We start from the raw sequence: 144,179 nt of genomic DNA on the forward strand, positions 1-144,179 counted from the left end.
GTGGGGGGTTTCCACTGTTTAGGCCCATCAGGGGCTCTGCAAGCGCAACATGATGCCCGCAGACCATTCCATCAAAGTCTGCATTCCAAAATGGCACTCCTTCCATTCCGAGCTCTCCCATGCACCCAAACAGTGGTTCCCCCCACATATGGGGTATCGGCATACTCAGGACAAATCGCATAACAACTGTGCGGGTATGATTTCTCCTGTTACCCTTGTAAAAATAAAAATTTGGGGGCGAAAAAATCATTTTTGTGGAAAAAAAAATGGATTTTTTATTTTCACGGCACTACGTTATAAACTTCTGTGAAGCACTTGAAGGTTCAAAGTGCTCACCACACATCTAGATAAGTTCCTTAATGGGTCTAGTTTCCAAAATGGCGTCACATGTGGGGGGTTTCCACTGTTTAGGCCCATCAGGGGCTCTGCAAGCGCAACATGATGCCCGCAGACCACTCCATCAAAGTCTGCATTCCAAAATGGCACTCCTTCCCTTCCGAGCTCTCCCATGCGCCCAAACAGTGGTTCCCCCCCACATATGGGGTATCGGCGTACTCAGGACAAATCGCATAACAACTGTGCGGGTATGATTTCCCCTGTTACCCTTGTAAAAAATAAAAATTTGGGGGCGAAAAGATCATTTTTGTGGAAAAAAATAGATTTCTTATTTTCACGGCTCTACGTTATAAACTTCTGTGAAGCCCTTGGGGGTTCAAAGTGCTCACCACACATCTAGATAAGTTCCTTAATGGGTCTAATTTCCAAAATGGGGTCACTTGTTGGAGGTTTCAACTGTTTAGGCACATTAAGGGCTCTCCGAACGCAACATGGCATCCGATCTCAATTCCAGCCAATTCTGCGTTGAAAAAGTCAAACGGCGCTCCATCCCTTGCGAGCTCTGCCGTGTGCTGAAAAAGTGGTTTACCCCCACATATAGGGTATCAGCGTATTCAGGAGAAATTGTACAACAAATTTTGTGGTTGATTTTCTCTTTTAACACTTGTGAAAATAAAAAAAATTGGTTCTGAAGTAAATTTTTTGCAAAAAAAAGTTAAATGTTAATTTTTTCCTTCCACATTGCTTTAGTTCCTGTGAAGCACTTAAAGGGTTAATAAACTTCTTGAATGTGGTTTTGAGCACCTTGAGGGGTCTAGTGTTTTGAATGGTGCCACTTTTGGGTATTTTCTGTCATGTACACCCCTCAAAATGACTTTAAATATGATGTGGTCCCTAAAAAAAATGGTTTTGTAAATTTTGTTGTAAAAATGAGAAATCGCTGGTCAACTTTTAACCCTTATAACTTCCTAACAAAAAAAAATTTTGCTTCCAAAATTGTGCTGATGTAAAGTATACATGTGGGAAATGTTATTTATTAAGAAATTTATGTGACACATCTCTCTGATTTGAGGGCATAAAAATTTAAAGTTTTAAAATTGCAAAATTTTCAAAATTTTTGCCATATTTCTGTATTTTTCATAAATAAACACAAGACTTATCGAAGAAATTTTACCACTAACATGAAGTACAATATGTCACGAAAAAATAATCTTAGAATCAGCGGGATCCATTAAAGCGTTCCAGAGTTATAACCTCATAAAGGGACAGTGGTCAGAATTGTAAAAATTGGCCTGGTCATTAAGCTGCAAACTGGCTCTGTCGCTAAGGGGTTAAACAAAGTGTCTGTTTGTTGTGTCCATTAATAAAATTGATACTTTTTGATTATCATATCCTTGTGGTGATCCCTATTTGTGTGCATATACTTTTTTTCTTTATGTGTTTTAGTTATATACAGTGGAGACCCACACACAAAGCGCAGAAACGAAGGTCTTAACCCCCACCTGGCAAGGTGGATCCCCTGAATGCCTCCAAGGCGAGCCGGACTCATACCATCACCTGTATGTGGAACTTCGGATTGCAACCAGTTACCAGTAAAAGGTAAAGAAACTGCACCTCTCTGTGTCCTTCTCTCATTTCTCTGCACCCCGACGTTCACAGCCATTTTGACTATTAATCTAACATCTTTGCCCTGGGACTATTGCTCTACCTGTGGAGGGCTATTTTCACCTCAGCTGCACCACATCAACAGTCTCCGGGGAACAACACTGCAGCGCTTGTCTCCTCTGAGCAGAATACCACAGGTGGCGTCACGTATTTAACCATCTACAAACTTTATCTTCATTTTTACCACATCACCAACAACTTTTCCCCTTCCCCTTTCATCATCATTTTATTTAATGGACGCCCCAGGGCCACGGACCGAGTTGCCGCCACCGTGACATCCCCCATTGAAGTTGACGGGCCCGGTACCGAGTACCTCAAGGTCCTGCGCCGCGTGCTGCGTGCCCGGGCGCTCCATATGCATGCCTTGAACAGCCATTTGATGGTGAATATACTGTATCTGCATATGATGTCAGCGAGTTACATGTTTGGAAGCCCTGGTAATGGATCTAAATATGCAGCTGGCAACACTCAGGAGCTTTGCAAGCCTGGAGGGGAGTTTAGAGCTCACTGAGCTTGCGTTGGCTGGGGCTAGTGATATGGAGAAGGGTGGAGGTGGGGAAGATCAGGATAGAGAATAACATAGATGGGTAAATGAAACAAAAAGGGGTAGGGGAAAAAGTGCTAGGGAGTTCAGTCCTGATCTGGCACAACCTAGTAAATATGTCTGTTTGGCTGATATTAGGAATGAAACCCCAGGACTGGGATCACTACAGCAGGACATTCCTTCTACAGTAGCAACCAGGAAAATGATTACTGTAGGAAGAAGGGACATAGGAGTGTAGCAAAGGCCCGACAGATGTTGTTGGTAGGGGACTCTATAATTAGGAGGATAAACAGTGTTATCGGCCGCCGATACCATGATTGCCTAAAAGTATGTTGTCTGATATGTGCTCTGGTTCGGCATATTGCTGATCAGATGGAGGAACAGACAGATTGCTGGGAGGGGCTAGGAAAACCCAGCATTGATCGTGCATATCTGTACCAATGACAAAGATAGAGGGAAGTGGAAGGTCCTTAAAATGATTACAGTATCTAGGACAGAAGTTGAAGGCCAGGACCTCCAAGGTGGTGTTTTCAGAAATACTGCCGGTGCCACAAGCTTCACTAGAAAGACAGATATACAGTTGTGGCCAAAAGTATTGACACCCCTGCAATTCTGTCAGATAATACTCAGTTTCTTCCTGAAAATGATTGCAAACACAAATTCTTTGGTATTATTATCTTCATTTAATTTGTCTTAAATGAAAAAACACAAAAAGAATTGTCCTAAAGCAAAATTGGATATAATTCCACACCAAACATAAAAAAGAGGGTGGACAAAAGTATTGGCACTGTTCGAAAAATCATGTGATGCTTCTCTAATTTGTGTAATTAACAGCACCTGTAACTTACCTGTGGCACCTAACAGGTGTTGGCAATAACTAAATCACACTTGCAGCCAGTTGACATGGATTAAATTGACTCAACCTCTGTCCTGTGTCCTTGTGTGTACCACATTGAGCATGGAGAAAAGAAAGAAGACCAAAGAACTGTCTGAGGGCTTGAGAAACCAAATTGTGAGGAAGCATAAGCAATCTCAAGGCTACAAGTCCATCTCCAAAGACCTGAATGTTCCTGTGTCTACCGTGCGCAGTGTCATCAAGAAGTTTAAAACCCATGGCACTGTGGCTATCCTCCGTAGATGTGGACGGAAAAGAAAAATTGGCAAGAGATTTCAACGCAAGATTGTGTGGATGTTGGATAAAGAACCTCGACTAACATCCAAACAAGTTCAAGCTGCCCTGCAGTCCGAGGGTACAACAGTGTCAACCCGTACTATCCGTCGGCGTCTGAATGAAAAGGGACTGTATGGTAGGAGAACCAGGAAGACCCCACTTCTTACCCCGAGACATAAAAAATCCAGGCTGGAGTTTGCCAAAACTTACCTGAAAAAGTCTAAAATGTTTTGGAAGAATGTTCTCTGGTCAGATGAGACAAAAGTAGAGCTTTTTGGGCAAAGGCATCAACATAGAGTTTACAGGAGAAAAAAGAGGCATTCAAAGAAAAGAACACGGTCCCTACAGTCAAACATTGCGGAGGTTCCCTGATGTTTTGGGGTTGCTTTGCTGCCTCTGGCACTGGACTGCTTGACCGTGTGCATGGCATTATGAAGTCTGAAGACTACCAACAAATTTTGCAGCATAATGTAGGGCCCAGTGTGAGAAAGTTGGGTCTCCCTCAGAGGTCATTGGTCTTCCAGCAGGACAATGACCCAAAACACTTCAAAAAGCACTAGAAAATGGTTTGAGAGAAAGCACTGGAGACTTCTAAGGTGGCCAGCAATGAGTCCAGACCTGAATCCAATAGAACACCTGTGGAGAGATCTAAAAATGGCAGTTTGGAGAAGGCACCCTTCAAATATCAGGGACCTGGAGCAGTTTGCCAAAGAAGAATGGTCTAAAATTCCAGCAGAGCATTGTAAGAAACTCATTGATGGTTACCGGAAGCGGTTGGTCGCAGTTATTTTGGCTAAAGGTTGTGCAACCAAGTATTAGGCTAAGGGTGCCAATACTTTTGTCTGGCCCATTTTTGGAGTTTTGTGTGAAATGATCAATGTTTTGCTTTTTGCTTCATTCTCTTTTGTGTTTTTTCATTTAAGACAATTTAAATGAAGATAATAATACCTAAGAATTTGTGTTTGCAATCATTTTCAGGAAGAAACTGAGTATTAACTGACAGAATTGCAGTGGTGTCAATACTTTTGGCCACAACTGTAGCTTAGGGAGATAAATAAGTGGCTTAGAAATTAGTTCAGGAAGGAAGGGTTGGGTTCAAGGAGAACTGGGTCGACTTCTTGGTTGGGACGGTTTGCAACCACAATGGGGAGGGTGAAGCTGTGCTTGGAGAAAAAATGGTCAGATCGATGAAAGAGCTTTAAAACTAGGACCTAGGAGAGGGAGGGTAGATGTGCCAAAAAGGGGATAGATGAAGTAGATAGAGAGTTAGACAGTTGGGTTCAATGAGGATTTAGTGGGGGCTGGGACATGCAAGAACATAGGAAGGTGAGAAGGAGTAATAAATGTGCTAATAGTATTAAATGTCTACTGGCAAATGCAAGAAATCTTGCAAACAAAATGAATTAACTGGAGACTCTTAAGCCCCCGTTACACACTGCGATATTGCTAGCAATATCGCTGTAAAGTCACCGATTTTGTGACGTTGCAGCAATATTGCTAGCGATATCGCTGCATGTGATACTTACCTCCGACTCGCTCCCCCACTGCTCATCGTTGGTCGCGCGAGAAGGTCCTGGATCATTTCTCGTCGGCCACTTCCTGCTGCGCTTCCTGTGGCGCCGACGAGCGAGGCATGGATGCGGGCGGGAGGACATCAGGATCGCCACGTCTGACAGGTAAGTAGCGACCCCCGACCCCAGCGATGTCGCTGGTGAGATCTGTCAGTGTGGCAGCTCACTAGTGACCACTTAGGCTACTTTCACACATCAGGTTTTCGGCGTCAGGCGCGATCCGGCGTCGTGCCGGAATGCCGGATCCGGCAAATGTTTTGTAAAACCTGATGTGCTGGATCCGGTTTTCTGCCGGATCCGTCTTGTTCTTGACAGACAAAACCGGATCCGTCTCATCCGGTTCATCCGTTTTTCTATCCGTTTTTCGACGGATTACGCCGGATCTGGTTTTTAAAATTGACCCTTGTGGCCTTCCGAACGGGATTGGCTACTGGAAAACTATATATAGCATGTTCCTACAGCCCTTCTTTGACAGGTTGTAGAGGAGAAAGTGCAGGTTGGAGAGAAGAGCAAGTTACTGGCGAAGATGGATGTTGTCATTGGAAATATTACCACTAGAAGTTCTGTGACGGTTTCAGTAATGAGGGACAATTTTGCAATATACTTTATGTCACCTCAAGGCAGAGTACACTGGCAGGATGACAGAGTGTGAAAGATTTGTGCCCTAACCAAACTTGTGTACCTTCTGGACCAACAGTATATACCTTTGCCAACCAAAGTTGGCTATCTTGTCATGGTCTTACTATTTTTAGCTTTAGGCCACAGGTGTGTACCTGGTTGTGTTTTATGCAAAGTATTTCACCTTTTAACAAAAGTTGTGTACATTGTTAGGAAATCACCAACAATAAACACAACTTTTCAGGTGAAATACTTTTCTTCAAACACAACCAGGAACACAACTGTGGCAAAAAGCTAAAATTTACCCACAGGTATATACCTGGTTTTGAATACCTTTTTACCTTTTAAATACCCTGTATTTAACCTTTTTTTTAAACATATTTCGCCGCAGAAAGAAATGACAGACAACCAGTGTAAACAATAATTTAACTTTTATTTAAAATATTTTTTTTTGTGTAAACTGTTTTTAAAGTTAAAAAAACTTTTTTAATAAAGGTTTGAAACCAACCAAATGGGCATTTTTATTACAAAAAAAACATTATAACTCGGTGTAGTGTGGGGTGGAAATACTGCTGGAGGGGCTGCGGGACACTTCGACAATGGGAGTGTGGAGAGAGGACTGGGATCGTGGTGGGGAAGGAACAGTTAGAGGTGATGGTGTGGAAAAAGCTACAGAATGGGTGGACATGTGGGAGGCAGAAGAGGTGGTGGGCGGTGGAGTGGAGGGTTGGGCAGGGACTGTAGGAGCAGATGATGTTGATGGAAAGTTGTATGGGGAAGGAGTTTGGTACGGGGAAGGAGTTTGGTACGGGGAAGGAGTTTGGTACGGGGCAGGTTGCTGGAAGTGGGGAGATGTCTGGAACTGGGGAGGTTGCTGGTACTGGGAAGGTTGCTGGTACTGGTGAGGTTGCTGGTATGTAATAGGAGGGGGAGGATGGAAAGTGGCTGGAGGGGGTGCAGATGTAATAGGAGGGGGAGGATGGAAAGTGGCTGGAGGGGGTGCAGATGTAATAGGAGGGGGAGGATGGAAAGTGGCTGGAGGGGGTGCAGATGTAATAGGAGGGGGAGGATGGAAAGTGGCTGGAGGGGGTGCAGGTGGAGGAACTACAGTGGTGGGAGGTGGAGGTTGGGAGGTAACCTGCTGTAGAGCACCGTGGCACGAATGCATTACATGCATCTGCTGGGTAGGAGATAGTGTTGCCATGCGCTCCACAACAGACCTGAAAAAGGTGTGGTTTGGCGAAGATTTTGCTTCTGAATGCATGGTTTGCAGAAGTGTCTTCACCTCCAGAATGCTGGAGTTGATCTGCTGAAAGCCTGCGGAGATTTGCTCTGACAAGACTTTTAGACAGTTCTGGAAAGATGCATTCAGATGCAAGAACTCTGGCGCATAACTCTTTTCCTGACCCCTCTGCCGCTGCCGCCCAGTACCCGCAGGTGTACTAGAGGTGGCAGGGGCAGAAGGGTGGGGTAAAGGGAAAGCGATCTCCTCACCAGCAGCTTCATGTAATGTAGGCGGCCACGATGCTCCTGTGCTGGTGGATGGGACAGATGGGTCGAATGTGTGGGAAGGCTGGGAAGGTGCAGATGTACCGGGGCGGTCGAATTGTCCCTCGGTGCTGGTCTCCTCAGGGATCGCCTCAGAAGGGTCCAATCGTGCAGGCTCCCGAGTGCTGCTCACCGTGCTGTGGAATAAAGAGAAAAAAAAACAATTAAAATACTGACATGGTATGGCCCTGGCTGAAAAAAAAAAGTTACATCTAACATTTTTTTTCACATGTGGTGTGTAATATTTACCTTCTAGTGACCATTGTTTCCCGGAGGAACGACAGGGCTTGTGCGTACTTCTACTTGCTCCTGCGTCCTCCAGATCCACTCGGGGCCTGCATCTCTTTATTGAACTCCTTCTTGAAACGATCCCTCACAGACCGCCACCGATTCACAATTCTGTTCCCTGAAACGAGAAAGGAGTGGTTAGTATACAACATCAGTGTTTCACAAACTCCAGTCCTCATGGTCCCCAGGGGTCATGTTTTCAGGATTTCCATAGTAAATAGAAATCCTGAACACATGATCCGTGGGGACCACGAGGACTGGAGTTCGGGAAACACTGGTTTACATCAAAAAACTTACCAATTGTGAGCCCACTCCAGGTGTCTGTCCACCCCTTCCTTCTTCTTCTGGGAGCTCCTCTTCATCTTGTGAATCCTGTTTTGAAATAAAAGGCAATGAATAGACATATATTACAGAGATGATGGATTTTGGAAATAAAAACTTACCGTCAAACGCTGACGATGCGAGGGAGGGCTCCCAGAAGATGATGTGCTGTCTTCCTGGTGGCCACACTCCATGCCTGTGGGTGGTGTTCCAGCTGCTGCCATTGCTGCTGCTGCTGCTGCATCTATTGGGCGGCTGTTGAATAAAGAGAAACAAAGGGCCAATGAATATCTTGATATTCAATAGCCCTAGTTTGGAGGAATGGGGGATTTGATAATTACCGTCTCTCATCTGCTGCTGGCCTCCCCTCCTCAGCATGTTCCATTTGCTGCTCCATTTGGGGTGGTGGTGGTGCTGATGGTGCTGCAGTGGTCTCCTGCCTTCTCCTGCTGCGCTTGGTTGCTTTCTTGGGTGGCATGTTGGGTGTGGCTGTGGGTCCCACTGTCTTGCTTTTATATATGTGTTGTGGGCAGAGCTACTGAGCATGCTCAGACCAAAAAAAACGGATCCGGCCACCGGATCCGGCTTTCGCCGGATCAGGCGCATTGCGGCGCTCATAGGCTTTCATTGTGTGAAAAAGACGGACGCGCCGGATCCGGCGTGTCCGGCTTTTTCGCCGGAGACAAAAAACGTTACAGTAGCCGTTTTTTCCAGACGCCGGATCGCGACACATTGCCGGATCCGGCGAAAACCGGATGAAACGCATGGCCATCCGGCGCGATCCGGAGCAAATGCAAGTCAATGGGGGGGAAACCGGATCCGGCATTGCATTTCGCCGGATCCGGTTTCTGTCAAAAGCGCCGGATCGCGCCTGACGGCGAAAACCTGATGTGTGAAAGAGGCCTTAGCGATGCACCAGCGATCCATATCGTTGTCGGGATCGCTGGTGCATCGCTATATGTAACGGTACCCTTATTTCAGCTACAGAATACGATGTGGTGGGCATTATGAAAACCTGGCTACACAAAACCCATGACTGGATAGAGGGTTACACTACATTTAGAAAGGCCAGGAAAGACAGAAAAGGTGGAAGGGTGTGTATTTTTACTAAATCTAACTTTAGACCAGTGCTCAGTGATGACATTGGGGAGAGTGGTGACAATGTAGAGTCAGTATGGGTAAATGTACATGGGGATAGCAATAATGGAAAGCTGCTAATTGGAGTTTGCTACAAGCTTCCTAATATGCCTGAATAGGTAGAGGAGGAAATGCTGCAGCAAACTAAAAAGACATTACAAAGCTTAAAAAGACTAAAACAAAGGGCATTCAAAATCTTGAAGGCAAAGAATACAGAAATAGCATTTCAGGAGTATAAAGATATAAGTAAGAAATATAAAAAATAAATCAAGCTGGCAAAGTTATCCACAGAAAAACAAATAGTCAGCGACATTAAATACCAAAATTTTTTATAAATACATCAATGCCAGAAAGAAAAAAGATGATATAGGCCCCTTGAGAAAGCGGCGCTGTGCCAGCGAAACACACGTCGGGGTGGACATCTGGCCTCGGGATCACCTCTTTGATGCCCCCACTTTCCTGGTAAGCCCCAAGTTTTTGGCTACAATGGAATATTCTGCCTTATAGTGGCACTGTGTACACCTTTTGGTCACTTGACTATGACTTTTTTACATGTAGTGGTGGTATTCTTATAGGGGTGTTTCCCTTCCTGTCTGTACTAACCTTAGTGCACTATTGTTACTTGGTTACTGTACGATTATAGTGCTTTTGAAAAAAGCACTATATTGTAATCCGAACGCTGCTAACTTATTCTTCTTATTATTATTCAGTTGGTTTCCGCAATTAATGCGGCCCGAACCGCTACACGCACAGACTCCATTGAGGTGTCGTTTTGAAGCCAGCGTCCACGAGTTGTGTGCTAAGTACTTTTCGTGTCAATCGGATTTGTAGTTTTTGCGCAATTTGCGTTTGAAAAAACATTTTCCTCAATGCATTTCAATGGGAAAATGTTGCCACAGGGAAAACATGCCCTGAGGCGATTCAAATGGCAGTTAAGCTCATTGATATGTGCAGGCACACCCAGTTACTATGCCAACGCCTACGAACTATACATGACCTCTCCAGGACACAGTTTCTGGCAGATAATATCAGCTCTTAAAGCAAAACCCACAGCACGAATGCAAATCTAGCTTCATCACATGATGCATGCCCCTGAGAGAGAATGTGCGCCAAAGTGGATTTAGAAGCCCAGTGCGCCAAACTGGCTATTAAAGGGCCGAAGCGCCAAAGTGATTCTTAAAGGGCAGCGCACCAGTCTTAAAGGGCCGGCGCGCCAAATCGAAAGCTGAGTGACACCAGGCTCCAAATCGGAGGCTGATTGACCCCGGCCTCCAAATCGGAGGTTAAGCCACCCAGGCCTCCAAATCAGAGGCTGATCGACGCTGGCCTACAAATCGGAGGCTGAGCCACCCTGGCCTCCAAATCGGACCCAGAGTGGCCCCGCCCACCAAATCGGACCCAGAGTGGCCCCGCCCACCAAATCGTACCCAGAGAGGCCCCGCCCACCAAATTGGCCCCTGAGGAGCCCCGCCCACCAAATTAGACCCAGAGCGGCCCAACCCACCAAATCGGACCCAGAGTGGCCCCGCCCACCAAATCAGACCCTGAGGGGCCCCGCCCACCAAATCAGACTCTGAGGGGCCCCGCCCACCAAATCAGACCCTGAGGGTCCCCACCCACCTAATCAGACCCAGAGGGGCCCCGCCCACCAAATCGGACCCTGAGGGGCCCCGCCCACCAAATCGGATCCTGAGGGGCCCCGCCCACCAAATCGGACCCTGAGGGGCCCCGGCCACAAAATCGGAACCTGAGGGGCCCAGGCCACCAAATCGGACCCTGAGGGGCCCTGGCCACAAAATCGGACCTTGACATGCCCCGCCCACCAAATCGGACCCTGAGGGGCCCTGCCCACCAAATCGGACCCTGAGGGGCCCCGGCCACAAAATCGGACCTTGAGGTGCCCCGCCCACCAAATCGGACCCTGAGGGGCCCTGCCAACCAAATCGGACCCTGAGGGGCCCGTCCACCAAATCAGACCCTGAGGGCCCCACAGGCCAAAGTGACCCCTGAGTTGAAAGTCTTGCAGGGGCAGCAGGCAAGTCTCTCTTAAAGGGGCAGCCCGGGCACCATTTCAAAGCACTATCTGTACTTCCTTCAGGAAATACACATCTAGTTTTATATTGTAAGCTGAATAAAATTTATACTATTTTTCAAGAAACTATATCACCTAATGCTCCTTTCATTCTCTGGTTCCTCATGTATTTTGGAGTTGATGTGGTCTATTCTACGGAGGTACATCACCGGGTGTCCCTTTCCCTTGCAGTGGTATTTAACTGGGTTTTGATGTATCACATAACAGCCCAATACTGAAGCTCCATAAGCAGTGACTGGGGAAAACTATATGCAGATGGGTAAGGAATTGACTAAATGACAAGAAACAAAGAGGCATCAAAATGGTACATTCTCCAAATAGGATATATTCAGCATTGTGGCTGCGTAGGGATCTGTGCTAGGACTGATTCTTTTTAATCTCTTTATTAATGACCTTTTGGTTGGGATTAAAAGTAAAGTGTCAGTTTTTATTATGACACCAAACTATGAAGGATACTAAAATATGACCTTAACAGTACAGTTTTGCAAAACAATCTGGATAAGGTGTCTGCATGGGAAAATGAGATTTAATGTAGAAAAATGTAGAGTATTTCACCTACAATGCGAAAAAAAGGATTTAGTCAGCCACCAACTGTGCAAGTTCTGCCACTTAAAAACATGAGAGAGGCCTGTAATTGACATCATAGGCAGACCACAACTATGAGAATCAAAATGAGAAAACAAATCCAGAAAATCACCTTGTCTGATTTGGCAAGATTTATTTTGCAAATTATGGTGGAAAATAAGTATTTGGTCATTAACAAAAGTTCACCTCAATATTTTGTTATATATCCTTTGTTGGCAATGACAGATGTCAAACGTTTTCTGTAAGTCCACACAAGGTTGGCACACACTGTTGGTGGTATGTTGGCCCATTCCTCCATACAGATCTGCTCTAGAGCAGTGATGTTTTGGGCCTGTTGCTGGGCAGCACGGACTTTCAAATCCATCAAAATGTTTTATATTGGGGTTGACATCTGGAGACTGACTAGGCCACTCCAAGACCTTCATATGCTTCTTACAAAGCCACTCCTTCATTGACCTGGCGGTGTGCTTGGGATCATTATCATGCTGAAAGACCCATCCACATTTCATCTTCAATGCCCTTTCTGATGGAAGGAGGTTTGCACTCAAAATTTCATGATACATGGCCTCATTCATTATTTCAAGTACACGGATCAGTCGTCCTGGTCCCTTTGCAGAGAAAGTTCCAAAGCATGATGTTGCACGCCCATGCTTCACAGGAGATATGGAGTTCTTTGGATTAAAAAACTGCCAACATAAAAATTTTAAAAAAATCACATACCATACAGACGCAGCCTTTCCAAAACCCTGTCTGATGAACAAATCCACAACTAGCAGGATGCAGCAGGCCTCCACTAATAAAAGCAAGGGGCAGCACAGGTGCAAGATACTGATAAAAACAGCCACCCCACACCTACCAGATTATTGAGGGGTTGGCTGCCTAGTAGAAAACAATGCACACTAATAGGGCTTGCATAGGATGCTGTTATGAATGAGTCACCAAGGAGGAAAAAACAAAAAGCAAGCTAAGCCCAGAAAACCGGAGAGGTTGGTAACTAGCGGACTGCAGACCCCTGATCCTATCCACAACAACTAGCAGTAGCCGTGGAGCATGCCTACGGTGGTCCTAGATGCCTCGTCAAGGCCGGAGAACTAAATAAGCCTAAAGAAAGAAAGGGAAAATCTAAACTGCCCCAGAGCAGACTCCAAAGCAATAGACAGCCCCCAACATGTATTGTCGGTGAAACAAGATGAAAACACAAACACAGATAGAAAGATAGGCTGAGCAAATGATGGGGCCCTCACTAGCTAGAAAGGACAGGAAAGAAAAGCTGCTGTCTGCAATCACGCAAAAAACTCTGCCAAAATGTCCAAAACATCTGATAGAAAAAAGCCCTGAAGTGGCTAGACTTCAATTCCCTATATCAGCACTCAGGTATATTTTGAAGACAGAGCAAAAGAGATCAACTGATCAGAGACAAAATGGGGATTCAGCCCAGTACCAGCCAGGGCTGGCTGAACACAAAAACTAAGTAAACCAGACAAAAACTCATATGAACAATAGCAGAGAAAACTTAGCTTTAAGAAGGCAGGAACCAAACTGGAAACCAGAAGCCACAGTCAGGAAAAATCACCAGCAAGAAACTAGGGAGTCGGCTGCCTTAAATCCAATCAGAAACTCCTGATGTCCAATCGCAGTCCTCTTCCTCAGGTGACAGGTCTCTGCCATTTAGATCAGCTTCATTACCTCCCTTCACCAACAGAGGGAGTCCAGATAGAGAACTCACTACTCCTCTGTCAGCACAGCCAGCTCCATAACCCTCACCAGAAGCCAGAGGCAAACCCAAAAATGAGCTCACAACAGGATGCCATTCACACAGATAAGTGCAATGCAATGTGTCTGATTCACAGTCTATTAAAGATGCCCATAGTTTTATCAGGCAGGCTGTCCAGCACTATAATATGCACCACAGAGTGACAGATGCCCTATTAAACCAAGCAAACAGAAAGAGGCCTAGCTGCATCCTGCAAAGCAATATGATAAAAGTACAAAAAATTACTGCATATGATAAATATATTAAATGAGGTATTGTCTAATATTTTGGCCAAAATAGATAAGCTTGCATCCCACCTCTCGGATCCTCATACTTGCGAGTCCTAACACTAATATAAAAAACTGCTAACATAAAAAATTCAAAAAAATCACATACCATACCTTTGCTAGAGAGCATTTCAATTATCCAGAAGAGTATTGGGAGAATGTGATATGGTCTGCTGAATCCAAGCTAGAACTGTTGGGTAGAAACAAAACTCGTTTTGTTTGGAGGAGACAGAATGCTGAGTTGAATCCAAAGAAATCACAGACCATATAGATGCTGTCTTTCCAAAACCCTGTCTGATGAATAAATGCACTACTAGCATGATGCATCTGGCCTCCACTAATAAAAGCAAGGGGCAGGATAGGTGCAAGCTACTGATAAATACAGCCACCCCACACCTATCAGATTTTGGAGGGGTTGGCTGCCTAGTAGAAAACAATGCACACTAATAGGGCTTGCAGAGAATGCCATTCACACAGATAAGTGCAATGCACCTGGGCTGCCCTTTGCATTAGTGGAGGCCTGCTGCATCCTGATAGTAGTGCATTTGTTCATCAGACAGGGTTTTGGAAAGGCCGCATCTGTATAGTATGTTTTTTCTTTGGATTCAACTCAGCATTCTGTCTCCTCCAAACGAAACGAGATTTGTTTCCATCCAACAGTTCTAGCTTGGATTCATCAGATCATATCACTCTTCTAGATAATCCAAATGCTCTCTAGCAAATATCAGATGGGCCCAGACATGTACTGGCTTAAGCAGAGGGACACGTCTGGCACTGCAGGATATCAGTCCCTGGTGGTGTAGCAAGTTACTTATGGTAGTCTTTGTTACTGTGGTCCCAGCTCTATGCAGGTCATTCACTAGGTCCCTCCGTGTAGTTGTGGGATTTTTGCTCACTGTTCTTATGATCATTCTGACTCCACGGGTTGAAATCTTGCGTGGAGCCACAGATCGAGGGAGATTATCAGCAGTCTTGTATGCATACATTTTCTTATTATTGCTCCCACAGTTGATTTCATCACACCAAGCTGTTTGCCTATTGCAGATTCAGTCTTCCCTTCACAGCCTGGTCTTCACCTTAGCGGAGCTTGGAGCGTGACTGTTTGAGGCTGTGGACAGGTGTCTTTTATACTGATAACAAGTTCAAACAGGTGCCATTACTACAGGTAATGAGTGGAGGACAGAGGAGCTTCTTAAAGAAGAAGTTACAGGACTGTGAGCACCAGAAATCTTGAATTATTTTCCACCACAATTTGCAAAATAAATCTTGCCAATTAGACAAGGTGATTTTTTGGGTTTGTTTTCTCATTTTGACTATCATAGTTGTGGTCTACCTATGTCAATTACAGGCCTCTCTCATATGTTTAAGTGGGAGAACTTGCACAATTGGTGACTTACTAAATAATTTTTTTTCCGCACTGTAGTTGGGAGTAATCCTATTGCTGCATATACATTAAATAGGACCATATTGGGACTAAAGAACAGGAGAAGGACTTGAGTATTCTGGTTACAAGTAAGCCGAGCAGTAGTACTCAATATTAAATAGTAGTCGCAAAAGCAAACAAGATTTTAGGGTGTATAAAAAAAGAGCTAAAATCCTGCATTCCCAACATATTGTTACCCCTTTATAAATCACTTGTCAGGCTACATCTAGAAGATGGGATCCAGATTTGGACTCCACACTTAAAAAAAGGACATTCAGAAATTAGAGTTAGTTCAAAGGCAGGCAATTAGATTATTACAAGGGATGGAATGCCTCTCCTATGATGAGTGGTTGCAAAAGTTTGGCTTGTTTAGCTTAGATAAAATACTCCTCAGAGGGGATCTCATTTACTTGTATAAATATATGTATTGTCAATACAGAGGACAGGAACATGAATTATTCCTTCTAAGGACCACACTAAGAACCAGGGGGCACTCTTTACCGGTGGAAGAAAGGCGATTCTGAACGGTAAATAGGAAAAGGTTCTTTACAGTTAGATCAGTCAGAACGTGGAATGCCCTACCACAAGAGGTAGTAATGACAGACACTATAACAGCTTTTAAAAAAAGGGCTGGATGATTTCCTCAATACACATAACATTGTAAGTTATAGTTAATTTAGAGACAAAATGAACAATCAGGAGAGAAAATTTGAACTTGATGAACTGAGGTCTTTTTATCAACCTATGTAACAATGTAATATTCATCTTAAAAATCTGCCATACCACATAAAGGTAGATTTTGACCGCCTATCACAGTCTTCTCGAATAGAGTTAATCAGATCTGGGAAGTTACATTGTTATAATGATTGAAAGTTAGCCGAAAGATGTATATCCAAGTAATTCAAAGTTCCTTCAGCCCATCTATAACTAAAGGAGTTTTTTCTTTCACGAGAGTATCAGGAAGGTGATATTCAAAGCTTCTGATTTTGAAAAGTCATTCTTGAAGTCAGATAATTGCGAGTATATCTGAAACTCAGGCATTAGATTAGGCAGTGAGATTCTAGGATTGGTTATAAAAAAAGAGAAGGTCATCTGTATAAGCTACAATTTTTGCTTGTTTTGGTGAATTTTGATAACTTCAATATCTTTGTTTGCTCTTGCCTGTGTAAGTAAAGGTTCAATCGATAAAATTAAGATTATCGGAATAAGGCTGTGGCCACACTATCAGTATTTGTTCAGTATTTTTTCTCAGCATTTGTAAGCCAAAACCAGGTGAGGAACAATCCAATTCTGCATGTTTGACCCACTCTGAGTTTTGGCTTACAAATACTGATGCGAAATACTGACTAAATACTGATAGTGTGGCCGTAGCCTAAAGGGCAGCTCTGGCACATGCTATTTTAAATATTAAAAGAGTCTGAAACAATTCCGTTCACCTAAATTCTAGCTGAGGGAGACAGTTATAAAGACAAGATCCATTGAAGCATTCTATTTCCTAAGCTCAAATGTCTTAAAGTTTCCTTGAGATATACCCAACTACTAGAGATAGATGGACACCTAGCTGTTCCGGTCTGGCGGGTTCGGCTGAACAGTTACAAAAAGTTTGGGTTCGGGTACCAGAACAGTAACCGGACCCAAACCCCGACCCCATTCACTTGAATGGGGGGGCCCAAACATCAAGTGTTTGCCACGCTGTCATGTGCATGACAACGCAGCAAACACAACTTCTGATTGGCGGAGAAATCATCCCCGCAGATAAGAGGCCACGGTTCCCACGCTGTCAAAAGACAGCATTTGGCGCTGTTGTGATCGACGGTATAAAGCTTACCTCCTGTCACAGGTGTCAGTTGATGGGACTACTGATCCCATCATCCGACACCTGCTACCAATAATTACAGTGAGAGCAGGAGCAGCTGATGGGAGTGTTAATCAGCCGCTGCACTGCACATAAATAATTTAAAAAAAAAACAGTGTGGGTTCCCATGTATTTTTGCTAACCAGCCAGGCAAACTCACAGCTAGGGGCTGCAACCTTTAGCTGTCAGCTTCAGCAAGGCTGGTTACTAAGTATAGAGGGGTCTCCTTGCCGTATTTTTAATTATTTAAATACATACAGATTTCATCCTCAATTTGTTCTGTCAATAGGAATCGTTCTTCAGGAGTACCTGAGGAAGAATGGTTTTCTTCTGCTATTACATTAGTGTGGCAAGATGTTCTTGATAATTTAAAGAAGATGTGGTCCAAATATAAGAAGGTGACTGATCGGAGACATATGGTGTGTCGAAACCTATGTGTCAATGACTGCTTGCGCGTGTCCTTGAAGGTTTTGTCTTGAAAATTGAGACCCAGGTTCATCGGTCCCTATAAGATTACAGCTGTCATCAATCCAGAAGTGTTTTGCCTTGGTCTGTCACCCACTTTTAAGATTCATAATGTATTTTGCCGATCTCTCCTCAAGAATACATTGCTTCCTCTGTACCATCTCCACCACCATTTTTATCAGTCATTGTTGATAATTTCTTGCTTGGTTCGTTGATCCATTCAGTATCTGGTACACTACTGGCAGGATTATGGTGATGAAGAGAGAATGTGGACACCAGCATCTGACATAAACATGATCAGGTTGATCCAGTATTTTTACATTCAGATAAACCCATCCCTCAGACTTTGGAGGTCCCTCTTAGAAGGAGGGGTACTGCCATGGTAATACTGTGACAGAGAGGGGCAAGAATATAGCAGTGTCTGGTTTCATGAATTCCTGCACTGGTTAGAAGTACTTCAACATATTATTAAAGAGTGTAGGTGTTTTCCTTGCTGGCAGTGTAAGGGTTATTGTGCTCAGTTGTAGCACCTGGAAATTGCACATCTGAATTGTCTCAGCTGTTTAGTGTTGGCCACTCCCCTCTGCTTTATATGCTCACCTCTGGCATTTAGAAATTGCCAGTGTTAGTTCTGACTGCCTGGTTTCAAGTTGGAAGTGTAGTTTGTGGTTTGAGATGGCATTTGGAGATTGTTCAGGAGATTGTTGCTTGGAGTTTTGTTTGTGTTCACATACTCATCCTCTCCTATTTGATTTCTCCTTCCATTTATTCCCCTGTGTTCAGCTGTCACTGTCTGTCTTCCCTTGTTTGGTTAATGTTATCCTGTACAGTTCAGCTTCCCACCTCCTTGTGTGGGGGAGGGGACAGGTAAGATTTTAGTTAGGAGCATAGCAAGGCACATGATCCCAGCATCACCACCTTCAGGAGTAATCCAGGATACAGAGATAAATTAGGGCACCCCTCGTTCTATAGACCTGGTTAGCGCCCAGAGTCCCAAGGCAAAGCGAGACAATTTAATAAATAATGATGCCGTTTAATAAACATATAAAGATGAGATAGGTAACATGAATACGGAAATAACCCTTCTCAAATATATAATTATTGACATAATTTAGAGACGAGAAATGGCTAGTAATAGGTAAGATCACAGATAGGTTCTCAATATTTTATAGTAGGAAAGGAATCTATTTTCAAGCAAGTCATCAGCAGTTAAAACTTATAAAAGACCTCCCTGCAGGGGGCTTCATCCCTCCACGTATCCTCTTCGGCTCCTTTGCTGTCTGAGATGGTCTGCATAATCTGGAGGTTGTTTCTCTTCCTTCTTGGGGTAATTGAGGGGATCGGTCTATAATGAGCCAATTAGAGATTCGATAAGGAGATATTCCCTTAGAAGGAATTTAAATAATCCATCCAGGTCCTTAATTTTTTCAAAAAGTAACAGGAACCATTTTTCCTTACAATACGGTGAAAGGGATGTCCCCTGCGGTATGAGGCCCCACTGTCTTTGATTTTAAGTAGAAGAGGCTAAAGTTGTCTTCTCATTTATAGAGTGCAACTAGAACTGTCAGGAAACAAGCAAAATTGAGGCCCTCACCATCAAGACCACTCCATGGGACCATGCATGTCACAGTATAGCTTAATTGTCAGTAAAGTAATGCAATCTGCACAACACATCCTGCTTTGCAGTCTTATTTGCATGATTCTCCATCTGAAAATCTGGACTATTTGGAGTGTACAGGAAGGGCCAAAGCAGACTTTATCTGCTCAGAATGCTGAGAGCCTTCGGAGTTAGGGGGGCACTCCTTGCATCCTTCTTCAACTCTGTTGTGGCATCAGTCATCTTCTTTGGTGTGGCGTGCTGGGGTAGTGGCATATCAACCAGTGATAGGAATAGGCTGGACAAACTGATTAGAAGGGCCAGCTCTGTCCTGGGATTCCCCCTTGATCCAGTTCAGGAAGTAGGCGACAGGAGGATACTGGCCAAGGTGAGCTACATGGAGCGGAATGATTCCCATCCCATGCATGAGACCGTGACAAAGATGTGCAGTACTGTCAGTGACCGGCTACTTCATCCTAAATGTCAGAGGGAGCGCTATCGAAAGTCCTTCCTTCCTGCTGCAGTTAGACTGTATAACCAGCACTGTCCAAAACGGAGAACGACCCAAGCAGTGAACTGATAGATCCAAAGTTGTGATAGTCCGGTTATATCTTTTTTTTTTTTTTTTCCCGTATATGTACCTACCTACTGTCAATGTAATGCCCTTATGCATCTGTATCTGTACTTGTTCCTGCCTTGCTGCTGTAATGCTCTGAATTTCCCCATGGTGGGACGATTAAAGGATTATCTTATCTTATCTTATGTATGGATATCTGTTTTCTGCATTACATCTGTGTGCACAGACCAATAGGCACTTCTTCTGTTCAGGACATGATTTTATGAGTGTATGGGACACCTACTGAAGCACAGAACTTTCTTTATTCGTATTCTTTAAATTGTCATAATGTACTGACAGGCAATACAACCCTTTCTGCTAGCATTGTATTGACAGAATACAAAGTGCCCGCGTCCTGTGAGGGTGTCTCCACATCTGTGTGCTGTGAAGAGAATAGATTCAATTATATTGGTACCTATCAGCCTTAGGATCTACAATGTAAGTATTCTCTCAAACTGATGCAAACTGTTAAAATGTCATGATTTCAAGAAAAAACCTTAATACAAAAATGGAACATGTACGTCTCCGTTATATAAACCTGTAAAGGGATTGTTTAATTGGTAATGTAACATTTGAACACTATTTCCCCAATATCTGTAAAATATTGCCATCTAGTGGTTTGCTGAATACTTACAACTGCACTATCTACAATATTTGATTTGCATTCTATTCTGCAAGTTTTTCTTATTTTCTGTTTTCAATATCCACTCAGACCAGTTACCACTCAGTTTTCAATATTCCTTTATACAGATCAACACAGAAAAGGTGCATTTTTAAAGTAAAATACTCAATAATACTTTGTCCATTTTGAGGCATGAAGGATGCGAAATTCAAGATAAATTGTGTGGCAGGACATCACCCCCCCCACTTGAGTTAAAAATGTCCGCTATAGCAAATATTAAATGGAGCATTCATCTAACCATTTTAGAACATTTTTTGAATTTATGTTTTTTTTTTTAATTTAAATGGCTTTTAAAACATTTTCTACTTACAAGTATGTATTTGCAGTTAAAAATCATTTTTTTCAAATTCATTTCAATACACAGTTTGCCTTCTATATAGTCCCTTTTTTGTGCTGTTTATTGCAGAATGAATTAATGGAGAGTTTGTCAGTGAGCTAGAGAGAGGTTTAAGGTACTGTCACACTTAGCGATGCACCAGCGATCCCGACAACGATATGACCCGGTCAGGATTGCTGGTGCATCGCTAAGTGGTCGCTAGTGAGCTGCCAAACAGGCAGATCTCACCAGCGACATAACAGCGGTTGGCGGTCGTCACTTACCTGTCAGACGAGGCGATGAAGACGTTCTCCCGCCCGCATCCACGCGTCGCTCGTCGCCACAGCAGGAAGCCTAACAGGAAGCTGATGACGAGAAATGGCCCAGGCCGTTCTTGCGCGATCAGCGATAACCAGTGGGGGAGCCGGTCAGAGGTAAGTATCACACATAGCGATATCGCTAGCAATATCGCTACTGCTTCACAAAACCAGTGACGTTATAGCCATATTGCTAGCGATATCGCTTAGTGTGATGGGCCCTTAACACTTTTATTTGTTTCTGAGCTCCTATCAGATGATTTATGTTAACAGACCAAGATAAACTTGAATATTATGGGCAAAAGAAGAGCACGTAAAAGTCAAATAAAGTAAATGTCAGAAACAATTTTTAGCCCTAAATACATGCATTGAAAAATTGTGCCCAAATTTGGGTAATACCTTTAACAGAAGCATGGTAGCTCACTATTGACTTGCAGCACTGGAGTATTGTATTGAAAATCTAATCAACTTTACATGTTTGTGCATAAATATGAGCAAAAACTATATCAGACTTTTTTCAGGTTCTAAAAGTAAAGGAAACCTAATAAACAAACGTTTAAAAATATTAGACTTTGTAAACATTTTTTATCAAGGATCCAAGATCACATGTTTGTGAATGGCAAAGTTATACGAACCTTTACGATTAGCCAATGATTTGAATGAGAAATTAGACTTTGTTGTTTTTAATAAGTAGGATGACTAATAGAGATGAGCGAACGTGTTCAGAAAATGTTTGCCAATTTCAAATTTGGCACGAATGTAGCTCATTCTGATTCGTGCTTCCTTTCAGGAGCATTTTTACTCAAAATCAGCTGTCTGACTTACTGCTGTCTTTTAAAAAATCAGTCTTAAGATTGTCTACAAGCGAGTTTCGATACTCCAGCATGTGCGCATCCCAATCGAGGGGTAGAAGCATTTGGCAAAATTTACTCTTGCATCGCGGATCAGAGTGGCAACCCAGTAATCAGCACTTTCTAATCTAACAATACAGCCAACAATCATGTTGCAGATAGTGCAGAAAGAAGGTGCGCATGTGTCGACCGCTTAAATGAGGTCTAAATACATGGTGTGTTGGCGGTGGGGAAAGACTTAACCTTGCTTCCTCTTCCGCAAGCTTGATTTTTTACATGTTCGTAATGTGATGGGCCAAGATATGCAAAATGTCATACTTTAACGGGGGTCATCACAGCTGCCACAGTTGCTGTAACATATGCAGAGTGTAGCTCCACGGTGTCGGCACAGCTCATGTCAATCGTTTAACTGGTAGCCTGAAAGACCTTTGTAGCAAAGTAAGTCGATGACACAAATAGTGTAGACACCAGAAAGGAGCACACAGTGGTTGTGCTTTCTGCACCTGCACATCCAGGCCAGGACAGTGGCGCAGAAATTGCTGTGCCACCAGATTGAGGACGTGAGCCATGCAATGCACGTGTGTAAGGTTGCCAGGCATAGATCCGCCACCAGGTTTGCACTATTATCACACAAGACCTTCGCTGAGTCCAGGATCAGTGGAGATAGCCTTTGCTCAAATTTGGCCTGGATAACTGTCCAATGCTTGAGCTGTGTGACTGCATTCTCCAAGGCTTATCAATTTCGACACTGCCTGATTGCGGTTTTCCCTGGCTGAGTAATGAGGAAGTGGTTTAGTGATCCAATTTTAGGTGTTTAGTTGTTTATTTCTCCAAACCCTGTTGTCTAGTAGTTTAGTTCTTCATCTTCTGGTTTGTAGTGGTTTAGTTAGACTGTACAACTTTAGGTATTTAGCAGTTTATTTCTAAAAACTTGCTGTCTAGTAGTTTAGTTCTTATGGTGTGTAGTGGTTTAGTTCTCCATCCTCAAGCGCCCTGCAAGCCTTGGGGATTCAAAGACATGTGGAGCAGACCCTTCCCCACCTGCCCACACAGTCACCAGAGTCACCCAGTGTCCAGTCAGCGTGATGTAATGCCTCTGTCAATGCTTGATTGTCCAGGTGTCAATGTTGAAATGCACCCTGTCAAACATTGATTTTTTTCAAGGAATGGGTGATATTGTTTGCAACATGCTGGTGTAGCGCAAACATATTTTTCTTAGAGATGTAATGGCAACTGGGCAACTGGTACTGGGGTACTGCGTGGGCCATCACATTTCAGAGACCATCTGTATCCACAATGTGGAAAGGCTGCATTTCCATGTCCAACAGATTGAATTGGCCATCCATTTATCACACAAATCACAGGCCGGAAGTAATGCAGAACCACCTGCTGTGATCATTGGAGTGAAGAGCTCTCAGCTGGCCCTTATCGTCCAAACAATTACACAACTGGGCGATGGTCAACAGAAGAAGCTTCAGGATTTTCCCAATAATTAGTTATCAGAAAACTAACAGTGAGCATATGGCATATCCACCTCCAAATTATAATGCATGGAATATGTGTATTTACCATTGTATGATCACTGCTAACTCCTCTACAACCCCACATTACTCGCTGCCAACACAAATCCTGTTTTTTTTTAAAAAAAAATAAATAAATACAGGCCGAATGGATGCCATTTTTCTTTTGAGGTTCATCCACTCTCCCTCAAAGTAGCGGTCATATACCACCCTCAGGCTCACTCATCCACTTCCTTGACCACTTTTCTGCCTTCCTGGCACACTTCATATCCTCAGAATTGCCAACCCTTATCCTGGGAGACTTCAACAGCCCCACATCCCCATCTGAATCCAAGCTTCTATCTCTACCCACTTCTCATGGCCTCTCACAACTTTCAAACCTCTGAGACACACAAAGATCATGAAACCTCTGATCTGGTCTTTGTTCGATTCTGTTTAATTTCCTACCTAGATGACTCACTTCTCTGCCTTTCTACCCCGTGAAATTAAGACTAACCACAGCTTACACATTTTTAGTCTTTCCCTAAAAATACATCTGTTTATTGAGGCATATTACGTTCCCTAATCAAATTACTTTTTATATATAGCCTATTTTCTACTTCTCTGAACATAATTCACCATCAAACTCAATCGCACCCAAAAGCACTAAACTTATTGGCTGGTGATTACCTCATGCAGCCCTTATCTACCCCCATTTCTTCAAGATAACTAGACCGTCATTGTAAATAAGCTCCTGTACTTTGTGTCACCCCCACCTATTTGTAGATTGTAAGCTCTTACGAGAAGGGTAGTCATTATTTTTGCTTTAATTGTTGGATTATCATTAACTTTATAACTTATAACTGTTTTAATGTCAACTGCTGACTTGTAAAGCTCTGTAGAATATGTTTGCGCTATATATAAAAAGGTTATTTTTCTTAGTAGATTGAAGATGGTGAAGTTCAAGCTCTTAGCTTTGCCATGTGTAGGAGGAAACAATCTTTTATGTGACCACAAACGAGGGCTGACTGTTGTGCTGACAGATGGCGGAGTAGGGTGAACACAACAAACTGCTGGACAGTGAATGAGGTATAGGCGCAGATGTTATGGTGGATTAAGAAAGATGTGATGTGCTCTGTGTCTGAGATCGGTCAAAAACGGCAGGCATGTCCACTTACGCAACAGCTGACAAGCTCTCACTTACCACGACTTTAGCGGGTAAACAAGTGGAGGTTCTGTGGATAGAGACCTAATTGAGAACACTTGCCATACTGACGGAGGAGAAAGAATAATAATAATCTTTATTTTTATATAGCACTAACATATTCCGCAGCGCTTTACAGTTTGCACACATTATCATCACTGTCCCCGATGGGGCTCATAATCTAAATTCCCTATCAGTATGTCTTTGGAATGTGGGAGGAAACCGGTGTACCCGGAGGAAACCCACGCAAACACGGGGAGAACATGCAAACTCCTTGCAGATGTTGTCCTTGGTGGTGCAGCAGATGTGGTTAATGAGATGACCGGTGGTTGGTGAGGCCTGCTAGTTTGCATTTTAGGGCAATGATATTCCCAGACCGACTCATGTTGATCGTGTATGTTTGGTTAATGCATGTAATAGGGAAATTATTGGATTTTTTGCCTCTACTCAGCCATTTTTTTTAACAAAGTTGGCAGATAATGTGAGTTGAGTCATCCATTGTGGTCTCCAAAAAGGGTAAGGCTAGCCAACCCTTGCCACCCCTGTGAACTTTAAACCGGCAACCACTGCTTGCCACAACCAGAGTTGTGACTAAGGATGCAGTACTTGTCGTGGGGGCATCATCACTGTCTGTGTGTGAAGCAATGCAACCTACTTGTTTTCCTCCTCTGATTAGCTACTCAGCTGCATGCCTCTGTGTTCACACAGTTTTCACACCAAGTGGGTTCAATAACCTAATCATCATGCTCTCTGTTCTCCCATTCCTCACCCTGAGAATCACCATACTCACCTTCCTGTATTAATAGCAAAGTACAATCCACGTGTGCCACAGGTACATGAGTCTCATCAGGATCACCTCCATCCCCGGGGGATTAATGTCTGATGATGAGGGTCTGGATTCTGCTCAGACCTAACTTTGTCCAGCCCCAGATCTAACTGCTAAAAATTTTGCCCATCGGTGCAGATGCTTTCCTCCTCTTGAGTGTGTGAATCTTTGGAGCAGAACTGCTATGCCAATGGAATAGAATGTGCAAACAGCTCTGAAGACTTGCCCATCTGTGGTTCCCTCAGTCAGTTGGGCAGTTGGAAAGTTGTGACGCAGGGGAAACAAGGGTAATTGAGGTGCCACTTATGAGGACTGCACTGTGTGATGCTAAGGTGGAAGAAGAGGAGGAGAGGTCACTTGATGAGCTTGCCATCCAATGGAGCACATTCTGGCCCTCATCTGTAAGGCATACCTCTGTGCGGCTGCCAAAGAAATTGAGTGGAGTAGCCAGTAACAGAAGTTGTCAAAATGCAGCAGAATTTCTCAATGCAGCAAAACAAACCTACTTCTCATCTCTCATATCATCCCTGTCTCACAACACTAAACAGCTATTCAGTAATTTCAGTTGTCTCCACATCCCTCAGCTTTCCCTCACTATCCACTCATCTCAGCTGAAGACTTTGCCTCATTCTTTAAGCAAAAGATTGACAATATAAGGCAAAGCTTTTGCCTTAAGTCCCCACAGCCCCTCCTCATTACTACTCAACTCTCGTCCTCTAAAAACTACTTCATCATCATGGAAGATCAACTTTCCTCTTTACTCTCCAAATCACATTTCATCACCTGGGAACTTGACCCAATCCCATCTCACCTAATTCCAAACCTTACAACAGTCTTCATCCCCAAACTAACCCACCTCTTCAAACTGTCATTAACAACTGTTGTCTTCCCCTAATGATTCTGAAATAAATCAAATACACATATCCTCAAAAAGTTCTTCACCCATCCTTTGTGTATTGACATGACTCCATATCACTTCACCCCTATGCCTCAAAACTAGTGGAACAACACATCCACTTTGAACTGTCCTCAAATCTATCCTACTGCTTCCTCTTTATTACAGTCTGGCTTCTGACCGCACCATTCCAGTGAAACTGCCTTGACTAAAATCAACAATGACCTACAATGACCTACTAACCGTAAAATTCAAGCAACACTACTTTGCTCACCTCCTCGACCTGTTATCTACCTTCAACACATTGGACCATTCCCTCTTACTTCTGACTCACTCTCTTCTCTTGTCATCACAGACTTGGCCCTATCTTGGATCTCCTGATACCTAGCAGACTGGACATTCAGTGTATCCCACTCACACATCACTTCCTCATCTCACCCCCTATCTGTCAGTGTCCACCAAGGTTCAATTTTTAGGACCCCTGGTCTACTCTACACCATCGGCCTAGGTCAGCTCATGGAATCTCACCACTTTCAGTATCACCTCTATGCTCATGACACACAGTTCTACCTCTCTGGACCTGATATCACCTCCTTATTTACCAAAATCCCATGTCAGTCCTCTATTACAGCTTTCTTCTCTGCTAGATTTCTAAAACTTAACATGAATAAAACCAAACTCTTCATCTTTCTACCATCTCATTCAACCCCCCAACTGACCTATCCATCAAAATCAATGACTTTATTCTGATTTCTCCTTCAAATCTGAGATCCAAGCCCTTTCCTCTTCCTGCCAACTCCATCTAAAAATATTTCCCGACTCCACAGATTCCTGAACCATGAATCTGCAAAAACACTAGCGCATGCCCTCATCATCTCCCACCTCAACTACTGCAACCTCCTGCTCTGTAGCCTCCCTTCTAACATTTTTGCACCCATCCAATCTATCCTAAACTCTGCTGCTCAACTAATCCACCTATCACCCCTCTATTTCCTGGCTCCTTCCCTCTCTCAATCCCTGCACAGGCTCCCCATTGCCCAGAGACTCCTGTTCAAAACCCTAAGTTTGGCATACAAAGCAAACCAACACCTGTCTCCTCAATACATCTGTGGTACTTACCTGCATGCAACTTCTGATAGTCACAAGATCTCCTTCTCTACTCCCTTTTATCTCCTCTTTCCACAATCGCATACTAAATTTCTCCTGTAGATCCCCTATATTCTGCAACTGTGTCCCTCAACATATCATACTCTTGCCTACCATGCAAACCTTCAAAAGGAACCTGAAGAAATACCTCTTCCGACAAGCATACAACCTGCTCTAACTATCGCTCCACCATACCGCTGTGCAAGCAGTTCAATATTCACTTATTGTATTGTAAAATAAATAAATAAACAAATAAATAAATTGTATCTTCACCCATTCTTTGTAGAATACGATCCCTCACGGGAAGGGCCCTCTCTTCTCCACTAGCATTTTTATTATGTATACCCTTTTCAGATAAATGTCACTATAACAATAAATAATAATAATCATAATAACAATAATAATAATAATACCTCAGGCAGCTGACAAAGAAAGTGAGTCGAGTAGACCGCACAGTAACTGAAGTTTTCAAAAAACTGTGGAATTATAATATTTCTACTCTGTAAAAGTGATCACACTTTAGTGGTGTGAGTCAATTATTTTGGGAAAATATTTGTACTCCAAGTTGGGTCTCCTTCATGTGTGTTGCCTGTTGTACTAGGGTCCCCAGACTGGCAAGTCTGCAATTACTTTCAGTCAACTACCTGTGCTACTATTCTTAAATTTTTCTAAGATATTTGTGCCACCTGAGTGTGGCTGATCAAAAATAACGTTTAAGAAGTTGCATGATGTATCAGTGCTCTCAGCACAGCAGGTCTACATCAGTCCCTCACCTACCTCATCTTAATTTAAACTTCAGTTTCAAGCTGTAAATGCTGGGTCAGACCCTGATACCTCATGCATGGCCCATGGCTGACTGCTGCCATGCCATTTGTAAATTTCTAATGTGGTTCAATTGATGCCAATTTTAATGGCATCTACCCCTAATTTTAGCTGTTTGAGAAGCATTTGTCACCCCTTAAGATGTTGTGTATACGTTTGGTTTGGCCTCCAATTGAATCTAATGGCGTTGGGGTATGCTCGTCGAATATGTTCAGTGAACGTCTAAGCATTCGCTAAATTAATCAGAATCGAACAATGAAAGGTTCGCTCATCTCTAATGACTAACAGATTTAAATTGGAAAACTCTTTAATCCCTTAATGATCAGAGCTTTTTTCAGTTTTGAGTTTTCGTTTTTCACTCCCCTTCTTCCTAACTCTTTGTGTCAATATGGCCGTGTGAGGGCTTATTTTTTGCAGGACAAGTTGCACTTTTGAACGACACCATTGGTTTTACCATGTAGTGTACTCAAAAATGGGAAAAAAAATTCCAAGTACTAGGTTCACTAAATGCGAAAACTGCCCTACCATTATGATTCTACAGGTCATTATGAGTTCATAGACACTAAACATATCTAGGTTCTCTTTTATCTAAGTGGTGTAAAACAAATTCCAAAGCTTGCTAAAAAAATAAATATTGCGCCATTTTCCAAGACCCGTAGCGTCTCCATTTTTCGTGATCTCGGGTCAGGTTAGGGCTTATTTTTTGCATGTCGAGCTGATGTTTTTAATGATACCAAATTTGTGCAGGTATGTTCTTTTGATCGCCCGTTATTGCATTTTAATGCGATGTCATGGCGACCAAAAAAAAAAGTAATTCTGGCGTTTTGATTTTTTTTCTCGCTATGCCGTTTAGCGATCGGGTTAATCCTTTTTTTATTGATGGATTGGGTAATTCTGAATGCAGGGATACCAAATATGTGTAGGTTTGATTTTTTTATTGTTTTATTTTGATTGGGGCGAAAGGGCGGTGGTTTAAACTTATGTTTTTTTCATTTTTTTTACTTTTAAATCACTTTTTTTTACATTTGGCATGCTTCAATAACCTCCATTGGGGGCTAGAAGCTCTCATACTTGATCGGGTCTGCTACATATAGGCAATGCTCAGATCGCCTACATGTAGCAGAAATACAGCATTGCTATGAGCACCGACCAATCTGCCATCAACAACCATAGAGGTCTCTATGAGACCCCTGGTTGTCATGGCAATGTGTCACTGACCCCCAATCACATGATGGGGTCAGCAATGCGCTCATTTCCGTCCGCACGCTGGAAGTATTAGCTAAATGCTCGCTGTCAGCGTTTGACAGCGGGATTTAACTAGGGATCGCGATTCTGCCCGCCACTATTTCGGGCACATGTCAACTGTTTATAACAGCTGACATGTCACAGCTTTGAGGTGTGCTCACCGCCAGAGCCCACCTCAAAGCAGGGGATACTGACCACTGATGTACTAACCCGTCAGTGTTCAGTAAGGGGATAAATTTATGAACAGGGATCTATGAACATCTGATCTTCACAACATATGTATGCTGAAGTATATCAAGACACAAATAAAGGTGAATTCTGAGGACCTCAAAATAAGAGTTGTTGATGTTCATCAGTTTGGAAAGGGTTGCAAAACCATATATAAAGAGTTTGATCTCCACCAATCCACATCCAGAGAGAGAAAAAATGGAGGAAATTCAAAAGCACTCTTACCTTCTCCAGGAGTGGTTGACCAAAAAAATCACTCCAAGAGCAAGGCTTATAATAGTCCACAAGATCACAAAGAAACCCAAGGTAACCTTTAAACAACAAAAGGCCTTTCTCACATTGGCTAATCTTAGTGTACCTGAGTGCAATGACAAGAAGACACTGAACAACAATGGCGTGCATGATAAGATTATAAGGAGAACTCACAAAAATACATTGCTTCAGTTTTCTAAAGATAAAATGAAGAAGCCAGAAAGCTATTGTAACAATGTTTTGTAGCTGGATTAGATCAAAATAGTGTTTTTGTTTAAATTAAAAGTGTTATATTTAGAGAAAGAAAACACTGCACTACAGCATAAAACCCTCAAATCATTGTAAGATAAAATCCTCATCTTTGAAAGATGGCGGTGGTAGTATTAGGGATTAAACCTGCTTTATTGCACCTGGGTCGGGAAAGTTTGTTACTTTTGATGTAACAATGAACTCTAAATTTTATCAACAAACTCTAAATGATAATGTCAGTGCATCTGTCCATTAGCTGAATCTCAAGAAAATGTGGGTCATGCAGCTAGACAAGACCACCCATACATACAAGTAAATCTACAAAACATAAAAGTAATGTTTTAGAAAGGCCAAGTCAAAATCATGACTATAATACTATAGAAATGTCATGAAGGGACCTGAAGTAAACAGTTAATTGAAGAAAAGCCACCAACATAACAAAGTTGAAATTTATTTTGTAGGGAAAAATGGGCCTAAATTCCTCCAGGCCCATGTGCAGGTCTAAAGAACAATTACCATTAACCTGTACATGTTTAGAAGCAGTTATTGCTGCACATGGGGGCCACAGCAGATAGCAAAGGTTCACATATTGTTTCACAATGTGACATTTTTTTGTTGAGGAAAATGATTCAATATCAATCAAACTTTAACTTTTAGGACTCGAGTAAAAATCTGATATTTTACTAACACTCGAGGATTTGACCAATGCCACAATGACATTGTCAATAACACATGACACGGATAATGTTATTAGGCCATGCCTCATCATCTAATACGCATTCGCCTCCTCTTTTTTTCCACTAAAAATATTATAATTTTATGAACATTTCTAGAAAGATGTATTTTAATGAGCTGCCCCGGCTTAAGAATACAAGTTCCACTTTCCAATTGATTTGTAATTCAAGAATCAATATATATATTTCATATAATTAGATTTTTTTATTTATTTTTCATAATACACATACTATGGCACACTCATTGATGTTAGTATGATATACTCCTTCAAAATATTTTGCTTTTTGTCAGTATTATATGACATTCAGTATGCTCTAGATATATTTCTGCAGTAGTTCTATGTGACTGCAGATTTCTGATTCATCACAGTGTGCAATACGCAACCAATATGATCCCCCGGTATATCCTGCATAAGTGGATGGTCACATGACCACAAGAACCTGTTTTTCATTATTGCAATTTTTCATTTGAGAAAGTGAATGACAATCTAATTGGCACATGACTGTAAGTATGCAAATCTCCAAGTTGTGGTCAACAGAGGCTGTATTGGGCCCCTGGCCATGAAGGGAGGCCAACATGATGAGGTTAAGGTGGGATATAGTGAGCTGGAAGGGCATTGGGAAGCTTGGGGTTAAAAGATTGTGCAGAGGTGGAGCTGGGATCAGGATTTGGGAAGGAGGGTTCAGAGATGGGGTAGAGGGGGAGTGATATAAAAGGGTAAGCCATCTTACTTGGGGTAGCCATTTTATGTACCCCTTACCAGTGTTAGGAAGCTCCAACCCTCCCTCCCTATTTGGTTGTTAGGTTTCATGGAAGCAGTTTTATTTGTTTGGGTTCTTAATTAGGGATGAGCGATATTGCCCGATATCGTATCGGAATTCCAATTTCCGATATTGAAAAAATATCGGATATCGGAATTTTCGATTTCCGATATCAATGCAAGTCAATGGGAGAAAAAAATCGGAATTACAAAATGACCACTACAGTGCTATATAATGGATAAAATGGAGGGGAAACACCTCAGGATAATGGGGAAGGAGTTTGCAGAGGCAGAGGAGCAAAAAAAATTGCTAGAAAAATGCACAGAGCGAAAGCTGTAGCAGGAAAACTGATCACCATCTTCTTAACAGCGGTGTTTTTTCTTTGGGTTAGGATTAGTTGGGGTAGGGTTAGGGTTTATGGTTAGTAGGGTAAGGTTTAGGGTTAGTAGGGTTAGGGTTAGTGGTTAGGGTTAGTTAGGGTTATGGTTAGGGTTAGTAGGGTTAGGGTAAGGGTTAGGGGTTAGGGCTAGTTAGGGTTAGGGTTACACTTATGGATAGTAGGGTTAGGGTTATTAGGGTTAGGGGTTATGGTTATGGTTAGTAGGGTTAGGGGTTAGGGTTTAGGGTTAGGGTTAGTAGAGTTAGTTAGGGTTAGTAGAGTCTGGGTTTACGGTTTGGGTTATGCTTATAGTTAGTAGGGTTAGGGTTAGTAGGGTTAAGGTTTAGGGTTATGCCTATGGTTAGTAGGGTTAGGGTTAGGGGTTAGGGTTAGTAGGGTTAGGGGTTAGGATTAGTAGGGTTATGGTTAGGGGTTAGAGTTAGAGTTAGTAGGGTTAGGGTAAGTGTTAGGGGTTAGGGTTAGTTAGGGTTAGTAGAGTCAGTGTTTACGGTTAGGGTTATGCTTATAGTTAGTAGGGTTAGGGTTAGAAGGGTTAGGGTTTAAGGTTATGCTTATGATTAGTAGGGTTAGGGGTTAGGGTTACGGTTATGCTTATGGTTAGCAGGGTTAGGGGTTAGGGTTTAGGGTTAGTAGGGTTAGGGTAACGGTTAGGGTTAGGGTTAGGGTTAGTGGTAAGGGTTAGGGGTTAGGGATAGTTAGGTTTAGGGTTAGTGATTTTCATTATTAAATGAAAACTGCCAGTGGTGGTGTCAATATGCCCTTTGACTGACATGTGTCTGCGTTCAGCTCACCTTGCTTTGCAGGGAGTTTCCAGGTGCACCACGTGGAGGAACGGATACACTCCCTTTAAACCATGCTTAGTCTTCTTCTGCTTTCCGATTTCCGATGTGAAAAAAATATCGGAAATCGGAATTCCGATAACGCAAATATCGTGCCGATTTCCGATATTTCAATATCGGAAAGCTCATCCCTATTCTTAATACATTAGAGATGGGAACAATGTAATTTAGAGTTATTGGAGTTTTATTAATAATAGAAATAAAATGTATGCCATGGCAGTTTGGCATGATGTTTAGGTCCTCGAAGTTGGTGGAGTTGGTTAATAGCAGATCGGTGTGACGGGGGATCTCAAGAGGTTCTGGACCCCACTGGGTGGATTCAAGTGGATGGGTGTTTTAGTTATCCCAAAAAAGTGTTTAAAGGGGACCTGTGGTTAATGGATTCGGATATTGGCCAGGTTCGTTAATAGGTGCCTCTGAGTTGGTGCATAGCGGCTAAAAGTAAGACTTGACCTGGGGCCAAGGTGGGCTTATTAAACCTGCTGATTATAGTTTTGGGGATTCAAGTACCACCCCTCCTGGGAGGTTATTGTTTAAACTGTTTTTTGTATTAAATGTTAATAAAAGGCTGATGTGGCCAATTAATCCAATTTAAGTGTGGTGTGAATATTGGGTCTTTTTTATGAAAGGAATGAGGTGGGGAGTAGGAGGAAAAAGGGGTAAAATTGAAGCTCACATGAATTGCAAATACCCCTTTATGTCATGTGACTGCCAAAATGTACTCTCAATACTGGAGAGTCTTGACAGTGTGTGCATTGCACGCTGTCAAAATGTGGTAATTTGCAGTCATATAAAGTTGCTGCAGAAATTTGTCTAGAGACCAGAAAAAAAATTTATGTGCATTTTAAAACATTAACACAGCCAGTGAAATAATTGATTTCATCTCTATTATACTTTACTTTTTTCACAAGCAAACAACCTCTAATAATAATTATAATAATACATTGAAAAAAACAAGATAATACATCAAAAAGCTGGACTTCTTTTCATAGTAAAAAAAAAGCAATCAGCCTGGGACAGGCAAAGCATTAAGGGTATGTGCCCATGATCAGGAACTGCTGCGGGTTTGACTCTGCATATTTATGCTGCCAGCTGTGACAGCATAGTCAATGGTATTTCAAGAAATCCCATGTCCACTATGCATCCGGAGACACCTGCAGAGACTGACAAGTGACTCTTCTTTCCATACATAGAATGCATTGCATTGGATGTGGTAAATCCGCATGGTTCATTGAACGAATGCGGAGTTACCTGCATTCAATAGAAGGCAGCGCTTTGGACTCAGCGAACATGCCCTGTGTCCAAAGCGCTGCTAGTTCAAGATCGTGAGCACCCAGACTTATACTGATCACATGGGTGAAACAGTATGTTTTAAACAGCAGCACTCAGCAGGTACAAATGCACATTATCCTTAGGTCAATATCGTTTCTTAAAAACCACAGGCAGTTTCCGTGTAGGAATCATCATTCCAGAAGCAATGGCCTTCACTGGTTCCGTATCAGTGTTGCTTATATGAAAGTTCTGTAAAATCTAAGATTAAAAAATAAACCTTTTAAATTATGTGAATGATGTGAATACTTTTTTTAGGTATCAATAGATACTAGTGACTTTGTAGTAATTTCTTGTTTTCACAACACAGAAAATAATGAAAATTACTATTTAACAAATATTTTATATGATGTTCAAAGAGCATTTTTTAAGTAGCTTTGATGGTAGCAATTACTGTTTGACTTTTTTAAGTCATATGGCAAGGCTCATTAAAGGGTTGATATTGTTGATATTGACATTTAGGATTGCTACTAACTATAGGCGGCATTAGAGTTCTAGTCCTTTTCCTATTTGAAGAGGCAATTTTCATACTTAATTTCTTAGTGGAGCACTGCATGGCATTACATGACTATTCCTGTCTGGAGTGCTAGACCAGGCATATCACTCTCCACAAGGGGAAACATTATCCCTTGGATCCTACTATTTGCAAAGGTATATAAAAAAAGGTCAAAATATATAAGGCACTTAAACTAACAAAAACACAAAAAACCCATGTAATGAGGTACATTAGGAAAATAAGAAGAGATCCCAAAATGTAATAAAATCAATAAACTTTATTAAAAGGTAAGATTAAAATACTTTAAAACAAATAATAAAAAGCAAAATTCTGTCCAAGACACATGAAGCGGAAATGAATACTAATAATAATGGTGTATAAAGGATTCAAGAAAATCACTTGTGTAGGCAACAATTAAGAGTAGTGTTGAGCATTCCGATACTGCAATATCGGGTATCGGCCGATATTCGCGGTATTGGAGTTCCGATACTGAGTTCCGATACTTTTAGAATATTGAACACCGTAATCGGAAGTTCCCATAATGCAATGAGCCAGTTTGATTTTATTCAGCGAATGAGGAATCCTAAGAAGTGTGGGCACATCCTGTTAGGCATGTTAACTAATGGCATGGCTGTGATTGGCTGCTGAAATGATGTCATGATGCATTATAAAAGCTGCCGCCGCCATTTTGGGTTCACTCTGCTGTGAATTTACTTAGGGACAGGACGCTGCTGTTCTGACTCTGAGGGACAGTTTGAGCTAGCAATTTGCTTTATTGTGCTTTACCCAGGCTACTTTAGCAAACGCTGTGTGAGAAGCTTTCTTTTGCCTTGCAGCGGTGTTCACGGCTGTCTGCGAGGTCTCTGTGTGAGTGCAGCTCACGCTGTAGTGTGTTATGCAGCCACCTCTGGCTGTAGTCTGCTCAGCGTGCTTCACTGCCTCATACATTATCCATTTTTGCATTAGTGCAGCTCATTTTTCCTGATTTCTCCTATTAGGCTACTTTCACACATCAGTTTTTTGCTGTCAGGCAGGATCCGGCTATTTTTAGAAAAAACGGATCCGGCATAAATTTTGGAGAACTGTAAAAACGGATCCGTTTTTTTGCTGGATCCGTCTAGCAGGTTATATCTGTTTCCTGGGGGCTGGCCAATTGGATCTGAGCATGCGCAGACTTAAAAAAACGGATCCGGTGGCTGGATCCGTCTTTTTCTGGATCCGGCGCATTCCGGCGCCCATAGACTTTCATTGTAGCAAAAAGCTGGAAGCGCCGGATCCGGCGCTTCCGGCTTTTTCGCCGGAGACAAAAAACGTTACAGTAGCCGTTTTTTCCAGATGCCGGAATGAGACAAGTAGCCGGATCCGGCAAAAAACGGATGAAACGCAATGCCATCCGGCGCGATCCGGCGCTAATGCAAGTCAGTGGGGAAAAACTGGATCCGGCATTGCATTTTGCCGGATCCGGTTTTACAAAAAAAAGCCGGATCGCGCCTGACGGCAAAAAACTGATGTGTGAAAGAGGCCTTAGTGTGGTTCCATCCGTATCCAGCTAGATTGCTTGAAAACACTATATAGGAGTAGATAGAGGGGCTTTTCTGCAGCCTTGCAGCGCTGTTCACGGCTGTCTGCAAGGTCTCTGTGTGTGAGTGCAGCTCACGCTGTAGTGTGTTCTGCAGATACCTCCAGTTGTAGTCCCCTCAACATGCGTCACTGCCTCATACATTGTCCATTTTTGCATTCGTGCTGCTCATTTTTCCAGATTTCTCCTATTAGTGTGGTTCCATCCGTAACCAGCTAGAATATTTGCAAACATTTTATAGGAGTAGATAGAGGAGCCTTTTTGCTGGCTTGTGCCCTGCAGCCCCAGCCAGATTAGTATTTGCCTATTTTTTTGGAGCCTCATCTATTGCATTGTAGGTTACCTTCCTGCATTGTAATAGCTACAAAAAGTTTGTGATACTATCGGTTTTACATCTTTGGGCATATCCAGTGTCTTTTTATGAAAAAAAAAGTTAATAAAGTTCACCAAACACTCCACTTTACAGTTGTGTGGGCCACATTAGCTCATATTAAAGTCTAGTCCACACTTTATAAAATTAGTGTTTCCTTTACCTGTTAGCAGCTGTTCAGGAATAAGCACACTAAGCCCTTAGTACTTTTCTGCCTATTTTTATCAGTCTACCAAGATGAAGAAGGCAGGGAGTAAGGCACGTGGTCGTGGGCGTGGAGTTGCAGCAGGGAGAGGACGTGGGGATTCAGCAGGGAGAGGACGTGGGGATTCTGTGCCTGCTGCGGGCACCATTGACTCAGTATCCCCCAGTTTTACCAGGGAACAGTCCTTTATGCGCAGCTTTGTAGGAGCTCACCGTACCCCACTGCTGCGGGAAGAACAAATTGAAGCCGTTGTCAGATGGATGGCAGCTAATGCATCGACTTCAATTAGTTCCAGATCCTCTCAGGTCCACAGCACTGAAGAGCACCCATCTGTTTCTTCATCACCTGTCAAATTGCCCAGGCAGTCAGAGAGCCCTGGATAGGAGCCATCTCTACTTCTGTTCTCTGAATCTGTTGGCTTGGAAAGAGGGGGCCAGCCAAGCAGCATTCGAAAATTTGAAGAAGAGGCAGTATGCAGTGATGCGCAACAGCTTTGTCTCTCTGAATCTGAAGAGGCGGGTAGGCCAGTGCCTATGGTCAGCACACATCAGTAAGCATCTGATGATGAGACTCAGGTGCCACTTTCCGGTGCGTACTGTGCTGTCGAAACTACCCAGAAGAAGCAGTCGTTTAAAGAGGGTAGTATAGATGATGAGGTCCTTGACCCATCATGGCGTGAGGTACAGGAAGGTGGTGGGAGCAGCTCTGAGGAAGAGGTTCCCCGAATTGCCAAAAAAGGAGGGAGAGGGAGGGGGCAGACTCAGTTGCCTGTAGCCTCCACTTCGACACCCATTAGGAGCATGCCTCTTCCAAAACCCAAAACGAGCGCTCCCAAGACTTGCAGTGCCTGGTCCTTTCTTGACACAGTTGCAGATGACATTTGCTTTGTCAAATGCAAGCTGTGCAATCAGAAAGTGAAAAGAGGGAAAAGTGTCTGCAACCTCAAAACCACAAATATGTGGAAACATGTGCGGACCAAGCACGTGGTAGAGTTACAAAGACACACTGATGACCTAGGCCAACCTACAGCGCCACCTACCACTTCTTCAGCTCGTGTTGTAGCCTCTTCCTCCAGCTCAAACAAAGCTGGTTCGGCTTCCTCACAGGATCGCCATGGAAGAACCTCTGGCACTGTTGTACAGAGACATAGTGTCATTCCACCCACAGCACCACATTCCCTGTCATCCTCACACTCCCAGGCCACTCTACAGCCATCGGTAGCAGAGGCATGGGAGAAAAGGCGCCCATACTCGGCAAACCACCCCCGAGCACAGGCTCTGAATGCTGGCATTGCAAAACTACTGTCCCTTGAAATGCTCTCATTCAGGCTGGTGGAGACTGACACCTTCTGTAACTTCATGGCATTGGCAGTCCCACAATACAACGTGCCCAGCCGCTTTTATTTCAGCAGGCAAGCCTTCCCTGCCCTGCAAAAGCATGTGGAGGGAAAAATTAAACATGCGCTACTAAACGCCGTCAGTAGCAAGGTCCACCTGAGCACCGATGCGTGGACCAGTAACCATGGACAGGGACGATATCTTTCCCTCACTGCCCATTGGGTAAATGTTGTGGAGCCGGGTACAGATCTTGAGAGTGGCGCTGTACGTGTTCTGCCAACTCCAAGGATTGCAGGAATCCAGTCTGTACACATTGACTCCTCCTCATACTCCAGTTCCTCCGAATCAGCACTGCAGGAGCCGTCACAGTCTACCTCCACATGGACCTGTGAACGCTTACCTGTTACGACCGATATGAGCACAGCCATGGCCAAACGTCAACAGGCCGTATTGAAATTAATTTCTTTGAGGAATCGAAGCCACACAGCTCAGGAGCTCTGGAATGCCATCAAGCAGGAGAGCGACATGTGGTTTGTGCCAGCAAATCTCCAGCCAGGCCTGACAGTGCGTGACAATTGCCGAAATCTGGTGGCAGCTCTGGGCCTAGGCAACCTCACTCACATCCCATGTCTGGCACATGTGCTCAACTTGGTCGTGCAGAGTTTTTTGAGGGACTATCCGGATCTTGATGCACTGCTGCACAAGGTCCGCATAGAGGCGTTCCAACATGGCAAGATCGCACATTGCAGCTCTGCAACGCCGATTCCGCCTTCCGGAACATCGCAACAAATGTGACCTACCCACCAGGTGGAATTCAACGTTACATATGTTGGAGAGGTTGTGTGAGCAGCAGGCAGCAGTAATGGAGTACCAGCTGCATCAGGCACAAACAAGTCGCACTGCGCGCTGTTCACACTTCACCACCACTGAGTGGGCCTCTATGAAGGACATCTGCCACGCTTTGCATGCCTTCGATGATTCCACGCGGATGGCGAGTGCAGATGATGCACTAGTCAGCAAGACTATCCCCCTTATCTGCCTGCTTGAAAAAACACTGCAAGCACTAAGGGAGGAGGTTGTGGAAGAGGTGGAGGATGAGGAGTCACAAATGGTGTGGAGGAGGAAGACATCTGTCCAGAGGAGGGAGGTACACAATGCTCTAGTAGTCAGTATGTAGAGCGAGGGTGGGGTGATACAGAGCAGGCAGAGATGACGCCTCAAGCAGGGGACAGCGTTTCTTGGCCAGTTGGCAGTCTGCAGCACATGATTTCATGCTGCAGTGCCTGAGAAGCGACCACCGCATAGCCCACATTCTCAACACGGCTCATTATTGGGTGTACACCCTCCTAGATCCTCGCTACCGGGACAACTTACAAAGCCTCATAACACCGTTGAACCGGGAGCATAAAATGCGGGAGTACCAAGACACACTGGTGCATTCCATCATGTTCTCCATTCCACCCGAGAGCAGTGCTGATTAGTGTTGAGCATTCCGATACCGCAAGTATCGGGTATCGGCCGATACTTGCTGTATCGGAATTCCGATGCCGACTTCCGATATTTTTTCAATATCGGAAGTCGGCATCGGAATCGGAAGTTCAAAGTTGATTGACAGCCGAAATGACGTCATCATGATGCGCGGTGTGTGCGCATCATGATGCGCCGTCATTTCGGGCCTTCCGGGGGTCTCTGCCGGTCTGCCGGGGGGTATGTATGTAGTATATATGTGTTATGTATGTAGTATGTATGTAGTATGTATGTAGTATGTATGTAGTATGTATGTAGCATGCATGTAGTATGTATGTAGTATTTTTTTTTTTTTTTTTAACATTTAACACATTAGCCGGATGATGGGACTACTACTGTCCCATCATTGGCTAATGTGTCAATCACTGTCATGGTAGCAGGCATCGCCAGATGGGACTTGTAGTCCCATCGGACGATGCTTGCACAGACCCCCGGACATCAGCACAGCCCCCCGGCAGGCCGGCACAGCCCCCCGGCAGGCCGGCACAGCCCCCCACAGGGTGCACAGACCACCGGCAGGCCGGCACAGCCCCCCGGCAGGCCGGCACAGCCCACCGGAGCCTGCACAGCCCCCCTGGCAGGCCGGCACAGCCCCCCGGCAGGCCGGCACAGACCACCGGAGCCTGCACAGACCCCCTGGCAGGCCGGCACAGCCCCCCGAAAGGCCCGTACAGACCCCAGAGAGGCTGTACAAGGGAAAAACAGGATTTTTCTTATTCCGATACCGGAAGTCCCATAGACTTGAATGGGACTTCCGGTATCGGAATCGGCGATACCGATACTTTTTTTTAAGATCGGCCGATCCATTCCGATCCGATACTTTGAAGTATCGGACGGTATCGCTCAACTCTAGTGCTGATAGTGCTTTACAAAGCAGCTCAGTGCGTCGAGGCAGTGTAGGAAGCTCTGCACAAAGAGGGAGCAGAAGCAGCGCCTCAGCACAAGGCAAGACCAGTATGGCCCAAATGTGGCAAAGTTTTGTGTCCCCGCCGCAAATGTCTACACCATCACAGATGGCTCCAGTCAGCAGGAGGCAACGTTTCCGTCAGATGGTGACAGACTACATGTCTTGCCCTCTCAGTGTTCTCCCACACGGCTCTTCCCCCTTCAAGTTTTGGGTCTCTAAGCTGGATACATGGCCAGAGCTTAGCCAGTATGCATTGAAGGTGCTGGCTTGCCCTGCTGCTAGTGAATTATTGGAATGCGTCTCTAGTGCTGCAGGTGGTGTACTAACAGACCGTCGCATGCGACTATCCTCCGATAACGTTAACCGGCTTACTTTTCTGAAAATGAACAAGGCCTGGATCTTGCAGGAATTTGCCAGTCCTCTTCCAGATTAAATAATTGGTTGGCAACAGTATCCAGGTCTCCTGTTGTGTTCATGTTTCTACCACCTAAACTGTAATCCCTGGGCTCCAACACCACCAGTTGCTGCTCATAAGTGCCGTCTGCACAGTCAACACATGCTCCAGTGTTATTGGGGTTCAGTAACGTCAGCTGATCCCCTGCTGTGTGTCCAGCAATTTCTCCTGCTTTGTCCACATTCACACTACTACAGATATTAAATTTGCTCCAATTAGGCCTCTGGCTACACTCTGTTTCTCCTGTAATCCCTGGGCTCCAACACCACCAGTTGCTGCTCAGAAGGGCCTTTGGCATGGGTACTCACTCCTGCCCAGCCTGGTTCCAGCACACCAGCTGTTTCCAGGTAGTGTCAACGTCACTTTGCCTCCAATACGTTGTCCTGTCGTGTTGCGGTCGGGTTAGCCGACTCTATGGTGCCTGCAGTTAAAGTGCTTCCTATGTGGGCTTCGGGATCTGGCAATGAAGGCTGGTTCCGAAGTGCCAATAGGACAAGCTCCCCCTGTAGGACTGTGGATTTCGGTAACTCCGGCCGGCTCGCGGCCTTGCAACTTTTTTTTTCATGTGTACCTTCTGCTGCCTATCTGAGTTCCAGTACCAAAAGCTGGTTCTTTGGAAGTCAATCTTGAATATGTCCCCCTGCGTTCCAGTAACGTCAGCTGGTTCCAGGCAGAGCCTTTGGCTTAGGTGCCTCCTTCTTGGTATCCGAGCTCCACCAACGTCTGCTGGTCCTTTGTAGTGCTTTCTGGCACAGGTACCTCCTGCTTAGTAACCGGGTTCCAGTACCATCAGCTGGTCCTCGGTAGATCCATTGGCTCTTGTACCTTCCGCTACCCATCCAGGTTCCAGTACCGTCAACTGGTCCTCAGCAGTACCTCAGCCTTCTTGTACCTTCTGCTACATTTCCAAGTACAAGCTTTTTGAAATGGTTTTTGGTGATCACTCTGGATCTCCCTGACGACGACCCTAAAGACGATGACCCTGAAGACCACCCTGAAGAAGACGACGACCCCGAAGACGACGACCCTGAAGACCACCCTGAAGAAGACCAAGAAGATGACCCTGAAGAAGATGACCAAGAGGACAAATAACAAGAAGACAACCACCAAGATACAGAAGAACAAGAGACAGAAGACCAAGAAGCAGAAGAACAAGAAGCTGCAGAACAAAAAGCAGAAGAACATTAAGCATAAGACTAAAAATCAGAGCAAAAGATATTATCTAAATTATAAGCAGAAGAAGACTAAGCAGTGTATGGGGATGAGTCCGTTCCTCCTCGTGGTGCCCCTGGAAAATATAAAATACAAAGAAATAGCCAGCTCACCAAAAATTGGGCGCAGAAACTCGGAGCTCCGAGTAGACCGACGTCAAGTATCAAAGAAGGAAAGTTCAGCTCCAGCTGCTAATAAAATCTTCTTTAATGAAACCCTTTAAAATGTGCAATACAAAGGGCTCTCCATATAACCGCACCACAGCAGAAGAAACAGACTACGCGTTTCGACCTAGCGGTCTTTGTCAAAGCCATGCTTGAAGTCTATCCTTGGTCAGATATATATGTGTGGTTAGCAAATAGAACATCCTATAAAAATCACATGACAATAGGTACCAAACAAATTGGACACATATAGTCCGATATACAACTATACATAAAAATCGACATTAACAATAGTGCAACAGTAAATCATGTCTCTTGTTAAGACCATTTGGATGTCTATTGTTCAAATGATATATCCAAAACGCTTCACGGGTGAGGAGACATCGCCTGATGTCTCCCCCACGTAATGACAAGTTAACTCGTTCTATTCCCTGAACTTTAAAGTGTGATGTATTGCGAGCATGACATTCGATGAAGTGTCTAGAAGCTGCTGAAATATTTTGTGTATAATTATTCGCGTTGCTAATATCATTCAAATGTTCTCTTATTCTTGCTTTAAGCTGCCTAGAAGTGCAGCCGACATAAGACAAATCGCACTGGTCACAGTTAATTTTATACATTATATTGCTAGAATTGCAGTTGATGTAATTTTTTATTTTAAAAATTTGAACTGTGATTATTGTTGGTAAATTCCTGAGATATTTGAACGTATTTACATATTTTGCAAATATTGGCACCACATTTATAAAAGCCTTTAACAGTCAGCCAATTTTCTCTAGGTTTGTGATGTGTTAATGAAAACATGCTGGGGGATAATATGCTTCCTAAAGAAGGAGCTTTTCTGGACACCACATTAATTCCTGATGATAAAATTTTGGCTAATTCATTATCCTGAAACAGAATGGGTAGGAACTTACAAGCAATATTTTTGATGGACGAAAATTACGGGCTATACTGAAAACATATATAGGGTTTTTTTCCCATAGTTGCTGCCTTTTTTTCGCCACTGTTTTAGGTGCCAATAATTCATTCCGATTTTTAGTTTGCACTATTTTTTTCGCTCTAATGAGGGACCAGTTAGGATAGTTGTGGTTTATCAATTTGTTAGTAATATGTCCAAATTCTTCTTTCAAAAATTCATCTGAGCTGCAATTTCGCTTGATTCTGTTGTGTTCACCCATGGGAATGGACTTAATTGTGTGCTTAGTATGACTGCTCTTTGCATGTAACACCGTATTTCCACTATATGGTTTATGGTGCGTTTTGGTGTGAATCACCGCACCGTCTGTACCACTTAAATGCAAATCCAAGAATGAAATATTATTAAAACTGTAATTATACGTGAATTGAATACTGTAATTATTAGAGTTAATGTACCCTATGAAATCTGGTATGGCAGAGATATCTCCACCCCAAATGATAAGGGTATCATCGATATATCTACCATACCTCTGCTGTGGTGCGGTTATATGGAGAGCCCTTTGTATTGCACATTTTAAATGGTTTCATTAAAGAAGATTTTATTAGCAGCTGCCCCTGGAAAATACCTGCTGCTGTAGGCAAAACTGAACGCGGACAAATCCTGTTGTTAATCTTTTGTGACAGGCAAAACTGAAGGTGTAATCTTCAAACTTTTATAGATAACAACTACAGGAATGCCTGTCACAAATAAGAATATGATGAAGAAGAATATGAAGAAGATGAAGGAGTAGAATATGAAGAAGAAAAATAGTTGAATAAGAAGAATATGAAGAATGTAAAAAAAAAGTATAATAGGAAGAAGGTGAATAAGGTGAAAAAATTGATGAAAAAGATGCTGCTGCTGAGGATGATGAAGGAGAAAGTGTGGGAGAAGTAAAAAAGAAGGTGAAGAGCATGGAACTAGTGAAACAAATATCTGACAAAATATAAAAAAGCTTAATATAGTCAATATCTTTGTAACTCCGAACGTCTGAAAAAAAATTAATTCCTGCTATTCCATTTGATTGGGCTAAACCTCTATGCCTTTAATGTCTCCTCCACCTCCCCCAATACATTCTACTTTATTCTTAGTTGTTTTCCTTCATGTAGAATTAACCTACAAGGAAAGTAAGGGTTTATTTTCCTTCCGATATTTGTGTCCCATTGACTTGCATTGGTTTCCGGTATCGGAATCGGCGATATCAGATATTTTTGGGGTATCGGTCCGATCCAATCCGATCCGATATTTCCCGATATCGGAAGGTATCGCTCAACACTAATGAAGAGATACACTATATATTACTCAATGGGTACAAACTGAATTGTTAGACTACTGGACAGGTTACTAATGTAGCATGCAAACTAATATGGGCACAAGATAAACAAAATTAACATGCCATTTAAGATTCCCAAATACAAGGCACTCCAAACATCACAATCGTCAGTAAGCATTAATGTGATGCAGCAAAGTAGCAATACAAATATATGACATTCAAATAAATGTCCGTATAGTTGAACATAACATGGCCATAATAAGTGGAAGCCTCCCAGTTACAACTAGGGATGAGCGAGTACTGTAGTAGTATACAGACTCGCTGTACTCGTTACGAGTACCTCCTAATACTCAGGTACTCATAACGAGTACCGAGTCCATTGTAATCTATGGGAAATGCGATTAATGGGTGGGGACTGTGATAGACTGGGAGGGGACTATGCGAAGACTGTGCCAGGCTATGCGGGATTGTGCTGGCCTGCGCGGGGACTGTGCCAGGCTATGCGGGACTGTGCTGGCCTGTGCGGGGACTGTGCTGGGCTGTGCGGGACTGTGCTGGCCTGTGCGGGGACTGTGCTGGCCTGTGTGGGGACTGTGCTGGCCTGTGCGAAGACTGTGCCGTGCTGTACGGGACTGTGCAGGGCTTTGCAGGTACTGTGCGGAACTGTGCTGGGCTGTGTGGGACTGTGGTGGGCCGTGTTGGGCTGTGGGGGGACTGTACCATGCTGTGTGGGACTGTGCAGGGCTGTGCGGGGACAGTGCAAGGACTGTGTGTGGGCTGTTGCGAATATTGCGAGGCGAGTAGTGAAATACTTGCGAGGATTCGAGTTCTGCGAGTACCGCATTACTAGCCGAGTACCGAATCCTCACGAGTATGTTTGCTCATCCCTAGTTACAACATCAGAATGATATCACAATGTCATCTGTTGGATGACAGCATGCTTCTAGTTATGGCTGATGTAGAAGCCTTGTATACTTCTATCAAGCACAATGATGGTTTGGCAGCTACCTCCTGATTCTTCAGATCAATTAATATGGATAGTCGTCTGGTTGATCTCATCCTGGTATTATTGGATTACATCTTGAGGCACAATGTTTTCATCTTCAATGTAAAAATTTATCTTCAACAACAAGGTACGGCTATGGGGGCGTCTTGCGCCCCCTCATACGCCAATTTATTTTTAGGTGCCTGGGAGAAAAAAAAAATTTGAGGATGATATTTTGGAAAGAGTAAAGTATAAAATTGGATGAGATACATAGACAGACAATGTCTTTTTGTTTGGGAGAGCTCCATGGAAGACTTGGGAGGTCTTATGTAAAAATTAAATACCAACTATCGCAATATACATCTGACTTTTAAATCTGGTAGTTTAGAATTCCTGGATATTTGGATAGTGGCTTCAACTAATGGCATTATACGCACTGATGTTTACAGGAAACCCACTGCGACTAACTCTTATTTGAGAGCCGACTCATCTCATCCGAGAAGTACCATCCACGGAATCCCCATTGGACAATTCCTTCGGGTTAAGAAAATTTGTTCAAATTAAGAATCTTTTATTAAACAGTGTAGTCATTTAAAGGAGAGATTTTAAGAAAGAGCCTATAGTTGTAAGATGATTCAAAGGGGATATAATAGGGCGATGCATACCTCAAGAAATGAATTGTTGTATGGAACGAAAAGGAAAGTGGAAAATCAAGATATGAAACAGGTACGATTCATATCCACATTCAATACTCAATGGTACCATCTTGTTAACATCATTAATAAACATTGGAAAATCATTTTATCTGATCCTGTACTCAAATAGATCTTGCCACAATCCCCACAATGTTTGCCTAAATGATCTGCTAATCTTAAAGACCTCTTGGTACACAACCATTACAAACCCTCTAGAAAAGGTTTTTTGGGATCTCCTCCTCCTCAGGGATTTTTTCCATGTGGCCACTGTAAGGCTTGTTCTAATTTGGCTAAGAGAAAATTTTTAAAGAACTGGGATGGATCATGTATGTATGAGATTTGTAAACATTTAACGTGTACATCCAGAGCTGTTGTCTATCATGCTGATTGTCCATGTTGTAAGGTGTATGTAGGTTTTACCACACGTGAACTCAAGATTCGTGTTAGAGAACATGCGTTGGATATTGAGAAGGCCCGAATGGTGAAAGATGATACTCATTTAAAGACGCTGCCGCGTCATTTTAAAAAATTTCATGATTGTAACTCTAGAGCCTTAAAAATAAAGGCCATTGACCAAACAGATTTGGATTCACATGGAGGTGATGTGGGCAGAATCCTAGCACAATTAGAATGTCGCTGGATTTACCATTTGGGAACTATTAGCCCTTCAGGCCTTTATAAAACCATGGGTTATTCAGCCTTTTTATAAGGATTAGGGATAAGTGAGTAGTGAAGTATTCGGACTCGCTATTCTCGTACCGAGTATACCATAATACTCGGGTATTCGGTACGATTTGCGAGTCCAATGATAGTCAATGGAAAATGCGAGTAATTGTCTGCTGGACCCTACAAAGTTGTCTGGGGGCTGGGGAAAACTCTAAAAAATGTGTAAATGTTAAAAAAAATGTATGCTGTAAACAAATGTATATAACATGGGGGCACCTGATCAGGGGCTGCGTGAGTGTTTTTACACCACTGCTTCACTAGAATTTACAAACACTATTTGAAGTCCTGTGTTTTTTTTGCCGTCAAAGCGTGACTCGTACGCCACTTACGCAGTGCCATTAATATATCAGAAGTGCCATAAGAGCGAGTGATGATGGAGGCAATCTTCTGACAGCTAAGTGTGTAAGGAGAGCAATCTGCCCTAAGGGCTGTGTTATGATTAACGCAGGAAGAAGTCACTCATCATCATCATCACAAGGGATTCACAATTATAAAGCTTGGACTACTGTCCTTGTTGTGCCACTGCCCAATGTGTAGGCATAGACATAGTGTCATCAAAACATTAGCCCTAGGGGCTGCATCATGGTTGATGAAGGAAGCAAGGCAGGTCTGAAGGTTTTTTGGGCTCTCCTCCTCCTCAGGGATTTTTTCCATGTGGCCACTGTAAGGCTTGTTCTAATTTGGTTAAGAGAAAATTTTTAAAGAACTGGGATGGATCATGTATGTATGAGATTTGTAAACATTTAACGTGTACATCCAGAGCTGCTGTCTATCATGCTGAATGTCCGTGTGGTAAGGTGTATGTAGATTTTACCACACGTGAACTCAAGATTCATGTTAGAGAACATGCGTTGGATATTGAGAAGGCCCGAATGGTGAAAAATGATACTCAATTAAAGACGCTGCCGCGTCATTTTAAAAAAATTCATGATTGTAACTCTAGAGCCTTAAAAATAAAGGCCATTGACCAAATAGATTTGGATTCACATGGAGGTGATGTGGGCAGAATCCTAGCACAATTAGAATCTCGCTGGATTTACCAGTTGGGAACAATTAGCCCTTCGGGCCTTAATAAAACCATGGGTTATTCAGCCTTTTTATAAGGATTAGGGATGAGTGAGTAGTGAAGTATTCGGACTCGCTATTCTCGTACCGAGTATACCATAATATTCGGGTATTCGGTACGATTTGCGAGTCCAATAATAGTCAATGGAAAATGCGAGTAATTGTCTGCTGGACCCTACAATGTTGTCTGGGGGCTGGGGAAAAGTCTAAATAAGGTGTAAATGTTAAAAAAAATGTATGCTGTAAACAAATGTATATAACATTGGGGCACCTGATCAGGGGCTGCGCGAATGTTTTTACACCACTGCTTCACTAGAATTTGCAAACACTATTTGAAGTCCTGTGTTTTTTTTGCCAGCAAAGCGTGACTCGTACGCCACTTACGCAGTGCCATTAATATATCAGAAGTGCCATAAGAGCGAGTGATGATGGAGGCAATCTTCTGACAGCTAAGTGTGTAAGGAGAGCAATCTGCCCTAGGGGCTGTGTTATGATTAACACAGGAAGAAGTCACTCATCATCATCATCACAAGGGATTCACAATTATAAAGCTTGGACTACTGTCCTTGTTGTGCCACTGCCCAATGTGTAGGCATAGACATAGTGTCATCAAAACATTAGCCCTAGGGGCTGCATCATGGTTGATGAAGGAAGCAAGGCAGGTCTGAAGGGCCAAACAATTATTATGAAGCTAGGACTATTAGCATAGAGGTTGCAGTGCCCAGTGTCCAGGTATAGCCAGAGTGTGACCAAAAATTAGCCCAAGGGGCTGTATTATAGTTGATGAAGGAAGCAAGACAGGTCTGAAGGGCCAAACAATTATGATGAAGGTAGGACTACTAGCATAGAGATGACAGTGCCCAGTGTCCAGGCATAGCCATAGTGTCTCCAAAAATTAGCCCAAGGGGCTGTATCATAGTTGATGAAGGAAGCAAGACAGATCTGAAGGGCGAAACAATTATGATGAAGGTAGGAATACTAGCATAGAGGTTGCAGTGCCCAGTGTCCAGGCATAGCCATAGTGTCTCCAAAAATTAGTCCAAGGGGCATGATACCATGGTTGGTGAAGGAAGAAGGGTCTCACTCTCATCACAAGTGCCTCCGATGGAAAATATTAATTAACGTAACATTGTTTTTAGCTTATTGACCATGAGGTACATGTGTCAGAAGCAGGTTTTGAAAACATGTGTAAAAAGAAGAAAAGGGGCTTGTATGGGAAGGGATGGAGGTGATCACCAATTTAAAAAAAAATAACGTTTTGGGTGACTTTAGGTTGGGATACTGTCATCTGGAGGGCTTAAATACTGTTGCGAAATCTAGTCCTTGTTAAATTTTATCAGAGTCAGCCTGTATGCATTCTCTGTAGTCAACCGTGTGCGTGTATCTGTGATGATTGCCCCAGCGGCACAGAAAACATGCTCTGACACCACACTAGCAGGGCAGGCCAGCATCTCCAAGGCATAGAAGGAGAGGTCAGACCAACTATTCAGCTTGGATACCCAGTAATTAAACGGTATAGAAGCGACAGGAAGGACGTAGGTATGGTAACTGACATAGTCATTGACCATCTTATTCAAATTCTCCCTCCTTGACATTGCTACTGTTAAAGCTAGTCATTGGTGATGAGCCGGTTTATTGAAGATGGCCCTGTTTGTGGACATTTTACCACCACCTCTTTTGGACCTGCTTGGCGTATCTCTCCCCATTAATGCATGCTGTTGCACAGAGCTGGTATATCTGCTAGCAGTGGTGTCTGAGGGTGCTATTGCCATCAAATGATCGACAACGGCCTTCTTGAAGGATTCCATTGTGAAACCCCTTGGTGACTGCAACAGTAGCGAAGGAAATTTGTCCTTGTACCATGGGTCTAGAATGGAGGCCAACCAGTATAGGTTGCTATTGAAAATGTGAATTACGCGAGGGTCTTGGCACAGACAGTCAGATATAAAGTGTGCCATGTGTGCCAAGCTGCAAAGAGGCAAATGTTCTGTGACCCCTGAAGGAGGAACAGAACCCATCCTCTCCTCACACTGACTCTCCTCCTCCACCTCCTCCTCTCCAGCCCACCCATGCTGGACAGACATGAAGCTGGGGTTGGGATTCTTCTCTGTAGCATGAGGTGTCCCCTCGATACCACTGAAAAAGAAGTCCTTTCCCTCCTCATTTTCATCATCATCTTCATCCCCCAATGCTACCTGATGATATTGGCTGGGCTGGGTAGGATCACCCATTGTGAAATCTTGCTCCATACCCAGCTGCTGGGCACGCAAAGATTCCATTTTTTGATTCTGCAGTGATTTTTTCAGCAGACATAGCATAGGGATGGTCAAGCACCTCACAAATATCAGCGATCCACATCCACTTGACAGTTGTTATGTGTCTTGGCTGAGTCTCAGTGTGACAGGCATATTTAAGCTGGTATTCAGAAAGTGCCCTCTGCTGCTCACTTACCCTTGCCAACATATTATATGTTGAGTTCCACCGTGTTGGGAGGTCGCAAATGAGTCTGTGGTTTGGCAAATTAAATTGCTTTTGAAGCGCTGCAAGACCGGCAACAGCGGTTGAGGAGTGGCGGAAATGGGCGCAAATACGGCGCACCTTATCAAGTAGGTACAGCAAGTCAGGGTATGTTTTTAGAAATTTCTGCACCACTGGGTTCAGCACGTGAGCTATGCATGACACGTGTAACAGCTTCCTGAGCTTTAAAGCCGCCACCAGGTTACGCCCATTGCCGCACACAACCAGACCAGGTTGGAGTTGCAGTGGGGAGAGCCACTGATCGGTCTGTTGCTTTATTCCTTGCCACAGCTCTGCTGCAGTATGTGGTGTTTCACCTAAGCAGATCAGCTTCAGCAGAGCATTTTGCCGCTTTGCCGATGCGCTGCTGCATAGCTTTCAACTTGGGAGTGATGTAGAGGGTAATTCAGCATAGGATCATGAGGCGGAGGAGGATAAGGAGGAAGAGGGGAGACTGGACATTGTTGTGAGTTCATTTTCCCCTTCACTACTGAGGCCCGATGAACTCCCTCTTCTGGTAAAGAAAGGTAGTGAGCCTGATTATCAAACACCTGAGCCTAATGATGATGACTGGCTGAGTGGAGTTACTGACTGGATATAAGGCTGCCAACGCCCTTCTGCCCTGCGGGTGATTTCTCTGTGGGATCCTTGGAGACCAGTCTGAATTCCTGCTCTTCTAAAGCTAAGTTTTCTGCTCGGCTTTTTGCATTTGTGCTTTGACTTTGTTTTGCTTTGTTTTTCTGGATTTCTGCCATTCCCTGCTGGGGTGAGCTGAATTCCTTTAGCTCTGTCTTCTGAAAATACCTGAGCGCTGATTTAGTTTTTGAAGCCTAGCTGCTTCAGGGTCTTTTTCCATATCAACTTGTTGGCTTATGTTTTTGATAGGGTTTTGGCAGATTGCAGACAGCAACCTTCCTTTCCTGTTCTGTTAGCTTGGGCCCCATCGTTTGCTCAGCCTATCTTTCTATCTGTGTGAGTGTTTTTTCATCTTGCTTCACCGTCATTATATGTTGGGGGCTGTCTTTTACTTTGGGGTCTGCTCTGGGGCAGTTTAGATTTCCTTTTCTGTCTTTAGGCTATTTAGCTCTCCGGCTGTGATCGAGGGGTCTAGGGCACCATAGGAACCCCCCACGGCTACTGCTAGTTGTGTTGATAGGTTCAGGGGTCTGCAATCTGATAGTTGCCAACTTCTCTGGTTTTCTGGACGTAGCTTCTATTTTTGTGTCTGCCTCCTACGGTGACTCAATCATAACAGAATCACACGCCATACCGCAGATCCTAGGGTACTCAATAGCAGGAAAGAATTGTAAAAAAAAAAAAGTGTGTATATTTTTTCCTCTATATCTCTGAGGCCGTAGGGGGAATTTTTTTTTCTCTCAATGGAGATAAAGCAATTGTCTGATCGTGTGGAACAGCTCGCTGCGGAAGTGCGGGGAATTTCCGCCTACCTTGCTCATTCACATGCTGCTGAACCAAAGATTCCTACACCTGATGTATTTTTTGGGGATCGGTCTAAATTTTTGAATTTCCAAAATAATTGTAAATTATTTTTTGCCTTGAAGCCTAACTCGTCGGGGAACTCCGTGCAGCAGGTTAAAATTGTCATCTCTTTGCTGCGTGGCGATGCCCAGGATTGGGCGTTTTCTTTGAAACCAGATGATCCTATCCTGACTAATGTGAACACATTTTTTCAAGCCTTGGGGTTGTTGTATGACGAACCTAATGCCATTGATCAGGCTGAAAAGACCCTGCTGGCATTGAACCAGGGTCGAGATTCTGCAGAATTGTACTGTCAAAAATTCTGAAAATGGGCAGTACTTACTACCTGGAATGATAATGCCTTGGCTGCTCTCTTTCGGAAGGGGTTGTCAGAAGCCGTAAAAGATACTATGGTGGGATTTCCTGTTCCCTCTGGTCTTGACGATTCTATGTCATTAGCTATTCAGGTTGATCGGCGTTTGCGCGAACGCAAAACTGCACGAGAGGTGTTGCCACCTGTTGAACAAATGTCTGAACCTATGCAATGTGATAGAGTTTTGTCCAGAGAGCAGCGTCAGGAGTTCAGAAGGCGTAATAAGTTGTGTTTTTTCTGTGGAGATGCCTCGCATATTATTTCTGTCTGTCCTAAACGAGAGAAACGCTTTGCACACACGTTTTCTGTAGGTGGTGTTAAACCTAAGTTTCTTCTGGCTATTACTCTGATCTGCTCCCTGTCCACATTTTCCGCCAAGGCTTTTGTGGATTCGGGAGCAGCTCTAAACCTAATGGACTTGGATTTTGCTAAACATTGTGGATTTCCGATGACACCTCTGCAGACGCCTATCCCTTTGAGGGGGATTGATGCTACTCCTTTGGCTAAAAATAAACCTCAGTTTTGGACCCGGGTGGTAATGCGGGTCGCCCCAGACCATCAAGAAAATTGCAGATTTTTGGTGTTGCATAATCTGCATGATACTATTGTTCTGGGGTTTCCCTGGTTACAAATTCATAATCCAGTTTTGGATTGGAAATCTGTGTCTGTGGTGAGTTGGGGTTGTCGGTGTGCCTTTAGTAAGGCTCCAGTGTTTTCCACCTCTCCTCAGTCGCATGATGTTCCTGATTATTTGGCGGACTTTTATGATGTATTTAGTGAGAATGAGTCTGCGTCTCTGCCTCCTCATAGGAGTTATGACTGTGCAATTGAACTGAGCCCGGGGTGTAAATTTCCCAAGGGTCGGCTCTTCAATTTATCTGTACCCGAGCATGAGGCTAAGCGATCCTATATTAAGGAGGCGTTGGAGAAGAGTCATATTAGACCATCCTCGTCACCCTTAGGTGCCGGGTTTTTTTTTGTAGCCAAAAAGGATGGATCATTAAGACCTTGTATTGATTATCGTGCCCTCAACAAAATTACTGTTAAATATCAGTATCCGTTACCCCTGATTTCTGATCTATTTTCCAGAGTTAAAGGTGCTTGCTGGTTTACCAAGCTTGACCTCAGGGGGGCATATAATCTTATTCGCATTAAGCATGGGGATGAATGGAAGAAGGCGTTTAATACTCCGGAGGGACATTTTGAGTACCTGGTGATGCCTTTTGGGCTCACTAATGCCACTTCTGTCTTCCAGTGCTTCATGAACGATATTTTCCGAGATTTTGTCGATAAATTTTTGATTATCTATCTGGATGATATTTTGATCTTCTCCAAGGATTGGGATTCTCATGTGGAACATATTCGGACTGTGTTCTGGATCTTCAGGGAGAATTCCCTGTATGTCAAAGGATCTAAATGCCTTTTTGGAGTACAGAGGATTTCTTTTTTGGGATTTATTTTGTCCCCGTCAACTATTGAAATGGACCCGGCCAAGGTACAGGCCATTTACGATTGGGTTCAGCCCACTTCTTTGAAGGCCCTCCAGAAGTTTTTGGGTTTTGTTAATTTTTATCGGAAATTTATAGCAAAATTTTCTAGTATTGCCAAGCCATTGACTGATTTGACTAAGAAGGGTGCTGATGTGTTAAATTGGTCTCCGGAGGCTGTTTCTTCCTTTCAGGAGCTGAAGCGAAGATTCACCTCCGCCCCGGTTTTGTGGCAACCTGATGTCCCACTTCCATTCCAGGTAGAGGTGGATGCTTCTGAGATTGGTGCAGGAGCTGTTTTGTCCCAAAAGGATCCTGTAACATCTAAAATGAATCCCTGTGCTTTCTTTTCCCGAAAGTTCTCTCCATCTGAACGTAACTATGATGTGGGAAATCGGGAACTGTTGGCCATGAAATGGGCATTTGAGGAGTGGAGACATTGGTTGGAGGGAGCTAAGCATCAAGTCGTGGTCCTCACTGACCACAAGAATTTGATTTACCTAGAGTCGGCTAAGCGCTTGAACCCTAGACAGGCTAGGTGGGCCTTGTTTTTTACACGTTTTGATTTTGTGGTTTCTTTTCTTCCTGGAACTAAGAATGTCAAGGCAGACGCCCTCTCTAGGAGCTTCTTTGCTGATTCTCCTGTGGTGACCAAGCCTGCTACCATCTTAGGTGAAGGGGTAGTTCTTTCTGCCATCTCGCCCGATTTGAGACGTGCTCTGGAAGAGTTCCAGGAGGACAAACCTGAGCGTTGTCCCAGTGGAAAGTTGTATGTTCCTGACCAGTGGAAGAAGAGAGTGATGTCTGAAGTTCATTGCTCTGCTTTGGCTGGTTATCCAGGTATTTTGGGTACTAGAGATCTGGTGAGTCGGTCTTTTTGGTGGCCCTCCTTGTCTCGTGATGTCAGGAATTTTGTGCTGTCCTGTGGGACGTGCTCCCGGTCTAAATCGTGTTCTCGCTCTAGTGGGTTGTTGATGCCTTTGCCTGTCCCCAAGAGGCCATGGACCCATATTTCAATGGATTTCATCTCTGATATGCCTGTCTCTCAAAGGATGACTGTTATTTGGGTGATTTGTGATAGGTTCTCTAAGATGGTTCATCTTGTACCACTCCCTAAGTTGCCGTCTTCCTCTGAGTTGGTGCCCCTGTTCGCTTGCACGGGATTCCTGAGAACATTGTATCTGACAGAGGAGTTCAGTTTGTGTCTAGATTTTGGAGAACTTTCTGTTCCAAGCTGGGAATTCAGTTGTCCTTCTCCTCTGCTTTTCACCCTCAGACCAATGGGCAGACAGAGAGAACAAACCAGACCTTGGAGTCATATTTGAGATGTTTTATTTCTGCTGATCAGGATGATTGGGTTTCATTTTTGCCCTTGGCCGAATTTGCTTTAAATAATAGAGCTAGTTCTGCCACTTTGATGTCACCTTTTTTTGTAACTTTGGGTTTCATCCACGATTTTCTTCAGGGCAGGTGGAGCCCTCTGCCTGCCCAGGTGTTGACACTGTGGTGGAGCGAATGCACCAGATCTGGGACCAAGTGGTGGATAAGTTATCTCTCTCCCAGGAAAACGCCCAGCGGTTTTCCAACCAACATAGGACCATTGGTCCCCAGTTTAAGGTTGGTGATATGGTGTGGTTATCATCAAAAAATATTGCTATGAAGGTGGCTTCTCCTAAGTTTAAGCCTAGATTTATTGGACCTTACAAGATTTTGGAGATTATTAATCCGGTCTCTTTTCGTTTGGCTCTTCCTGTCACATTTAAAATCCATAATGTGTTCCATAAATCTTTGTTGAAGAGGTTTGTTGAACCTGTTGTTCCGGGGGTGGCACCTCCAGACCCTGTATTGGTTAAAGGTAACATGGAATATGAGGTAGAGAAAGTACTGGATTCCCGTCTGGCTAGACAGAGACTCCAGTATTTGATTAAATGGAAGGGTTATGGTCAGGAGGATAATTCCTGGGTCTCTACCTCTGATATTCATGCCAAAAGATTGGTGCGTGCCTTTCATCGGGCTCACCCGGATCGCCCTGGTGGCATGGATGAGGGTTTGGTGACCCCTCCTCAAGGGGGAGGTACTGTTGTGAGTTCATTTTCCCCTTCACTACTGAGGCCCGATGAACTCCCTCTTCTGGTAAAGAAAGGTAGTGAGCCTGATTATCAAACACCTGAGCCTAATGATGATGACTGGCTGAGTGGAGTTACTGACTGGATATAAGGCCGCCGACGCCCTTCTGCCCTGCGGGTGATTTCTCTGTGGGATCCTTGGAGACGAGTCTGAATTCCTGCTCTTCTAAAGCTAAGTTTTCTGCTCGGCTTTTTGCATTTGTGGTTTGACTTTGTTTTGCTTTGTTTTTCTGGATTTCTGCCATTCCCTGTTGGGGTGAGCTGAATTCCTTTAGCGCTGTCTTCTGAAAATACCTGAGTGCTGATTAAGTTTTTGAAGCCTAGCTGCTTCAGGGTCTTTTTCCATATCAGCTTGTTAGCTTATGTTTTTGATAGGGTTTTGGCAGATTGCAGACAGCAACCTTCCTTTCCTGTTCTGTTTAGTTAGCTTGGGCCCCATTGTTTGCTCAGCCTATCTTTCTATCTGTGTGAGTGTTTTTTCATCTTGCTTCACCGTCATTATATGTTGGGGGCTGTCTTTTACTTTGGGGTCTGCTCTGGGGCAGTTTAGATTTCCTTTTCTGTCTTTAGGCTATTTAGCTCTCTGGCTGTGATCGAGGGGTCTAGGGCACCGTAGGAACCCCCCACGGCTACTGCTAGTTGTGTTGATAGGTTCAGGGGTCTGCAATCTGATAGTTGCCAACTTCTCTGGTTTTCTGGACGTAGCTTCTATTTTTGTGTCTGCCTCCTACGGTGACTCAATCATAACAGGACGTATATGATAAGGTGGAAACCGTGATTGAGGTTGGGCCTGCTGTTCATGGCATGGGTAGGATATGTGTTGATGGTCCAGTTTGAGACTTTGTCCTACCCTCCACCAGGTTGAGCCAGTGTGCCATGACAGAGATGTATCGTCCCTGGCTACAAGTACTTGTCCACGTGTCTGTTGTAAAATGGACTTTCCTGTTTACGGCATTGGTGAGAGCACACTTTAGATTGTTTAAGACGTGCTGGTGTAACGCAGGGACGGCACACTCAGAAAAATAGTGCCGGCTGGGAACCGAGTATCATGGGGCAGCCACAGCCAAAAGATCTCAAAAAGACTGTGTCCCCAAAAGCCTTAATGGCAACATCTCCATGGCTAGCAACTTGGCAATGTGCGCGTTCAGTATTTGTGCTTGTGGGTGCGTGGTTTGGTATTTACGCCTCCTTTCATACATCTGGGGCACGGACAATTGGACGCTTTCCTGGGACAAACAAGTGGATGAGCTTGTTGTGGCCTGTGTCTGTGCAACCACAGCTTGTGAGCAAGAGGTATGATGGTCACCTGCTTCCTGCTCAGCAGACTGGAAAGAACGTATTACAGGCGACATGGCAGTGGTTTGACCCACAGTCGCAGACACTGATTTGGTACCCTGCTGTTCAGCCCACTGACTAGAGTGCTTGGCTGCCATGTGTTTCTGCATACTGGTGGTGTTTTGGTTGCCTTTGCCCTAGCTTCTGCTCAGCTTCCTATGGCACATGCTACAGATGACAACATTTGGTTCAGAAGGACTATCGGAAAAAATTTTCCAGACAGCGACTGAACGCACCCTTGCCTTGACTTGGGGCACAGAGGGATTGCTCTTGGCAACAGTTGACACACTTCACACTCTGCTCAAACCAGTAGCCCTTGGTGCCTTTGTTGGTGCTACGTATCCACCTTCATCTCCTGTGCTGGCTATGCGTGCCAACAGTCCAGGTCGGATCGGTGGTCTCATCATCGACCACCTCATCGAACATGTCATCCTCCTTCCGTGTTGATATTGGCAACTGGCCAGATGGCAACTGTGTATCATCACCATCAGCCTCCATCTCTTCACCCGGTAAATCACGTGGATGAAAGTGGCTTTCTTCTGGCCGTGGGATTTCAAATATTTGGCCATCATCAACAGACGATACCCCCTCACGTTCCTCTTCAATGTCACGCGGTGAGAGGCCAGAGGCAATGCAAGGAAATGGATCAAACAGATCCTCAGAGTGACCAAGGTTGGGGTCAAAGGTTTCCTGTGACTCCTGACCAGGTGATAACCTAGGAACAGGTTGAGAATAGGATGACCCAGCATTATCTGTATGATCAATAGACTGTTTTGTCATGGACGATTGGGTGCTGCTAGAACATTTCGTTGAGGCCTTATCAGCCATCCAAGACAGTATCTGCTTTTGTTCTTCTGGCTTCCAGACCCATTTATGTTTCAGACCGGGAAATTTCGCCAGGAACCTAGATGCATCAACCTTCTTCCATCTCCCAGACTCTGTGCCTTGTTGGGCACCAACGACCCCACATCCATGTCACTGTCCCTTCACAACAGCCTTTTTAGGAATTTTGGATTTTTCTGCCATAGTTGCGGATGTTCAGATGCAGATATTGTGGAACAAGGAGCAGTTAGTGATTTGTGGAAGGTAGCACTACAGCCTAGTACTGCTTTGTGTTTTACCAACAGCACCGCAGCACAAAAAAATTGCTCTGAGGTTTAAGGCAAGATTACGCACCCCAGTCACCACACAAGACAGCGGTGCAGGCTGCGTGTCAGTTTTGCAGTACCGTGCGTGTGTCCTATTCGCTGTGAACACAGCACCGCAACAGCACAAAAAAATTGCCCTGAGGTTTAAGGTGAGATTATGCACCCCAGTCACCACACAAGACAGCGGTGCAGGCTGTGTGTCAGTTGTGCAGTACCGTGCGTGCATCCTATTCACTATGAACACAGCAGCACAGCAACAGCACAAAGCACTGCCCTGCAGGGGTAAATGAGACCCCAAAAATAGCTGGGAAAACTGTCACTACTCAGTGTCTGACCTTATACTTTCAGCTCTGAAAAGAGCTTTTGGGTTTTACAGAGGATTTCTGGATGATTTGAACAAAAAAACACAACTCTCCCTAGCAGCTGCTCACACTCTCCCTACACTTGCTGTGTTCTGCATGCAATGTGCAGAAAATGGCAGCGGCAGGGCTTAGAGCCAGGTTATGATGACGCTGGGCAGCCAGCCAATCATAGTAATGCCACCCACAACCAAGAAGGGTGCGGCATTACTGTGATTGGCAACTGCTGGGCGGGAGATCCGAGTAGTGCGAGGCGAGTAGTGAAATACTCGCTATGTTCCGAGTACAGCAAGTACCGCATTACTCGCCAAGTACCGAATACCCACGATTATGCTCGCTCATCCCTAATAAGGATGCAACTTTTCAAGTGTGAGGGTATCATATTTCATTAATTATGGGTTGGGTTAGTATTGTATGGGTGGTCCCCTTGTTTTTATTGATTTTTAATTCTTATTAATTTTTCTTCTTTAGTTTTTTTTTTCACTTTTTCCTAGGAAAGACGACATTTCATCCGCAGATGATTTTTGCTACAGTTTGACACCTGATTTTTTACATCCTGGACTTCTGGAGTCATAGCAATTTATTGATTTAATGCTTTTGTTATAATAATTTTTTTGTATGTTTTCATATCTATATTTATAATATCAGTGATGTGCAGTAATATATTGTATATCTCTATTATGCATTATGTGTATATGATTAATCAGTAGAGTTGAGCGATACCGTCCGATACTTCAAAGTATCGTATCGGATGGTATCGGCCGATCTTTAAAAAAAGTATCGGTATCGCCGATTCCGATACCGGAAGTCCCATTCAAGTCTATGGGACTTCCGGTATCGGAATAAGAAAAACCCTTTCCTGCCCTTGTACAGCCTCTCTGGGGTCTGTACGGGCCTTTCGGGGGGCTGTGCCGGCCTGCCAGGGGGTCTGTGCAGGCTCCGGTGGTCTGTGCCGGCCTGCCGGGGGGCTGTGCCGGCCTGCCGGTGGTCTGTGCAGGCTCCGGTGGGCTGTGCCGGCCTGCCGGGGGGCTGTGCCGGCCTGCCGGTGGTCTGTGCAGGCTCCGGGGGGCTGTGCCGGCCTGCCGGGGGGCTGTGCCGGCCTGCCGGTGGTCTGTGCAGGCTTCGGGGGTCTGTGCAGGCATCGTCCGATGGGACTACAAGTCCCATCGGGCGATGCCTGCTACCATGACAGTGATTGACACATTAGCCAATGATGGGACAGTAGTAGTCCCATCATCCGGCCTATGTGTTGAATGTAAAAAAAAAAAAAAAAAATTACATGCTACATACATACAACATGCATACTACATACATGCTACATTCATACTACATACTACATACATGCTACATTCATACTACATAAATACTACATGCAACATACATACTACATATATACTACATGCTACATACATTCATACATATATACTACATGCATGCTACATACATACTACATATATACTACATGCATGCTACATACATACTGCATGCTACATGCATGCTACATACATACTACATACATACTACATTCTACATACATACCACATATATACTACATACATACAATACATTCATACAATACATACATAGACATACAGTACATATAACATAGAGTAACATACTTACCAACACTTGTCACATTGTTCCCCGAAGCCATTGTCTGTTCCGGAATAAATATTAACATAACAAACCACAAAAATACTCACCCACGTTCCGAAGCAGTCCACGAGTGTGTCCCACGACGATCTTGGGTAGAGAACTGCAGCATCAGCTGATGCTGCCGTTCTCTACGGGCTGCAGGAATCCAATGACGGAAGGTAGGTATCCTTCCGCACTGTATTCCTCCGCCACTTAAAAAAAAAAAAAGTCCCTAGTCTCACTTTATGCCATTGCTAGTATGTATAGTAGCATGCATGTAGTATGTATGTAGTATGCATGTAGTATGCATGTAGTATATATGTAGTATGTATGTAGTATGTATGTGGTATGTATGTAGCATGTAGTATGTATGTAGCATGCATGTAGTATGTATGTAGCATGCATGTAGTATGCATGTAGTATGCATGTAGTATGTATGTAGTATGTATGTAGTATGTATGTAGTATGTATGTAGTATATATGTAGTATGTATGTAGCATGTATGTGGTATGTATGTAGCATGTAGTATGTATGTAGCATGTAGTATGTATGTAGCATGCATGTAGTATATATGTAGTATGTAGTATGTATGTAGTATGTATGTGGTATGTATGTAGCATGTAGTATGTATGCAGCATGCATGTAGTATGTATGTAGCATGCATGTATGTATGTAGCATGCATGTAGCATGCATGTAGCATGCATGTAGCATGCATGTAGTATGTATGTAGCATGCAGCATGTATGTAGCATGTATGTAGCATGTATGTAGTATGTATGTAGTATGTATGTAGCATGTAGTATGTATGTAGCATGCATGTAGTATGTATGTAGTATTTTTTTTTTTTTAACATTTAACACATTAGCCGGATGATGGGACTACTACTGTCCCATCATTGGCTAATGTGTCAATCACTGTCATGGTAGCAGGCATCGCCAGATGGGACTTGTAGTCCCATCGGACGATGCTTGCACAGACCCCCGGACATCAGCACAGCCCCCCGGCAGGCCGGCACAGCCCCCCGGCAGGCCGCACAGACCACCGGCAGGCCGGCACAGCCCCCCGGCAGGCCGGTACAGACCCCCACAGGGTGCACAGACCACCGGCAGGCCGGCACAGCCCCCCGGCAGGCCGGTACAGACCCCCACAGGGTGCACAGACCACCGGCAGGCCGGCACAGCCCCCCGGCAGGCCGGTACAGACCCCGGGCAGTCCACACAGCCCCCCGGCAGGCCGGCACAGCCCCCCGGCAGGCCGGCAGAGACCCCCGGAAGGCCCGAAATGACGGCGCATCATGATGCGCACACACCGCGCATCATGATGACGTCAAGCTGTCAATCAACTGAACTTCCGATTCCGATGCCGAATTCCGATATTGAAAAAATATCGGAAGTCGGTATCGGAATTCCGATACAGCAAGTATCGGCCGATACCCGATACTTGCGGTATCGGAATGCTCAACACTATTAATCAGTCATTTTATAAATCTTATTTTGTTTATTTACACTATATACAGGTTAGTATGTTTGGACTGTCATATAGGTATCTGTATGGATGTCCTTAATTTAGCTCGATAAAAATTAGCTCTGTCACTTTTAAGGGCTATTCAATATTTAGCACTGTCACTTTATTTATGAGCATTATTTTTTTTGGGGGGGCTCATTTTGTTGCACCTTAATGTCTGATAACATTTAGCACTGTCACTTTAAATCTGTTTTACATTGTGCACTGTCACTTTAAATTATGTGCATTTTTTGCTCATTTTGCTGCACTTAATTAAATTTACCTGCAGTCACTTTTAATAAAATAATAGATTGTGTGATCTATTGTCACTGAGTTAACACCTTTTCTTCATTCTTTTACATTGATTAATGTTCCATGTGACATTACTCATGGTTTCAGCACATCTCTGATTTCTTTTTCTTTTCTTGGTGTCCAGTTACCAAAGCCCATGTGCGATTATCCCGACCTCCAGAAACTTCCCGGGATGTTCACACACTGACACGCAGGTGTCATGACTTGCGTGCCATTGAGCGTTGCCAAGGGAAAATACGTCATCTATGAGGCAGGTTGATGCGTCATGCGCCGTAGTATGCCGGCACCATCCTTCCTCCCTTCCCTAAGCGCTGATTGGTAGCGTGTCTTATAAATATTCAGGTACCCCTCACCCTGACACCCCCCCCGGAAAAAGCTGGTGACAAAACGCGCATCGAGGTGAGGGGATGCTGAGCGGAAGCACAATATCTATTTCAGTAAATATCACTTATATATTCTTATTGATTATTCTAATGGGTCACGGTTCACAGATATCTTTCTGATGTTGTAACTGGAAGGCTTCCACTTATTATGGCCATGCTATTTTCAATTATACGGACATTTATTTGAACTCCATATATTTGTATTACTATTTTGCTGCATCACATTAATGCTTACTGGTGAGTGTGATGTTTGGAGTGCCTTGTATTTGGGAATCTTAAATGGCACGTTTATTTTGTTTATCTTGTCTATATTAGTTTACATGATTCATTAGTAACCTGTCCAGTAGTCTAACGATTAAGTTTGTACCCATTGAGTAATAAAAAGTGTATCTCTTTATTGTTGTCTACACGAGTGATTTTCTTGAATCCTTTATACCCCATTATTATTGGTATTCTTTTCTGCTTGGTGTCCCTTGGACAGTATTTTGCTTTTTATTATTTGTTTATTATTTGATTTTATTACATTTTGGGATATCTTCTTATTTTCCTAAAGTACCTCATTACATGGGATATTTGTGTTATTTGGAAAGGTAATAATTCTTTTACTACCTTATAGAGAGAAACAATGCAGAATACAGTATGTAACTCTTTTTTTTTCCCAGTCAGTGTAAAAAAGCGTGTGGAGAAAAAGGTAGGAATAAGAAATGAATGCCTTTAGGAAATCAAGTGAACATTGAATTCAATTTTAGAATAAAGGAAGTACAGGGCCATTAGGAGTTAGGAAAAATAAGACTCTTCACCAGCTTTTCCCATTGTAGAACATTTATAGGCCCCTTTGTAATCTACTAGTTTTATTTTCTTTCTATTATTTTCAAACAGTTAGGCAAAAATTGCATTTGACAAAAATCATGACAGTGTATTCATAGGGTTTGCTCACACTGTGTCTTTTTCCAGCAGTTAAAAATGTCCATTTTTCAAGCACAAGACGCCTTTACATTTTTTTAGCATTTTTCATCTTTATACTATCATTTTCCAGTCATTTTGTTAACTTCATTAAACAATGAATAATACACTAGCATTTTTTTCATGCAAAAACACTGACAATCGTGCAAAAGAAATACCCTGGCTTTTTCTGGGCATCTTTTCAGCTTTCACGTTTACGTATATGGGTAAACATTTCATGGGCATCATTTCCATACAAATGTACTGTAATTATTACAGGTTTACTGTAGGACCAATTTCCTCTGATATTCTCAAAATGACTGCTGATGGAGATTCAAATGACCAGATCTATACATCAGCCTTCTGCAGTTGAAAAGCACTGCATTTGGGAAAGCTTTCTTTCAAATAGAGGAGACTGATTGACAGATCTTGTCACATTCCTCTCCATCATCTACCATTTTGAGAACAGAAATGTTGTGCAGTCTGTAAAGAAGGGTGCTTCACAAACTGTAATATTTCAATATTAGTAAGAGCTTAAAAAACAGAATTTTGATAGTGAAATATTTGGATATTTCCTTTGTTTTAATTGTCCTATATTTGAAAACGATAATGTAGTACTAAAAAAGAAAAGAATAAAAAATTATGTTACCCAACAAAGAGTCAGCTGAAGTTGTAATTCTGCCAGCCGTCGTCCTATGCACATTCTTTTTCCAATACCAAAAGGTGTACTTGCAAATGGACTAACTGTGGACCTTGGTTTCATCCACCTTTCAGGTTTGTACAGTTGAGCATCAGGAAAGTAGTCGTCACTCCACGCCATCGCATGAAAGTTAATCATTGCAATAGTCTAGGTATAATAGAGCAACATCAACTGAAAAATGTACTCAATATACAGAGAACCAATATACCAAGTAGTAAGAAGTGTCTGTCTGTCTATCTAGCTATCTATCTATGTCTTTATTGAGCCCAAATGGCAATGGTTCGGTTCATATAACCTTTTCTCAAGGCATGAGAAAGGCGCTATGAACCGAAACGCTGCAATTTGAGTTCAATAAAGACTATTTTTTAAATTTTATTTTATTTTTTCTGGAGTGCTTCCTTCTGTAGGACTCATTTTATGGAACAAATTGGACTTTAGCCTGAAGGTCTAGCACCCATTGTAAGTAGTTATTGCATGGTGCTGTTCCACAATCTTCTGTTTCAATATCTATCTATCTCATCAATTTCACTTTCTTCTCATTAGTGTCCACTACTCCTTGCCTTATGAAATTTTAGATGTGGGCTCACAGACGCAGTATATGAAAAAATGATGTTGTTAAGGTGCTGTTACTGCAGTGTATCAAAGTTCAATCTCTTTCCATTCATACTGACTATTATGGGTCAGCACCACCCTACCACTTGAATCTTTGGATTAATTCGGAACACTGAGGCCACCAGGCCCACTTTCAATGTGCTTCAGCGCTGCAGTAGAATGCCACAGTCAGATAAGACATTTTTCTATTTCTATATGTAACAAGCTATATGCTTTGACTTCCTATCCCTAGCCTGTAAAATCCTAAAATGGTGAAACTTGCACGGACTTCATCTTTCATAATGGCTGTGATTATCTTATTTTGATGGATTGTGGTATACCATGTGTAAAAGCTGCAAGACATTATAGGAATCAATCATGGCCACACCTGATGTAATTAGCCCACTCTCTTGTAGCTGCAGTCTTTGCCATCAAGTACTTTCTTCTTTCGTTCATCGTGATTCAAATTCCAAATTGTTTGAATTTGCGGGGACCAGAGAATGTCAGGACATTTGTCCCAAAATTGATCCAGATTTATATATATATATGTGTGTGTGTGTGTGTATGTGCTTGAATATGTTGACCAATCCTAATAATATTATAAATATTTAGAAACTTAATATATTGTTATCTAACATGTGTATTGATTAATAATTAGAGATGAATGAATCAATTAGAAGCAGATTCAAATTGCTTCAAATTTAACGAAAAGCTTGGAATGGCCAGAATCCGAATTTCATGGGAATCTAATCTCTCAATTCAAGCACAATGGATGCCGCCATCTAGCTGCATTTTATGGCTGGGAAAGGATTAAAAAATAATGCATATAATGCTAACCTCTCCCTCCTATCTTGCACCAAAATGTTTTAATTGGTTAAAAAAATGTTTGATTTCTTTTAAAGCAGCAATAAACATTAGACTGCTGAATATGACGTAAAGATAAGTGGTACTTACCCCTTGTGGAATCAAATAGCCTCCAAGGTTTGTATCTTCATCCAGTGTACGACTTGTAAAAGGCACTGTTGGTGTGACTCTAAAACAAGGATGGTTATGATTACAATACCATTTATAACTAACTTTAGCAACAATAATAACTTTCTTAAAGGTATTTATATATATAGTGGGTACGGAAAGTATTCAGACCCCTTTAAATTTTCTTATATAGACAGGTGTGTACCTTTCCAAATCAAGTCTTATCAGTTTAATTAAACACAGCTGGACTCCAATGAAGAAGTAGAACCATCTCAAGGAGGATTACAAGGAAATGGACAGCATGTGACATAATATGAGTGTCTGAGCAAAGGGTCTGACCATGTAATATTTCAGTTTTTCTTTTTTAATAAATCTGAAAAAATTTCTAAATTTCTGTTGTTTTCAGTCAAGATGGGGTGGAGAATGTACATATTAATGAGAAAAAAATGAACTTTTTTGAATTTACCAAGTGGCTGCAATGAAACAAAGAGTGAAAAATTTAAAGGGGTCTGAATACTTTCTGTACCCACTGTATAAATATATATATATATATATATATTAAAATATATGTATACTGTATATACTCGCGTATAAGCCGAGATTTTCAGCCCTTTTTTTGGGCTGAAAGTCCCCCTCTTGGCTTATACGCGAGTCATATACCAGGGGGTCGGCAGGGGAGGGGGAACGGGGGTGTCAGGTCATACTTACCCCCTGGCGCGGACTCTGCAGCCCCCCTGCTTCTCCCGGTCTCAGGCTCCTTCCTTCAGCGGTCCAGCAGTAATGAATATTCGCATATTTATGACTTTAATGAGCGGTACCACATGACCGCTGAAGGAAGGAGTCTGAGACTGGGAGAAGCAGGGGGGCTGCAGAGACCACGCCAGGAGGATGTAAGTATACGTTATATTCACCTCTCCCCGCTCCATCACTGCACACTGCTCTGTCCTCTCCTCCGTGTCCTCTGTCTGTGATGTTCAGGTCAGAGGGTGCGGTGATGTAGTTAGTGCACGCCGTGCCCTCTGCCTGAATGTCACTGACAGAGGGACCTGGCAGACAGAGCGATGCACAGCCATGGAGCGGAGATCAGTAAATATCGCCAGTGCCGGGGTCCTGAGCCAGTGGTGACATCAGAACCTGTCACCACCTACTCAGGACACTGGCACCGGGCCCCCAGCGACGAGAGGTGAGTATGTCTTTTTGTTTATTTGCAGCAGCAGCAGCAATATATGGGGGCATAATTATAGAGCAGCATATGGGGGCATAATTATTGAGCAGCATATGGGGGCATAATTATTGAGCAGCATATGGGGCATAATTATGGAGCAGCATATGGGGGCCTAATCTATGGAGCAGCATATGGGAGCATAATTATGGAGCAGCATATGCGGGCATAAACTATGAAGCAGCATATGGGGTGTAATCTATGGAGCAGCATATGGGGGCATAAACTATGGAGCAGCATATGGGGGCATAATTATGGAGCAACATATGGGGGCATAAACTATGAAGCAGCATATGCGGGCATAAACTGTGGAGCAGCATATGGGGGAATAAACTATGGAGCAGCATATGCAGGCATAAACTATGGAGCAGCGTATGGGGGAATAAACTATGGAGCATCATATGGGGCATAATTATGGAGCAGCATATGGGGGCATAATCTGTGGAGCAGCATATGGGGGCATAAACTATGGAGCATCTTATGGGGCAGCATATGGGGCATAATCTATGGAGCATCTTATGTGGGCATAATCTATGGAGCATCTTATCGGGCATAATCTATGGAGCATTTTATGGGGGCATAATCTATGGAGCATAATCTCTGGAAAATCTTATGGGGCCATAACCTTTATGGGGCAGCATATGGGGCATAATATTCTATGGAGCATCTTATGGGGGTATTATTAACCTTTGTGCAGCATTATATGTGGCATATTTTGTATGGAGCATCTTATGGGGCCATCATGAACTGTACAGAGCATTATATGGGACTCCTGATTCAATATGGATATTCAAAAACATTTAACCTACTGATCTATTAAGAGAGCACGGCACTCAGGAATAGTTTGGTTGTTGGTGCTCAAGTCGGGTATCCAACCCATCAATCAAAAATGACAAACATCTTGGCACTCAATATGTGAAATATTCAGACACTTTTATTTTGTGCATCCAGACAGAAATGTTTAAACGTTTTCGGTCCAGCATAGGACCTTCATCAGAAAAATCTTGTTTACTGAAATAAATAAATCCTTGCAATGGTAGCCAAAAGAAGGACAAAGTAGAGAGTCTGGATGGCCAGTGGAAATGTTAAATGGCTGGCGTCTGGAAAGCGTATGTGGACTGAGCCGTCCAAAATTAGAACAGGCAGCTGTACAGCGTAGGGCTTCAGAAAAGGGACCTCCAGGGTCACTAAAATAAGGAGTGAAGACAGCGCTGATAGCAGTGGGTATACAACCTCTAGAATTGAATTGCGCTGGTGAAGCCCTGGTCTGTGATCTGGCTGCCCTGTGTGGAAGAGCGATAAGTTTTCCAAGTTTTTTGTGGCAAATTTAGGGGTGTCGACTTATACACTAGTCGGCTTCTACACGAGTATATACGGTATATACAGTATTTATATATATTGGTATCCACCATTTCAGCCCACTTGAAATTTTGTTCTCATTTTCCAGTACAATGTATGATAACAAAAAATGCTGTCATTCAAAACTACAACTCATCCCACAATAAGCAAGCTATCAAACAGCTATGTTAATAGTAAAATATAAAAGTTATGTCTCTTGAAAGAAGGGGAGGAGAAAACAAAAGTGCAAAAATTAAAAATTGCCCAGTCTTTAGAGGGTTAATATCTCTACGCCACAAATGTCCTAATTACTGATTAGGAGTCACTGCAGATTGCAAACCTAAGGATTGACCAAATGTTTATCTTTTTCTATTGAAGTTGCTTTGCACTTTTTAGAAATGTTTGAATGTTTTGCAAAAAGTAAAAATTTGCTAGACAGACATGTAGCAAAATGTAATTTTCTTTTTACAGAGTGATGTTTTATGCATAAGACAATGGAAGAAGAAATGCTTTTTTAAAGATTCATATTTAGTTATTTAGTCCTTTGTTATCCTATATATATATATATATATATATATATATATATATATATATATATATATATATATATATAGGGAATAAGTATTTGATCCCTTGCTGATTTTGTAAATTTGCCCACTGACAAAGACATGAGCAGGTTATAATTTTAAGGGTAGGTGAATTTTAACATTGAGTGATAGAATATCAAAAATAAAATTCAGAAAATCACATTGTATAAATGATATGAATTAATTTGCATTTTGCAGTGAGAAATAAGTATTTGATCCCTCTGGCAAACAAGACTTAATACTTGGTGGCAAAACCCTTGTTGGCAAGCACAGCAGTCAAACTTTTTTTTAATTGATGATGAGGTTTCTGCACATGTCAGGAGGAATTTTGGTCCACTCCTCTTTGCAGATCACCTCTAAATCATTAAGACTTTGAGGCTCTCACTTGGCAACTCTGAGTTTTAACCCCTTCCTGACATCCAACGTACTATCCCGTCCATGGGACCCAGGCCCCTATGCCCATGGACGGGATAGTACGTCTACCGCGATCAGCGGCGCCCACGTGGTGAGCGCCGCTGATCGCAGCCGGGTGTCAGCTGATTATCACAGCTGACACCCGGCACTATGTGTCAGGGGCGGTCACGGATCGACCCCGACACGTTAACCCCTTGCACACCGTGATCAAACATAATCGCGGTGTACCGGGAGTTAAAGGGAAGCATCGGCAGGGAGGGGGCTCCCTCCGTGCTTCCCTGAGCCCCCCACGGCAGCGCAATGTGCAGCGCTGCTGCGGGGGGGCTCCTTTCCTCCAGGCCCCCGAATCCAAGATGGCGACGGGGGCCTTCGGGGGCCTGGAGGAAGCTGGCTTCCTCAGTGCCTGCAAAGCGCAGGCAAGAGGAAGTTTTCTTCAATGCCTGTGACAGATTGCTGATCTGTCACAGTGATCTGTGATGTGACAGATCAGCGATCTGTCACAGGACAGTGATGTCCCACCTGGGACTATGTAATAAAGTTAAAAAAAAATTAATAAAAAGTGTAAAAATAATTTTAAAAAAATCGCCAAATAAATTAGTAAAAAAAAAAAAAAAATATTCCCCAATAAATTCATTTTTTGAAAATAAAAAAAAACAAAACAATAAAAGTACACATATTAGGTATCGCCGCGTCCATAACGACCCGCCCTATAAAACTGTCCCATTAGTTAACCCCTTTAGTGAACCCCTTAAAAAATAAAAATAAAAAACGAAGCAAAAAATAATGATTTATTATCATACCGCCAAACAAAAAGTGTAATAACGCGCGATCAAAAAGACGCATATAAATATCCATGGTACCGCTGAAAACGTCATCTTGTCCCACAAAAAGCGAGCTGCCAAACAGCATCATCAGCGAAAAAATAAAAAAGTTATAGCTCGCAGAATAAAGCGATGCAAAAATAATTATTTTTTAATTTAAAATAGTTTTCATTGCATAAAACTGACAAAACATAAAAAAACGACCTAAATGAGGTATCGCTGTAACCGTACTGACCCGAAGAATAAAACCACTTTATCAATTTTACCGCACGCGGAACGGTGTAAACGCACTCCCCCAAAAGAAATTCATGAAACGCTGGTTTTTGTTCATTCTGCGTCCCAAAAATCGGAATAAAAAGCGATCAAAAAATGTCACGTGACCGAAAATGGTACCAATAAAAACGTCAACTCGTCCCGCAAAAAATAAGACCTCACATGACTTGGTGGGTCAAAATACGGAAAAATTATAGCTCTCAATATGTGGTGATGCAAAAACTATTTTTACAATAAAAAGTGTCTTTTAGCGTGCGACAGCTGCCAAAAATAAAAAACGCCATAAATAGTAAATCAAACCCCCCGTTATCACCCCCTTAGTTAGGGAAAAATAATACAATTAAAAAAATGTATTTATTTCCATTTTTCCATTAGGGCTAGGGTTAGGGCTAGGGTTAGGGTTAGGGCTAGGGTTAGGGCTTGGGTTAGGGCTAGGGTTAGGGCTGAGATTAGGGTTAGGGGTGTGTTGGGGTTCGGGTTGGAGTTAGAATTGGGGGTTTCCACTGTTTGGGTACATCAGGGGCTCTCCAAATGCAACATTGCGTCTGATCTCAATTCCAGCCAATTCTGAGTTGAAAAAGTCATATGGTGCTCCTTCCCTTCCAAGCTCTGCCATGCGCCCAAACAGTGTTTTACCCCCACATGTAGGGTATCAGCCTACTCAGGACAAATTGCAAAACAATTTTTGGGGTCCAATTTCTCCTGTTACCCTTAGGAAAATAAAAAATTGGGGGCAAAAATATCATTTTTGTGGAAAAAAATGATTTTTTTATTTTCACGTCAGAGCGTTATAAACTTCTGTGAAGCACTTGGGGGTTCAAAGTGCTCACCACACATCTAGATAAGTTCCGTGGGGGGGTCTAGTGTCCAAAATGGGGTCACTTGTTGGGAGTTTCAATAGTTTAGGTACATCAGGGGCTCTCCAAACGCACATGACACCCGCAGACCATTCCATCAAAGTCTGCATTCCAAAATGGCACTGCTTCCCTTCCGAGCCCCGACGTGTGTCCATACAGTAGTTTTCTCCAACATATGGGGTGTCAGCATACTCATGACAAATTGGATAACAACTTTTGCGGTCCAATTTCTCCTGTTACCCTTGGGAAAATGAAAAAATTGGGGACTAATTGATCATGTTTGTGGAAAAAATACGATTTTTTTATTTTCATGCCCTGGCATTATAAACTTCTGTGAAGCCCTTGGGGGTTCAAAGTGCTCACCTCACATCTAGATAAGTTCCTTAGGGGGTCTAGTTTTCAAAATGGGGTCATTTGTGGGGGGTTTCCACTGTTTAGGTACATTAGGGGCTCTCCAAAGGCAACATGACACCCACAGACCATTCCATCAATGTCTGCATTCCAAAACGTCACTACTTCCCTTCCGAGCCCTGACGTGTGTCCATACAGTAGTTTTCTCCCACATATGGGGTGTCAGCTTACTCAGGACAAATTGGACAACAACTTTTGGGGTTCAATTTCTCCTGTTACCCTTGTGAAAATAAAAAAATTGGGGAATAATTGATCATGTTTGTGGAAAAAATACGAATTTTTTATTTTCACGCCCGGGCGTTATAAACTTCTGTGAAGCACTGGGGGGTTCAAAGTGCTCACCACACATCTAGATAAGTTCCTTGGGGGGTCTAGTTTACAAAATGGTGTCATTTGTGGGGGGTTTCCACTGTTTAGGTACATCAGGGGTTTTCCAATCGCGACATGGTGTCCAATCTCAATTCCAGCCAAAAACGTCAAATGGCGCTGCTTCCCTTCTGAGCTCTGCCATGCACCCAAATAGTGGTTTACCCCCACATGTGGGGTATCAGCGTACTCAGGGCAAATTGCACAATAACTTTTAGGGTGCTGTTACCCTTGGAAAAATAAGAATTGAGGGTGAAAAGATCATTTTTGTGGAAAAAATATGATTTTTTAATTATACGGCTTTATGTTATAAACTTCTGTGAAGCCCTTGGGGGTTCAAAGTTCTCACCACACATCTAGATAAGTTCCTTAGGGGGTCTAGTTTCCAAAATGGTGTAATTTGTGGGGGGTTTCCACTGTTTAGGTACATCAGGGGTTTTCCAATCGCGACATGGTGTCCGATCTCAATTCCAGCCAAAAACGTCAAATGGCGCCGCTTCCCTTCGGAGCTCTGCCATGCGCCCAAATAGTGGTTTACCCCCACATGTGGGGTATCAGCGTACTCAGGACAAATTGCACAATAACTTTTAGGGTGCTGTTACCCTTGGGAAAATAAGAATTGGGGGTGAAAAGATCATTTTTGTGGAAAAAATATGATTTTTTAATTGTACGGCTTTATGTTATAAACTTCTGTGAAGCCCTTGTGGGTTCAAAGTTCTCACCACATATCTAGATAAGTTCATTGGGGGGTCTAGTTTCCAAAATGGGGTCACTTGTAGGGGGTTTCCACTGTTTAGGTACATCAGGGACTCTCCAAACGTGACATGGCGTCCGATTTGAATTCCAGCCAATTTTGCATTGAAAAAGTCAAACGGTGCTCCTTCCATTCTGAGCTCTGCCATGCGCCGAAACAGTCGTTCCTCCCCACAAATCAGGTATCAGCGTACTCAGGACAAATTGCACAATAACTTTTGCAGTCCAATTTCTCTTGTTACCCTTGGTAAAATAAAAAAAAATTGAACCTGAAGTATTTTTTTTGTGAAAAAAAGTTAGATGTTCATTTTTTTTTAAATATTCAAAAAAATTCCTGTGACGCACCTAAAGGGTTAATAAACTTCTTGAATGTGGTTTTGAGCACCTTAAGGGGTGCAGTTTTTAGAATGGTGTCACTTTTGGGTATTTTCTATCATATAGACCCCTCAAAGTGGCTTCAAATGTGATGTGGTCCTAAAAACAAAACGGTGTTGTAAAAATGAGAAATCGCTGGTCAACTTTTAACCCTTATAACTTCCTAACAAAAAAAAATTTTGGTTCCAAAATTGTGCTGATGTAAAGTAAACATGTGGGAAATGTTAGTTATCAAGTTTTTTGTGTGCCGTATCTCTGTGATTTAAGGGCATAAAAATTCAAAGTTGGAAAATTGCAAAATTTTCAAAATTTTTGCCAAATTTCCATTTTTTTCACAAATAAGCGCAAGTTATTTGAATGAAATTTTACCACTAACATGAAGTATAATATGTCACGAGAAAACAGTGTCGGAATCACCGGGATCCATAGAAGCGTTCCAGAGTTATGACCTCATAAATGTACAGTGGTCAGAATTGTAAAAACTGGCCCGGTCATGAACGTGCAAACCACCCTTGGGGGTGAAGGGGTTAATTCCCTCCATAAGTTTTCTATGGGATTAAGGTCTGGAGATTGGCTAGGCCACTCCATGAACTTAATGTGCTTCTTTTGGCTGTAGGTTTTGGGCCATTATCTTGCTTGAAGACCCAGCCACGACCCATTTTAATGTCCTGGCGGAGGGAAGGAGGTTGCCACTCAGGATTTTATGGTACATGGCTCCATCCATTCTCCCATTGATGCAGTGAAGTAGTTATGTGCCCTTAGCAGAGAAACACCCTAAAACATACCACCTCCATGCTTGACAGTGGGGACAGTGTTCTTTGGGTCATAGGCAGCATTTCTCTTCTTGCAAAAATGGCGAGTTAAGTTAATGCCAAAGAGCTCAATTTTTGCCTCATGTAACCACAGCACCTTCTCGCAATCACTCACAGAATTATCCAGGTGTTTATTGTCAAAATTCAGATGGGCCTGCACACGTGCCTTCTTGAGCAGGGGGACCTTGCAGGCACTGCAGGATTTTAAACCTTTATGGGGTAATGTGTTACCAATAATTTTCTTGGTGACTGTGGTCCCAGCTGCCTTGAGATCATTAACAAGTTCCCCTGTGTAGTTCAGGGCTGATCTCTCACTATCCACATGATATAGGACACCCCACGAGGTGAGATTTTGCATGGTGCCCCAGATCGATGTCGATTGACAGTCATTTTGTATTTATTCCATTTTCTTGCTATTGCACCAATAGTGATCTCCTTCTCACCCTGCGTCTTACTTATGGTTTTGTAGCCCATTCCAGCTTTGTGCAGGTCTATGAGCTTGTCCTTTACATTCTTATAAAGCTCTTTGGTCTTGTCCATGTTGTATAGGTTAGAGTCTGACTGATTAATTCAGTCTGTGGACAAGAGTCTTTTATAAAGGTGACTATATAAGACAGCTGTCTTTAATGAAGGTAAAGAGTTGATTAGGAGCGTCTAACTGGTCTCTAGGAGCCAGAACTCTTAATGGTTGGTGGGGGATCAATACGTATTTCTCACTGCAAAATGCAAATAAATTTATATAATTTATACAGTGTGATTTTCTGGATTTTATTTTTGAAACTCTAATTCTCAGTGGTAAAATTAATCTACCCTTAAAATTTTAGACTGTCTATGCCTTTGTCAGTGGGCAAATTTACAAAATCAACAAGCAGGTGCAAAGCTTACCAGGCAAAGCAGAGCCTCAATATATCCTAAAAAAGATGAAGGTTTATTGACCCATTATGTCAGAATATTGACCCTGACAGCATAGGTCAATAAACCTCTATATTCACTGCTCCCCCCGGAACATGCATATACCAGGATTGGGGATATTAGTACAGAATTGGTGGATATTACCCCTTTAACAATGTCAGCAGCAGTTCCCCCTATGACAGTTTATCATGACCACATTTTTTGCTTCAATTATTTTTTCTATTTTCCTCCTCTAAAGGCTAGGTGCGTCTTATGGTTCAATGAGTCCTATAATCAAAAAATATGGTGTATATGTATAGTATGGTATTTGCTTCATATCAAAAAGTGGCAAAGCAATTTTTCACAAATTGAGTCATATTTATAAAGCATTATTGTCTTTATGTTCCTATTTAGAAATTATCATATCACTTTAATTGGCAAATGATGACTTTACTAGGCTGAACATATTGGTGTGGACTGATATTGTATATGCCGATATTACGGGTGATGTTTTATGTATAACCTCTGCATAATATTTAGAGTTTATAATATTTAGCATTTCGTATAATATTCAATATGTATTATCATTATAATACACAATTAATCAATTGATTACAACAATTATTACATTTTTATACTCTGTAAAACTGAAACTTCCGGGTTCTAAGTATTGTATATTATATAGCATTTCTCAAGCCTAAATATTATTCAAAATAATATTAATAACCTCATGGATTCCTTAATACATGATTTCAAGTATGGCATCTTTTGTAAATGATCAGCAGATGGGAATGTTCCTGGTGATAAAACTGTCTGAATTTCCTTGAGAATTTTCTTTTGCACATCATCATGTCTTGATAAATTTAATATCAACCACAATAAGGCATTAGCTGTCTGTAAACAAAATACACAGTTTTACTTCTCTTTTCACTTCAATTAATCATGCAAACTTTATTCGCAGTACACATTTCTTAAAGTCTCATTATGTGGTTAGTAAGGTTGTGATTACATCATGTGTTGTGTTTGATGTTCACACTGGGAAATCGTGTGGCATGAGCATAATCCTTCCAACATGGTGTTCAGGACTAAGTCATATTATCAGACTCGTTAAAGGGTTAATTGTGTTAATTGTGACTTGTAGAATTGCTACTACCAACAGGTGGCGCTATAGAGTTCAAGTCCTCTTCCTCTCTGAAGAGGCAATTTGCATACAGGACTCAGGAGGGCAGTCCACTTTTTAAACCCAATGCTCTTTAATTTATGTTTAATATCTTGATTGAACATTAAAGCATCTTATCCCCGTAGAAGAGGTGACAACATAGTACAATGCAACTTTATAGCTTTGTAAAATTAACACATGTAATTGCTTCCTATTAGCCTTTGCTTATCACTAAGCGTGAGTGGATGGTTTTAAATTTGACTTAAAAATCCGATCCACGACAAATAAATTTGCAAGAACCTCAATACTGGAAAGCTTGTAATTACTCGAAATATACACAATGAGAACAGAGAGAGAAATAAAGAGGACCCTGCTGACTATAAGAGCTTGCGTTCTACAGGAAAGAGAGTGGACCCTTCTGAGTATCATAGCTTACACTCTACAGAAGAGACAAATAGACCGCTGTGGGTCATAAGATCTTACAAAATACATGAGAGAGAACCTTGCTGACCATAAGAGCTTACTCTCTACATGAGAGAAGACACCTGCTCGTCATATTGGCACACACTCGACATAAAAGAGAAAGGTTGCTGCAGATTATAAGATCTTGCATACAATAGGAAAGAACGTGCTAGAGGCAGAACCTTGCTGACCATAAGAGATTACACTTTACAGGTGGTAAAGAGAAAATACCCTGCTAACCATAATTGTTACACTCTATGGGAGAGAGAGATTTACCCAGTGACTCTAGAGATAGAAAGTAACTCTGTTGTAGAAGCTGTGCTTCACTGAGAACCACGGATTTTTGATGGCCCAGATAATGACCACTAATGTTCAAGGTATGGTAATCTGTAAGATGTCATAGCTGCAGGGCATTATAGGGAAGCCTACACAGCAATACAAATTTAAAGCCCACTCTATGATGATTTAGTGCGGCAAATGGTGCAGGGCAAATTTTTTTGGGAAACCACGAAACTTACTTAAAATATTTGAATTCATGTGAAATCTTAACTACAATGAAATGTGACACAAACATATTTGTCTACAGTTCAATCTGCTCATCTCTCTTTATCTCTCTAATTTTCATCATTTTTTAACATGTCACTACTTATGAACTTACAGTTTCAACACCTCCAATCTGAAGTTCGGTGAAAAGACCAGACAGTTGTTTCTTTGTAAGGGATTTTTCAGAATAAATTGCATTAAGCAAATCATCAGTCTGGCCTCTGCTGGAATTTAGTCGCTTGTCAATATAGGTTTTTACTGGTGTAATAGGGGTGGTAAGAAAGAATCAATTACATATTTGCATTGTATTGGAGATTAACACGTTGAATTCAGAACATCAAGCATGGCTATTTTATTTACACATAAATTTCCACTTAATGGCAAAAAAGATTCACGTCTTCTGAAGAAGAACGGCGAAACGCGCGTTGAGGCAGCAGGCAGGGGTCAATTTTCATCCACATGTAAGTTACCAAATTTTAGGTCTATGTACTTTACTTGTTAGGTTATTTATTTGATTGTGGACATCATGATGTACTTATATGCAGTCCGAATTGGATAAAACTCTTGTGCATTGTCACTTTAGCCTTATGGACCAGGGCATTGATGAGGGTATTGTTTATCTTAGTTGTATGCAGTAAAGGCACTTTTTCATTGCCATCAGCAAAGTTTTTTGTGCACTGTCACTTTATTATGTAATTACTATGATATTTGTAATCCTATGCTGCTGGCAGTTTAATTCTTATAGCACTTGCACTTTATTTAGAATTATACTATGCTCAAAATCCCTTTTTGGTCCATAAAAGGGTTTCCTTTATACATCTGGAAACTGGCTATAACTATTGTGATGAAATTCTCCCCATTTACCTGCTTGGTTAGTGGTATTCTTTGTTTGATTTTGTAATTTTGTTTAACCAATAAAATTATTTAATATATAAAATAACTCTTGACCTCCCTTTTTTGCCTAAATTTGGCATTGGTGGATGGTTTGTGTGTTATCATTGCTATTTTATTGTCTGAAATTAGTCTTAACATTTTTGTTTGTCTTGGTATCCATTATGACATCTCTAGAAAAACAAGCTGTGAAACAAAATGGCACCCCCACTAGTGATGGGCGAACCAGAATGGCAAAGTTTGGGGTCAGTACACCTAATGTCCGTGCACAGATCCCGAAAACAGAATTTTCCAGGAAGTCCGTGTTGCTATTTGCGATTAGCAGTCCAAACTTCCTGTGTTTACCGTGCTGTCTTCTGTGAGACAGCATGAGAAATACCAGCTCTAAACGCTGATCAGCGGTAAGTTTGTTAGGCTAATTTCACACTTGCTTTTTTTTGCAGCGCGTTTTTCCCGCAAAAAAACGCATTGAAAAAACGCATACAAAAGCATGCAACTGCTGCGTTTTTTTCAAGCATTTTTATGAGCATGCATGAAAAGAACGCAGCGTTTTTATGCGTTTGTATGCGTTTTTAGAGCGTTTTTACCGCGTTTGCGTTTTTTCCAAACATTAGGTGGCCCCTCACACTAACCCAAACCATGACTTTACTAACCCAAACCCTAAACCCTAACTAACCCTGACCCTGACCCTAACCCTAATCCTGACCCTAACCCTTAACCAAACCATACTTAACCCTAACCCAAACCCTAAACCCTAACTAACCCTGACCATGACCCTAACCATAACCCTAACCCTGACCCTAATCCTAACCCTGACCCTAACCCTTAACCAAACCATACTTAACCCTAACCCAAACCCTAAACCCTAACTAACCCTAACCCTGACCCTAACCCTAACCCTGACCCTAACCCTTAACCAAACCATACTTAACCCTAACCCAAACCCTAAACCCTAACTAACCCTAACCCTGACCCTAACCCTAACCCTAACCCTGACCCTAACCCTAACCCCAACCCTAACCCTAACCCTAACCCTGACCCTAACCCTTAACCAAACCATACTTAACCCTAACCCAAACCCTAAACCCTAACTAACCCTGACCCTGACCCTAACCCTGACCCTAACCCTAACCCTAACCCTGACCCTAACCCTAAACCCCCCTAACTAACCCTGACCCTAAACCCCCTTAACTAACCCTAACTCTAACCCAAACCCCTAAATTCCATGGTTAACAAAAAAAACACATGTGCAAAAAACGCATACATAAGCATGCCAATGCGCACATATGCCCACCCATAGACTTATAATGGGTGTCTTGCTGTAAAAAAACGCATTGCGCGCGCATGCGTTTTTTTGAGGCAAGTCGGACGCCCAAAAAATGCAACAGGTTGCATTTTGTGCACCCGAGCGCATACCGCAAAAAAACGCATGCGCGGAAAAACGCGGAAAAACGCATGTGTATGCGCACACAAGCGCATCCCATGCAAAGTATAGGGAAAAAAACGCATGCGCTATTTAGCGCTAAAATACCGTGAAAAAAAACGCAAATGTGAAACCAGCCTTACCGCTGGTCAAAGTACTGGTGTTCCCACGTGGGGACTCCTCTATTTTTTATAACCAGCCAAGATAAAACTGAAAGCTGGAGCTGCATCTCACAGCGGTTAGTTTTGCCTGCACTGGTTGTCAAAAATAGAGGGGACCACATGTAATTTATTTATTTATTGATAAAGCGCTGGCTGGTAAATACTCCCATCATCATACACCTGGTGTAGGATGTTTAGAGTACTGTAGTACTCTCAGCCAATGCCTGTGACAGGTGGTAACCTTTTTACTGCCTGTCACAGCTGATGGCTCTTACATGCTGTCATCTTTATGACAGCATGGGAAGTGCAATGTTCTGAGTGGCAGTAGTAAACTTACTGCCAATCAGAGTCGGTGGTTCTTGACCTGTCACACAGATGACAGAGTAGGAAACACCAGATGTTAGGGCCCCTCATTCATTTGAATGGGTCCAGGTTCGGGTTTGAGTTCAGATACCATTCTGGTATTCAAACCAAACTTTTTAAAAATGCTCGAATGAACCCCCAGACCTGAACATCCATGGGTTCACCCATCTCTGAACCCCACTCAATGGAGGCCATTGATGAAAGTTCCTCACTTATACTTGAAGGAAAATATTCTTAAAAAAATAGTAATAAAAACACATGCAGGTCAGATAATTTGCATAACTATGTTGAATTGTCATAATCTACCCTGTAAAGAGCCTAGAAATATAGAGATACAGGTAGAGGATAAGATAAATGTCCAACTCCCCTGAATAAGTGTAACTTCAAAAGGTATATTATACTTTGTCTCCATAGTAAAACTTCAAAAGACTTGTTATACCTGGTCTTGATGAGTTTCTTTTATTAAAATAGTAGGTTCCTCAGCAACCGAACTATGGGCCCAATGCACATGTCGGCGTGTCTGTGATGTGGGATGGGCTCAACTTTGAGAGATGACTATCAAACTGGATAATTGCAGATGAAACACAGATCATCCACCGTGATGACACTTCTTTGAACTGAGGAAGCGACCTATCAAAGTGTTTTCTCCTGATCAGGTATAACATGCTTTTTGAAGCTAAACTGTAGAGACAGGTTACAATATACCTTTTGATGTTATACTTGTTCAGTGGAGTTGTACATTTATGTTCTCTTTTACTTATATCTGTATATTTTTGGACTCTTTACGGGGTATTTTAAGGGAATCAGTCAGAACATTCAACGGCTTTGACGGAAGAATTTCATAATTTGTTTGGTCCTCCAATATTGACAAACACATAGTTTTATATTGTGTTGTATCCATAACGACCACGTTCCCTCCTTTGTCGGAGCTTTTGATGGTAATACTATTGTCCTTTTCCAGGTTCATAAGACTCACCATCTCATCTTTATTTAGATTATGAGTCTTCAAGTTCAGACTACTTCCTGCACCGACTAGATCATTTGTGACAAGATTAATAAAAACATCAATCGAATTCATATCCCCAGTAGGTGGGGGCATGTTTCTACTTCTCTTCTTAAGGCTAGTGAAAGGACCCTCACCCCTAGTGTTAGGATCCACATCCCCTAAATGGAGAAGAAACCTTACATCCTCTAACAGGTCTTCAGAGAGCCCCAACTCAGCTGAGGCCCTCTGGTCCTGTCTGGCAAAGTTTTTCTTCCGCTTCAGTTTGTGGGCGAATAAATGTAGGTCCTTCACAGACTCAAAAATATCCAAATCCGATGGCGGCACAAATGACAAATCCTTGCTTAATACGCACATTTCAGTCTCGATAAGGGGTCGAGAGGACAGGTTGATCACCTGTGACCCTCTTGTTGACTGTGAGGATTCAATCGGTTTCTTAGAGGGTAACTCAGGTCTAAAAAATCTTGACGATGAGGCAGGGAGTCAGTGCCTGCACAGCAATGTAACATGTGAGGATGCCTATGTTTGTTTAGAGGTGCTGGAGCTTTCTCTGTATACATATGATGTGTGTTATATATCGGCGCAGTATCAACGGGGCTGGTGGATTGAGCGTCTGTGTATCCAGAGCAACACTAGCTGGATCTGCGTTTGTGCAGGGCTCACATTAAGGTGTTTTGTACACTATTTTGGTCTGCGCATGTGCGATGGGTGTACTGGGCAGCCCGGTGTACTGGGGAGCTCATTCTGATAGGAAGACGTCAGTACTAATTATTCACTCCACATGTGTGGGTGGGGAGGAGCTAGGATAGCGCTTAATAAAAGGACAGATGGACAAGCAGCCCATTTGATGGCAATTCTATGGGAAGCAGACACTTCTCTACATCATATTAACTCCCCTGATGATCTGGCTAACAGTGAAAGGCGTCGGGAGACAGGAGATGTATTATATGGAGGAACCCTTTGATGTGTTGGGTGAGATCCTCCCTTTTTATGTGTTATGAGTGCAAAAAAACTTTTTGCTGTGTTAAAGGAGGTACCTTTACATTATGTGTATCCCTGAATGGGGAGATGTAATATAAATAAGCTGTACCTCAGTCTGCCGGATTTGCCACTATTGAATACATAAGATATTGCTGTTGCTGCTAGAGTGTCTATGGAAACCCAGGCATTGATGATGTTGGATATATACTGGGTCTGATGCTTTGATTGAGCGAGTTTAACACCATAGACCGTCTAAGCATTTACTCCTATAAATTGGAGGAATGGTATTAACGGCTCCAGTGGCTATATGAGCGGTGAACACATTATAGTAAGGGATGAGTGTATGGTATTCCCTATTTTCTTGTAAATGTTCTCACATGATTAACACTATATAAGAAATGTTCCTTGGAGTTGCTCCGTGACTATCAGTGCTGAGTACTCTGGTAGTCTTTTATATGTGTGTTTGTCTTTTTGTTATGTGCACTTTTATCAGGATCTTATTCCTTTTCAAGGATTATAATACATTAGATTAGTTTTTAATTTTTATGTTGATATTTCACCAGCCCGCTGCTTATCCATTTACAGTTTCCCATCTTACAAAATTCGAATGTGTGGGATCGCTTACACAGCTGTATTGAACGGCCAAGTGCTCTCCGATGTTTTGTCGGATACCACTTAGCCCAATGGAGGTGGAAGACCTGTGAAGACTCAGACGTCAAGGTTAGATTTCAGAAAGGCAGATTTTAAGGGATTCAGAAAGAGAATTGGAGGGATCCAATGGCTGGATATCCTTAAAGACAAAAATGTCCAGGAAGGATGGGAAATCTTGAAAAATGAAATTCTCAAAGCACAGTTGTTAACAATTCCGAAAAGAGGGAAGAATAGGAAGCATTTAAGGAAACCAGGATGGATGAACACAGAACTTAAGCACATGCTAAAAAGGAAGAAAAAAATGTTTATAAAATGGAAAGAGGGAGGCATATCTAAAGAAGAATATAATGCTGTCTGCAGAACCTGCAGGGCACAAATCAGATTATCTAAAGCTGAAAATGAACTGAGGCTTGCAAGAGATGTCAAAAGCAATAATAAAGGATTTTGGGGATATGTCAAAAGTAAAAGAAAAGTCAAAGATGCTATAGGATTTTTACAGGATGAAAATGATGAAATGGTAAGACAGGATGTTGAGAAGGCTGAACTTTTAAATTCCTATTTTGCATCTGTTTTCTCTCAGAAAGGAAATGCAACATCAACTGTTATTCACTGTCCTATTAAGGGAATAGAAGAATCCAGGATATCTATAAACAGAAAGATAGTGAGGAAACACTTAGCTAACCTAAATGAATTCAAGTCTCCAGGTCCAGATGAATTACACCCCAGAGTACTGAAGGAGATAGCAGAAGAAAATTTTGAACCCCTCTCCATAATCTTTGAAAATTCTTGGAGAACAGGAGAAGTGCCAGAAGACTGGAGAAGAGCAAATGTTGTTCCTATCTTCAAAAAGGGGAAGAAGGTGGACCCAGGCAACTATAGGCCGGTGAGTCTGACTTCTATACCAGGAAAGATCTTTGAACAAATTATTAAACAACATGTATGTCAATACCTGGATAAGAATGAAGTGATTAAACAGAGTCAGCATGGGTTTGTAACTAATAAGTCATGTCAGACTAACTTAATTTCCTTCTATGACGGTATCACTGATTGGGTGGATCAAGGAAATTCTGTAGATATAGTATATCTTGACTTCAGCAAAGCATTTGACAAAGTCTCTCATACAATCCTTATTGAAAAAATGACTAAGTATGGAATGGACAAGGCAACTGTTAGGTGGATTCATAACTGGCTTAGTGATCGGACCCAAAGAGTGGTCGTAAATGGCTGCACATCCAGTTGGAAGAATGTCTCAAGTGGGGTACCACAGGGCTCTGTCCTGGGCCCTGTATTGTTCAACATCTTTATCAACGATTTAGATGAAGGAATTGAGGGTAAACTGATTAAATTTGCTGATGACACAAAGCTAGGAGGGATAGCTAATACTAGAGAAGAGAGAGAGAGGATTCAAAAAGATTTAAATAAACTGGAGAAGTGGGCAGCAACTAACAGAATGGTTTTTAACAGGGAGAAATGCAAAGTACTACATCTGGGCAATAAAAATGAAAAAAGCATATATAGAATGGGAGGAATAGGGCTAAGTGACAGCACATGTGAAAAAGACTTGGGTATACTAATAGATCACAGACTGAATATGAGTCAACAGTGTGATGCAGCAGCAAAAAAGGCAAATGCAATTCTAGGATGTATTAACAGAAGCATACAGTCTAGATCACGTGAAGTCATTATTTCCCTCTACTCCTCTTTGGTCAGACCTCATCTGGAATATTGTGTCCAGTTTTGGGCACCACATTTTAAAAAAGACATCAACAAACTGGAGCAAGTTCAGAAAAGAGCGACCAGAATGGTGACCGGTCTGCAAACCCTGTCTTATGAGGAAAGGTTGCAGGATTTGGGAATGTTTAGTTTGCAAAAGAGAAGACTGAGATGAGACTTAATAGCTGTCTACAAATATCTAAAGGGCTGTCACATTGTAGAAGGATCAACTTTATTCTCATTTGCACAAGGAAAGACTAGAAGCAATGGGATGAAACTGAATGGGAAGAGACACAGATTAGATATTAGAAAAAACTTTTTGACAGAGTGATCAATGAGTGGAACAGGCTGCCACGAGAAGTGGTGAGTTCTCCTTCAATGGAAGTCTTCAAACAGAGGCTGGACAGACATCTGACTGGGATGATTTAGCGAATCCTGCTTTGAGCAGGGGGTTGGACCAGATGGCCCAGGAGGTCCCTTCCAACTCTACGATTCTATGATTCTAATGTTATACTATTGGGCAGTGCAGATCTTCAATTTTTTTATTATGCTGATTCAATATAAGAAATCAATCGCAGCATGCTGTCAGTGCATCCAAATCGGATCGTACTCACCCATTCAAGTCTGAGTGGTGTGAAACATTGGACTGCACTCAGATTTCATTCAAGTGCAGTCCAATGTGCACTGACAGAGGCAATGGAGAAAATGGAGAAATTAAGTTCTCATCTTCTCTGCACTTGTGTTGCAATTCTCTCAAGTGAGATAATCAGATCACACTGACATGACACTCAGATCAAACTCTTATTTATTAGTAATGTGGTTTTCACATTCAATGTTATATACAGTGGCTTGCGAAAGTATTCACCCATTGCCATTTTTCATGTTTTTCCTCCTTACAATCTGAAATTTCACTGGTTTTCTCTGAAAGTTTGCATCTGTTCATGTAAAGAACATGCGTATAACTGTGAACATTTGGTTTTCTTTACATAGCAAACAACAAATAGGACAAAATAACTGAAAACTTCAGTGTGCATAACTATTCATTCCCCTAAAGTCAGTACTTTGTAGAGCCTCCTTTTGCAACAATTAGAGCTGCAAGTTGTTTTGAATATGTCTCTATGAGATTTCCACATCCATCTTGCCACTGGGATTTTTGCTCATTCCTCAAAGCAAAACTGTTTTAGCTCCTTCAAGCTAGATGGTTTTCTCTGGTGAGGAGCATTTGTCAAGCATGACCACAAATTCTCAGTTGGATTAAGGTCTAAGCTGTGACTAGGCCACTCCAAAACATTTACATGTTTCCCCTTAAACCAGTCAATTGTTGCTTTATCAGTATGCTTTGAGTCATGGTCTTGTTGGAAGGTGAGCCCTGAGTAGCAATGTGTGGAGTATGTCATTTACAGCACACATTGCTAGAGACAGTAAAATACATTTGGATTCTGAAATGTATCATGAGGACCGTTCCGTCAAAAGTAGAACCCACTGTCAATGTGAATGGATACATTGACTAAATAGCACTATTATAGAGCATATTTCTTGAAATGGAAGAAAAACATCACCCCAATTCAATTTGGTCGCATTAGAAAAACTTGTACCTCCACCGAAGAATATATAATTCAATCAAAAATTCTTAAAAACAGGTTTAATGAAAAAGGTAACCCAAAGAACTAATTCCTTTGAGTGTTTTAACATTGTATTTGAATAAACTGTATTGAAGAATCCTGGAAGCACAGAGTGGAAGCGCTTATTTCTTAGTTTTCTCCTGCAAACACATATGCAACGTTGAAACCTTTTGAAGGATCTTGCACGGTATACCAAGTTCGCAGCATACCACTATCAAGGATCACTACGGAATTCACGTTATCATAGAGTTCTGCCTGTATGCACAACCGCATAAGGTGAGCAACAATCCTTCCTTACCTGTTAGTGATTGTGTCACAATCTAATACTATGCTTAGATAGCGCTCCCTTTTCTCACTTTTATTTTAGTTAACACCTTGCAGCAATTTTTGTGTGTAACAAAGGCTTTTTATCTGCCCACTCTTCCATAAAGGCCATCTCTATAGAATGTATTGATTATTGTAGTTGTATGGACAGATACTCCAGTCTCTGCTTGGGAACCTTGCATCTCCTTCAGGGTTACCTTTGGTCTTTGTGCTGCCTCTCTGATTAATGTCTTCCTTGAGACTTTTGATGGGCACCCCTCTCTTGGCTGGTTTGTTGTGGTACCAAACTCTTTCCATTTGATGATAATGGATTTGATGGTGCTTGAGGACATCAAAGATTGGCATTTTTTTTAATAAACCAACCCTTACTTGTACTTCTAAACATCTTTGTCCCTTAGTTGCTTGGAGATCTCCATGGTCTTCATGGTGGTGTTTGGAGATGTCATTGACCTTCATGGTGTTGTTTGGTTATGGGTGCCCCTTGCTTAATGGTGTTGCAGCCTCTGTGGTATTTCAGAAAAGGTGTGTATTTACTGACAGGCCAGACCATGTGACACTTAGGTTGCGCACAGGTTTACTTCCTTTCGCTAAGCATGTGTCTTATGAAGGTAATTGCTTGCACCTGAAATTTTTTGGAGCTTCATGTCAGAGTTCCACCCCTCAGTGTGTCTGGGATACAGTTAATGACAGCTCAGCCATCCAATCTACTGTAGCACAGGGGTGTGCTGAAGCTGTTGGTGCTTTTATTAACAGCTCAGTCATCCAGTCTTGTACAGGGGCGTCCTGAGCGATCAGTGTGTTGATTAACGGCTTAACTGTCCAATCTGAGACTGGGAGGCACTGGATGTGTCCATGTGTTCATTATCCCAGGTGATTGCCATGCTACTTAAGTGAGCTGTTTTTCCCAGACCTCTGACAGATGTACATTCAGCTAGTGAGGTTTGATCTCGATGTGCCTTGAGATCTGTATGCTTGATCTTTCTTTGCCTGACCTTGGACTGCATTCTGACCATGCATCTGTTTAACTCCTTCTGTTCAGATCCGTTGTCGTCCTAGTATTCTTACTTCGGAATGTTAACTAACCATGTTTTTGTCTCTTCCTTCTGCTTATGATGTACCCTTTGGACTCCTTGACTATTCTGACTCACGGCTTGGCCATGAGAAGAGACTAAGCGTCACACTTCATAGCAAAAGGTGTGAATACATATGCACATGCCAATTTTTAGTTATTTGATCCCATAAATTGAATTTATGCCTATTTTTTCTCATTTGACATGACCAGCTTAGACAATTTAGTGCTAATGCATCACACTCAAATCTGATTTAAAAAATATTTAAAAACAGGTTTAAAAAATAGGTAAAAAGCCAAGGGAGGAATACTTTAGTTAGCCACTGTATAAACATTCTTTTTTCTCATGAAGCTTAAGACAAATAATCATAAGGCATATTTGTTCAATATTAAACATTTTTGTAATGTGCAATAAATTACCTGCTGCAAATATATTGTCCCAGGCTTCAGTATGACTTTTCCAAGATTTTGTATTAAATTGTTTATGAAGATCTGCTGAGGTCACAATGAGTGGACCTAAATAGTGCATCATCTGTAATCAAAATATGGAATATTTATATACAGATAAAAGTTGCAGAAATGTTCATCTTATCTCTATAGTGCAATAAAATAATTTATAATATAAATAAAATGCTGATTAAGTGATTTGTGATAAGTTAAATGGGCAAGAAATATCAATTTAAAAAAATGAAAATTGTTATTGCAAATAATCTAAATATTTGCATTATTGTACATGAATTCTGCATAGCAATACATAGTACCATAATTGGAAACAGTATTGCTTCTAAGGGGAGTAGCTAAGGGAAAGACAACTTTGAATGTGTGGAAACCCTGCTGCCTTTTGTTTACTGCTAGTTTGTAATCAAGTTATCACAAATGGATCTTCTAACCTTTTCCAGATTGATGAAGGCAGAAGGAAGTCAACAAAGTCTGCAGAGAGGATTTTTTTTTAAATTAATGATCATTAATATATAAGGAATTGTATTTAAAACAAAATCAAATTTACTGTTTGAACTTTTGTTTTTTTATTATTTTTTTTCTGCAGCCGTTGGGGGCTGCCATTTTTATTTGTTTGTATGTAAAGGCCCTGTCTCACATAATGAGATCGTTAGCGAGATCGCTGTTGCGTCACCGATTTTGTAACGCAACAGCGATCTCGCCAGCAATCTCGCTATGTGTGATACATATAGCGGCGACCGCCCCCCCACTGGATATTGCTGATCGTTCTCGAATGTCCTAGGCCATTTTCTGATCGTTGGCGTCCCGCTGGCCAGCATGCATCGCTGTGTTGGATGCCGACGAGCAACCTCTTTGGCGACGCAGAACTCAGGGACGCAGGCGTGAGTTGTCAGAATAGCTGCTATATGACAAGGTACCAATGACCACTGAGGTCGTTATACAGATCGCCGGATCGTTGTTGCGTCGTTGAGTAAATCTGTCTGTTTGACAGCTTACTAGCGGCCATTTAGCAACGCACCAGCAATTGTTAGCAGGTCTTATCGTTGTCGGGATCGCTGGTGCGTTTCTTAGTGTAACGGTACCTTAAGTGTTGAGCACAACACTAGCATGCAGCAAATGCAACAGCCCCAGGTCAAACCAGCGTCTGTCACAGGAGGTCTTGGGCATCAGCAGTAAAAACAAGTTGGGCGGCCTGGAATCATCCTACCAATGCCAAACCTGTTCTCACTACTGGAAAAAGTCACCTCTGAAGCCTTGCTTTATTTGGTGAGAGCAGGACTGTGGTGGTAACTTCTTCCAGCAGGGAGAAGGGATTGTCCTTGTGCTCTAAACACTGTCCATTGACTGAACTCTGTCACATCAGTGTGAAGTTTCATTCAGATTTACTTGATGCATAGACTTCTGAATGAGACCTTATTGCTATGTTGGCAAAGAGCTTCAGACCAGATGACTTTGTCACTGAGGACAGTGCTCTGTACATTCAACTTCAATGTACATAGTGCAATAATCATTGACAAAGTTATCTCATCCGATGCGCATTAAAGCCTCATTCAGACATCCATGAATCAGAGACATCTGAATAAGGCTTTACATTGACATAGCAGAACTCTTTCATTATGCAGTTTTCACAAAAAAGTATCAAGGGACCCAAATAATAAAATAAAAAATCAAATCACCTCCTTTTTCCCCCACTAAATAATGTGTATAATTGTACTGTATGTACCATAAATGTATTGCTTCATTCGCCAATTGCCATCTTCCCACTCAAAAAGCTTTAAATTTCTTTCAATTGTTCTATTTTTTTATGAGAAACTATCATCAGAAAATGGCCTACTGTTTAAATCAAGTTTTTTGTGTTACATGCATTTTTTTAAAAAGATGTAAGCAATATTTTTGCTGTTTTTCATGATCTGTACAGAAAAAAAAGCCATTTCATTTTGCATTCTTCACGCTGGACAATGGGGCTTTTATACACTCATGTTTCCTCTCCTTTCACAACAGACGATGTCATAGCTGAACCCATATACTCTCCCTTCGCAATGACCTTTTTACAGGTTCATTAGACACTTCAATATAAAATCTATTCTCGAGAACTGTGGCTATTTGAATTTGTTGTTTCTTGAAACTACAGGAATTTATAGTTGACAAATTCCGCAGTAACCAGTGTGAAAATTGTAAGATTCATATTTTTATATTTAAAATACAGATTGTGATTTGTAAAAAAAATGTAATACTAAAAAACACCAAAAATATTTACAAAATGCTTGCTTTAAACAATAGGTACATTTTGATGATGAGTGAATAGTGAAATATTCCGTGTATTCGTACTGAATAACAAATCCAATGCAAGTCAATGGGAAAGCCAAATTTATTTTTTTTTTGCTGTACCCAACAAAGCTAAAAAAAAAAGCTAAAAGTAAATGGGAACAGCGTGGAGAAAATGCCTGTATGTCTTTTTGACTCACATATGGTATATGGGAATAATGTTGTCAGACTATTGTGCCGGTTTTACGGACTTATAAAAAAAAAACTAATTTTTTTTAAAGGGAAAAATGCTAAGAAACATTTTTTCCTTCATAATTACATGTATATAACCCAAAAAATAAAAATAAAAAAAAAATTATACCTCCCCTTTAGCATATGTTATCACGGAGCGTTTTGGCTTTAGTTTTTCCTTAAACAATTGTGAGAGCTTTCACTTGTACATTTAGGAGATCCATCCCTCATTCCAAATTGTTAGCTAGATAGTGGAATACATATTCCCCATCACTTTACAATGTCAGCTAAAACATGTCCATTTGAATTTTGGGCTTCACCTGCCACCACCACCACCACGTCTACAGCCATGTCATTATGCGGCCCTCACTTCACATTTTCAGAGGGCAAGCAGGTGCCATGAAACATGAGTTTTGTGAGCTCCATAGTTCATTTTGTCCACCGGATCCCAATGGAGCCACTGTCATAGCGGGTGAAGCCGCTGTAAGGTGAATATAATACAGAACTTAGGGGAGCTGTATGATCAATGTCACTAAATGTCAGTAAATTGGATCCTAACAGACACCAAAACCATTAGAATTAAATTGTTAATACAGTGTATGGAAGCGAGAGCCTGTATTTTAATGAGTCTGTCAGGTCTGAATCCCATGTCAGGAACATGTAAAAGCCTCATTTTACTTGGAAGCAGCCTCCTCAAGGCAAAGAGACAGGAGTGCCATTCACCAAGCTGACCCGAATTTAGAAATTTTAAGAGAATCGACAGTTTAATAAAGAGACACAAGTCTCATTTAGGAGCCTGGAAAAGCCAGCCATGGTCTTTGTCCAGCACTGGACAATGTAAAGTGGTAACGAATATCTATGCCCTATCTAACAATTTGGGAAGAGACATATATGCTAACAAGGGACAAATGAATGCTGACAAGGAACAATGAACTGGACATAGTTGCTGACTGTTGTGTCTGTGCAACTGCAGGTTGTGGGCAGGAGGCATTAGCGCCTGCTTCCTGGACAGCAGATTGGTAAGGCCATAACACAGGGAAAGAGGCAGTGGTTTCACAGATTTTGCACCCAGGCATGTCTCCCACCTACTGGTGTGCTTGGCTGCCGTGTGCTTTTGCATGCTTGGTGGTGTTCAGGTTGGCAGTGCTCTTGCCTCTTCTCAGTTTGGTTTGGCAGATGCTGCAATATACAGTTGTTTTGTGTAAAGGACTTTCAGAAAAAAAAACTGCCATACAGAGGAACAATGCACCCTTGGCTTGTTACCTGTGGAACAGTTGACCGAGTTCTCCCTCTAATCAAACCACTAATTCTTCTCACCTAATTTCATGCTATGGATCCAACCCTCTCTGCACTGCTGGGCTCGCTAGGCTTGTCAGCATGCCAGGTTGAATCAGTGGCCTCATCATCGACCACATCATCTTCCAATTCATCAATCTGATTCTCCTTCTGAGTTGCGATTTTAGGCTGACCTGATGGCAACCGAGTGTCCTTCAGACATGAATTGACCTCCCCCATTGTGGCTTGCTCCTGGCCATGGATGCTCAAATGTTTGGGCATCACTGCACTCCACCCCCTCATGACCCTCATTAATGTTGCCTGTTGAGACCCCTGAATGATTACAAGGGAATGTAAACTTTTCCTCACAGTGGCCAACACACTGGAGCCTTTGTCTGCCATCCAACCCACAACATCCTCACACTTGTCTGGGTTCGATGTAGCATGCTGACCTAGTTGCACAACTGCTAGATAAAGATGTGCTATTTATTTAACCAATAGAAAATTAGTGGTCTTTATATCGCCTTTCTGACACATGGCAACAGTAGACTAAGGAAAATTATTGCCACTGGTAAATTGTGACGTTTGAGTATCTCTACACTGTTTGCGCCAGTCGGACAACTGCTAGATAAGGAGATATGCTATTTATTTCACCAATTGAAAATTAGTATTTTTTTATATCGCCTTTATGAGATACACCAACAGGAGACTCAGGGAAATTACTGGTAAATAGTGACGTTTCCATGGCTCAGCAGGTTTTGCACCTGTCGCACAACTGCTAGATAAATATTAGCTATTTCATCAATAGGTGAGGCATATTATTTAGCAATTAGTTTTTAACCCCTTAGTGACAGTGCCAATTTGGTAATTAATGAGAAAGCTATTTTTTACAATTCTGACCACTGTCACTTTATGAGGTTATAGCTCTGCAATGCTTCAATGGTTCCCACTGATTCTGAGAATTTTTTTGTGACATATTGTACATCTTGTTAGTGGTAAAATTTATTTGATATGACTTGTGTTTATTTATGAAAAACAACGGAAATTTGCAAAAATGTTGAAAATTTTTGCAATTTTCAAACTTTTAATTTTTGTGCCCTTAACCCCTTTCTGTCATGTGACCTACTATCCTGTCCATGTGCCCTGGGACTTAATTCCCAGGGACGGGATAGTACGTCACAGCGATCAGCGGCGCCCACGTGGTGAGCGCCACTGATCGCGGCCGGGTGTCAGCTGATTATCACAGCTGACACCCGGCACAATGTGTCAGGGGCAGTCACTGACCGCCCCCGACACGTTAACCCCTTGCATACCGCGATCAAACACGATCGCGGTGTACCGGAGGTTAAAGGGAAGCATCGACAGGGAGGGGGCTCCCTCAGTGCTTCCCTGAGCCCCCCACAGCAGCGCAATAAGCAGCGCTGCTGTGGGGGGCTCCTTCCCTGCAGGTCCCCGGATCCAAGATGGAGACGGGGACCTTCGGGGGCCTGCAGGGAGCTGGCTTCCTCAGTGCCTGCAAAGCGCAGGCGTGAGGAAAGCCTGTGCAGTGCCTGTGACAGATCGCTGATCTGTCACAGTGATCTGTGATGTGACAGAGCAGCGATTTGTCACATGACAGGTATGTCCCCCCTGGGACAATGTAATAAAGTTAAGAAAAAGTGTAAGAATAATTTTTAAAAAAATCGCTAAATAAATTTTTTTAAAAATTCCCTAATAAATTCATTTTATGGAAAAAAAAAAAGTACACATATTTGGTATCGCCGCGTCTGTAACAACCCGCCCTATAAAACTGTCCTACTAGTTAACCCCTTTAGCGAACCCCTTAAAAAATAAAAAACTAAGCAAAAAATAATGATTTATTATCATACCGCCAAGCAAAAAGTGCAATAACGCGCGATCAAAAAGACGCATATAAATATCCATGGTACCGCTGAAAACGTCATCTTGTCCCGCAAAAAACGAGCTGGGATACAGCATCATCAGCAAAAAAATAAAAAGTTATAGCTCGCAGAATAAAGTGATGCAAAAATAATTATTTTTTATATAAAATTGTTTTCTTTGCATAAAAGCGCCAAAACATAAAAAAAGACCTAAATGAGGTATCACTGTAACCGTACTGACCCGAAGAATAAAAGGGCTTTATCAATTTTACCGCAGGCGGAACGGTTTAAACGCATCCCCCAAAAGAAATTCATGAAATGCTGGTTTTTGTTCATTCTGCATCACAAAAATCAGAATAAAAAGCGATCAAAAGATGTCACGCGCCCAAAAATGATGTCAATAAAAATGTCAACTCGTCCCGCCAAAAATAAGACCTCACATGACTCGGTGGGTCAAAATATAGAAAAATTATAGCTCTCAATATGTGGTGATGCAAAAACTATTTTTACAATAAAAAGCGTCTTTTAGCGTGTGACAGCTGCCAAAAATAAAAACCCGCTATAAATAGTAAATCAAACCCCCCGTTATCACCCCCTTAGTTAGGGAAAAATTATAAAATTAAAAGAAAATGTATTTATTTCCATTTTCCCATTAGGGTTAGGGCTAGGGCTAGGGTTAGGGCTAGTGCTAGGGTTAGGGCTGAGATTAGGGTTAGGGGTGTGTTGGGGTTAGGGTTTGAGTTATAATTGGGGGGTTTCCACTGTTTGGGCACATCAGGGGCTCTCCAAACGCAAGACGGCATCTGATCTCAATTCCAGCCAATTCTGCGTTGAAAAAGTCAAACGGCGCTCCTTCCCTTCCAAGCTCTGCTATGCGCCCAAACAGTGTTTTACCCCCACTTATGGGGTATCAGCCTACTCAGGACGAATAGCAAAACAACTTTTGGGGTCCAATTTCTCCTGTTACCCTTAAGAAAATAACAAAAAGGGGGCAAAAATATCATTTTTGTGGAAAAAAATGATTTTTTTATTTTCACGCCCGGGCGTTATAAACTTCTGTGAAGCACTTGGGGGTTCAAAGTGCTCACCACACATCTAGATAAGTTCCGTGGGGGTCTAGTTTCCAAAATGGGGTCACTTGTGGGGAGTTTCAATAATTTAGGTACATCAGGGGCTCTCCAAATGCACATGACACCCGCAGACCATTCCATCAAAGTCTGCATTCCAAAACGTCACTACTTCTCTTCCGAGCCCCGACGTGTGCCCATACAGTAGTTTTCTCCCACATATGAGGTATCAGCGTACTCAGGACAAATTGGACAACAACATTTGGGGTCCAATTTCTCCTGTTACCCTTGGGAAAATAAAAAAATTGGGGACTGAATGATCATGTTTGTGGAAAAAATACAATTTTTTTTATTTTCACACCCGGGCGTTATAAACTTCTGTGAAGCCCTTGGAGGTTCAAAGTGCTCACCACACATCTAGATAAGTTCTGTGGGGGGTTTAGTTTCCAAAGTCGTGTCATTTGTGGGGTATTTCCACTGTTTAGGTACATTAGGGGCTCTCCAAATGCAACATGACACCCGCAGAGCATTCCATCAAAGTCTGCATTCCAAAACGTCACTACTTCTCTTCCGAGCCCTGACGTGTGCCCATACAGTATTTTTCTCCCTCATGTGGGGTATTATTGTACTCATGACAAATTGGACAACAACTTTTGGGGTCCAATTTCTCCTGTTACTCTTGGGAAAATAAAAAAATTGGGGACTAAATGATCATGTTTGTGGAAAAAATATGATTTTTTTATTTTCACGCCCGGGCGTTATAAACTTCTGTGAAGTTCTTGGGGGTTCAAAGTGCTCACCACACATCTAGATAAGTTCCATGGGGGGTTTAGTTTCCAAAATGGTGTCATTTGTGGGGGGTTTCCACTGTTTAGGTACATTAGGGGCTCTCCAAATGCAACATGACACCAGCAGAGCATTCCATCAAAGTCTGCATTCCAAAACGTCACTACTTCTCTTCCGAGCCCCGACGTGTGCCCATACAGTAGTTTTCTCCCACATATGGGGTATCAGCGTACATAGGACAAATTGGACACCACCATTTGTGGTTCAATTTCTCCTGTTACCCTTGGGAAAATAAAAAAATGGTGACTAAAAGATCATGTTTGTGGAAAAAATATGATTTTTTTATTTTCACGCCCGGTCGTTATAAACTTCTGTGAAGCACTGGGGGGTTCAAAGTGCTCACCACACATCTAAATAAGTTCCTTAGGGGGTCTAGATTCCAAAATTGGGTCACTTGTGGGGGGTTTCCACTGTTTAGGTACATCAGGGGCTCTCCAAAAGCAACATGACACCCGTAGACCATTCCATCAAAGTCTGCATTCCAAAACGTCACTACTTCCCTTCCGAGCCCTGACATGTGCCCATACAGTAGTGTTCTCCCACATATGGGGTATCAGAGTACTCAAGACAAATTGCACAACAACTTTTGGGGTCCAAATTCTCCTGTTACACTTGGGAAAATAAAGAAATTGGTGACTAAAAGATCATGTTTGTGGAAAAAATATGATTTTTTTTATTTTCACTCCCGGGCATTATAAACTTCTGTGAAGCATGGGGGGGTTCAAAGTGCTCACCACACATCTATATAAGTTCCTTGGGGGGGTCTAGTTTCTAAAATGGTGTCATTTGTTGGGAGTTTTCGCTGTTTTGGTACATCAGGGGCTTTCCAAACGCGACATGGTGTCCGATCTCAATTCCAGCCAAAAACATCAAATGGCGCTGCTTCCCTTCCGAGCTCTGCCATGCGCCCAAATAGTGGTTTACCCCCACATGTGGGGTATCAACGTACTCAGGACAAATTGTAAAATAACTTTTAGGGTCCTGTTACCCTTGGAAAAATAAGAATTGAGGGTGAAAAGATCATTTTTTTGGAAAAAATATGATTTTTTAATTGTACGGCTGTACGTTATAAACTTCTGCGAAGCCCTTGTGGGTTCAAAACACTCACCACATATCTAGACAAGTTCCTTTGGGGGGTCTACTTTCCAAAATGGGGTCACTTGTGGGGGGTTTCCACTATTTAGGTACATCAGGGGCTCTCCAAACGTGACATGGCGTCCGATCTGAATTCTAGCCAATTTTGCATTGAAAAAGTCAAACGGCGCTCCTTCCCTTCTGAGCTCTGCCATGCGCCGAAACAGTGGTTCCCCCCACATATCAGGTATCAGTGTACTCAGGACAAACTGCACAATAACTTTGGCAGTCCAATTTCTCCTGTTACCCTTGGTAAAATAAAAAAAATTGAATCTGAAGTATTTTTTTTGTGAAAAAAAGTTAAAATGTTCATTTTTTTTAAATATTCAAAAAATTCCTGTGACGAACCTGATGGGTTAATAAACTTCTTGAATGTGGTTTTGAGCACCTTAAGGGGTGCAGCTTTTAGAATGGTGTCACTTTTGGGTATTTTCTATCATATAGACCCCTCAAAGTGGCTTCAAGTGTGATGTGGTCCGAAAAAATAAAATGGTGTTGCAAAAATGAGAAATCGCTGGTCAACTTTTAACCCTTATAACTTCCTAACAAAAAAAATTTTGGTTCCAAAATTGTGCTGATGTAAAGTAAACATGTGGGAAATGTTACTTATTAAGTTTTTTGTGTGCCGTATCGCTGTGATTTAAGGACATAAAAATTCAAAGTTGGAAAATTGCAAAATTTTAAAAATTTTCACCAAATTTCTGTTTTTTTCACAAATAAACGCAAGTTATTTGAATGAAATTTTATCACTAACATGAAGTACAATATGTCACGAGAAAACAATGTCAGAATCACCAGGATCCATGGAAGCATTTCAGAGTTATTACCTCATAAAAGGACAGTGGTCAGAATTGTAAAAATTGGCCTGGTCATGAACGTGCAAACCACCCTTGGGGGTTAAGGGGTTAAATCACAGAGTCATATTGCACAAAATCTAATATATAAAGCTCAAGTGTGTGTATGTATGTATGTATGTATGTATGTGTGTGTGTATATGTGTGTGTGTGTGTGTGTGTGTGTGTCCGGGATAGGCATCCGCACCGTCGCAGCTACAGCCACAAAATTTGGCACAGTCACACGTCAGGACGCCGAGAGTGTCCTAGGCTATGTTGTGAGTTGAAATTTTAACCCCGCGCGCTCCAATTCACCAAACAACTTTGCCCCTGTCTACATAATGGGAAAAAGTGTGTGCGTGTCAAGCCCCACCCCTCATTATGATGTCATAATGCCCCTATCTACATAATGGGGAAACAGTGTGTGTGCATCAAGCCCCGCCCCTCATTATGATGTCACAATGGTTGCCATGGCGACGCTGATGTCATCATAGGTTGCAAGCCCCACTGCTCATTAAGATGTCATAATGGTTGACTATGGAATGGAGGATGTGTGATGGGTATATAGGCACTGGACTATGGGATGGAGGATATGTATGATGGGTATATGGGCACGGGATTATGGGATGGATGATGTGTGATGGGTATATGGGCACGGGACTATGGGAATGAGGATATGTATGATGGGTATATGGGCACGGGACTATGGGATGAAGGATATGTATGACAGGTATATGGGCACAGGACTATGGGATGGAGGATATGTATGATGGGTATATGGGCATTGGACTATGGGATGAAGGATGTGTGACGGGTATATGGGCACTCGACTATGGGATGGCGAATATGTATGATGGGTATAAGGGCACGGGACTATGGTATGGAGGATGTGTGATGGGTATATGGGCACTGGACTGTGGGATGGAGGATATGTATGACGGGTATATGGGCACGGGACTATGGGATGGAGAATATGTATGACGGGTATATGGGCACGGGACTATGGGATGGAGGATGTGTGATGGGTATATGAGCACTGGACTATGGGATGCAGGATATGTATGACGGCTGTATGGGCTCGGGACTATGGGATGGCGGATATGTATGATGGGTATATGGGCACGGGACTATGGGATGGAGGATATGTATGATGGGTATATGGGCATGGGACTATGAGATGAAGGATGTGTGATGGGTATATGGGCAATTGACTATGGGATGGCGAATATGTATGATGGGTATATGGGCATGGGACTATGGGATGGCGAATATGTATAATCGGTATTTGGGCATGGGACTATGGGATGGAGAATATGTATGATGGGTATATGGGCACTCGACTATGGGATGGAGGATATGTATGATGGGTATATGGGCATGGGCCTATGGGATGGTGGATATGTATGATGGGTATATGGGCACGAGACTATGGGATGGAGGATAATTATAATTTGTTATAACTAACCACAGTTAGTTACTATGCCCGGGCAGCGCCGGGCTCTTCAGCTAGTAGTTAAATAATATTTCCCACATATCTACTTTACATCTGCACAATTTTGTAAACATTATTTTTTTCTTAGGACGTTATAAGGGTTAAAATTTGACAATTTTTCCAACAAAATTTACATAACCATTTTTTTTTTGGAACCACCTCACATTTGAAGTGAGTTTGGGGGTCAATATAACAGAAAATACCCAAAAGTGACACCGTTGTAAAAACTGCACCCCACAAGGTGCACAAAACCACATTCAAGAAGTTTATTAACTCTTCAGGTGCTTCAGGAGAACTAAAGAAATGTGGAAAGAAAGAAATGAACATTTTACTTTTTTCTCAAAAATTTACTTTGGAGCCAAATATTTTTATTTTCACAAGGGTAGCAGGAGAAAATGGACCACAACATTTATTGTGCAATTTCTCCTGAGTACGTCAATACCTCGTATGTGGGGGAAAGCCACTGTTTGGGCGCACGCCAGGGCTAAGAAGGGAGGAAGCACTGTTTGACTTATTTAATGTAAAATTGGCTGGAAACAATGGCAGAGGGCCATGTTGCGCTTGGAGACCCCCTGATGTACCTAAACAGTGGAAATGCCCATTTCCAACTCTAACCCTAACACTGCCCTAACCTCAACCCCAACCCACCCCTAATCCTAACCCTAACCCAAACCATAACCCAACACCTCCACCCTAACCCCAATACAACCCTAATGCCAACCCTAGCCCCAACCCTAACTCTAGCTTTAAACCTAGCCCCAACTCTAACCTTAACCCAACCCTAACCCTAGCTTTAACCCCAACCCTAGCCCAAACCCTAACCCTAGCCTCAAACCTAACCCCGTCCCAAACCTAACCCTAGCCCCAACCCTTACCCTAGCCCAAGCCTAACTCTAGCCCATCTCTTGCCATAGCTATAACCCCAACCCTATCCTTAACCCTAGCACAAATCCTAACTTTAGTCCCAACCCTAGCTCTAGCTATAACCCGAACTATAACACCAACCATAACCCTAACCCTAGCCCTAACCTTAATGGAAAATAATAATAATAATAAATTTTATTCCTATAGGGCCGAAATATTCCACAGCACTTTACATTTCAGAGGGGACTTGTACAGATGATAGACATTACAGCATAACAATAATCACATAGATCTTTTTTTATTATTTTTATCTAAGTAATGGGGTGATAAAGGGGGTTTGATGTACTATTTTTTTTATTTTTGATGACTGTGATAGGGTCTATCACAGTGATCAAAATAAACCAATAGGAGAAATCAGGAAGCCGACTGGCTGGCAGATCTCGGCGGACACACTGTGCATGCGCCTGCCATTTTATTCCCGGTAGAAAACACCAAGGGTGGGGAGACAGAGCCGGAGGGAACAGGGGACACCGCAGGTACCGGGGGGGCTCGGGGAACCCATTTCTCTCTCCTCTGATGTGCTAGCTCATATCAGAGGAGAGAGAAATAAATCAGACTTTTTTGTGGTTGTCGTTCAATTATTCCGTGAATAACGGTAACTGCAACGCTGGGGTCAGTAAAATCTGACCCTAATCATGTTTTTTTCTGACACTAGGGGGAGCCAAAACCTTATTTTTCAGTACCATTACAAAGCAGCGCTGAGGAATAAGTACCCTTAACTTCCGCCGTTAGAGGCCATATTGGCGGTCGTTAAGGGGTTATAAAAGATGTTACAATATGCTGACACTGTGGTATATTATTTAGTTGTAAAAAATGTTTTTATATGCTGATATGCAGGAATATTATGTAGCTCCAAAAAAATTGCTTTTGTATATGCTGGTGCTAACAAATATTATTTGGCTCTGAAAAGAGCTGCTTTGTACATTATGGTAGTGGATAAAACCCTGCCCATCTCTCACTAATACCTCAGTCTGTTCCTAAACTATACAACACAATGCAAACTAGCAGAGATCTCTAGCATATGCTTGCAATGATGATTGATAACAACTAGGTGCCTGCCTTTCATTCTACCTCGCATTAAATCTTTCCCTACACTATTTCCACCTAACAAACAACTAATCTCCATCCTCAGTAGCTCTAAGAGTACCGTTACACTTAGCGATGCACCAGCGATCCCGACAACGATATGGATCACTGGTGCATCGCTAAGTGGTCGCTAGTGAGCTGCCACACAGGCAGATCTCACTAGCGACATAGGAGGGGTCGGGGGTCGTTAATTACCTGTCAGATGCGGCGATCCTGATGTCCTCCCGCCCGCGTCCATGCGTCGCTCGTCGGCGCCACAGTAAGCCCAGCAGGAAGCGCCCGACGAGAAATGATCCAGGACGTTCTCGCGTGACCAGCGATGAGCAGCGGGGGAGCCGGTCGGAGGTAAGTATCAGACATAGCGATATCGCTAGCAATATCGCTGCTACATCACAAAATCGGTGACGTTACAGAGATATTGCTAGCGATATCGCTATGTGTAACGGGGGCTTTAAAAGAGCTTTTTGGAATCACAAACTCTCCCTATATGCTGCTTTCACTCTTCCTACACTCTCACTATGCTCTTACCGGCTGCAATCTGCGCAAGATGGCTCCGGCAGGAATTAAATATCCCCTATGACGCTGTAAAGCCATCAAATCACAGTAATGTCACATCAAGGATGGTGACGGCATTACTGCGATTTGCAGGCAAGCCCAGCATATTCATTGGCTGCACATAAAGAGCCAAACATGCAGGGTGGGTCGCTCGAATATACAGAGGCAAATAGCAAATTACTTGCCGAGTAACGAATAGCCTGAATAGTGTGCTATTCATGCGAGTAATAGTGCCGAATGAATTCGCTCATCACTAGTAATTTTCTGATGATAGCTACCCAAAAGATGGCTCACTCCTCACTGCTGGGTTGTGGAAGCTTTAAAAAAGGGGTACGTGTATGACTAAAAGTGCGTGCAGTATGTACAGTATGTATGTACTGTATGCTCATATTGCTACAACCAACTATGATTAAGCAGACATACTGTATGCTACAATTACAAATTTTTTTTGATTAAGTAAATACAGCACCTTTTTCACTGACTGTATAAATAGCAAAGCATCATCTGTACACGCCTCTTGGAGAAGACCACATCTTTCATTATACAGCACTGAGCATATTGCTGAAAGGAGATGACATCAACATTTACCACAATATAAATTAGGAAAATGAATCAACACACACTACAATCGTTTCTGTGTGTACTTACTTTCATATGTAAGTTTATTAAGTTCAAAATACAAATCATCAATCTTTCCATGTTCGTCACACACGCGGTTGACATGGGCGATAAAATCTTTCAAAACCTGCAAAAAGGTCTCGGATTTACATGACGGAATTTTCGTTTAATGCAATAAACATTCCATTGAATACATAATAATTAGTGATGTGTGAACATGCTCAGGTGACATGTTATCCGAGCATGCTTGGGTGTTGACCAAGTATCTTGGATGTGCTTGGAAAATATATTTGAGTTCCTGTAACTGCATGTTTTGTGGTAATAGACAGCTGCGACACATGCGGCGAATGCCAAACAAGCAGGCAATCACTATATGTGTTGCAGCTTCCTACCGCTACAAAACATGCAGCTGCAAGGACTTGAATATTTTTTCAGAGCATGTCCAAGATACTTGAATAACACCCGAGCATGCTCGGATAACACGTTTGTTCATCACTAATAAAAATAATTATAATCAGAAGTAGTCAGCATTTTATTTCTGCTGTATTTTATCATACAAAACTTTCTACATATTACTATTGCAGAGATGTTCAGTTTTATTAAAGGTTTTCATCAGGTTAAAGGGGTTGTCCTGTCAAAATCAATAAATCTGCAGTCACTCTGTGTGACTGCAGACTTATGAATCTTCCCTGCGCATGCACTGTGAGCTCAGGGGATTCACCCGCTTCTTAGCTGACCCTGGAGGGTATGTGATATACATACTCCTGTCCAGTGCCCATCTATTGGGCACGGCATCTCACGATACACTTGACTGCAGTGAGGCCATCTGTGATTAGTGAGACAGCCATCCAGTGGTCATGGCTGACTAGAGCGTGTGGCCTCACTCCAAACAAATATATGGAAGCAAGGCTGTGTCCACTGGTTAGGAGTATGTATAATGCATACATACCCTGCAGGTACGGCTCAGAAATTGACAAAGCAGCTGTCATGTGCCAGGAAAGAGGCAAGCTCAGCACTGGAGCCCTCATAAATGGGAGGGACAGCTAAAGGTCTCTAACATTAATCGGACCATTGACTAGCCTTTAACCCCTTCACTACCAAGGGTGGTTTGCACGTTAACTACCGGGCCAATTTTTACAATTCTGACCACTGTCCCTTTATGAGGTCATAACTCTGGAACGCTTTCATGGATCCTGGTGATTCTGACATTGTTTTCTCGTGACATATTGTACTTCATGTTAGTGGTAAAATTGCATTCAAATAACTTGCGTTTATTTGTGAAAAAAACGGAAATTTGGCGAAAATTTTGAAAATTTCGCAATTTTCCAACTTTGAATTTTTATGCCCTTAAATCACAGCGATACGGCACACAAAAAACTTAATACATAACATTTCCCACATGTTTACTTTACATCAGCACAATTTTGCAACCAAAATTTTTTTTTGCTAGGAAGTTATAAGGGTTAAAAATTGACCAGCGATTTCTCATTTTTGCAACACCATTTTATTTTTAGGGACCACTTCACATTTGAAGCCACTTTGAGGGGTCTATATGATAGAAAATACCCAAAAGTGACACCATTCTAAAAACTGCACCCCTCAAGGTGCTTAAAACCACATTCAAGAAGTTTATTAACCCTTTAGGTGAGTCACAGGAATTTTTTGAATATTAAAAAAAAAATGAACATTTAACTTTTTTTCACAAAAAAAATACTTCAGGTTCAATTTTCTTTATTTTACCAAGGGTAACAGGAGAAATTGGACTGCAAAAGTTATTGTGCAATTTGTCCTGACTACGCTGATACCTGATATGTGGGGGGGAACCACTGTTTCGGCGCATGGCAGAGCTCAGAATGGAAGGAGCGCCGTTTGACTTTTTCAATGCAAAATTGGCTGGAATTCAGATCGGACGCCATGTCACGTTTGGCGAGCCCCTGATGTACCTAAACAGTGGAAACCCCCCCAAGTGACCCCATTTTGGAAACTAGACCCCCCAAGGAACTTATCTAGATATGTGGTGAGAACTTTGAACCCACAAGGGCTTCACAGAAGTTTATAACGTACAGCGGTACAATTAAAAAATCATATTTTTTCCACAAAAATGATCTTTTCACCCACAATTTTTATTTTTCCAAGGGTAACAGGACCCTAAAAGTTATTGTGCAATTTGTCCTGAGTACGCTGATACCCCATATGTGGGTGTAAATGACTATTTGGGCGCATAGCAGAGCTCGGAAGGGAAGCAGCGCCATTTGACGTTTTTGGCTAGAATTGAGATCGGACACCATGTCGCGATTGGAAAACCCCTGATGTACCAAAACAGTGGAAACCCCCCACAAATGACACCATTTTGGAATCTAGACCCCCCAAGGAACTTATCTAGATGTGTGGTGAGAACTTTGAACCCCCAAGGGCTTCACAGAAGTTTATAACGTACAGCAGTACAATTAAAAAATCATATTTTTTCCACAAAAATGATCTTTTCACCCTCAATACTTATTTTTCCAAAAGTAACAGGACCCTAAAAGATATTGTGCAATTTATCCTGAGTACGCTGATACCCCACATGTGGGTGTAAACCACTATTTGGGCGTATGGCAGAGCTCGGAAGGGAAGCAGCGCCATTTGACGTTTTTGGCTGGAATTGAGATCGGACACCATGTCGCATTAGGAAAGCCCCTGATGTACCAAAACAGTAGAAACCCCCCACAAATGACACCATTTTGGAAACTAGACCCCCCAAGGAACTTATCTAGATGTGTGGTGAGCACTTTGAACCCCCCAGTGCTTCACTGAAGTTTATAACGTCCGGGCGTGAAAATAAAAAAATCGTATTTTTTCCACAAACATGATCTTTTAGTCCCCATTTTTTTATTTTCCCAAGGGTAACAGGAGAAATTGGACCCCAAAAGTTGTTGTCCAATTTGTCCTGAGTACGCTGATACCTCATATGTGGGAGAAAACTACTGTATGGGCACACGTCGGGGCTCGGAAGGGAAGTAGTGACGTTTTGGAATGCAGACTTTGATGGAATGGTCTGCGGGTGTCATGTTGCGTTTGGAGAGCCCCTGATGTACCTAAACAGTGGAAACCCCCCACAAGTGACCCCATTTTGGAAACTAGACCCCCTAATGAACTTATCTAGATGTGTGGTGAGCACTTTGAACCCCCCAGTGCTTCACAGAAGTTTATAACGACCGGGCGTGAAAATAAAAAAATCGTATTTTTTCCACAAACATGATCTTTTAGTCCCCATTTTTTTATTTTCCCAAGGGTAACAGGAGAAATTGGACCCCAAAAGTTGTTGTCCAATTTGTCCTGAGTACGCTGATACCTCATATGTGGGAGAAAACTACTGTATGGGCACACGTCGGGGCTCGGAAGGGAAGTACTGACGTTTTGGAATGCAGACTTTGATGGAATGGTCTGCGGGTGTCATGTTGCGTTTGGAGAGCCCCTGATGTACCTAAACAGTGGAAACCCCCCACAAGTGACCCCATTTTGGAAACTAGACCCCCTAATGAACTTATCTAGATGTGTGGTGAGCACTTTGAACCCCCCAGTGCTTCACAGAAGTTTATAACGACCGGGCGTGAAAATAAAAATATCGTATTTTTTCAACAAACATCATCTTTTAGTCCCCATTTTTTTTATTTTCCCAAGGGTAACAGGAGAAATTGGACCCCAAAAGTTGTTGTCCAATTTGTCCTGAGTACGCTGATATCTCATATGTGGGAGAAAACTACTGTATGGGCACACGTCGGGGCTCGGAAGGGAAGTAGTGACGTTTTGGAATGCAGACTTTGATGGATTGGTATGCGGGTGTCATGTGCGTTTGGAGAGCCCCTGATGTACCTAAACTATTGAAACTCCCCACAAGTGACCCCATTTTGGAAACTAGACCCCCCATGGAGCTTATCTAGATGTGTGGAGAGCACTTTGAACCCCCAAGTGCTTCACAGAAGTTTATAACGCCTGGGCGTGAAAATAAAAAAAACATTTTTTTCCGCAAAATTATATTTTTGCCCCCAATTTTTTATTTTCCTAAGGGTAACAGGAGAAATTGGACCCCAAAAGTTGTTTTGTAATTTGTCCTGAGTAGGCTGATACCCTACATGTGGGGGTAAAACACTGTTTGGGCACATGGCAGAGCCTGGAAGGGAAGGAGCACCATTTGACTTTTTCAACGCAGAATTGGCTGGAATTGAGATCAGACGCCATGTTGCCTTTGGAGAGCACCTGATGTGCCCAAACAGTGGAAACCCCCAATTATAACTCCAACCCTAACCTCAACACACCCCTAACCCTAATCTGAGCCCTAGCCCTAACCCTATCCCTAACCCTAACCCTAGCCCTAACCCTAACCCTAGCCTTAACCCTAGCCCTAACCCTAACCCTAGCCCTAACCCTACCCTAACCCTAACCCTAGCGGGAAAATGGAAATAAATACATTTTCTTTTAGTTTTATTATTTTTCTCTAACTAAGGGGGTGATAACGGGGGGTTTGATTTACGATTTATGGCGGTTTTTATGTTTGGCGGCTGTCGCACGCTAAAAGACGCTTTTTATTGTAAAAATAGTTTTTGCATCACCACATATTGAGAGCTATAATTTTTCCATATTTTGACCCACCGAGTCATGTGAGGTCTTATTTTTTGCGGGACGAGTTGACGTTTTTATTGGTACCATTTTCGGGCACGTGACATTTTTTGATCGCTTTTTATTCCGATTTTTGGGATGCAGAATGAACAAAAACCAGCTTTTCATGAATTTCTTTTGGGGGGTGCGTTTACACCATTCCGCGTGCGGTAAAATTGATAACGCGTTTTTATTCTTCGGGTCAGTACGGTTACAGCGATACCTCATTTAGGTCGTTTTTTTATGTTTTGTCGGTTTTTTGCAATGAAAACAATTTTATATAAAAAATAATTATTTTTGTATCGCTTTATTCTGCGAGCTATAACTTTTTTATTTTTTCGCTGATGATGCTGTATGGCGGCTCGTTTTTTGCGGGACAAGATGACGTTTTCAGCGGTACCATGGATATTTATATGCGTCTTTTTGATCGCGCGTTATTGCACTTTTTGTTCGGTGGTATGATAATAAATCATTATTTTTTGCTTCGTTTTTTATTTTTATTTTTTAAGGGGTTCGCTAAAGGGGTTAACTAATGGGACAGTTTTATAGGGCAGGTCATTACGGACGCGGCGATACCAAATATGTGTACTTTTATTGTTTTGTTTTTTTTTTATTTTCAAAAAATGGATTTATTGGGGAATATTTTTTTTTTTTTAACTAATTTATTTAGCGATTTTTTTTAAATTATTTTTAACACTTTTTTTTTTTTTTTTTTTTACTTTATTACCTTGTCCCAGGTGGGACATCACTGTCCTGTGACAGATCGCTGATCTGTCACATCACAGATCACTGTGACAGATCAGCGATCTGTCACAGGCACTGCTGCAGACTTCCTCATGCCTGCGCTTTGCAGGCACTGAGGAAGCCAGCTTCCTCAGGCCCCCGAAGGCCCCCGTCGCCATCTTGGATTCGGGGGCCTGGAGGAAGGGAGTCCCCCGCAGCAGCGCTGCACATTGCGCTGCCGTGGGGGGCTCAGGGAAGCACGGAGGGAGCCCCCTCCCTGCCGATGCTTCCCTTTAACCCCCGGTACACCGCGATCGCGTTTGATCGCGGTGTGCAAGGGGTTAACGTGTCAGGGGCGGTCCGTGACCGCCCCTGACACATTGTGCCGGGTGTCAGCTATGATAATTAGCTGACACTCGGCCGCGATCAGCGGCGCTCACCACGTGGGCGCCGCTGATCGCGATGACGTAATATTCCGTCCATGGTAATTAGGTCCATGGTCACATGGACGGAATATTACGTCAATTGTAGGTAAGGGGTTAAAAGGAATAAGACCTCTTAAAATTACGTTTTGACAATTCCTATTATTCAAATAGCTCACCATTTTTTATGCCATTTTGGAAAAGAATAAAACATGTTTCTATCTACTTCTGCACTTAAAGGAAACCTGTCTGGTGCAAAAGTGCTATTGACCTGCAAATATGGTGTTATTCTGCAGGCTAAAAGCATTTTGAACCTGTCTGGCACCGGCATTTAGACCCCGCTGCTGGGAGGTAATGAACTTTATTCCTTCTGATAGCGTTCGGGTTTCAGTCACAGGGGCAGGTCTGGTGCAGGTTCAGTCACAGCTGTGTATAGAGAGTGATGGCTGTAACCGCATCCCCGGCACTTACTGACAGCAGCTCAGAAATAGGTCCAGCTGTCAGTCAGTACTGAGGGAGCAGTTACAGCCGCCACGCTCTATACACAGAACATTGACTGAAACCACGCAGGTGCTACCCCATGACTGAATCCGAAATGCTACTGTGCGGAATAAAGTTAATTTCCTCCTGGCATCGTGGGTCTAAATGCAGGTGCCAAGTAGCTTCAGAATGCTATTAACCTGCAGATTAACCCCTCATCTGCAGAATAATAGCCTTTTTCATGTGACAGTTTCTCTTTAAACAGATGTCAAGATTTCTGGTGATTTTAGAGCACAATAGACTTTTCTTACCATTGATTGGAACATTCAGAATGTCATATAAAAATTAGGTAAATTGATTTTACACTTTTAGTAAAGTGGAAATCAAACAATTTCAATAATGTAAACTAACAAAGACAGACATTATTCACCCTCCTCTGTTGTGAGTTCATTTTCCCCTTCGTCACTGAGGTCTGGTGAACTCCCTATTCTGGTGACGGAAGGTAATGAGCCTGATTATCAGGCACCTGAACCTGGTGAGGATGACTGGCTGAGTGGAGTCAAGGACTGGATATAAGGCTGCCGACGCCCTTCTGCCCTGCGGGTGATTTCTCTGTGGACTTCTAGGACACCAGTCTGATTCCTGCTCCTCTAAGCTAAGTTTTTCTGCTTTGCCTGTTTGCATTAGTGTTTTGTTTTTGTTTTCCTTGCTTTTCTGGATTCTTCCAGTCCCTGCTGGGGTGAGCTGAATCTCCTTTTGCCTGTAGCTCTGTCTTCTTCAGAATATTCCTGAGTACTGACATAGCTTTTTTGAAGCCTAGCGTCTTCAGGGCCTTTTTCACTGTCAGTCTGTTGGCTCTTATTTTCATAGGGTTTTTCACGGATTGCAGACAGCAGCCTTCCTGTCCTTTTCTATCTAGCTAGATTGGGCCCCGTCTTTGCTCAGTCTATCTTTCTGCCTGTGTTAGTGTTTTCATCTTGCTTCACTGTCATTATATGTTGGGGGCTGCCTATTGCTTTGGGGTCTGCTCTGGGGCAGTTTAGTTTTCCCCTTTCTTTCTTTAGGCCTAGCTATTTCTCCGGCTGTGATCGAGGGGTCTAGGGCATCGTAGGAACCCCCCACGGCTACTGCTAGTTGTGTTGATAGGTTCAGGGGTCTGCAATCCGATAGCTGCCAACTTCTCTGGTTTTCTGGACTTAGCTAGCATTTCTGTTTTTGCCTCCTACGGTGACTCAATCATAACAGAATCACCGGCCATACCGCAGATCCTAGGTTACTCAATTGCAGGAAAGAATTGTAAAAAAAAAAAAAAAAAAGTGTGTATATTTTTTCCTCTATATCTCTGAGGCCGTAGGGGGAATTTTTTTTTCTCTCAATGGAGATAAAGCAATTGTCTGATCGTGTGGAGCAGCTCGCTGCGGAAGTGCGGGGAATTTCCGCCTACCTTGCTCGTTCGCATGCTGTTGAACCAAAGATCCCTACACCTGATGTATTTTTTGGGGATCGATCTAAATTTTTGAGTTTCAAAAATAATTGTAAATTATTTTTTGCCTTGAAGCCTAACTCGTCAGGGAGCTCCGCGCAGCAGGTTAAAATTGTCATCTCTTTGCTGCGTGGCGATCCCCAGGATTGGGCGTTTTCTTTGAAACCAGATGATCCTATTCTGACTAATGTGAACACATTCTTTCTTGCTTTGGGCTTGTTGTATGACGAACCTAATGCTATTGATCAGGCTGAAAAGACCCTGTTGGCATTGAACCAGGGTCGAGATTCTGCAGAGTTGTACTGTCAAAAGTTCCGAAAGTGGGCGGTCCTTACTACCTGGAATGATAATGCCTTGGCTGCTCTCTTTCGGAAGGGTTTGTCAGAAGCCGTAAAAGATACTATGGTGGGATTTCCTGTTCCCTCTGGTCTGGAAGATTCTATGTCATTAGCCATTCAGGACATAGCTTTTTTTGAAGCCTAGCGTCTTCAGGGCCTTTTTCACTGTCAGTCTGTTGGCTCTTATTTTCATAGGGTTTTTCATGGATTGCAGACAGCAGCCATCCTGTCCTTTTCTATCTAGCTAGATTGGGCCCCGTCTTTGCTCAGTCTATCTTTCTGCCTGTGTTAGTGTTTTCATCTTGCTTCACCGTCATTATATGTTTGGGGCTGCCTATTGCTTTGGGGTCTGCTCTGGGGCAGTTTACTTTTCCCCTTTCTTTCTTTAGGCCTAGCTATTTCTCCGGCTGTGATCGAGGGGTCTATGGCATCGTAGGAACCCCCCACGGATACTGCTAGTTGTGTTGATAGGTTCAGGGGTCTGCAATCCGATAGCTGCCAACTTCTCTGGTTTTCTGGACTTAGCTAGCATTTCTGTTTTTGCCTCCTACGGTGACTCAATCATAACACTCCTCATTTCTATCGTCAGCGCTACACTGTTGCTCCAGTCCCTGAGTTTGGCTTCAGTGGTTACCAGTAGCATAGCTACTGGGGGGGCAGAGGGGGCCATTGCCCCAGGCCTATCACATGAAGGGGCCCACTGGGAGCCGGCACTGCCACTTCAGTGATGAGGCAGAACACAGCATAGGAATAGAGCAGCAAAGTGCCTGCTCATGTGACGGAGATTCTGCACGCTGGTAGCACAGTAGATAGTTGCAGCACTGTATTGTGCTGACTGACCTCTTCACTCATGCAAGGTGGGATTGGCTCAGGACAGGCACCATTGAGTGGATGACATTCATCCACTCAATGCAGACTTTTATTCCCCATTGACTTGCATTGGGGTCGGGTTTCAGACGAAACTACGACTTTTTTTGCCCTAGTCGGACCAGTTTCATCTGAAACAAATTTTTTTCATGAAACCTGATCTGACTATAGTCGCCCAACTCTAGTCATATTGGTTTGGGCCAGATGGAAAAGATGGGAAAAGTGAATGACTACATAAGAAAGACCATCAGCTGTAAGTCACCATCTATAACTGTACTGTGATATCTTATATGGTCTGAAAGACTGGTATTTACCACTATCTGGTCTCCATATAGTAATATCAGTGTTCATTTTTGTATATAGATTTATTTTCAATCACAGCACGGTCATCTGGTGATTTTCCCCCCTTCTCACAATTAGGCCGGGGTCACACTTGCGAGAAACTCGCGCAAGTCTAGCATCTCAATACCCGCCACTGCCACTGGTATTCGGACCGGAGTGTGTGGCTGCATGTATTTCTATGCAGCTGAACACTCCATTCCGAACCACCGGCGGCAGTGCCTGATATTGAGACGCGAGACTCATGCGAGTTTCTCGCAAGTGTGACCACGGCCTTAGAGTGCACCACATAACTGTAGTTAGGATTACCTGGTTAGGGGCCCACTCAGATTTTTCACCCCCCCCAAGCAGAAACCCTAGCTATGCCTCTGGCGGTTACGTTACCGAGCTCAGAGGCTCTGCCAATGTAGATGGCATAAGCTGCTAAGCTCAATGATCAGCTGCAATATTGATAGGAGCTGTCGATATGACATTACTGCTGCAGCCCTTCCATAGGGACCAGTAAAGGAGCAGACATGTGGAGTTGTCGCTGCAGTGGGGGAGGGTGAGTATTATCTGGGTTTTTTCTTTTACATTACAGGAATCATTTGGTACCTACTTTTGTAAAAGTGAAAATCCCCTGTACATTGTTTTTATAGCAAAGAATTAACAGTATTGTCCAATAAATTTATGAAGGATCGCTCCTGTCAAACTAACCTGATCAGCTTCTATGAGGATGTAAGCTCTCAAATGGACCAAGGAGAATCATTGGATGTCAATTATCTCGACTTCTCTAAAGCATTTGACACTGTCCCACATAAAAGATTGGTAAGTAAGATGAGAAAGCTTGGGCTAGGGGAAAATGTGTGTAGATGGGTAGGTAGCTGGCTTAGTGATTGAAAACAAAGAGTGGTTATTAATGGTGCATACTCAGATTGGGCCAGGGTTACTAGTGGGGTACCAAAGGGTTCTATATTGGGCCCCCTACTATTTAATATATTTATTAATGATCTAGTGGATGGCTTGCACAGTAAAATATCAGTATTTGCAGATGATACAAAACTATGTTAGGTAGTTAACACAAAGGAGGACAGTTTGCAACTACAGACAGATTTGAGTAAATTGGAGAATTGGGCTGAAAAATGGCAAATGAGGTTTAACACAGATAAGTGTAAGGTTATGCACATGGGAAGGAGAAACAGATGCTACAATTACTTTCTAAATGGGAAACTGCTGGGGAAATCAGACATGGAAAAAGACTTAGGCATCTTAGTCAATAAGAAGCTAAATTGGAGTGCCCAGTGTCAGGCAGCTGCCACCAAAGCAAATAGGGTCATGGGATGCATTAGAAGAGTTCTGGGGACACGAGATGAAAACATAATTCTCCCTCTGTACAAATCACTCGTCAGACCACACTTGGAGTATTGTGTGCAATTTTGGACGCCGGTGCTCAAGAAAGACATTACTGAACTTGAAAGGGTTCAAAGGCAGGCTACTAAAATGATAAATGGAGTTGGTTCACTACAATACCCAGAAAGATTATCAAAATTAGGTCTATTTACTCTAGAAAAGAGAAGACTTAGGGGAGACTTAATATATATGTACAAGGATATCAGAGGGCAATACAGAGATCTCTCCAATGAACTGTTTGTACCAAGGACTGTGACAAGAACAAGGGGGCATTCTCTTTGTTTGGAGGAAAGACAATTTCTGCACCAGCATAGAAGAGGGTTCTTCACGGTAAGAGCAGTGAGGCTCTGGAATTCTCTTCATGAGGAAGTGGTGATGGCCAACTCACTGAATGAATTTAAGAAAGGAATGGATGCTTTTCTAAACAGTATAGAAGGTTATGAATAACATAATATTATAGGTAGATGGTTGACCCAGCTTAGGGGAAGGAATTTTTTTCCCTATGGAGAAAATTAGCTTCTATTCTGTGGGTTTTTTGCCTTCCCCAGGATCAACAATGCAGAACAGCTGCACTAAAAATAGGCTGAACTAGATGGACATAAGGTCTTCCTTCAGCCTTCAAAACTATGTTACTATGTAAATAATACTTTCACAAGATAAATTGAGGCCATATACTGTATCCAAATAATGGTTACCCAATGGTCCTTATTGTGTATGTGATACCACCACTCCCGTAAGATTATTATCTATATAAGATAATAATTTGAATTGTCTTAAAGAAAAGAGTAAGATATCCATCTCATTAGTGGATATAAATCACACAAAAAGTAAATCTTCATTGCTTCATTTTAATAGGCAAACTTTTACTTTCAAAGGACATGATCATCTAAACATCAAAATGTACAAATGTAATTACAACAATCACTTGCTTCCTAATTTTCAGATCCATATTTTAGGCACCTCATATATTGCTGTACAAGTATGCAAAAATGCAGATCACCTCATTTATTTGTACATCCATTCTTGCAATTTCTTTGATTTTCATCAATTTTGTTTGCGCAATTCTTCTCATGTTCAACCACTCTTCCCCTTCGCTGTGGACAGAAATATATGCAAAATATATACAATATTTAAAATGGACTTAACCCATGTAATCTAACAGTACAAATATGCTATGACTATGTACAATATTTAGGCATTAGAATGTAAGCACCTTCATAAAAAGTGCAGGGTTCATACCTACCAATAAAGTTTTTGTAAACTTTTTCAACTTGGAATGAAATAAATACTTATTGCTATTTACTTATTTTACTTACTCACATTGTGCCATAATATTCCACAGTGCTTTACAGACATTCGTTGGCAGATCAACAGGCATCAGAGAAACTCCATTTTGTTCAAAGGCTACTGTCTAGTGCAAGACTGAGACTGTGGAGACCTGTGTGTCGTAACCAGTGCCTTCCCCCTACCTCCAATCCCGTAATGAAACACAGACAATCCTAGATGGGTTGAACAGGTCGGTCACAGTTTATTAATTACTTAATCAGAGAAAGGCAATTAAACTTCCTAACGGGTGGCTCGCCCCGAGATCCTGCCCACGATTGACAGGTGAGTTGGTCCAACGAGCGGTTACGAACCTTTGCCCTTCTCCGCTTCTACCACTGTGACTTAGTAAAGGTAACAGTAGTCAGCTATATATACTTTTTTTTATATAATTTACAAATTTAACATCTATCCACCAGTTAGTATGGGCATCCATTAACCCTTTTAAGGGAGGGAGGGTGGAACAATAGCACAATAGTTTCCAGGTGTCCGCCAGGAGGGAAAGAGGAAGTTAATGGCACGGACACCTGGCTTTAACCCCTGTAGGTGTGTCCATAGGACCCTTCCCCTTTAAGAACCATTGGCCAGCAGGGACATCCCAATTCGGGCATTACCAAGGGGATTGGTGTGAGGGGGGAAGGACACTGGCAGTATTTTATTGTTGTTTTATTACATGAGCTCCACAGTCAGAGGCGTGCTCCTTATGCAGTTCGCGCCTGCCAGACTGTGGAGAGCTGTGTGTCGTAACCAGTGCCATCCCCCCTACCTCCAATCCTGTAATGAAATACAGACAATCCTAGATGGGTTGAACAGGCCTGTCACAGTTTATTAATTACATAATCAGAGAAAGGCAATTACACTTCGTAACGGGCGGCTCGTGCCGAGATCCTGTCCACGATCGACAGGCGAGTTGGCCCAACGAGCGATTACGAACCTTTGCCCTCCTCCGCTTCTACCACCATGGAGGATCCTGTGTATAACCTACACGGGACTCTGACCCCCACCCATCAGCGTTAGGGCCTGTTCAACCCCATCCTGTAAATCAGACAGAAAAATATTGATGCCAATGTCCATCAGGTGAACTCTGCGTCCGGTCTTAATAGTCTTGTGTTATCCCCTTGCAGCTGGTGGTGACGGACAACGATACCGCCTTTTCCTGTCACAAATTTTCCCATCCTGGCATTGAATTTCCTCGTTGTGCGCTCTATGGCTTTTTATTTCTTGCGCCACGCCAGACGGCCCATGGTATCATCTCTGACCACACCAGTATCATATTTGTGAACAGGTGAACCGTTCTATATCCGTTGTCTTCCATTTATACAGATCCGCCACCTTTTGCTTGCCTAGATCATTTCCACCCACATGTAATACCATTATCACCGGGCGCTTTGCCCTCCTTGAAATGTCAACCATCTCTTTGAACACCTGTTTCCATCTGATACCCCTCCAGTTAACCTCTAGGCCCGGAAGGCCAAGATTCTTTCCTCCAGGACGCAGTTTGGCCTTTTTTTCCGCCCAATAGACATAGGAATGTCCTACAACCGAAAATTCAACTCCTGCATTCTCTGCACCTCGGCCTCTGACACTCCTACCCGAACTGCTTCTGTGGTTCCCCCGATTCGGATTTGCGCCATTTTTTTCCAAGCATAGCTTGAAAATTGCTTGGAATTGGTACTTTGTCAGAGGGGAGCCATTTGTATGAGTGAAGAAAAATCTACTTGCATGTTTTATTACGGCGTAAATTTTGACAATTTTTAGAGGGCAAACTGCGCCATTTCATGCGTTAACGAGAACCCTTGAGCCCCTACCAGTGGGATCGCACTTGGATTTCCTCACCCGAATGCGCAGAGCATCACTGCATATGACTATGTCCTCATTAATTAGGTCACCTTCCGACGTGTTTCTTGACTGTGGTAGTAATTCGCTGATGCGCAGTGCTCCAAAAAAGACGATCGCAAAAGCTGCAGATATGAGGACCACCTCGTATTATGATGTGCAGACTGATGGGGATATCGAAATAATGCCATGCAATAATCTCAGTGATATGGGGCGGCGGCATTCTTGGCTTGGTTGAAGCCTTTTCCGTCCTTTAATGGCTTGCTTAATGAAAAAGAACTTAGTTACGTCTGCCCATCCCATTAGTTGAAAGAAAAAGGCTAACCCTGATAATTTCCATTGCGCCAACGTACCTGACGCCCCGCTTTCCTTTAGCTATACTAGAAATTCCACCGTCACTGAGCCTCGTGTTCAATCGCCTTTATCAACTGGCCTACCCTGATATAATAAGCACCACTCCTCCCAAGCCTTACCATAGACCTGCCATGTAGCCGGCGACATGGAGGCGTGGATTTGTGGCATCAGTGATTGGCCACTGTGTCCCACAGGGATAGTGGACACTGAATACCCTGTGGTTGCACGTTGGGATGCTGGATTCACAAAGTCTGCCAATTGGAAAATAACAATGCGTTAATAATAATGTTGTCTACTTCCACCACAATGGTGGCTCTACACCAAATGCTGTTATGTAGGCATAGCAGCACTAGGTGATGTAAAAGAGCAAGTATGGGTAGGGATGAAGATGACATGTGGTATAGACATCTTGCTGTTTTTGTATTTTTTGTTTTTGAAGCGAATGTTGCTATTTTTCAATTGATTAGCCCATATCTCAACTGCTGACACTAATGCAAATATCTCTCATAGGGCTGGGTCGCGACCCCAGTTTGATGTGGTCCATAGCTCCAACCAGTCGTTTTTGCACCATTGGTTTTTGTATATTGCTATGAAACCTCCATTTTTGCTCCACCCTATTGCCAGCCCCAAGTATTTGCTTGCCGTTTCAATAGCCATGACACATGTGTGACCGTTGTATGATTGCAGGAACGTCTACCATACTAGTAAATCTGCTTTTAAAGCGCGAGTGAGCCTAATTCTATGGCCGGGCTGAGAAGCGCCTTTAGTTGCCAATGATAGTCTGCGCTAGAAAGCCCTGCCGACTGGCATTACGCGGCCGGCGAACGTCAGTAGACCCAATAATGCCTGCATTTGCTGGAGTGTTACCTTGTTAAGTTTGCAGAAGCCTTCGAACATCTGCTATGTTTTTTGTATTTTATCCGCCGGTATACGGAAAACCATCGAATTGGTGTCTATTTCGATGCCTAAGAAAGGCAAAATGTTGTATGGCCCTTGTGTTTTTTCAGGGAACAATGGTACTCCGAATTGCCATGAGATAGTTTTGAATTTCTCTAGTAGGTAAGAGCAGAGTTTAGAATTTCTGGGGCCGACGAACAAAAAATTGTCGAGGTAGTGAATTAGGGATTTGCTACCTGTTTCGTACCGAACTACCCAATCCAAGAAGGTACTGAATAACTCCAAATAGTGACATGAGATGGAACATCCCATTGGTAAGCACATATCAAAATAATAGTGCTGATCCACTTTGCAGCCCAGTAGGTGGAAGCATACGGGGTGCACAGGAAGTAACCGGAATGCCGATTCTATGTCGGATTTAGCCAGCAGGGCGCCGGGTCTGGCTGCCCGGACTAGTTCTACCGCTTTATCTAAAGACGCGTATGTGACAAACGTTTCTTCTGGGGAGATAGCATCGTTAACAGATTCGCCCTTTGGATGAGACAAATGATGGATTAGGCGATATTTACCAGGTTCCTTTTTTGGGATAATACCTAATGGTGATATTTTGATATTTTTGAAGGGCAGCGACTGAAAGGGGCCAGATATTCTACCTAATTCCACCTCCTTTTGTACTTTTTGTCTTAGGATTTCAGGGAATTCACAAGTGGATTTTAGGTTCTCGGATAGGGTTGGCGTTCTTGTAAACTTGAAAGGGATAAAAAAGCTGTCTGTAAAACCTGATAGTAGTTGTTGTGCCACTTCTTTATAAGGGTAGAGATCTAGCCAGGGGGCCATCGCATTTACGCTCACTGGGGTTCTGTCTTGCAGGTGATTTGTATGGCTGTCTAGTGCACCTTGATGCTGGGTGTCCCCCCTCCACAAGCTGAGCAATCATGTCTGAATTTGCATAGTGCGTGGAAACGGCAGTTTCCCTTGTTAAACAGCCAGCAGGACCCGGGTTTTCGTACGACCACTGAGTTTTGACCTGTGGCCACTACAAGCCTGCGCTGGAGGGTCAGCGTCAGGAGACAGGAACAGCTCAGCTGGGTTAGTGGATACAACGGGGGTGAAGGAGCGCAGGACCGGAACCCAAGCAGGGGAGGCTGGCACCGGCGCTGGGCTGATAGGGCTGATAAACGCAGGGCTGGGGCTGCTGTGACCATGGTGTGCCCAGGGGGAAGTACTGTGGTGAGTGACCCTGGGGAGGCAGGAGGCGCCGCCATGGCAGGGGCAGGTATGGGGAAAGGGACAGCAGAGAGTCCAGGGAGGTGAGCGCTCAGGCTGCTAATCAAAGCTTGGGTCCAGTGCTCACCTTCCTGTGTTGCTCTCTGCATCATGGCCTCAATCCAATCGTCAGACATGCTGCACAGCTTATAAGAGCGCAAGAGCTTCCAGGTGTCTGCCGGGAGGTAAAGAGGAGTTAATGGCACGGACACCTGGCTTTAACTCCTGTAGGTGTGGCCGTAGGACCCTTCCCCTTTAAGAACCATTGGCCGGCAGGAGCATCCCAATTAGTGCATCACCAAGGGGATTGGTGTGAGGGGGGGGAAGGGCACTGGCACTATTTTATTGTTGTTTTATTACATGAGCTCGACAGTCAGAGGCACGCTCCTTATGCAGTTCCGCGCCTGCCAGGATGAGGGTTAATGAAATACTTCTAATTATAAAACTAGCCTCTACTTTCTTCTCAAATGAGCTAGATTACTTGCTGTGTCTTCTCATCTTTAACAAATGCCATCCATGTTTCCTAGTGACGTTTAAAAAGATTTTACCCTCCCAGGAAGCAAAGTAATTCCACTCTGTTATCATTGGTTGTCTTTCTTTTTGGAATTACATCTTCTTATGACTTTCATTGTGAATAGTTTGCCAGCAATTTCTTGCTATTCTAATGACTTTCAAAGTTATTCACCTCTAGGTACTCTGGAGGATATAATTAGCAGCACTTGTAAATCTCCTTCACTAGAACCAAACCCAATAGTTTCTACTATTTTGAGGCACTCTTGCAGTAAGGGGGTATGCTATTTTCCCAAATGCAGTCTCCATTGCACAAACACATGTTTTTAACAGATTTCACAATACCCTTACTTCAATCTCCTTCCTAAGCAGTCATAAAATAATAATATGATATTTACAACCTTGTAAAGAGGTGCTTTACATGAAAAGACATATGCTTAAAGGCAATGTTCCCCAGCTCCAATCTCAAGAGCCACCAGCAGATCATGACTTCAGGATTTCCTTAGTATTGCCCAGGTGATAATTCTATCTCCTGTGAAATTCTAAGGAAATCCTGAAAACATGACCTGTTTGTGGCTCTTGAAGACTTGAGTGGGGGAACGCAGCTTAAAGGGAACCTGTCAGGATGCTCATGCTGACCAAACCTCAATCATTAGTCAGTCACTGGCTGTGTTATTTCAGTTGTGTATGTTTTACTCTGAAACACTGCTGCATTTTCAGAGTAAGCATACTTTGAAAACACCACCAGGGACTGTGCAACTTGAATGACCAGCTGAAAAGTTAGGTCCCTGATGGCTTCTCCCTACCATTTATCCATAGACTGTCTGGTCTTTATCTATGTACACACATAGGAAAAGACCTATCAGTTTTAGGGAGTAAGGCAGGAAGAATCTTCCGTGGACCAGCTTGTTATATTCTGCTGAAAAACTTTTTTGTTGGATACTCGAAGAAAATTTTGCTCACAAGCATTCTTACAATATTGTGTTAGAAAAATAATTTAAAATGTGTGCTTTTATAAAGGCCAATGCAACTAATCATAAAAAGCTTATCTGTTAACACATACTTAGTTATACCAAACTTAATACACAAAACCTATAAAGACATTGTGGTAAAGATGGAGACATGTACTTTGCCAGTTTTGCCAAGAATTTCAAAGTTGCTTGTTCCATACTTTTTTTTTTTTTTTACTGGAATGATAACATGGTACTTAATCACCAAAGGTTTGCTGTTCACTAACTAAAATATGTATTTCTGTAATTAAAATAAATATTTTTTAAATACCATAATGTGCTGTAAATTTATTTTGCACTCACAGTGTAAGTAGACCATAAGCTTCATCTCTATATTCTCTATACATTTTCCATGGTTTAATCTCCATTCTTTTGGGATGAATGCTTTCATGTCGTAAAAATGATTCCAGGAGAACTGGGTCACCAATTTGTACGGACTTAAAAAATCCAAGATTCATCTTAAAAACTCCTCCAAATTTTTGATGATATTTATACTAAACAAGAAACAAAAAGGAAGAGATCAAAACAAAGGATTCAAAAGCTTAACAAGTATGATATTATCATATAATAAATATCATTATTTATATCTTATGTAGTTATAATGCAATAAACTTACCATAATTTCATGTTGATTTTGTAGTCCTCCATTCCAAATGACATTTAAGAGGCTTCCAAAACCAGGCAAATCAATAGGACCTGGTAGAGAGGAGAAAGGTAATGGTCTTCTTTTTGTAAGGGTGATGCTTTCAGGCTGTGTGTGGAAGTGTATTTTGTGCACTAAATTCTGAGCAATGCCAGTTGACAAAATTAGTGAGAGAGTCTTCATGGCAGATGCTCTAGATTTAATTCTTCTTCACTCAGTATATTAAACAGTTGTCTCAAAGAGTTTGTGAAAATGAAAAGGGGTGTCATGACAGATCTTTTTTATTTAACAGTTCTGCAAAAAAAATATATTAACCTTAAACATGATTGGTTAAGAGTTTAAGGGGAAGGGCATGGTCTAGATTTGAATTTAGTCAGTGCTTATATAAGGATAGTAAGAATTAACTTGCTGTTTCCAAATTTGGAAGATTAACCGGGTCAAGATACTTATGTTCAAGTGCACTTCTTGTCTAGGTAACAAAAGTATTCACAGCTGGAACCTTGTGTAGTACAAAGCCATTTCTAACTTTTCTTAAAATGTAAATCCAGAACTATTCCAGAAGAATTATATTATTCTTTATTGTGCTAAACCTTCATCCATATCATCAAGTAGAATAATTGGACAACAAATAAAAACAAATTCAAATTGCAATATGGTATAATATTCAAATGCAATTACAACTTCAAAATATTAATTTTATCACTTATTATCTTCAGCTTTGTTACAGACCCCACAAAATAGTTGATATTTGTTGTTTCTAGTAACATTGGCTCACAATATTTCCAAATCTCTAATAAATTATCCAGCTTTCCCAGGATTTTGAGTGGCAATTCACCTTACAATGCATCACACCCCCAAAATCATTGTGTATATGCCGTCAATATTTTAAAACTGCTGCTGACAATCTCTGTAGGAGCTACAACGGGGGATGGAACGGTTGACACAACTTTCCAAGAAATACACACAACTAATGGAGAGATAATTAGTCAGTTTTTTGCTTGGCAGAACTAAAATTAGAAAAGACTTCTTCTTTGAAAATACATTTACGCTTATATAGAAACACAAACATTTTAGGTACAATTCCACTTTAGCAATGTTTAGGTCTTTAAATGCAATATTATTCTCTACTGTAGAGGAGCACAAGAATTGTTCTTTATCTGTAAAGACCAGTAATTAAGGCAGGAATCATTCCATCCTGAAGTTCACCTTAAATCTGGGACATTTCACTCACAGTCACTTATTTTGGGCTTTATATAGGCCATTGTTTGATTTGCTAAAATTAGTTACAATTTGAAACAGTGAACTACTTCAACTTCTTAAACCGCCAAGGGTTGTTTTTGTCCTCACATCTAAATAGGTATTCGAGAACGGGACTACTGAACTCACTTGAACCAAAAGTAGTGAAAGGACATGGGAACTTACATGCACAATAGTCTTTTTCTTTGACTATTCACAGAATGTTTGATGTTGTTATAATAGTGGCAAATTCTAAATTTAGACAAATTCAGCTGAAGATTTTTGGTTTCATTTAGTGCAAATGCCGAGAATACTATTTTTAGCCACATTTCCATAAAAAGTAGGTCTAAAGATTTGTTTGCAGAGTCCATGAAGAAAAACTCTTTGTTTAGAATTGAATGCTGTATGTTATATATGGCTTCAAGTAATCTCTAACTGCATTGGGCAGTCTTTGAAAAGCTTTTTTGCTTGTATAATAACAACTGAATTGTACAAAAGGTATAATCCATTTATACAGTACTTTTTAAATGCAATTACTCGCCAATATTTTTTTGTAATACATTGTAATTGGTTAGAGGTAAATTTAGGTAAAGAAAATTTGCACTTCTTTATGATATTATATATTGAAATTTGGCAGCAATTTAGAAAAAAAATCTCAATTTTCAAACTTTTAATTTTTATGCCCATAGAACAGATAGATGCCATTTCACACAAAATAGTCAATGAATAGGATTAAATATATGTCTATTTTACATTGGCATCTTTCTTTAACTGCATTTTTTACTAAGGTGCGAGAAGGCTTAAATGTTTAGTTGCAATTTTTTTTTCAATGACGCTTCCAAACCATGTTTTTCAGGAGCCACTTCACTTTTGAAGAAAGGCCTATTTATCAGAATCCATCCTCCATCACCCAGAAAAAAAAAAAAAAATCACATTTTAAAAACTGCACCTCTCAAGGTGTTCAAAGCCTCATTCAGGAAGTTTAACACTAGATGTCGCAGAAATTTTAAGCTCCCCTGAAAGAGGGTCAAATGACCCTTAGTCCGAACTGACGATTCTGATAGCTCCAATTAGCATCCTTTCATTTGTAAATGTGGCCATTGTCTGAGGAATCTGCAGGGGGAGTAGAGCTGAAATCATCCTCAAAACACTGTGTGAAACACAGGTCAAGAGACTTTGCATTTTCAGGAAACTGACAATTTGTATAAACCACACATTTTGTTTTGAAGCACACATGAAGTGTTTTGGGAGAGATGTGACCTTTTGCTGCTGATCCGTGATGTTGTGCTGCATTATCCAGGTCATTTTGCCAAATGTAAATATAGTTTGCAAAACATACAATCTGTTTCAATTGTTCAAGTTTTTCTAAAAGAATTTAGTTATGTTTTTCTTTAAAAAAACGATGTGAAAGAAGTGGGTTAAAAATGACAGACAAAAACCAAAGCAAATTAATTGTGTTGATCCACCTCAACAAAGGTCTTGTAAAAGAGCAAAAGAATGTAAGCTGCTCATGAGTGTTTCTGCCCACCCCCAGCTGCATTGTTGTGCGGGGGATATGCATAAGGTTGCTAACACCTTAGCAAATTTGCATGCAGCCTTTTGTGCTGTGGGGGATTAATAGGTGACTGCTTCACCTATTTTGTTCACAAGAAACAAAATGCAGAGAAGGCTCACCAATCAACCACTCTCAAATACACGTGTGGCAAATTTACCAGGGACATACCCAGGCAGTGCCAGGTATGTTCCGACAGTGCAGACAGACTGCTCAGTGAGTGCTGAAATGCTAGTCACACAAGAAGGACATGCCACTCACACACACACATGCAGCCTCCACTGCAGCCTATTGTAAATATGTGTGGAATTGTTTTATTCCTTGTATTTTTTTATTATTTTTATATCAAAAATAAAAAGCTTGGAGACAAATAACAGTTGTTCTTTTGTATATTTTTCACACTGACATTTCAGTCCTCTTGACTTAGACACAAATGCTTCTGGTCTTTACTCACAGCTGTTCCTTGCTCTAAAATTTCTAATTCTCTATTTAAAATATATAAAAAATGATTGATTGTTTCAGTGCTTTTTTGCTTAAATAAAACTAAACTAAATACAATATGTATAGTCTTTATATTATCAAATACAATAAACTGAATATAACCAACTAGAAACTAAAAGGCTAAACTCAATGGAAAAACAACCTCCTGTGGTGCGACAGTAGTGGTCTTAATTACAGAACAAAAGACGGTGATTATAGAATGTTAGAAAAAATCCTTCAGGTCATTCGACCAGTCTCTGGGTTCCAAAGGTAGAAATGTTAAATAACCCCTCTCTGGGACTTCTAGTGTTAAAGCTTTAGTTGTCTCCTAAAAATTAACACGATGTGGAAGAAAAAATTGAAAAACTGCATTTTTTTTAACTAAAATGGATATTTAGCCACAAAATTTTTATTTTTCCAAAACAATGAAACAATGGACCCCTTTAATTGTTGTGCAATAACTCATAAGAATGCCAATATCCCATATGTCTTCAGAAACTAACAATTGAGCAAACCTTAGTGCTCGGAACATAAAGACAGTTATTTAACTTATGGAAGGCAAATTTGTCTGCAATAGATTGTGGACATAATGTTGCATTTACAGAGCCCCCGGGGTGAGAAAACTTAAAAAAAGCACAAGTGACTTCATTTTAAAATCTACACCCCTAAATAAATGTATCTAGTGGTGTATTGAATTTGAATCTACAGGTGCTTCACAAAATTTTATCACAGTGGGCTGTGAAAATGAAAAATTCTTTTTCAACCAAAATGTAGCTTTAGGCATAGATTTTAAATGTTCAAAAGGCGCTTATCAGTTATAATTCCACCAGCGGCATTAAAAACTCGCTCTGACAAAACGCTAGTGGCAGGGTATTCTAGGACCTCCAAGGCGTAGAGAGCCAGTTCATGCCACGTGTCCAGCTTGGATAACCAATAATTATAAGGCACACAGGAATCATGGAGGACGTTGGTATGGTCAGCAAGGTACTCACTTTGCATCTTCCCAAACTTTGTACACCTTGTGAGGGTACTCTGCGCCTTAGGGCCTGTGCAATGGGAGGGCCTGAGAAAAGTCTCCCAAAACTTTGCCAGTGTTCCCCTGCCTCTGCTGGATTGGAGTTGTGTCTCTGTCACCTGTACTCCTTGGTTTTCCAATGAACTGTGACCTCTGCATCCAGCGTTTTCAGATGGAAATGTTTTTCATAATTCCGCAACAAGGGCCTTCTGGTACTGCACCATTTTAGTAAACCTGTTGCCCTTGGGATTAATAGATAGAAAGTTCTCCTTGTAGTGTAGGTCTAGAAGTGTCAACAAACAGTAATGACTGTCAATCAAAATTTTGAGAACACGAGGCACACGGTAAAGGCATCGTAACATAAACTCAGCCATGCGTGTCAGACTGCTAGCAAGCAAGACTTCAATGTCTTCATCAAGTGGACAATTGACCATGCTCTCCTCCTCCTCCCTGTCCTCAGGCCATCCATGTTGAACAGATGGTATGACAGTTGTGCAGGTAGTACCGTCGCATATAGCACATAAAATTAGCTCCTGTTCTTCCTCCTCCTTCTACTCTTCCTCATTGTCACCCAATCCATGTAGGGATGAGATGAGGCTGGGCTGAGTGTAAAAACCCTGTATTATTCCTTGCTCCATCTCATCGTGCTCCACCTGCAATTCATCCTCCTTGATTATGATCAGAGAGCATTTCAGAACACAGAGAAATCGGATTGCGACACTAATTATGGCGTCATCGCCGCTCACCATCTTGGTGGAGTACTCAAAGTTTTGGAGGATGGTACATATGTCTGACATCCATGTCCACGCTTGATGTCTGAATGAGTCACCATAGGAGGCAAAAGCAGAAATACAAGCTAAGTCCAGAAAACCAGAGAAGTTGGCAACTATCAGATTGCAGACCCCTGAACCTATCAACACAACTAGCAGTAGCCGTGGGGGGTTCCTACGATGCCCTAGACCCCTCGATCACAGCCGGAGAAATACATAGGCCTAAAGAAAGAAAGGGGAAATCTAAACTGCCCCAGAGCAGACCCCAAAGCAATAGGCATCCCCCAACAAATAATGACGGTGAAGCAAGATGAAAATACTAACACAGACAGAAAGATAGACTGAGCAAAGACGGGGCCCCAAAACTACCTAGATAGGAAAGGACAGGAAGGCTGCTGTCTGCAATCTGCCAAAACCCTATCAAAGACATAAGCCAACCAGCTGATATGAAAAAGGCCCTGAAGCAGCTAGGCTTCAAAAACTGAATCAGCACTCAGGTATTTTCAGAAGACAGAGCTAAATGAATTCAGCACACCCCAGCAGGGAATGGCAGAAATCCAGAAAAACAAAGCAAAAACAAAGTCAAAGCACAAAAGCAAAAGGCCGAGCAGCAAACTTAGCTTTGGAGGAGCAGGAATTCAGACTGGTCTCCAAGGATCCCACAGAGAAATCACCCGCAGGGCAGAAGGGCGTCAGCAGCCTTATATCCAGTCCGTAACTCCACTCAGCCAGTCACAGTCATCAGCCTCAGGTGTTTGACAATCAGGCTCACTACCTTTCTTTACCAGAAGAGGGAGTTCCTCGGGCCTCAGTAATGAAGGGGAAAATGTACTCACAACAGTACCTCCCCCTTGAGGAGGGGTCACCGAACCCTCAACTATGCCACCAGGGCGATCAGGGTGAGCCCGATGAAAGGCACGCACCAATCGTTTGGCATGAATATCAGAGGCAGAGACCCAGGAATTATCCTCCTGACCATAACCCTTCCACTTAACCAAATACTGGAGTCTCCATCTAGCCAGACGGGAATCCAGTACTTTCTCTACCTCATACTCCATGTTACCTTCAACCAATACAGGGTCTGGAGGTGCCACCCCCGGAACAACAGGTTCAACAAACCTCTTCAACAAAGATTTATGGAACACATTATGGATTTTAAATGTGACAGGAAGAGCAAAACGAAAAGAGACCGGATTAATAATCTCCACAATCTTGTAAGGTCCAATAAATCTAGGCTTAAACTTAGGAGAAGCCACCTTCATAGCAATATTTTTTGATGATAACCGCACCATATCACCAACCTTAAACTGGGGACCAATGGTCCTATGTCGGTTGGAAAACCGCTGGGCCTTCTCCTGGGAGAGAGATAACTTATCCACCACTTGGTCCCAGATCTGGTGCATTCTCTCCACCACAGTGTCAACACCTGGGCAGGCAGAAGGCTCCACCTGCCCTGAAGAAAATCGAGGATGAAACCCAAAGTTACAAAAAAAAGGTGACATCAAAGTGGCAGAACTAGCTCTATTATTCAAAGCAAATTCAGCCAAAGGCAAAAATGAAACCCAATCATCCTGATCAGCAGAAATAAAACATCTCAAATATGACTCCAAGGTCTGGTTTGTTCTCTCTGTCTGCCCATTGGTCTGAGGGTGAAAAGCAGAGGAGAAGGACAACTAAATTCCCAGCCTGGAACAGAAAGTTCTCCAAAATCTAGACACAAACTGGACTCCGCTGTCAGATACAATGTTCTCAGGAATCCCGTGCAAACGAACCACCTGTTGTAAAAACAGGGGCACCAACTCAGAGGAAGACGGCAACTTAGGGAGTGGTACAAGATGAACCATCTTAGAGAACCTATGACAAATCACCAAAATAACAGTCATCCTCTGAGAGACAGGCATATCAGAGATGAAATCCATTGAAATATGGGTCCATGGCCTCTTGGGGACAGGCAAAGGCATCAACAACCCACTAGAGCGAGAACACGATTTAGACCGGGAGCACGTCCCACAGGACTGCACAAAATTCCTGACATCACGCGACAAGGAGGGCCACCAAAAAAACCGACTCACCAGATCTCTAGTACCAAAAATACCTTGATGACCAGCCAAAGCAGAGCAATGAACTTCAGACATCACTCTCTTCTTCCACTGATCAGGAACATACAACTTTCCACTGGGACAACGCTCAGGTTTGTCCTCCTGGAACTCTTCCAGAGCACGTCTCAAATCGGGCGAGATGGCAGAAAGAACTACCCCTTCGCCTAAGATGGTAGCAGGCTTGGTCACCACAGGAGAATCAGCAAGGAAGCTCCTAGAGAGGGCGTCTGCCTTGACATTCTTTGTTCCAGGAAGAAAAGAAACCACAAAATCAAAACGTGTAAAAAACAAGGCCCACCTAGCCTGTCTAGGGTTCAAGCGCTTAGCCGACTCTAGGTAAATAAAATTCTTGTGGTCAGTGAGGACCACGACTTGATGCTTAGCTCCCTCCAACCAATGTCTCCACACCTCAAATGTCCATTTCATGGCCATCAGTTCCCTATTCCCCACATCATAGTTACGTTCAGATGGAGAGAACTTTCGGGAAAAGAAAGCACAGGGATTCATTTTAGATGTTACAGGATCCTTTTGGGACAAAACAGCTCCTGCACCAATCTCAGAAGCATCCACCTCTACCTGGAATGGAAGTGAGACATCAAGTTGCCGCAAAACCAGGGCGGAGGTGAATCTTCGCTTCAGCTCCTGAAAGGAAGAAACAGCCTCCGGAGACCAATTTAACACATCAGCACCCTTTTTAGTCAAGTCAGTCAATGGCTTGGCAATACTAGAAAATTTTGCTATAAATTTCCGATAAAAATTAGCAAAACCCAAAAACTTCTGGAGGGCCTTCAAAGAAGTGGGCTGAACCCCATCGTGAATGGCCTGTACCTTGGCCGGGTCCATTTCAATAGTTGACGGGGACAAAATAAATCCCAAAAAAGAAATCCTCTGTACTCCAAAAAGGCATTTAGATCCCTTGACATACAGGGAATTCTCCCTCAAGATCCGGAACACAGTCCGAATATGTTCCACATGAGAATCCCAATCCTTGGAGAAGATCAAAATATCATCCAGATAGATAATCAAAAATTTATCGACAAAATCTCGGAAAATATCGTTCATGAAGCACTGGAAGACAGAAGGGGCATTAGTGAGCCCAAAAGGCATCACCAGGTACTCAAAATGTCCCTCCGGAGTATTAAACGCTGTCTTCCATTCATCCCCATGCTTAATGTGAATAAGATTATACGCTCCCCTGAGGTCAAGCTTGGTAAACCAGCAAGCACCTTTAACTCTGGAGAATAGATCAGAAATCAGGGGTAACGGATACTGATATTTAACAGTAATTTTGTTGAGGGCACGATAATCAATACAAGGTCTTAATGATCCATCCTTTTTGGCTACAAAAAAAAAACCGGCACCTAAGGGTGACGAGGATGGTCTAATATGACCCTTCTCCAACGCCTCCTTAATATAGGATCGCATAGCCTCGTGCTCGGGTACAGATAAATTGAAGAGCCGACCCTTGGGAAATTTACACCCCGGGCTCAGTTCAATTGCACAGTCATAACTCCTATGAGGAGGCAGAGACGCAGACTCATTCTCACTAAATACATCATAAAAGTCCGCCAAATAATCAGGAACATCATGCGACTGAGGAGAGGTGGAAAACACCGGAGCCTCACTAAGGGCACACCGACAACCCCAACTCACCACAGACACAGATTACCAATCCAAAACTGGATTATGAATCTGTAATTAGGGAAACCCCAGAACAATAGTATCATGCAGATTATGCAACACCAGAAATCTGCAATTTTCTTGATGGTCTGGGGCGACCCGCATTACCACCTGGGTCCAAAACTGGGGTTTATTTTTAGCCAAAGGAGTAGCATCAATTCCCCTCAAAGGGATAGGCGTCTGCAGAGGTGTCATCGGAAATCCACAACGTTTAGCAAAATCCAAGTCCATTAGGTTTAGGGCTGCTCCCGAATCCACAAAAGCCTTGGCGGAAAATGTGGACAGGGAGCAGATCAGAATAATAGCCAGAAGAAACTTAGGTTGAACACCACCCACAGAAAACGTGTGTGCAAAGCGTTTCTCTCGTTTGGGACAGACAGAAATAATATGCGAGGCATCTCCACAGAAAAAACACAACTTATTACGCCTTCTGAACTCCTGACGCTGCTCTCTGGAAAAAACTCTATCACATTGCATAGGTTCAGACATTTGTTCAACAGGTGGCAACACCTCTCGTGCAGCTTTGTGTTCACGCAAACGCCGATCAACCTGAATGGCTAATGACATAGAATCGTCAAGACCAGAGGGAACAGGAAATCCCACCATAGTATCTTTTACGGCTTCTGACAACCCCTTCCGAAAGAGAGCAGCCAAGGCATTATCATTCCAGGTAGTAAGTACTGCCCACTTTCGGAATTTTTGACAGTATATTTCTGCAGAATCACGACCCTGGCTCAATGCCAGCAGGGTCTTTTCAGCCTGATCAATGGCATTAGGTTCATCATACAACAACCCCAAAGCTTGAAAGAATGCGTTCACATTAGTCAGAATAGGATCATCTGGTTTCAAAGAAAACGCCCAATCCTGGGGATCGCCACGCAGCAAAGAGATGACAATTTTAACCTGCTGCGCGGAGCTCCCTGACGAGTTAGGCTTCAAGGCAAAAAATAATTTACAATTATTTTTGAAATTCAAAAATTTAGACCGATCCCCAAAAAATACATCAGGTGTAGGAATCTTTGGTTCAGCAGCATGTGAATGAGCAAGGTAGGCGGAAATTCCCCGCACTTCCGCAGTGAGCTGCTCCACACGATCAGACAATTGCTTTATCTCCATTGAGAGAAAAAAAAAAAAATTCCCCCTACGGCCTCAGAGATATAGAGGAAAAAATATACACACTTTTTTTTTTTTTTTTTTTTTTTTTTTTTTTTACACAATTCTTTCCTGCTATTGAGTACCCTAGAATCTGCGGTATGCGGGTGATTCTGTTATGAATGAGTCACCGTAGGAGGCAAAAGCAGAAATACAAGCTAAGTCCAGAAAACCAGAGAAGTTGGCAACTATCAGATTGCAGACCCCTGAACCTATCAACACAACTAGCAGTAGCCGTGGGGGGGTTCCTACGATGCCCTAGACCCCTCGATCACAGCCGGAGAAATACATAGGCCTAAAGAAAGAAAGGGGAAATCTAAACTGCCCCAGAGCAGACCCCAAAGCAATAGGCAGCCCCCAACAAATAATGACGGTGAAGCAAGATGAAAATACTAACACAGACAGAAAGATAGACTGAGCAAAGACGGGGCCCCAAAACTACCTAGATAGGAAAGGACAGGAAGGCTGCTGTCTGCAATCTGCCAAAACCCTATCAAAGACATAAGCCAACCAGCTGATATGAAAAAGGCCCTGAAGCAGCTAGGCTTCAAAAACTGAATCAGCACTCAGGTATTTTCAGAAGACAGAGCTAAATGAATTCAGCACACCCCAGCAGGGAATGGCAGAAATCCAGAAAAACAAAGCAAAAACAAAGTCAAAGCACAAAAGCAAAAGGCCGAGCAGCAAACTTAGCTTTGGAGGAGCAGGAATTCAGACTGGTCTCCAAGGATCCCACAGAGAAATCACCCGCAGGGCAGAAGGGCGTCGGCAGCCTTATATCCAGTCCGTAACTCCACTCAGCCAGTCACAATCATCAGCCTCAGGTGTTTGACAATCAGGCTCACTACCTTTCTTTACCAGAAGAGGGAGTTCCTCGGGCCTCAGTAATGAAGGGGAAAATGAACTCACAACAGTCTTGTGTGTAGAGTCTGAACTGAATACCGATGGCCTTGTGATGCTGGTAGTCAACAACTTTTCTCTTCTGCTCACAAATCCTTCCCAACATTTGCAGTGTAGAGTTTCATTGCATAGGGAGATCACACACCAGTCGATGAGTCGGAAGATGTAAATGCTGCTGAAGTACGGCAAGGGTGGTGGAAGCTGTAGCTGACTTTCTAAAATGGGAACACAGGCAGCGTACTTTGACTAGCAGATCTGGCAGCTCCAGGTAGGTTTTCAGAAACCACTGAACCACGAGGTTAAACATATGGACCAGGCATGGTACGTGTGTGAGCTCACCTCGCCTCAGAGCCTCCACAAGACTTGTCACACTCGACCATGCCTGGCTGTTGGTTCAGTGGTGTCAGTCACAGATCTGTTTGCGCTTTCTGAAGCAGATGTGTGTGGTATATAGACTCCTGGTTATCACCGAGTATCAACCATTTTCCCCTAGCCACGTAGGTCGAGGCTACTTTGACATTGCTAAAGCAGAGAGAAATTCAGTTTTATACATATACTAGCTGAAGATCTCGGCATTGCCTGGGCATAGTAACTAACTGTGGTTAGTTATAATAAATTATAATGATTATATTGCACATAAATTGTCACTGTATGTCATCTTCTCCTGTATATCTGTGAGTCATCTCCTGTATATAGTATAAACCTGTGTCATCCCCTCCTGTATATAGTAAATACCTGTATGTCATCTTCTCCTCTATATAGTATATACCTGTTTATCTCCTCCTTTTATATAGTATATACTTGTATTTCATCTCCTCCTGTATATAGTATGCACTTGTATGTCATCTCCCCTGTATATACAGTAGTGTATACCTGTGTGTCATCTCCCCTGTACATAATATATACCTGTATGTCATCTCCCCTGTATATAGTATATACCTGTTTGTCATCTTACCATGTATATAGCATATACCTGTATGTCATCTCCAGGTTCCCTCCCATCTGTACACGGTGGAGATGCAGTGTCCCCATAGCACGAAGTATTTCAGTGCGGCGGCTCAGCCCCCTGAGTGTAATACCGTTTAGTTAGAAATTGTAAAGAAGGACTAATTTAATGTGGCATTAGTTGTAGCTGTATAAATAAGTTTAAAGCGAACCAGGCATTGTCATGCTGACACTATTACACCGATTCAAATGATACCCGAGTTGGAGAAATCTGACTTGTGTTTCTTTTTTTAATCTGTGTTTGAAGTTTTAAGTTAATGAGATGCTTTATGCCAGACAACGAAAAGTTCCTGATTCTGGGCTCCCCCTGCAGTCTGTGTAAAAGGGGGGTCTGTGTTGGCATGGTAATAAATTGTGTAATTTCCTGCTTTACAGAAGGACATATAGTAATGTCCCCCCCGGGACAATATAATAAAGTGAAAAAAAAACAAATGTAAAAATAATTTATAAAAAATTCCTAAATAAATAAAAAGTCCCTAATAAATTCTTTTTTTGTAAATAAAAAAACAATAAAAGTGCACATATTTAGTATCGCCGCATCTATAACGACCCGCCCTATAAAACTGTCCCACTAGTTAACCCCTTTAGTGAACCCCTTCAAAAAAAAAGCAAGGCAAAAAACAATGCTTTATCATCATACAGCTGAACAAAAAGTGCAGTGATACGCGATCAAAAAGACAGATATAAACAAACATGGTACCGCTGAAAACATCATCTTGTCCCGCAAACAACGAGCCACAAGACAGCGTCATCAGCAAAAAAATAAAAAAGTTATAGCTCACAGAATAAAGTGATGCAAAAATAATTATTTTTTCTATAAAATTGATTTTATTGTATAAAAGCTCCAAAACATAAAAAATATATAAATGAGGTATCGCTGTAATCGTACTGACTAGAAGAATAAAACTGCTTATCAATTTTACCACACGCGGAATGGTGTAAACGCCCCCCCAAAAGAAATTCATGAAATGCTGATTTTTGTTCATTCTGCATCCCAAATATCGGAATAAAAATTAAATGGTACCAATAAAAACGTCAACTCGTCCCCCAAAAAATAAGAGTTCACATGACTCTGTGGGCCAAAATACTGAAAAATTATAGCTCGCTAAAACTATTTTTACAATAAAACGTGTATTTAAGCGTGTGACAGCTGCCAAACATAAAAACCTGCCATAAATAGTAAATCAAACCCCCCTTTTAAATAATAAAATAAAATGTATTTATTTCCATTTTCCCATTAGGGTTAGGGCTAGTTTCCAAAATCGCGTCATTTGTGGGGGGTTTCCACTGTTTAGGTACATCAGGGGCTCTCCAAATGCGATATGGCATCAAGCCAATTCTGCTTTGAAAAAGTCAAACAGTGCTCATGCCCTTCCGAGTTCTGCCATGCTCCCAAAGAGTGGTTTACCCCCACATATGGGGTATCAGCGTACTCAGAACCAATTGCACAATAACTTTTGGGGTCCTGTTTCCCTTTGGAAAATAAAAATTGAGGGTGAAAAGATCATTTTTGAGAAAAAAAATATGATTTTTTAATTTTACGGCTGTACATTTTAAACTTATATGAAGCCCATGGGGGTTCAAAGTTATCACCACACATCTAGATAAGTTCCTTGGGGGTCTAGTTTTCAAAATGGGGTCAATTGTGGGGCATTTTCACTGTTTAGGCACATCAGGGGCTCTCCAAACGTGACATGGCATCTGATCTCAATTCCAGCCAATTTTGCGTTGAAACAGTCAAACGGTGCTCGTTCCCTTCCGAGCTCTGACATACACCAAAACAGTGTTTCCCCCACATAGCAAAACCAAGAAAGCACAATAAATTGAACCACTAAAAATTATTTTTTAACCGGTTCCCGACCTGTGACACAGCGTATGCGTCATGAAAATCGGTGCCAATCCGACCCATGACGCATACCCTGTGTCATGACTTCAAAGCCCCCCTGTGGGTCGGGTGACCGGGGTCAATGAAAGGTCACCTGATCCGCAGATACAGGGGGCTTTGTTATTCACCAAAGGGTGCGTGGCTTCGCCTCCACGTGGCTCCGATCGCTCCGATTGGCTGTTAAATGTGAAACAGCCAATCAGAGCGATAGTAATATTTCATCAATGAAAATTGATGAAATATTACAATCCAGCCATGGCCAATGCTGCTGTAGCATCGGACATGGCTGCAGACACCGATCCGACCCCTCACCGGCGATCGCCCCCCGCCACTGAATGACAGTGGCGATCTGCTGCCGCTGTCATCATCTGCCCCCCCCCATTCCCTCCATTCCCCGCCAGCTTCCGATCCCCCCTCACTCCCCTGTTACCTCCTGAGTCCCCCTGTCGCTCCCGGTGTCCCGCGGGTCCGGATCGTGGGCGCCGCCATCTTGGAAAATGGTGGGCGCATGCGCAGTGCGCCCGCCCGAATCTGCCGGCTGCAGATTCCATTCTTTCATTTTGATCACTCTCACAGTGATCAAAATGAAATAAAAAGTAAATACCCCCCCGACTATCACCCACATAGTTAGGCACAACTAATAAAATAAAGAAAATATTTTTATTTTTCTATTAGGGTTAGGGTTGGAGAGAAGGTTAGGGTTGGAGAGAGGGTTAGGGTTAGGGTTGGAAAGAGGGTTAGGGTTGGAAAGAGGGTTAGGGTTGGAAAGAGGGTTAGGGTTAAGGTTGGAAATAGGGTTACGGTTGGAATTAGGGTTAGGGTTGGAATTAGGGTTAGGGTTGTGGTTAGGGTTATGGTTTAGGGTTGGGATTAGGGTTAGGGGTGTGTTGGAGTTAGGGTTATGGTTAGAGATGTGTTGGGGTTAGGGCTGTGGTTAGGGATGTGTTGGGGTTAGGGTTGAAGTTAGAATTGTGGGGTTTCCACTGTTTAGGCACATCAGGGGGTCTCCAAACGCGACATGGTGCAACCATTGATTCCAGCCAATTTTGTGTTCAAAAAGCCAAACGGTGCTCCCTCCCTTCCAAGCCCCGACGTTTGCCCAAACAGTGGTTTACCCCAACATATGGGGTATCAGCGTACTCAGAAAAAATTGCACAACACCTTTTGCGGGCTAATTTCTCCTGTTACCCTTGGGAAAATAAAAAATTGGGGGCTAAAAAATTATTTGTGGAAAAAAAATGATTTTTTCATTTTCACGTCTCTGCATTATAAACTTCTGTGAAGCACTTGGGGGTTCAAGTGCTCACAACATATCTACATAAGCTCCTTGGAAGGTCTAGCTTCCAAAATGGGGTCACTTGTGGGGGGTTTCCACTGTTTAGGCACATCAGGGGCTCTGCAAACGTAATGACGACCGAAGACTATTCCATCAAAGTCTGCATTTCAAAACGTCACTACTTCCATTCTGAGCCCTGACGTGTGCCCAAACAATGGTTCCTCCCCACATATGGGGTACCAGCGTACTCAGGATAAACTGGACAACAACTTTTGGGGTCCAATTTCTCCTGTTACCCTTGTGAAAACAAAAAATTGCGAGCTAAAATATCATTTTTTTTAGGAAAAAATGATTTTTTATTTTCATGGCTCTGCGTTATAATCTTCTGTGAAGCACTTGGGGGTTCAAGGTGCTCACCACACATCTAGGCAAGTTCCTTATGGGGTCTAGTTTCCAAAATGGGGTCACTTGTTGGGAGTTTCCACAGTTTAGGTACATCAAGGGCTCTGCAAATGTAACATGATGCCCGCAGACCATTCCATCAAAGTGAGCATTTCAAAATGTCACTACTTCCCTTCCGAGCCCTGACGTGTGCCCATACAGAGGTCATTCCCCACATATGGGGTATCAGCGTACTCAGGACAAACTGTACAACAACCTTTGTGGTCGAATTTATCCTGTTACCCTTGTGGAAAAAAAAATTGCGGTCTAAAAATAATTTTTTTTGAGGAAAAAAAATGATTTTTTATTTTCACGTCTCTGAGTTATAAACTTCTGTGAAGCACTTGGGGGTTCAAGGTGCTCCTCACACATCTAGATAAGTTCCTTGTGGGGTCTAGTTTCCAAAATGAGGTCACATGTGGGGGGTTTCCACTGTTTAGGCACACAGGGGCTCTGCAAATGTAACATGACGCCCGCAGACCATGCCATCAAAGTCAGCATTTCAAAATGTCACTACTTCCCTTCCGAGCCCTGACGTGTGCCCAAACATTGGTTCCCCCCCACATATGGGGTACCAGCGTACTCAGGAGAAACTGTACAACAACGTTTGGGGTCTAATTTATCCTGTTACCCTTGTGAAAAAAATATTGCTGGCTAAAAATCATTTATTTTGAGGAAAAAAAATGATTTTTTATTTTCACGGCTCTGCGTTATAAACTTCTGTGAAGCACTTGGGGGTTCAAGGTGCTCCTCACACATCTAGATAAGTTCCTTGGGGGGTATAGTTTCCAAAATGAGGTCACATGTGGGGGGTTTCTACTGTTTAGGCACACAGGGGCTCTGCAAATGTAACATGACGCCCGCAGACCATGCCATCAAAGTCAGCATTTCAAAATGTCACTACTTCCCTGCTGAGCCCCGACGTCTGCCCAAACAGTGGTTCCCCCCCACATATGGGGTACCAGCATACTCAGGACAAACTGGACAATAACTTTTGGGGTCCAATTTCTCCTGTAACCCTTGTGAAAAAAATAATTGTGGACTAAAAAATATTTTTTTAGGAAAAAAAATATTTTTAATTTTCATGGCTCTGCTTTAGAAACTTCTGTGAAACACCTGGAGGTTCAAAGTGCTCACTATGCATCTAGATAAGTTCCTTAGGGGGTCTAGTTTCCAAAATGGGGTCATTTGTGGGGGAGCTCCAAAGTTTAGGCACACAGGGGATCTCCAAACACGACATGGTGTCCGCTAACGATTGGAGCTAATTTTCATTTCAAAAGTCAAATGGTGCTCCTTCTCTTCTGAGCCCTGCCGTGCACCCAAATAGTGGTTTCCCCCTCACATATGGGGTACCAGCGTACTCAGGACAAACTGAACAACAACTTTTGTGGTCAAATTTCTCCTGTTACCCTTGTAAAAATAAAAAATAGTGTGCTAAAAAATCATTTTTGAGGAAAAAAATGATTTTTTATTTTCACTGCTCTACATTATAAACTTTTGTGAAGCACTTGGGGGTTCAAAGTGCTCACTACACATCTAGATAAGTTCCTTAAGGGGTCTAGTTTCCAAAATGGGGTCACTTGTGGGGGAGCTCCAATGTTTAGGCACACAGGAGCTATCCAAACGCGACATGGTGTCCGCTAACGATTGGAGATAATTTTCCATTCAAAAAGTCAAATGATGTTCCTTCCCTTCCGGGCCCTGCCGTGCGCCCAAACAGTGGTTTATGACCACATAAGAGGTATCGGTGTACTCAGGAGAAATTGCCCAACAAATTTTAGGATCCATTTTATCCTGTTGCCCATGTGAAAATGAAAAAAATGATGCTAAAAGAAAATTTGTGTTGGAAAAATTAAAATGTCCATTTTTTCCTTCCACGTTGCTTTAGTTCCTGTGAAGCACCTGAAGGGTTAATAATCTTCTAGAATGTAGTTTTGTGTAGCTTGAGGGGTGCAGTTTTTAGAATGGTATCACTTTTGGGTATTTTCTGCCATATAGACCCCTCAAAGTGACTTCAAATGTGAGGTGGTCCCTAAAAAAAATGGTTTTGTAAATTTTGTTGTAAAAATGAGAAATCGCTGGTCAACTTTTAACCCTTATAACTTCCTAATGAAAAAAAATTTGTTTCCAAAATTGTGCTGATGTAAAGTAGACGTGTGGGAAATCTTATTTAGTAATTATTTTGTGTCACATGCCTCTCTGGTTTAACAGAATAACAATTCAAAATTTGAAAATTGCAAAATTTTCAAAATTTTCGCCAAATTTCTGATTTTTTCACAAATAAACGCAAAAACTATCAACCTAAATTTACCACTAACATGAAGCCCAATATGTGATGAACAAACAGTCTCAGAATCGCTGGGATGCGTTGAAGCGTTCCTGAGTTATTACCTCATAAAGGGACACTGGTCAGAATTGCAAAAAATGACCAGGTCATTAAGGTCAAAATAGGCTGGGTCATGAAGGGGTTAATTCAATAATTAAAATTTTAGACAATACTCAAACTTTTTTTTGTTTTGCTATGGTGATTTAGGGCTTTTAGGGATAGCAACGTTGAGCAGGGGCGCCACATCGTCAACAACTAGGGTGCCAACCTCCGCTGCCAGGAAGGGACGTACTAGGGCTCATTAGGGCAAGCTACCCCTTCCCTTGTAATTAAAAATTTTGTGTTCTCCCATATTGGGTATTGATTATTGCCCTTTACCACTTATGTTTGAGTATTGTCTAAAATTTTAATTATTGAATTTAAAGGTCATTTTTAGGGGTTCAATTTATTGTGCTTTCTTGGTTTTGCTTTGATTTTTTTGATCCCAACAATATTTTTTCAGAGATTTTTCGCTCCCCCCCCACATATCAGGTATCAGCGTACTCAGGACAAATTGTACAATACCTTTTGCAGTCCAATTTCTCCTGTTACCCTTAGTAAAATAAAAAAATTGGACCTGAAGTAATTTTTTTGTGAAAAAAAAGTTAAATGTTAATCTTTTTAAACATTCAAAAAATTCCTGTGACGCACCTGAAGGGTTAATAAACTTCTTGAATGTGGTTTTGAGCACCTTGAGGGATGCAGTTTTAGAATGGTGTCACTTTTGGGCATTTTCTATCACATAGACCCCTTAAAGTGACTTCAAATGTGCTGTGGTCCTTAAAAATGAAATGGTGTTGTAAAAATGAGAAATCGATGGTCAACCTTTATCCCTTATAACTTCCTAACAAAAAAATTTTAGTTCCAAAATTGTGCTGATGTAAAGCAAACATGTGGGAAATGTTACATATTACGTTTTTTGTGTGCCATATCTCTGTGATTTAAGGACATAAAAATTGTGACAATTGTCAAAATTTTTGCCAAATTTCTGTTTTTTTCACAAATAAACACAAGTTATATCAAAGAAATTTTACTACTAACATGAAGTATGATATGTCATGAGAAAAACAATGTCAGAATCACCAGGATCCATGGAAGCGTTCCAGAGTTATTATCTCTTAAAGGGACAGTGGTCAGAATTGTAAAAATTGGCCTGGTCATTAACGTGCAAACCACCCTTGGGGGTAAAGGGGTTAATTTTGACCATTTTTCTTTGTCAGAAAAAAAAAAGCAAAATTTATTGCTTGTGAATTCGGAGACAATACCAAGACCTTTCTAATGATCTTTTTACTCTTAGACCTGTGACGGGGACAAGGGGGCATCATCTACGTCTGGAGGAAAGAAGGTTTAAGCATACTCACAGATGCGGTTTCTTTACTGTAAGAGCAATGAGACTATGGAACTCTCTGCCATATGATGTTGTAATGAGTGATTCCCTACTAAAATTTAAGAAGGGACTGGATGCCTTTCTTGAAAAGTATAATATTACAGGGTATATACACTAGTTTCCTTAATATTGCGCTGATCCAGGGAGCTAGTCTGATTGCCGTATGTGGAGTCGGGAAGGAATTTTTTTCCCCAATGTGAAGCTTACTGTTTGCCTCATGGGTTTTTTTTGCCTTCCTCTGGATCAACATGTTAGGGCAAGTTAGGACAGGATATGGGTTGAACTAGATGGACTTAAAGTCTCCCTTCAACCTTAATAACTATGTTACTATCTTACTATGTTGTTAGAAGTTTGCAGACTAAAAGAACAATTTACATTTTACTCAAAAATATACCTATAAAGAGAAAAATCCGACAAACTGAACATTTGAAAGTGGTCTCTTAATTTGTGCCAGAGCTGTATATATATATTAGATTAGATATTTATTATACGGGGCTTTGCGTGTGGAGAGAATGTGGCTATGCGGAGTGGGCGGGGCTATGCAATTTATGGCAAATTTTGAATAGAAATTTGTTAAAGCTGGCAGATATGAATTTTTATAAGTCTGCTCATTTCTATAAAACTCTAAAATAGCCACTGCTTTCCTTACCAACATCTCTCATAGACGCTGATCGGCTACACTACAGCATGTTATGTGATAGCTGGAAAGCATTACATATAAGCCAGCATGGCCATGCCTAACATCATGCCCGACATCGAGAACCTGTTTTCTGGCTGATTCAATCTTCAGTAAGGAGTCTAAAGGGCAGGTTTTTTATTTGGCTTTTTTATGCGATTCATGCAAATTCAATTGTAAATTGTTCCAATTCGTCAGGAAATGTGAATTTCATGAAATTCGACTCAAAATCAATTAGCAGTAGATCGATCCTCTAATTTTGACTTAACTTTTTTTAGAAGAACAAACCTATGTGTTCAGCTACAATGACTGTCTAGCCCAAGGAAACCTCACTTACACAAAAGCATAAGTGATACCTATGAGATCAGAACATGCTGAATCTCTCTACTAGGCCAGGGTCAGACTTGCGAGAAACTCACAGGAGTCTCGCAAGTCAATACCCGGCACTACCGCCGACACTCAGGACCGGAGCGTTCAGCTGCATAGAAATACATGCAGCTGAATGCTACGATCTGAGAGCCAGCGGCAGTGCCGGGTATTGATGTGTGAGACTCATTCGAGTTTCTCGCAAATCTGACCCGGCCTTAAGTTGGTTCTGTGCATCTCAGGCTTAGGTAAGATGTTTAGCTACAAGCATGATTTTATTTATGTATTTCACACAAATAATTATGCCCAGTAGAAACATAAGCCTTGTAGATGCCAACTGGGCAGTAAGAAGAAATAACATGACTACCTTCACAGAAATTCGGATTGCCTGAGAGAGCTTGTGCTCATAAACTTGTATGCTACCCATACAATTCTGAATTCTGTTAATTGAAGGACCATAGATCCAAATAATGGGTGCAGTTAATTAATCTGACTTCACTTTCAAAGCGTCAAATAAACATTGAGCCTCCTATTATGGTTGATAGTATAGCCTTAATTATAATTAAAGGCTACTGCACTTTTCTTATGTTATTATAGGAGAGGAGATATTGTCCATTATATTCTGACTGACATTTTACAAAACCAAGCAATAGCTTCAATTCACTAAAGTATCTAAAAGCCCTTGAATCATAAATGAAATAAAAACTTAAGAAAGATAGGAATAGATAGTGAGCATAATAGATAAAGACAGTTATTTCAGTCATCCAATATCTTTTTATAGAAAACAAGGAATTCAATTATCTAAATTTTGTTTTTATAAGAACAAGAAAATATATGAGATACATCTCAATTAGATGTTTACTAACTAAACTCCACTAGGTGGCAGTAGAATAATAATAATAAAAATATTCAGCAATGTGTGTCACTTAGACACAAAAAAGAGCAAATGTATTACAATAAAAAAATCGTTATCTTTTGCGAGTCTTCTAAAATAAATAGCACTAACTATTCTTTAATGGCATTTTCTTGCTTCATGTAATTAATACTTTAATTGCCTTTATCAATGATTGAATTTAGAGGGCTCTGAAATTACTTAATTTTTTAACACTGAAAGGGCCTTTTTCCTTTTTCATTTTAATTTTTTCAACTGTACATTACAGACAATCTTACCTTTTTTATGTTTTTGTTTTTACGTGTGATAAATTGTTGCTGTGTAATTTATATGTTCTTTTGTATCACAAATATAGAAAAACAACATTTTTACTTTACTTGTTTATATATTTTTTACTGTTCATATTTTATCATTCAATCTTTGTTTATTAAACATAAAAAAGAACAATCATACAGTCATAAACCGTAGAGAACAATACAAGCTATAGGCATACCAACAGAGCAACTTTTCAATTTCCTTAGCTCCGTCAACTAAGAGGAAGTGAACAACTATAGAATTACAATAAGAGTCCTGCTAGAGGATTTTCACGATTTCACTCAATAGTCCACAACTTTTTGTAGCAAAGCCATCTGTAGCCAGACACAGGACTCCATTATCGTTCCAATTGCATTTAAGGTATTTAGGAAGTCCTCCGTATCTGTTAAACTTATTAAATAAGGGAACAAACTAGTTCTCATAGCGGAGCTATAAATAAGCCTTTCAGCCAAGTCACTCAACTGTTATCAAGGGAAGAGGGGGCAAACATCTTAACATCTATATTTACCTATGGAGAACCAGAGATTATATACAGCATACCAGGAAACATGATAAAGAAGAGTAGAGAGAATAGAACAAGAAAAACAAGAGAGAGAGAAAGCAGGAAAAAAAAGGAAGAAAAGAAAAAAAAAAAAGCAGGGGGGAACCCCTCTATAGCATACTGAGCAGGTTAATTTTTGTGAAGTAGATCTATGCGAGATGAGCAGAATCAAAAGGGAGTAGATTTAAGTTCAGTACAGGCAAACTTACACTATCCAGATACAGTTTGATCTAGGGGTGCCCCAAATGCTTCATGAAATCTTGGAGAATCAAGAAACAAGAGCCATTGAATCCATCCCTTGCACCAGTCATCTCCGCAGTAAGGTCTTCCATCTTTTAAATCTAACCCATTTCTTCAAAGCATTCAGTCAGTGAAGGACAATGGGGTGTCTTCCAATGTCTTCGAATGACCGCTCTAGCCGCCGAGAGGCAGAATCGAGGTATGTCCTGTTTTTGGGACTTAATGGATCCCGGAAGTATTGGTAATAGTGCTATAGTGGGTATCTTAGCTATCATCTGCCCAATGATTAACTGATAGATGTGAAACACATCCTTCCAAAATGGCTGAATTGTTCCACAGCGCCACCAAATATGTAACATAGAGCCTTTCTCACTGTTACACCTCCATCATTCATCAGGGACAGAGGGGAAAGCAGCATGTAGAATCGCCGGGCGACGTTACCAACGGGAAAGAATTTTGTAGTTCCTTTCCTGAGCTGCACAGGCCATCGACAAACTGTGAGACAGGATGCATGCCTTCCTCTATTCTGTCTCCAATATCTGCATTTCGAGATCTTCCTCCCATCTCTTGAAAAATCTTGGCTTAATCATCTCATTCCCTGAGTTTAGTATGTTGTATAACTGGGAAAAACAGTGAGCAGGCGGGGACTCCAAAATAAACAACTACTCAAATTTAGTTAAAGTGGCCCTAAAGCTCCCTGTTTTCTCTCCTGTGCACAAATATGATTTTAATTGAGAGTATTTGAACCAAAGCGTTGCAGGTCCTGTGTTTGTGAACAATTCTAAGGGCGTCAGGTCTCGTTTTTTCAAAATATGGAAAAGACGTGGTTCATCACGTTCCCTCCAACCCAAGAATGTCTTTGCCTTCAATGCCGGGGGGAAGTCCGGATTATGGAAAAGTGGTGTAAGGGGGAATATACCTGAGGATATGTTGCCCGTCCTAACCTCTCTAT

At 42.2% G+C, this 144,179-nt stretch overlaps 1 protein-coding gene across 1 annotated transcript; it reads right to left on the bottom strand.

The window, feature by feature from the left end:
• Positions 1-34,555: 34,555 nt before the first annotated feature.
• On the bottom strand, positions 34,556-121,137 carry LOC141081247 (1,25-dihydroxyvitamin D(3) 24-hydroxylase, mitochondrial-like). Its single transcript, XM_073566089.1, has 11 exons — positions 120,928-121,137; positions 120,615-120,805; positions 114,116-114,209; positions 102,467-102,563; positions 102,288-102,379; positions 88,192-88,303; positions 77,686-77,828; positions 76,134-76,300; positions 66,269-66,347; positions 64,673-64,870; positions 34,556-34,669 (listed from the first exon to the last, which is right to left on the bottom strand). The coding sequence occupies exons 1-11, from the start codon at positions 121,135-121,137 to the stop codon at positions 34,556-34,558; spliced, it is 1,497 nt and encodes a 498-aa protein (XP_073422190.1).
• Between the last annotated feature and the right edge of the window lie 23,042 nt (positions 121,138-144,179).

Source organism: Dendrobates tinctorius, unplaced genomic scaffold, assembly GCF_039654945.1.
Source record: "Dendrobates tinctorius isolate UK_male_01 unplaced genomic scaffold, ASM3965494v1 ptg000004l, whole genome shotgun sequence".
Taxonomy (NCBI): Eukaryota; Metazoa; Chordata; class Amphibia; order Anura; family Dendrobatidae; genus Dendrobates; species Dendrobates tinctorius.

What these genes read in the sequence shown, in the direction of transcription:
- LOC141081247 (XM_073566089.1), bottom strand. Translation starts at nt 121,137, where the DNA reads ATGAAGACTCTCTCACTAATTTTGTCAACTGGCATTGCTCAGAATTTA. An exon ending in TGGATGTACAAATAAATGAG is followed by an intron (nt 102,564 to 114,115) that starts GTGATCTGCATT and finishes ACCTTTTTGCAG; the next exon opens with GTTTTGAAAGATTTTATCGC. An exon ending in AGATTGGAGGTGTTGAAACT is followed by an intron (nt 76,301 to 77,685) that starts GTAAGTTCATAA and finishes TTTTGTTTACAG; the next exon opens with ACAGCTAATGCCTTATTGTG.